Raw genomic sequence first — 141,144 nt, forward strand, 5'->3', positions numbered from 1 at the left:
GACAAGGGAGAATGTTCCAAAACAGGTAGTTTATATGAAGTCAAGAGATGGAAATAAGAATAATCAATCTAACAGTGAGGGTCTATTTACCTGAACTTGAGAGCTGGCTAGGTAAACTGCAAAAGATCCAGACTACATGGATTGAAGATTATTTGCAATAGGACATCACTAAAGGCTGCCAGAAGCTGAAATAACAAGACTAGCTACAGCATACATGCTAGAAAAAGAACATTAACTTGAATTAGCAAAAGGTTTGAATCCTGAAGCTGTCACTTAAATCTTACTCTAGAAAAGTTTCAAAACCTCAGCATCCTCATTTAGGAAATGAGGATTTTTACTTATCTTAATGAAATGAAAAATTAGAAATTGCCCATAATATGCATAATGCCTGGCACAGAATAGGTACCCATTAAGTGTTACTCCTCTAGATTGGGAGAGACATAAGTGTTACTCCTCTAGTCTGGGAGAGACAAATTTGATGAATTAGAATGAAGACAAAGTTAGAGGCCAGGAGCAATACCTCTGTGACATGAAAAATGGCGGGCTCCCAGTGGGGTTGAGGAGGAAGATAGCATCATCCATTTGGAGGAATCACATTTGGTGACGAAATGAACATGAGCAACAACTCAGCACCTCAAGCCTGGACTCTTATTAGGACAATGTTATTAACAGAGACAGGGACATTGGCAGGAGACACAGTTTATTAGAGGGAAATGGTATGTATGTTTCATTTTAAACATGTGAAATATGCACATGAGAGGAAGTCAGTGAAAATTAGTGTTAAGAAAAGGGGCTTTACCTGAAATGATAATAACCACATTCCTTTAAGGAAAAAGTACATTACTCTGAATTATGAAAATAAGTCAGTAGAATCATAAACAAGTATGTAGTAGTACAAATTATATTTATCAGTAACATCCTAAGAGGCATCCCTCCCAACACAGGCTCATTGTACTGTTTGAATGGCAAACAAAACATTATCTTTTTAAGAAACACCTTTTCTAGTTTATTGCTTGTATTTAAATATACATAGTGATATATATATATTTTTAAGTAAGGCTAAAAGGAAAAAACAAATCTCATCTGACACTTCTCACAATGGATTTGCTTCTGGTTCTCCAAAACTAATTTACTCGAAAAGGCTCAGACCACTAGTTGCTAAAAGGCTACATCCAATTGTTGATACGCTCTATAGTAGTAAATGGCTATATGTGCATTCAATTAATATTTAAAGATTTAAATTTTAAAAAACAGATTTCTAATTAATATGCACAGAGCAAACCTTTTAGTAATCTAACAAGGGAATTTCCAATTTGCTGGTTGCTAAAAAAGTGATCTAGGATACAGGCTTAGTATTCCTTATCATCAATGCCTGGAACCAGAAACATTTTTGGATTTTCTCAGATTTTGGAATATTTGCATTTGCATCATTACACATCTTGGGATAGGACCCAATCTAAACATGAGCTTCATTTATATTTCATATATACTTAATACACATAACCTGAAGGTAATTTCATACAGTATTTTTAGTGAGCCTACATTTTAACTGTGACCAGCCACATGAGACCAGTCATGAAATTTTCCACTCGCAACATCCTGTCATCACTCAAAAAGTTTTGGAACTTGGAGCATTTCAGAATTTTGGGGTAGGGAAGCTGAACCTGAACAAGAACAAACTTGCATTAACTTAAGCACATTCACCAAGGACTGGGCAGATGATGTGACTGAGTACAAAGGTCTTCTGTGTAGTGACAGAAACCTAGGCAATACCACAAGGCATGGTACTAGGCTACTGCTCCATTTCTGAAAAAAAAGAAGATAGAGGCTCAATGTCTAGAATTAAGCCCCAAGAGGAAAAATATGAGAGCCATTATTTTTAAACACATATGAAAGGTATGGTATCAATTTTGAAATATAGACATTAGCAAATTTACGCCACACATTGAATATAGGCACTAGTTATTCACTTTAATATGTAAATTTAAGCAACTATCCCACAACATGACCTCGGCTAAAGCTTTTACTATTTCAGTAAAATCTTTGACAAAATGAATTATCACAAGTAAATGCACAAGACTACACTTTATATCTCTTGATCTTTGGCACATTTGTCAAGTTGGAGAATCTCAAAAGGCAATAAAAATTTCTGACTGTTTTGCATATTCTTTTAATCTTTACATCAAAATATAAGGCCGCAAAAAGGCAAGCTGAAATTTTAGGATATGTGGAACAGTTTTAATAAAGAGTTTTACATACAGTACCTTACATATAGAACAGTGTGTTTGCAAATTTAAATAATATCTGAATGTACAGTGGCATGTATTCTTATCAAAGATAAATTCAAGTTCACTGTCTATCAGTTCTAAAATACATTTATACAGATTGCTAGAACTGATAAACAGAATGAGGCATAAAATATTCAAGTGTTATATGTCATCAAAAGCCTCCTCTTAACAGTCTTTTTCCCCTTTTAAAAAAATTTCAAAACCTGTACATACATTTTTAATTTTTAAAAACAGTCTGTTAAAAGGTAACATTTCATGTTAACCACCAATTCGTATAGTCTATAGTAATAAAACTAGATATGTGTGATATAAATATGTGTCGATTATGTACATATGTACGTTGAGTGTTTGTTTAAAACAAGCATACACACTTACGCACACCTGCGTACGTAGCACTGGGGGCGCATACAACTCACAGGACTGGCGGACAGTAGGACCTAGGCTCAAAATCCAGCAAGAGCTAACACAGCAACTTAGTTGCCTTTGGTTTCAGAAATCTGTCCATCTGCAATCAAAGCTAAAAGTTTTGAGTGCGCATATATTTTTTAAAAATAAAATTCATCTTCAGAAATGAAGCTTTTCCAGTATTCCACTACTAGCAGTTAAAAAAATCCACAGCCACAAATTATTTTGATATTTTTGTCACTCCTCATCCCAGCTGAGGTTATTTATAATTTTTTTTTTCTGAAGGCAGACACCAAGCTTACCCAGAATCAAACTGTACGCTGAAGCCTGAATACTGCCATTCAACTATCTATATGGCATATTATAGCACATGTGGTCTACAGGTTTAGGATGGACTGATGGCATTATGTAAGACTTGGGGTGGAAGAACTCACGCAATAGAAACTATCCTCTTTCCAGCAGTATCATCAATATTTGGCACATCAGACCCTTCTGCAAACCAGTTTGTTTTTAATGAGCTTAATGCCTGAAATAAATTCCAATTATTTGGTGTTTGTTTTTTAAATACATTCATAATGAAGTAAGAATTCCACAATTGTTTTCCCAAAAAGTGAGACTTCCACTGTCAGTTTTCTGATTAAGGACATTCATCACCCAAGAAACAGCTCATGATCCTATGAAAGTTTAAATAACCTAAATTTCCATGCAGCTGGATCCAACTGCTAAGATGGAAGTTCTTAGAGCAACCAACCTTGTAGAACTCTCCAGAATTTAAATTTCCTTTACAATTTTGTTTTTAGCCAATGCTAGTTTATAAACATGGATCTTTCTACTAAAAACTATAGAAACACACCACATTCTACAGGTATCTTGAGCTTCATGTAATCAACTATTCAAAATCCTGCCAATTCGTTTCCCTTAGTATAGATTATATTCTACTTCACTGATCCTTGGCATATAAAATATTATCATCTGCAGCTTGCTCATATTCCTTGATAAAGCTGTTCTTCATTTTCCTCTCCAAGGTACCATCTTATTGACATCACAAATCAGTAAATGACCAAACATGACTCAGCCTTTTAACTATCCACATTAGCAATCCTGTGGATAATAAAAATGATTCCACTGAAGAGAGCCACATTATTTTCATGAAGTGTTACTGTTGTCATACAGAGCAAAGAGTAGCTATTTGTTGTACTTTGCCCATGTCAATCAGGAGCTGTTTTATGTGACGTTTAAGTTGGGGAAGTCTTGCAAGAGGATCTGGTGGCTCCAACTCCCCTGTGAAATCAAGCCAGCTTTCCAGAACTAAAAAGGAGAAGAGAACAAACAAATTTAAATGGTATCTGGAAGAACAGTCAGAAAACTGGATAATTAGAAGGTTAGAAGGGTAACTGAGCCAAGTGCTACAGACCCTGCCTGCAGAAGGCCTGCCCAATCCAGCCAGTTCTACTGTTCATTTCTGCACCCAAGAGTTCCAATCCCTCTGGATGGAACCTCTCTGTTATTTAAGGTGACACATCCCCTGCCCAACTCCACTCCACCCTGGGATGAAGCCCAATATCTTTGCATGCTAGGCAGGTGCTCCACCACTGAGTAACATCCCTGTCCCAAATGTTCTCTTTACATACATATAAACTAACTTCATTTTCAGTGTTTCCTTTTACTCTCTTTTGTAACAGGAAAAGATAGTTCCCTATTTCTGCTCAAGCTTTCTACTAATTTACATTAAAGTCATTTCTAGTTTATCCTCCTTTTTGACAAAGGGAAAGAGGTGGCAATTTCTCAGTTAACCACCAATTTCTCAGTTGACCACCTCTTTACCACCACTATTTCTTGAAATTAAAAAAAAAATCCAAGTATATGAAAGTCCCAGGCAGAATGCAATTAATCACATTATTCAATTTTATTATTTTCCTTTGAAAATCTAACTCCCAAATATGGAATGCGTCAAGATGCATTTATTTGCTTCAAAAATCTACCAAAACATTAACCCTACAATCAGCTTAAAATCACATGGAAGATGCTCCTTCAATGGTGTCCATTTCTTTTTTATTTTCTTAGGGGAAGAAAAGGCACTAAGAATTGCAATTTGGCACAATGGCAAGGTCCTGCCTGCTTCTACAGAGCCAAGTCAGGGGGAGGCAGAGTGCAACCCGCAAGTTAGGAGGAGAAGGGAACAGAGAGCACAGAAGGAGGCTGCCTTGGGAATCTGGCAAGCCAACTTTTCCTAGTTTCTTAAATACAAAATGGGGATAATATCTTTCCTGCCTACTTTCCAGGGCTCCTGTTTGATGATAAAATTAAAAAATAGAAGAGGAAACTACTTTAAAATTCATATGCAAACTTAAGGTTTACCTACTTGACCTTGTAGGAGTTTCCCTTAATTCTACTTAAATAACACTAGCCTAAGTGAAAATAAATATTAAAATGTTTCCCCCTCATATTTCAAATATGCTTAAATTCTATATGCTGACAGCCAAAGAAAACATAGTTTAATAAAACCAATAAATATTCCACAAGAGTCCTATTCTGAGCCCAGAAGAAAATATTTAATAAATATTCATCTTACCACAAAAAAGAAAACCACTAAGATAATAAGATAATAAATACCCAGTCATAATGTCTAGAGCCTAAAAAATTCTACATATGATAAATAGTATAAAGGAAACACTGAAACTGCCATTAGTATGGAAAACAGCTCTAGTTTTCATCCTGTAAATTAAAAAAAAAAAACTTTGAATAGCTTCTTCATAATAGCAATAAACATGCCACGAAATTGTATTTAGGTCTTTGTTAAATTACCATCAACTTCTTTTTCTATTAAGTCCATCCTGCTGGTGACTTCATTCTGCACATTTTCTATGTGTGTGAGGAGATTGAGCTGCCACTGAAGGTGTGAGTCTCCTGGGTCTTCATTGCCCTTTTTATCATTATACACAAATGCCTTATTCCCTGCAGCTGAATTCTTCTCCAAAGGACCATTGGAAAATACAAAACAAAATAAAACATACAGAGCTGGATGAAATGCAATGTCAAAAAGGAAAAGGCACAATAAAAACCTCATCACCCACAATGATCTTTGAAATCTCATCTGCCTCCTAGGATATCTGAAAAGTAAAGGCAGGCACATAATCAAAGTACATTTGGTGTTCTTAGGAGTGGATGTGCTTCTACATATGTGCCTCACAACACCTAGCACAGTGCTATGCAGGGGAGGACTCAATAAAATGTGCTGAACTCATTCTATTCCATAATTAGAATGACTAGTTAATATGGACTCGATTCTTCTCAATTAATTTCAAATGGTGATAATAGTGAAACGAGGGCAAAGTAATATGAAAAAAATCAAGGAAATTGTCAAAGACCAGCAAAAGTCTAGTCACCTACAGACTGAACTTTGCTGTCACAGTTACATCAATGAAATGGAGGAAAGGTAAAATTTTTCTAAAAACTCCAGAGTAGAAACTGTTTAACCTATACACACAACACTTCAATGTGGATTTGCTAGAGATAAAAGGAGTATTAATTTCACAAAATAATTACCACAAATTTCATGAAGTGTAAGCCTTCCAAATAAGTTACTATTTGATAAGGAAGATAGAATAATCTCTTCTGAACAAATTTTAAAGTGACTTTGCTAATTGAAAAATCAATAAAAAAATGAAAGCACAACATCTTGAACAGGAAATAAGCTTATAGATATTCAGTGTGTATACAGCTATTAAAATGGGACTGATAGACATTTACAAATGTTAAAATTTTTAAAGACAAAGTGTCATGTTTAATCTACCCCACACAAAAATAAACAAAATTACTACACACATATGCACTTTCATGTTCTGTCAAACATTTTCATTTGGAAATGTGGCTCATTAGTTTTGGGAGGTATATAATTGTGTTTATAAAACTGAAATTTTTGTTAGGCTAACAGTTTTATTGAATTACAACAATTCTGAATCAAAGCATAATTAAATATTTAAATGAACAGTGTTTTTCTATAAAGTAACCGGGTAATCATAAACTTTGAAATACAGGCAAAACCTGGGAACTCAGTATGTTTTATAAAGTTTTCCTTTGTTAATCCAGCATCGAATCCATACACAGACAAATGAACCAATTTTACCTTTTCTGGCATTCCATGCTCTTTCGCTGAGTATTGTAAATGGTGTTTATCTCCTGTGTGGAATTCCTGTTCTTCTTCAAAACTGCTGACATCATCATCATCTGAGCTCCCAGGGTCTGCAAGAGACTTGCAGTCCTGACCAAAACTGGGTGGTTTTTGATAGCTATGTTCACTTGTTATGTAAGTTCCTTCCACTTTTAGGGGCAGACGAGGTGGTTCTTTATGGTTCTGTACATATTTCTTTTCTTCTAGATTAACTGTGTCTTGGACTGTTGTTTTTTTCTCCACTCCAGCCATTCTCTGATTATGGTCTTTTAGCTTCCCAGAACAAGCCCAGAGATGAAGGTCAGGATGATGTTTATTCCTTAAAACAATGTTGGAGAAAAAAAGCAATTCAGGGGGGAAAAAAATCTAGCAACAAGTTAAAAGACCATAATAAATTTCAGGACTAGGTAAAGAGGATGTCAGGGCTCAGGACAAAAGTATTCTTTAAGTTAACTTACTCTAGAATTTCATCCAAAATTTGAATTTGAATTCTCTTAACCATTAAAGTTATCAGTTGATATATGCATCTTTTTCTATTGATTTTTATTGCAGTTTTTTCATTGTATGATATGAATACCTTAGGTGAGCACATCTTAAAACCTTTAATCAAAAGGTGATAAGTGTTCATGACAAAAAAATTCCAACCATAAATGTACGCTAAGTAAAAATCTCTCCTTCTTAGAAATCATAAATAACTGATTTTTTCAATATACATAACATTATTTTTTAAATAGATAAGCTACACTTTTTCTTTTGACACAACTGGGACTCATATGATTTTGACTTTTTTCTCCATAATACATTATGGGCATCTTGCCACATCAGAGCACAGGTTTGCCTTACTTTTATTTGCTCTAGGTTTGCCTTACTTTTATTTGCTCTAGTGACTGAAGATTACCTCCTACAAGTTTAGTCTAGTCAACTATTCTCCCACTAATAGATGGGTATGGATTTCTGTGTATGTGTATTTGCACATAATGAGAATATTTTGGTCAGATAAATTTCTAGAAATGGAATTGATGAATGGCATATATTTTTATTCTAGGTATTGTCCAACTGGCCTCCAAAGCAATTGTACCCATTTACTCCCCATTACTATCCAAGACAGCATCCCCTTAACCCCTCCTTACTGAAGAAAGGAGCAAGATACTATCAGTTAATTCCATAATAGTTAAAATGGTGTGGTAAGTAAAACAGGACTCCAGTCATAGAAACGTAAGAGAAAGAAGGCTATGTGGGAGGCATAACCCTTCTAAAAGGTTAAAAATTGATTGCAAATTAGTAACTTCCAAATGACACAAAAAGTCAAATAAGTTTTCTTCTAATAATATTCCATATGTTGTTTCTAAAAATATAAATCTTATCTTTTGTATCTTGAAAATTTAATATTCGTTAAATAGTAAAAAATCCCATAGAAGAAAAAAAGCTGGCTTTGTAGTTCAATAGTTCAATGGACAGAATCCTCCTGTGCCCACTGAGAACATGGGCAATGATGTAATCACTTTGCAAGCCATTCTCATTTACAGGTGAGATTTATTTCCCAGGCTTACTATAATAATTCAATGAAAGATCACATGAAAGTGATTTATTCTGGCACGAAGTACTTACAATAAATAATAATATTATCAGAAATGTTACCATAAAGAGGGCTTATGGGCATATGAGGCAGAAATGGTCCAGCTAAAATCCGTAGCATAATTTTGAATGTGGTGAAATTCTCATTGAAACCAAGACTTAGCATTTACATGGTTTTAAATAAAGAAATCTTTATTCAGGTTCACGACACACAATTGTAACAAATTTCGCTTGTTACTATTTATTCTTTACACTCTGCACTAGGGATGAAATGATAGGATATTTAGGGGATGCAGACATAAAAAAAAATCAAGCACATCAAAGTCCATGACACCAGTATGCAGTTTTCTAAGAAAGGAGTGATCAGCTCTCATTGGGCAGGTAATCATGAAAAGGCACCTACTAGGGGGACTAATGGCAGGAAGTTATTCTGGGTGTACAAGGCCTACATCTATAAGAAAGAATGCTTCCATCTGGGCACAGTGGTGCTCCTCTGTAACCCCAGCAACTGGGGAGGGTGAGGCAGGAGGACAGCAAACTTAAGGCCAGCCTAGGCAACTTAGTGTGATGACCCTATCTCAAAAAAACAAACAAAAAATAAGGGCTGGAGGGGTGTAGTGGTAAAGTGCTTTTGGGTTTAATCCCTAGTACTACAATAAGAAAAAAAAGAAAGAAAGAAAACAAAAGAATGCTTCATTCAGGGGTTATGGTTTGGTGTAGCTGGGACACTAGGGCAAAACACTTGGGAGAAGAAAGATGGGGTGACACATTATGTCACACAAGGGACTCGGAGCACACGTTGGACAGCTGACTCCTTACTATGAGAAAGAAGGACACTATGCTATCAAGAAACAAGCTCCTTCTTATCTTTAAGCTCACACTGGCAACAGTATGAAGGAAGGACTGAAGACTGCAAGCCTAGAGCCACAGGGAACTGCAATACACTAAACGTTCACATGAAATACAACAGGTAGTATCAGCGAGGAGAGAGAATGGCCGAACCATGAGATGCTCAGAAATCATAAAGGAAGGATGCAGGAGACCCAGGAACTGGGAGAGAAGAAGGGAGAAGGGCAAGTCTAATTGAAGAAAATCTTGTGACTATCCAGTGAAACAACAGTCTGTTTTTATATGAAATATGAATTTTGTGTTTTTAACGGATTCTGGTCAGAAATTAGGAAGGACTGAACACAGGCCTTGAAGAACACTCTAAACTGTCACTTAACAGCAGTTCAGTCTTTTCTTTAAGTGGGAAATAATTTTAAGACTAAAATACATTGGTGCACAGCAGAGGTGGATTCTAGGATCTGCCAGGTTCCTCTAGCTGGTGCAATAAGCTCTAAGGTAATTACAGATTCATAAAATAAAATCTATTTTACCTCAAGAACATTCCTGAAGGATACAAAACACAGGGTTCACTAATGAAGGTTTAAAGTCCACACCTTAATTCTGTGCACACAGGGAGCACAAGCAACAGTAGGCCTGGATTCAAACTGACTGATAAACTAGATGCTGTATGGTCCTTGAACTACGCTTGCCTCCTCTATGACAAAAGGCAGTAGTAGCAGTCATCCAAAGGGTTATTAATCTTTCCTGATTTTTAAAAAGTAGACTTTATTTAAATATCTATTCTCTCTTCCAAACTGCTACTGGATGCAAAAACCACCTGCATCTGTTTTGCTTGTTTATTTTTTTTAATTTATGATTAACTTATTTTTCTCTTTTTCTGATTTCTGTTCAAATGGACACTGAAGTGTGACCCTCCCTCTCCACCCCTCACTTACTTTAGTATTCCGATCTTCAGCTGTAACCCGTGTAGTACTTCTGTTACACCATAGACATCAGCAAGCAGATGATGTGTGGAAACTATCTTTTTGGCATTGAGATGAGAATAATTTTCTTTTAAAAATGATAACCCACACATTCTCCCATTATTCAACCAATCCTTATCATAACGATACTTTGCACTCCACCTCTGACCTGCAGATGAAGTTGACATTAAAGTCACAAAGGATTCCACTGACCCAGATCTCCCTTCAGCTGCTAACCCTCATGTTATGCATTAGCAAGGCAAGCTGTGGAATTAAGACTGGATTCAAAGCCCAGGAAGACAGCATGATGCTGGGAGAACCCCTGCACATCTCTGGTGTTCCATAGAGGACTCAGAAATCTCATTAAGGATGTAATCAGTAACAGATGACACCTGTGAAGGGAACCCTGAGTGCACTGAAATTTTATGTATCAGTCATATGTCCTCTGAAATGGATAACAGGGCTAGAGAGAAACTATAGGGAATCTTCTCTCTCTCGATAATCTCTGTTTTTAAGTGGCTTATAACAAAGAATTCTAGGTGAGCAAACAGGGACCCCTGCTCCATGTCCATGATTTCATATTGTCCTCTAGCCTTAATGTTAATACAAATCAGATCCTGTTACAATTAGACATTCATGTGTCTGTGCCTCCTCCTCCACTTCGAGACAGCTGAGAGCACAGCCTGAATCATTCATTTGACCACAATGTTTGGTAAATAGAAGGTATCCAAAAAAGGCTACTGAACACATGAGTATGAAATGTCTCACTGATACAGATCTCAATCATTCTCTTGCTTCTTACCATGACTTTTTCTTTTTGGTAGGCATGGGAACAATTCATTTGCCTTTTAATGAGAATACATAGTTATTTTTTGCCACTGGGGCTGAAACTATATTCAGTATGAAGAACTTGCTACCTGAAGACCCACCTGACACAGAGAAAGGCATGAAGTAGAACGCACAATAGACTAGGAGTCAAAAACCTCAGGTGTCCCCTCAGTCTGCCATATTTAGTGCTATTTCTTTGTATAATGCAATCGTCTGTGCTATAGTTGCCCCAAAGAAAAAGGTGATCACAGGCAGTGTCCTGAGATCTCATCTACTCTACAATGAGCTGAATATACATATTCAGAAATGTATAGAGACTAGAAACTTCTTCAAAACATTCCAGGAGGAGTGCCCATGAAGACTACAGTCCATTCAAACACCATAAGTAAGCCTCACTAAAAACAATACATGGGAATAGACAAAGGCTAGTTTTCCAAGAAAAGTCTTTCATGATAGTATGTCTAAGCAGTTAATACAAAAATCAAACTATAACAAACAGTGGAAAAATATTCTTAAATTTTTATATGGAAGCAGAGTCTATCTAAACAAGAAGCAGTGGTGCCATATGCAGTGGACATACTCTAGAATGTGACCAGCTGATCGGGCACCTTGTACTGAACACAGTGAAGCAGCCTTACCAGGTGGGTCTCGGCAGATGTAGCAGATGTACTGCTCCGGGATGCTCTCCTCCAGGAGCCCCATGCACACGCTGTGCTGCCAGCACAAGCACTCTTCACACTGCCAAAGAACAGAGGAGACTTAGTGCTGACAGCAAAGGCACCCTTGATGTCAATATCATGCCACCTCTTCAGAAGCTGGTTTGCTTTCTTGCCACAAAAAATTCAATCCTCATTCATTATAACAAAAGGAAGTCATGAAATCAAGGCTGATTTTATTTTGGGACCTATTAAAATAGATTTTGATAAATTATATAAATAATAAAAATGTCAGAATTTTCCTCATCTGTTTCCCACTTACTTTTAGGCAATCACAACATGTAAAACTTTTTCTTTGTTTTGCAGGGTGGTGGGGATGGGCCTGATTGAACCCAAGGCCTTGCAGGTGCCAGGCAAGCTCTCTACCACTGAGAGACATCCCCAGCACAAAAGTATCTAACTAAAGTGCAGAATATTTTTAAAGCAAATTTGCAGCAGTGCCTGTAGCCTCTGAAAGTACTACTTGTGTAGGAGAAAAAAAGGAGTATAAATACAAAATTAGTTCTCTTATTTGAGAATACCATTGAAAACGGAAAGAAGAAGAGATTACACTTGCTTTATTCTGGTAACTAACCTCTCCAAATCTTCCACATCACCACAAAATATGGGTTATGCTTCTCTTTTTTCTTACAGATATCTTTCCTACACCGAGAGGTTGCTAACCCTTGCAGAAGACTTTTCCTTTCTGCTAAGAGTACTGAAAACTTAACACTTCCAATTCCACTCACTGGAGGGTAACTATATACTGTCAATTATTAAGCACCACGGACTCAGACCAGTAGAAAATGGCTACTGTGGTCCAACATTCAATGTGAGGCTTATCCACCACAATGCTTTGAAGAGTTTCAGCTTGAAACTGATAAATACTGTAGCTAAGGGTCAGTCTCTAAAATAAGGAAACTGGCTCTTTTATTTGATGAAAAGATTTCCTAGTCAACACTACTGGCATTTAAAAAATGACAATATCTTAGGGACCTGTATCTCCAATGAGATGGTTGGTAAAAAGGGAAGGCCTTCTGATGCACCTAGGGGGATTCTGCAAAATTCCTACTGCACAGAAGAGAGGTGAACCACCTACCTGAATCATGAAGCCATTCTCCTCATCCATTTCACAAATACATCGCACAATTTCATTAAGAGCATCATCTTCATCCTGAGATTCCTCAAAATTGGTTGAGTCAAAATCTTGATTGTATTCATCCCCACTCAGAAGTAAACTCTCTGTTGAAGAATCATCTAGGAATTCCACATCTGATAAGTCTAGAAGATATTAAAAGTTTATTCAGCACAATTTTTCCATTTTTATGTTATTTTTCAGAAAAAAGGAGCTCTGAGAAGTGAATAAAAGCTATTAAGTATTTATATAAGGAGCAAATAAATGTGAATAAAGTACTTCTCTATGGACAAAGAAACATTACTTTTGGAGATTGGGTAATTTTGACTGTTTCCCATCCTATGCACACATCGTTCTAAATAACAGTAAGTATCCCCTAGTATTGATGCTTATAGAGAACATGGCTAAGGTTGGTATTAATATATTAAATTTGTATAGATTCCACATACTTTCCTTTTGAACCAATGTTTTCATGAACATTAACCCTTTTTTGGTTTATAAAAAGGACAGGTTTTATTATTTGTACTACAGAGATAAGCAACTTCGAAGATGTGAAAGAGCTTGCCCACCTATGGTCTAATAATAATACTATTAATACTATCAGTAGCACTACTGTTGCACTTGATACACACAAGACCCTATCTTGAGCACTTTAAACACAAGTGCATAACTTGAAGGAGTAGTGCAGCCAGGTGGTGATAAAGCCAACTTAAGATGGACTACTTGATCCTAAGGCCTGTGTTCTTTTTCATTTCACCAGGGTTTCTTCAGTTAGGATCAGGAGTTCCCCAAGGAATGTTTTAAAAATATAATTTCATTTTAATAGAATTCTTTAATAATTATTAAGTATATTCCAGGTACTAGATTATATGAACGATCATGCCACACAACTTGATTTAAATGGCAGGCTTCAGGGTTGTGTTTGTAATAATATAGATGCCAAAACCTATCATTTTGTTCAGGCTATTGAGAAAAAAAAATCAAGCTAAACATAAAGGACTCTATTTATAACACCAAAAGAGAAAGAAATGACGACTTGACACTGAAGGTTTTATGATACTACAGTTAGCTGGAGAAAAGTTGGGAATTAAGTCCTCACAAGGCACTTGTTAGACCTTAACCCTGCTGCTGGGCCTTTCCAAAATGGAGCCCACTCAGCTGGGCTCTTGGAAAGACACTCCTTAGTACCACACCTACTCTTTCCCTAGTCATACCATGTTCTTTATTCCTTCACTAGTGTATCATTCATTTCCCCTTTCTAGAACATCAAAATCCATGAAAGCAAGAATAAGCAAAGCATTTTTCACTGGAAGGTGGCCACATTCTGTTAAATTATTAAGCACCATGGACCTGGACCAGTAGGAGAAGTGCTGCTGCAGTCCAATCTTCAATGTAGGTTTACTCACTGTTATGACCCTGAGAAGTTTCAAACTTGAAGGCTTCAAACAAAATACCCTAGCAAAGTGAGAGTGACCTTAAAATAAGAAAATTAAGCTAGGCCTGATATGTACTGTAGTCAACCAGAATGTGGAAGAGGTAAGGAGGCTATCAATATAGAGAGAAAATGTTCTTTTCAGACTAAATCAGACTAGATGGAAGTTGGCTGGATTCAAACTATAAAAACTCATCCTATTTTTGTTTTAAATATTTCACATACTCAGCACACATGAAGCCCTGGGTTCAATTATTAACAATGAAAAAAGTAAAAAAATAAAAGATTTCATGTGATGTAGTGCTTCTTCTATCAGCTTCTAATCTTACTTATTTTTATCCTGATTCAATATTTTTGAATGTTCTAGTTTTTATTTATTTAAGTTAATATTTTATAGAAATATAAATATTTTATTTGAGGTCCCAGGAACTTTCTGGAGAAAATCAAGTCAATAGAAATGAGGTAATGGTAGAGAAATACTTGAAAGCATTCAAGAATCCAGAAGTAAAGAAATGAGACAGGAAAAATCATTCTAATATGAATAATATGAACAGTTTCAAGACTCTAGAGAAAAATTTCATTCATCCATAATCCTGTGGGCTTAAATCCAAAACTAGTATTTTCTCTTAGGTTTTCCTGAATATAAGTTCAAGTTTCAAAATGGATAAGCAGTTTCAAATACTACTGTAGTATATAGATGGTATTAAATGGATGGCAATCATAATACAATAAAAATTAAGTTTAAAACTATATCACTGAAAGGAATTAGTGTGGAACTTACATATACTTGAATGGTCATCAGTTCTTTTTGGCTCAGCATGTAAATTTAACAAATTGACCAGAAAATCCAGTTTGAATAACTAACTCCTAAGCATTAAAAGTACGTTTGGTTGAATTCTGGGAGCCAAGTAAATGGGTTGAAAACTGAGTTGAAAGTTGTATAAGAAAAGCAAATAAAAGTTCCTCTTACACTTACATGGGGGAGGGGGCGTGGGACAATGGTGCCAACTGAGTGGCCACAAGGACACCAGTTTCCTTTGAACTGCTACCCCTTGAACTATTATTGCTGGTTCATAAGATAGTATTTTCAAAGTATGGTTCCCAGACTGGCAACATTATCATCACCTGGGCACTTGTTATTAATCAGAAATTCTTTTTTTTTTTTCCTTTTTCTTTTTTTGGTACCAGGGATTGAACCCAGGGGTACATTACTAGTGAGCCATATTCCCAGCCTTTTTTATTTTTTGAGAGAAGTCTTCATTAAGTTGTTTAGAGCCTCACCACATTACTGAGGCTGGTCAACCTCCCAAGCTACTGGGATTACATGTGAGCACCACCATGCCCAGCATTAATCAGAAATTCTGAGAAAAGGCTCAGAAAATGTGTCTTCCAAATGGCTGTAATGTGTACTCATGTTTGCAAACCTGCTTCTATTAAACACCTCTTCTCTTCCTCCTAGCCCAGTGCTCAATTATACATAAGGCAGGGTAGAATTAAGGGTGCATACATTTGACTGTTTATACTCTTTTCTTGTCTGGCACTATTGCTAGCCTGATATAAACTCCTATTCTCCAACACTCTCTAGCAAGACACCATCTTCAAATCTTGATGGCTCATGGTATGGGTGTTCCTATGTGATTTCTAAACCCTGCCCAGAAACTATATTTTGGCAGGATCCTCCCAGAAATCTCATTTAATTGTGGTAGGACCCAGGATCAGAGTATTTTAAAAGCACTACAGCAATGATTATTATGTACACCTGGGTGTTCAGAACCATTGGACCCAATACGAAAAAAAGTAACTTGTGCTTGTTGGCAAAAGGCAGAGGGGCAGGGAGATCATGTTTCTTAATCCTTTCCCTAATGTCTTAAAAGTGCTGTGTGCTTATTTCATAGTAAAGGGAAGAATATGCTCTTCTCCACAGAGAGCCAGGAAGGAGTTAGGCCTGGAAGAGAGCCAGCAGTAACAGCGCAAAAGAAAACCAAACCTAGTATCTACCATCTAGGGCACGGAGAAGGGTTAAGGAAGCAAGCTCACCCACAAGGATCCCTGGGCTATATCAAAAATGAAGCCTCTGGTATTTACCTCTCATCCAGATTTTGGTCCCTACTGTGCTACAGCTCTACTGTGAAGCCACTGCCCCCAGTGTCTAGAGGTGGGAAAGTCTCTCCTCCTACTGCTTTAGGATTAGAAGGAGTTGTAGGAGTCAGCATCACCTTCCACTATCAGGAGCAGACTTGGAGGAGGATCTGAAAATTCCAAAGCTAGTGCTCTTTTCACCCTGATGGGGCCTAATTTCTGACTGTGCACAAATCCCTGACCTGAGCACAGTCCCAAATCTTTGGTTACAGATCTAAAGTACATTTTAAAAATTATGCTAAATATCTGGAGAAAAAACATTATCTCTGGAGCTAATGAAGACCTCAGTTCAAGTTTTAATTCTAACACTGATCAACCATAAAATTACCATAAGCCTTTGCTTGTTTTATTTATAAAATGTGGATAACAATACTGCTTTCTAAGTTAGTAGAAAAGAATATGGATATATATGTAAAAGCACCAATAGAAGGACTATATATAGTAGACACTGGTATTAGTTGCTTGATTCTCTTTTTCACCACGAAGTATAAAAGCCAGTTTTACTTTATACAAATTAAAATACAGCTCATATTTCTAATATTGCGATTTTCCTATTAGTTTATGTAATAACTTTTTCAATATTCTTAATTCCACAGTTAGGAATGTAGTCTTTTTTTAACCATTACACAGTTACACATACTTTCACCACTAAGATCAACGGACAGAATTGCCCTGGGGTACTGATAGGTTGTAGTTTTCTCCGTAAACATGCTTCGCGGAGCCAGAGAACTCCCAGAAGATCGAGTTAGTGGAGAAGAGCACCTTTCCAAAAATTCTAGGGAACTGTCTTCATAGTCTGAATAGTCTGCAACATAAGATACACAAAGACATATTAATAAAGTATCAAGTAATCAAGAAAGGTCACTACAAAAATCATGAGGAAGTCATGTTTCAGGGTATGTAAAACAATCACACTACCACCTCCTCTCATCTGAGAACAGCTAGCTAATGATGCATCTGATCAGGAAATCAGTACACCCCATGCAGCACACTCAGCAGGGATCCCTAGGTTCTAACTGGCACCAGAGTAAACTCTTGTCAGGTGGTCCAGACACGAAAAATGATTATTTCTGTTATGCTCCATTATAATCATAGCTATGTGTGTGGTAAAATATGCAAAATGAAATTATTCTTTTTCTTTTTTTGCAGTTTTGTTAAGAGGTTCTCCTAATGTCTAGCGCAGTATTATAGTGATAATTTGATCAATAAATATTTCAAGCAAAAAGCCTCTGAAAGAAATCAACTGGTCCTGGAAAAGCTCTGTCAAAGCTGTGTTCTTCTCAGCTTGGGATGAATCTTGTAGATGTACACAAGGGGAAAGAGCCCCATGCAGTCTGAGGGAATGAGTGCGATTCTAGGCACTGAGGAAGGCTATGAAGCCTAGGAGCACACGGCACATCTACCTGACAACTGTGAGACTGAGGCTGGAGATAAGAAATGAAGCTGGACTGACAGTGGCCACATCAGGTTACAAGTGTTTTTAGTTTTATTCTAAGGTAATAAAAAGCTACTGAAGGTTATAAGGGTGACAGGATGTGACACAAGCCCAATACTACTTCTGATTGCTCAGTGGTAGAATGAAGGCACTAAGTCAGAGCTCTCAGCAGCAATCCAGGCAAAACTTGATGGTGGCTTGGACAGAGATGATGGCAGCTGAGAGGAAAGTGAGGATATCAAGAAAGATGAGTGATATTATAGATAGGAGGCAGATAGCAGAGATGGTATCATCAAGAGGGACTTCCAGGTTTCTGTTTCAGTAAATAGTGATGAAAGCAAGTCCAAGATGGGGCTAGAGAATAATCAGGAGACAGAGAAACCAGAGGAATGTGAATGCAGAGCATGTCTTTTTAAGATGGGAGAACCTATACACACATCATCTACATGAATCTAAAGATGCAGGAGCATGGGTGATGGTGCTAAGAAATGGGACTCTCAGAAGAGAGACAAACATTCCTTCCATACTAATACAGGCAAAGGAGAGGATGCACACATGCAGGGAGGTGTGTACATGTGATCGAAGAAGAGTAAGTTTCCACCTGGTGTGTCTGTCTCCTCAACTGAGTGTGAAGCAAATGATGTCATTGAGATAGGTTAGAAAATAAATAAAAGGAGAGAAGAGTGGATGGAGTTGAGAAAAGGTAGAAAAAGAAAGTGGAAAAGCAAGTTTACGACAGAAGTGTAGTAATAACACGGGTCAGAACTGAGCATTTAGTGGAAGCTGGCAGTGAAGTAGGCAGAAAAACAGTTCCTACACACGCCTCTGTCCTAGTCTCTGGGTCCCGGAAATATTTCAAAGAACATAGCAAGGGGGAATTTAAGGCTGTAGATGAAATTAAACTACCCAGCTGAATTACCCAAAGGAATCCCACAGGTCTTTAAAAGTAAGAGAGGAAGACAAAAGAGCCAGTGTTATAATAAAGTGATGAGACTTCACTGGCCAATGCTGGATTTGAGGGTGAGAGGGGACTGGAACCAAGAAATGCAGCACTAGAAAAGACAAAGACAGAGACTGCTCCTTGAACTCCACAAAGAAATGCAGTACTGCTGCTACTGATTTTAGCCCAGTAAAACCTATTTTGGACATCTGACCTCCGACTCTGAAGGAAACAAACATGCATTATAGTCATCTGTGATGGCAGCCTTGGGAAACTTACCGGGTAATCATAACAACACCAGAGCATAGCCACTCTGTGCTGAAAACAAATTTAAGCACATTCTATATACTAACTCTTAATCCTCACAACCATCCAATAAGAGAAGGTCAGCTGCTAGTACTATTTCACAAATCAAAAATAGGCAGAACAAGTTAAGTAAATTGTCCATGAACACTCAGCTATCAATGGTAAAGAAAACATTCAAATCCAGATGGACTGACTCCAGGAGCCTTACTCTTAACCAAGAAGCGCTATGGGTAGATTTACACATTTAAAGCAAGCATGCACTACTTGGAAAGCCTACGAAGGCCCAGATTCTGGACCTCAGGCCCAGCAATGGGGAACAGAAACACTGGGATGCTGCTGATGCCATCAGACAACAGCCATTGTGCTCTTCTGCCTCTTTGAGGCTTACAGTAACACTGCAGCCTGACCAACACTAAGGTACCCAGGCACAGGTAGGGGAAGGGCATCTATTAAATGCCAGGTACTGTGTCATGTATGTTTCAATGATTATCCTATCTAATATTGATAATACATATTCACAGTCAAAATGATCACTACCATTTTAGAAATGAGGAAATTGTGAGAGAGAGAAAGATTTGAAACCTTTCCAAAGCTGCCCTCTAAATACTACATTCTATGCTACCCTCTCAGGGAAGCAAACAGAGGAGTCTGTAAAAATAATGACAGGAATCACAGTCTGGTGCTAAAAGTAAAACATGGCTGATATTAAATCACCCTACCATTATACTCTCAAATAAATGAATTATTTTGGCCTTTGGCATACTAACTGCATCCTACTCCTAAACTCTCTGGCTACTATGAATCAAGAGTCTTCTGCTGTTTCAAGGCTTATAGCAGAGTAATCTCCTACACTGACCCCCTTTTCTCCATCACCTCAGCTTTTATGAATTTTAAATGGATTTATTTTGTGCCACCCTCATCACCAGGTTACACCTTTCTGGGAGATACCTGCACATGCTTATCACTTGTACCAAACACCAATCTGTGTGCTCACTAGCTCTTGTCAGGGAACCTCTGGTTTTACTATACAGTGTTTTGAATCTCTGCATTTCTAGCTCTAGCTCTTTTTAACCTCTTTATACTTTCGGTTTCATGTTAACAGGGACAAGAAAAAGATAGTGAGCAAAGTAACAAAAATAAAAACTGGTAAAGATATCACTAATAAACCCCAATATGGCAATTCCTCATCCTCACAGACTGAACCTGATGTTAACGTTATAGCTTGTAAACTAGTTCTGGTCATCACAATGTCCTAACCCAATAGTAGTATATGGAATAGCTGTGAAGAATTACTTAGCCAAACTGCTGCCTCTGCAATCTCATTTAACTGAATAATATACAAGAATAAAAACTTAGTATGCCAAGAAATATAGGTAAAAACTTGTTGAAGGAAGAATACAGTCTGATACACAATCCTGAAAGTTTAGGAGGTAAAATTAATATAGCTCAGTGGTACAAATTAAAATTTGAACCACTCCATCGGGTGTAAATTTGCTTGTCACTGTTTGTTACCTATGCCAAATTAGAAGACTCTCTTTCTCTCTGCTATAGTTAACTGTAAAATGCAGCTGTCAAGCACTACTGTACAGTTAGCATGAGGATTAAATGAATTAATATGTATTGAATGCTTAGTGTTTGGTACATAATGAATACAAGCACGATATGCAAAATATTATGAGTTGTTGGGCTAGGGATGTGGCTCAAGTGGTAGCGCTCTCGCCTGGCATGCGTGCAGCCCGGGTTTGATCCTCAGCACCACATACAAACAAAGATGTTGTGTCTGCTGAAAACCAAAAAATAAATATTAAAATTCTCTCTCTTTAAAAAAAATATTATGAGTTCTGAATAAAAGGTGTTTAAAAATCCCTCATGGTGCTACTTGTACACCAAGAAACATTTTCTAGTAGGAACCTCAGATGGTAATACTGCGAATTCTTAAACATTAAGATGACTTTACATTTTTAAAATTACTGAAAACCCCATACTTCCCACTTAAATATCACTCTTCTAATCATCTGGGGGAAAGTATCACTTCCAAATGAATGTAAACAGCCCAGAATAAATTTTCCTGAAATGGAATAATTAATTACAAAGATGCTGGTGATTACCAGACTCAACACCTGTGTTTACAAATAGCAATGCTTCTGTGCATCATTAGCATTTACCAGGATGCCTTGGACAAAGCAAGAATGTTAATTTACAGGCCTAATTTTAAAACATAAACAAAGTACAAGGTTCTTCTTGTTTCATTAAATATACAGATACAGATATATACAAATATCTATATGTAATTTAAAGTGCTATATTTTAAAAGGGTTGTTGTAAAGGTTACTAAAGTTAAGGGCTGATCACTATTCTAAGATGCAAGTTTTCTTTGCAGTTTTTCTCTGTGATTCTAGTCACTCTTGTTTCTTTCAAGTTACCACTTGTAGCCTTCTCACAAGCCCTCTCTACCCCACCCTTTGCCACCAAGTGTGGCTCCTTTCTTATTCTGGTTTTTTGGTGTTTTTTTTTTTTTTTTTTTTTTTTTAATCAGCTCTCCACTGTTATCTTTCCCCCAAACTTCCCAGGTTATAGCATGTAAGATTCTGTGACTGGCACTGCAGCCTGGAGCAGGCCTCAGTTCACTGATGCAGCATCATATGGCTTAAACAACTAGCTGCTCCTAGTGGGAGGATTCAGGGTTTCCACTGGAGCACCTGGCTGGGCTCATCCCCCAGAGACGGATTAGTAGAGAGTTCATCAGGCAGTTTTATCTGCAGTCTGAAGCTTATGACGCATCACTCATAGGAGGGTATTTGGTAATCAGAGTTTATGGTTAATGACTTTTTGTTGACAGGGCTCTTAGGTAATACGTGGAGGGGCCAGGAATGGGCTGGGGAAGGGTAGAAGAGTAGGAGGAAAGACTTGAGAAGCAAGGGAGGCACAGGAGTGCATGGAAATGTTTAAGACTCTCTCCCTGAAAAGTGGTTTCAATCTTGTCAATCTCACTGTGATCCTCTATCTTCATATTTACTCTGGCAGCTTTAGAGAATATAGGAACCTCACATACTGTGGGAAAATTAGATGTTATTTTTGGACTACACAGAAAGTTGAGATCTGAAGAATTTCCCAATCATGATTACCCACTACAGCAATGCCTGGCAACCTTTATACATTTAAATCTTTTAAAACTCATTTTATTAAATGTTTAATGAATATGAAAAAATGAGCATGACATAAAGACAATCAATACGACAAAATACTCAGGCACCAATCCTGAAGTTGAAGGAAAAACTCACCATTTTTAAAGCCTTCTTTGTGTCACTTTCCAATATGAACTGATAAAACATCCCTTTCCCACCTCAGAGGTAGTAATTTTCTGAATTATTGTTCATCATTCTCTTGCTCTCCCACATAATCAATCACTAATACAATACTGTTTAGTATGATAACATTTTAATCCTGACCTGAATAGAATTATGTTCTCTTAAGGGACCGGATTTTCAGCTTAACATCCTGCCCCGGAGAGTCCTATAGATGTAATTAGGCTTTTCAGCCCATGGAGTGACCCTGCTGAAGGGACACAGTGTCTTACGGGAGAGCTGGCTGTGCATGCTCCACAGCACCATGTGAGTTTCCTCAGGAACTTTCAGGGCACATGGCACTCACCCTATTTTACACTGTAATTGTATACTTGTTTCCATTCCTTAACAACATCTGAAGTATTTACCTTGTAATTTTTGCAACATGGCAGGTATGAAATATACTTCACTATGTTCTACAAACTGCATTTAGCCAGCCTCTCACTACCCTGAACATCTTACTATGATCCACCTGAGGTTTCTGTCTCTGTGAAGAACCTGCTAGAGTCTTTTGCCCTTTTTCATTCTGTGTCACTTCCATTTTTGATTCAGAAGAGTAGAAATATATTCAAAATATTAATCTTTTTTGTCAGATATACGTGTTACATTTCTTGTGGTTTGCAGGTTGTCTTTTCACTCTATTTTTTGATGAACAAAACTTCTTAATTTCAGTCTAGCCATATTTTCAACTTTTCCCATCAGGGCTAGCATTTTTTGTTTAGAAATTCTACCCTGCCTAAATAAAGATCATAAAAATATTTTCACATACTGTCCTTCAAAGCTTTACAATTTTCTCTCCACAATGCCTGAAATTATTTTTGTGTATGGTATGAGAAAAGAATGCATTTTCATTTTTCTACCCCCATCTTAATAACAAATTGGTCTGCCACTTAGTAATCTTTATCCTTTACCCATTAAATCTTCAACAGAAAATCTGTACAAATATAATGGATTTGATCTGGACTATCTATTTTGTCCTTGATCATTACATATATTCCTCCAAAATACCAGAGCACCTTAATAACTATAGCTGAATAGTCAATCTTCTTCTATCTCAAGAGTAACTATATTATTTCTGGGTCTTTATTCTTCCATTTTAAGTTTTAGAATCAGCACTGAATACATACATCTATTTAACATGACTGACATCTTTCCAATATTGAATCTTCCAAACCATGAATATGGATTTTCTTACTTTTACTTAGGCCTATAATGTTTCTAAATAAGATTTTATACTCAGCTATTCACAGTATTAATAAAAACCAAAGTGCATATAGGTGTTGAAATTTATAGACAGTAACGTTTGTTCTCCTTTACCTCTTAATGTGGTGAATTTCATGAAGTGGTTCTCTGTGCCACAAGAGAGAACCACAAATTTGGTGGCTTAAAAAGACAGAAATTTGACAGGCATGGTAGTATACACCTGTTATCCCAGCAGCTTAGGAGGCTGAGCCAGGAGGATCATAAGTTCAAAGCCAGCAGCAGCAATTTAGTGAAGCCCTAAGCAACTCAGTGAGACCCTGTATAATTCAATTCCAAGTATATTAAAAAACAACAACAACAAAAAAAAGAAAAAAACACCAGAAATTCATTCTCTCAAAGTTTTTAAGTTCAGAAGTCAAAATCAGGTCTTGGTTGATAGAACTGCACTCCTCTGAAGGCTCCAGGGCACAATCCTTCCTTCTGGCAGTACCAGCTTGGCCTAGGGCTGAATTACTCCAAACTCTGCCTCCACCTTCACTTGTTCTTCATCTCTGGGGGTCTTAAAGCCCCATATTTAAGGATCCAACATTAAATCCTGATGTCTTATTCTGATATAATCTAGTTCATCACTTCAGCAAAGATCCTATTCCTAAATACATACACATTCACAGGTAATAAGTATTAGGATGTGGATATATATTTATGATGGGGGCCCTATGTACCCACTATGGGATTATTCTTTTTCTAAATTTTGAAGTTTTCTCTTGTTTTAGTTTTGATAAAACTTAGCAACAAAACATTCTGGTCCTGTCTTTTTTTCCTTTAAGATCTTAAAATACTGATTAAACTTCTTTTAAAATTTGGAGACTACTAAGGTTTATACCTTCTTTCTGAGTTTGATTTCTGGCAGTTCTCCAAACCTTCCTCTAACCTTTAAAGTTCTTGGTATAAAGTTGTTTATAGCATCATCTTAAAGTCTGGAGCATTTGTAATTATGTTCTCTTCATTCCTAATGTTTATTTGTATGGTTCATCTTTTTTTCTGAGTCTTGTTGATTATTTTAGTTTTTTAAATAATTAAATTTGGCATTTTAAAATTCTTTTTAGCATTTTTTAGTTCAATAAATTTTGTTCATATGCTTAAACTAGACTCTTGTTTTTTGGATTTATTCTTGATCTTTTAACTTCTTAAGTAGCAAGCCTCGCTGCTGTTTTTCCTTTCCTATACACCTGTATGACAATACATTTTGTTTGTGTGTCCTTGTACTACACTCACAAAGTTTTAACATACAATATTCCCATCATCTTTCAGGTTCACATTTTTTTTATCTACCCTTTGGACTTTTTGTTTGATCCATGAATTATTTAGAACTATGTTGCCTAATTTCTAAATATTCAGGGCTCTTATCTTTTTGATACTGGTTCTGTGATAATACTGTGATCAGAAACTACAGGTCTATATTATACCAATTTCTACCATTTGCTAAGGTTTGCTTAAACCTGTCTCATGTGGTCAGTTTTAAGAACCATGTGTGTCTGAGAAAATCACACATTCAGAACCTGCAGTGTCTGCATGGACCTGTCACTCACAACATGGGTAAGGTACCACCTCTTTTATCTTATAGAACATTTTTCACTTTTGTTAATTTATCTAACATCAATATGATGAAATTATTCAATGATAAAATGTAGGTATTTTATATAATAAAATATAAAGAGAACTGAATCTTTATCATGTCATGTTAACCTCTAATGTCTAGGATAATTTTTGCCTTAATGACTACCTGTTAATAATACATCTACTCTAATTTCTATTTTTAGTCATTATTTACTTACCAAATTTTTTCCATACTTTTCCCCCAACATTTCTCAATTTTCTCCATCCTTATATTTACATACATCTTTTGTAAATAAAAGAGGACTGGATTTTAAAATCTACTATAATAATCTTTCTGATATGATTATAAATAGTGATATATTTGGATTTATTTATAATATCTTATTTTGTAATTTATATTTTTCTCTCTTACTGTCTTCTTTGGATGTGGATGGTATACTCATTACATTTTTTCTTCCTTTTACTATAGAAATTATACCCTGAGCTTCTATTCTTTAATACTTACATGAGAAATTTTAAAATGTATATTTAATGTATTGAACCTATAAGCCACAAGTCTGGTGCTCCTCCAATCAACAAAAGGAGCTTAAAGACAATGAAATACAAGGATGTGCCTCCCAACCTATGAGCCATTATTATGTATTTTTGTTCTTTATAATTAATTTCATTTTGTTTTCCCAATAAATCAAACTATGATTACACAGACAATGTTCAGATTTAGCCAAGCTCATCATGTCTCCTGGCATCTCAGTCTTCCTCTTCATCATTTTCCTTCTCCCTTTAAGTATATCCTTCAGGATTTCCTTTAGAGATGGAGTGCTCGTAGCGAATTTCATCTTAAGTTTTTTTTTTTTTTTTTTTTTTTTTTTTTTAATCTGTATTTCTCCCTCATTCTGGAAAGTTAAGTGACTCTATAAAGGAAAATTATTCCTTTGGTATTTGGAAAGTGCTTAGTCAGAGTATCTAGTGTACCGTAATGCTGAAAATGAAAGCCTAACCATTACAGTAATTAATTTACAGACCCTGGTAAAACAGAGGTGTATGTTTTTGAAATTACAAGAAAATGTGAAGTTTCAAGAATATCTCAGTTGTCAAAACACAGGGATCTTTTGTTACATCTTGATTTTGATAAAACGGGAGAATTAAAAGAATCTCAGAATATAAGAAACAACAATAACAATCAACATACTTACCATGCTGCTTAGATTTCTTTTTCTTCTTCTTCTTCTTCTTCTGTTTTGGTTTGTAGTGATCTTTGTCTCTCTTCTCCTTTCTTTCTTTATCCTTTTCTTTTCTCTTACCTAAACAATAAAAACAAATACTTCAGTAATCACGAATGATCCTGAGTGGTCCCTCTGTGGTTTAACCTAACAGCAGCATTTATGGCTTCAGTAGCTATTCCAGTCACCTGCCCAGAGTGGATGGATTCAATTAAACTGCTCATGTCATGAGTCTGGAACTCCTGCTTAGTTTATTGGACTATAAGAGGGGATCTTCATTAGCAGTGCTGAGAAATCCCAATTCCTGACACCTTGAAGTTAATACAGACAGTGGTTAAAACCTTTAAACGAGTAATATATTCAATTCTCATGTGGCAAGAAGTTAAACTCCATTTTTTAATAAAGTCCTCACAGAGGAGGATCAGCATTTCCATACATCATTTACTGAGAAAATATTAGAAGATTTTTTTAAAAAGATAGGCTGTTCTTTAGAATTTTTTTTTATAAATTAATCCATAAATAGCCCTAATCTTCCAACACTTTCTCTGTCTATAAGAATGAAGACTGAAAACAAAAAGGAAAAAAAACACTTCATTATACTGTTTTTCCTTAAAGTTTTAAAGCATTCTTTCCCCCAATTTGTGGACCTTACATAAATGGATACCCTAGAACATTTTATTTCAAATTAAATCAGCAAATATATTCTAGCAGCTATGGTTCAACTAAGAGTGGTTTGGCCCACAATCTATCAACCACATTTGACCAACTTTCAGTGGCCCAACTTCCAATTTCTTAAGCTAAAGAACAATGTAAGACTATAATCCATTACTGCATGCTTTTTTTTTTTTTACTGCATGCTTTTTTAATAATTACAGCACAGAAGACAGAAAAGACAGTAGAAAACTCAGCAACCTTTTCATCAGACATGTTGAAGAAGAAACCCTGAAAAGAAATGACTAATGTATAATCTACCCTCTAAGTCTCAACAATATTAAGTGAAGGCTTATTTTGAAACAGCCATAATTTGAACTGGAGATGTTTAGAAACAAAGCAACTTCTCAGAGAAGTCAGATTCTCCTAACAATAAATACACATAAAATTACAAAATCTGTACTAAAGAAAGGGTATATCTGGAGCCAACTAACACTGATAAGCAATAAAATGGAGGATCATGTATACATAATACAGCTTTAACAGGGAAAAGGAAGAGAAAGATTCCATCCTCCCTCTATCAAGCTTTCTAGTCTTTTGCTTAAATATTACTTTCTGTTCATACCAAATGCAGTTGAGCTTTTTTCTTCCAACTTCACTTTTTTTTCTGTTTTCAATATCCCTGTAGATTAGGGAGAAAAGATGTAAATTTAATTAGAAAGATTAGAAATATGGGGCAATGGTTTCAATTATAATTGCTCACAAAACTCTACATAAGATTCTCTTTGTTTCTAAAGATCCACGTTATTTTACTGCCAGAATAAGAAATAAGGTGGAATTTCTTGCTTTCAAAAACCAGTAAGTTAAGGGTCATTTTTTGCTCCCTGAGACTACCCAGTGTCAATGCTGGTTCTACCATGTTCTAAGAGATAAGGCCTTGAGTATGTCATTTAATGTCTCTGTACTTCAGTTTTCTTATTTGTCAAACATAAAGATCTACTTGTGTTTTTATCAGGATTATGTGAATCGAAATATGTGAAATGCTCAGACCAGTGCCTAGTAAATAAGTACTCTTTCTCACGTTCTCTTTTGTAGTAGGGTAATACTTTGAGACAACAGCATTTCAAGAAATAGAATTACTATTAACCATAAGCATCAATGAAGATAACTGTCTGAAGCCACCAGTAAAAGTCTGCTATAGCACCACAGCCTTTGGCAATCTTGAAGGTGCCAAAATATATTTGAGTAGTGGATCCACGTACCATTTCTGCTTCTATAGTTCTGACATGAACTCAGGCTATCCAAATGAAATATTAAACTTCACGTTAAAATACACCATTTTTCAACAAACTATGTAAAATTTTTAAGCTAATATTTAACCTCTTCTTGCCTTAACAAACTTTCCAGATGAGGGCTAACCACCCCAGACTCTTCAGTTTAAAAAAGAAACGACCCCAGACTCTGTAGAAGCCAGAAACATTTGTGGTAGGGGTAGAGATAGATCATGAAGTCTGCAGTTGTAGTTTTAACAATTCTGATAAGTAAGTTAAAAAACAATTTAAAACAAAAAGACTCTTAGTAAATTCACAGTTAATGTTGGGATAGAAATTAAGGCCATTTTAAAATCAGCCAATGTCACTTTAGGTTCTTTCTGTCATGCTTTTTTATCACACTAACTCAGTCTAACAATCCCTACATTAAATACATTATACAATATTAAATAATCTCTATATTAATAAAACCTACATGTGTTTTTTCCTTAGTGAAAAAAAGTCTGTTAACCAATCATTAATATAATTCACAGGCTCTTTATAGGGGGTTTACTAAGAAGAGATGGATTATTTTAACTATAATGAGAAATTTACATATTTATTTACTTATATCAACATTTCATTTAAAAACTAATTCAAGATACGACTTTGAATGAAAATGAAGAAAAGCTTAATGAATTTCAGCTAAAACTAAACTAAATTAAATTACCTAATATTTACTGGCTTGATAATGAACATCCTGATAAGGTTATACAGGTACATTCTTCATATACACGTTAATCCAATGTTTATATCCACATTAACTAAAATATTCTGTGATAAACATACCTAAATATCCCATATTTATATACTATCTTGCTCAAAAATGAGAAAAATGAAGATCTGTTACTACAGGTATTTCTTTCAAATCAGGGCTATAACTAAAAAAATTTAAAACTATATTCATATAATTTTCATACAATTTACAATCCCAATTATGTCTTTACAAAATATGATCATTTCTAAGAATAGATGAAAATTAATAATCCTAACATATCATGATGTTTTCTTTGACATAAAGTTGGGCTTCATCAAATGCACCATTAATGGTATGATAAATGTTCAGCATTTTAGAGCCCAAAGTGACCGCAGACTTCATACACATGAAAAGTTGAGTTTCAAGGAGGCTGATCTGTTTAATTTTTGCTTAAAGAAAGTAAGAAGACAGGTCAGGTGGGTGGTTCTTCCAGCACTGCTCTGTGGATTTACTGTCAACCTAGCCAAGATCATCTAAAAAGCCGTCTCTCAGCCTAAAGCTTCCTAAGAACAATCTTTTCTTCTTTTATCAAACAGTACTCGTATACATCTTAAGTGATTTACATCTTACATTAAAATTGCTGTTACTATTCATTTTTAGCTTTATGTCACTTGTAGATCTTAAGTTCCTTAGGGCACATTATGTATCTTGTGCATGTATAGTGTTCCCTACCTGAAAACATTTTGATGAAGAATAGATATGTGTGGACCTAAGATTCCTTAGAAGACAAGAAAATTTTTTTTGTTGTTATTTTGTTTTTTACAAAAGGGAACTTTTTTAAAAACTTGATCTACTCTATATTCCCAGACATTAACAAAATTAAATTCTTCTGAGACTGTATCCATAACTCAAATTGTTTGGCTCTGTTAAATAAAGCACTCTGACAAATAAAATGAAAATAAATGTTTTCCAAATCAATGTTTTACAAATTTACAATCACTCTTTTTTGCCTATGTGGGACAACATAAGCATTCCTAACCTTGGTTAGTCATGTTACCATCCATCCCAGTGGAAGAATGTAGATGGATTAGTGCAAATGCATTATCTCTACTGGAAAAATAATGAAAAACAAAATTTTAACCTGTTATGAACAGGTATATATAATGATTGGATCATTGGCATAACCTCATCTACTTCAACACCACTGTTAAGCTAAGCATTGCTCATGTGTTTTGTACACAAAAAAGACCTGTTTGCTGAGCTACTTCCCAGTTATTAATTAATATTCTCATCATTCTAAATTCCTCAGGAGTTTCAAATTAACAAAAACCACCCAGAAAATGCCACTGATGTGTTATGGTACATAATGCTTTCTAGAAAAGCTTTAAAATTAAAGAATAACCAAATTTCTTTTATAAATTAGATGAATAACAACCAACCAAATATATATAAAGAACAATAACATAAAAACTTAGTGTCTCAACTCTAAAACTAAGTTGGAAGGCAGAAGAACTCCAAAATACTACAAAAGAGTGTAGAGAGGGTAGATGACAAAAATACTGCAAAAAGCATGCAAATCACTTATAACTTCAGTACAAGCAAAACAGGCTAATATTTTTTAATCAAAAGCTGTCCAATTAGAATATGACTTAAATTCCATTACGTCCAAAGGATAAAAAATTTAAAAAGTGGTCATAGAAATAAATTCAAAAATACTATGTATAATCTTTTAATTAAACTTACTTTCAGTAATTAACATTTAAGACCATGCATTGCTTACTTGATGTAAGCAATTAAAGTGCCAACTGCCAGAGGGTCTTCCACGAACACATCTAAAGATCCATCACATGATAAATCTAAACTTCTCTCCACTTTCCTAGGAAACTATCTTACTACATTTACTCCCAAAATAGTTACTACTTTTTATTTAAAAAGGAAATAAAGACTGGAGTGTATTCCCTCTACCCAGTATATTTTAGCCACGATGAAGAATAAGAACCACATCCCAAGGTAGTCAGGTGCATCTCTATAAATATGCTCAAAATTCGGGAAAAAAGAGAGACTAAGTTAATAAGGAGCAGAATCACCTGGGTAAAACATTTCCATGCATAATTATCACTCTGATATTTTAGGATATGTATAATCTGGGTAACATAATACTCTTAGTAATTGTATAGCCACTTGTATTGATCTATAGTTCAGTCTTACCAGTATCAGAAAGTTCGTATATCAAGAAAAATATTAATATTTTCACATGCACATCTAAAAATAACTTTTTCCAATGGATACATATCATTATAAATTCAACATGTTTTTTCATCTATTTGATACAGTAACAAGTGACAGAATGTTAAAAAATTACATAAGACCTTCATCAGGAAAAATATCCCAAAAGGTTAATGATAATTAAAAAATATTGTGGAAAGGGGGAAAAGAAAAATTCAGTGCCCTAAGGAAAAAACCAAACTTAGAAAAAAATGTCCAAAGACAATGGACCATATTTAAGAAATCATAGGAAATATTTCAAAACTTTCAAGTCTTCAGATGTGATTCCTGTTTTATTTTAAAACAAAATAAGGAAAAACTATCATGTGTAAAATACTTTAATCTTTACAGATGAAGTAGAATTGTAAATATTGTATATTTAATAGTAACATCTTTACTGTGAAAGAATTAAAGGCAATAAATTCAGAATAAGTATATGTTTCTCAAGTCACCTCTATCATTTTATTTCAATATACACCACAACTAGAAAAGAGCAAGTAGCATCAAGCCTCACACTTCATCTAAGGAGCTGATAAAGTGGTTTCATGCAAGATGCTGTTAAATACCATTATCACCAATACACCTGGCTGCAAATCAAAAAACTGCTCTATGTTCTCCACTTCAGAACTGACTCAAGTCAGACCTCTTTCACCTATCCAACTCCAAATCAATAATTTACTAGAAAAACATCTGAAACTAGTATTTGCTTTTTAAAAAGTTTACACACACACATATTCTTTACATGGTTATAATTCTGTGAAACTTATAAATAAAATAATGCAACCATATATGGAAATTATGAATTAACACTGTTAGATTTAGAAACTCAACTTGATAAAATACCTCCAAAAATGCTTTCAGATTACAAAAAAAAAAAAAAATAGAAAATCATCCAAAAACTGTTAAGCATTCTGATTTTACATATTAGACTCCCCAAATAACAATGACAAATTGCACTGTATCTGGGGATTCTGCTCCTAACTATGGAATTACAGGTAAGATACAGGTATAAGGTTAAATTCAAACTAAGTGCTTCTTAATTATTAAATTCTATTAAAGTTTTCAAACCTAAGATTTGATCCCATTAAGTAACTTCTAGCTCCACAAGTCAGAATTTCCTTAATTATAATGAGCTCTAATAACTCTAATTAGAAGTAAATATATAAGAAAGAAGCAGGTAAAAGCTATGAGTGACAAGGAAAGAAACAAGTCCAGGGAATAATGATAAAGAAAGTGATCTCATCAAAGAAGTTTTAAACCAACAGAAACTATCCTCCATATATTACCTGTAGGTATTTATGAAAAGAAATCATCTAGGAATGAAAATGCTTATACCCAGTCACAACGAGCCTGTTGTAAGTTCTCCCTACCTGCTGCTGCTGGAGCTCCTCGCCCATCAGTCACTGCTTTGGAAGAATGATTGCTAAGCCTCTGTGTATCTTCCTTTTCTGCCCTGGAACATTCATTGTGGAGAGATGAATCAGGAGCTAGTGGCACTGCAACTTCTGAACCACGACTTAAGTCAAGAGGGAGACAGGGCCCCATCTTCTCAAGTGGTAAATGTACAACATCAGGCACTACATAAAATAAAGAATGTAACATAATATTAACATAGAGAAAATGGCCCCATTACTATCAATACGGATTAGTGGTATTTAAATATGCCTGGCACAAAGAAGGCACCTGATAATATTTGTAGAATAAAGTGCTTATAAATCCTAAAAGATGTAAGAAAGGAAAAGCAGAAATTTTTAACATTCTAATAATCTTTATATTTTAGTTTTTTCTTTATCTTCCTTTATGTTTGGTTCTATAGGAAATCAATATACTTTACCCTCTGGTACTGAAGATTCTTGCTGATTCTGAGAACTGATGGACAATATTTTTCCATCAGTGGCTGGAGAGGGAGAAGAAACCTTTTCTACAGAATCATCAGGCATGGGTAAGGTGGCTAACCGCTGAGATCTTCTTCTCCGCTCACTATGCTTGCAAGGTCTAGGGGGATTCACAGGCTGTGGAGGACCTAGAAAAAGATCTTCAATGTTCACGAAGCAGATACATACCAGTATCATCTTATAATATTTAAGGAGATAAATGGGAAAAATGATTCACATTCTGCCCTTTGGTGTTGTTATAAGATATCCACAAGGAATGGCATGTTCCAAAGGTAATCAAAGGCAAAAAGTGTGCCGTATTCACAAAATGAGTTAATCAAAAATTCTAAAATCTCAACTAAAGGAAAATAAAATGGAAACTAATTTCAAGTTGCTCCCCCCAGTGACAGACTATAGTCAATTCTCTAACTGCAGATCATTGTGTAAACTCCCATTTTTCCTTTGGGAAAGTAGTCTCTTTATAGCAAAAGCACGAGATATATACACGTATATATCTTTTATATGTATATATACTCTTTTGCTACATTCCAAATCTAGACAATCTAAGGGAAAAAAAGGCAGGGGACAGAGGAGACAAAATTCTTAAGACACATTATGGTCAGTGTTTTGCTTTTCCTGATAAAGTAAAACTAATGTAAATAACTATCCCATCTTCATCCCCCCAAATGGATTTTTTATAAATATATGTCTGGGCCTGATTCATTAAAAAAAAATGAACACAAACAAATTATTCATTTTGAGCAAATAATGAGAATTTTTAAAAGACACTATTCTTGCCCTTACTTTTTTTTTTTAAACAACTTACATAGTCATTTAAATGTCTTTTAATGATATAATACAAATGTTTGGAAATCTCCCTTTTTTTTTTATTTGAGATTTCTTCTTACTCTTACTTGCATACAGAATGGTTTGAATAGGCAGAATTACGTAGGCCAATATACTCATGCTAATTTAGAAAACAGAGTGGTATAAAGAAGTTGATATTTTGGGTATTTAAGAAAAATTTGTAACAATCAAAATGAAAAAGACATTGTGATAATGGGAAAAAGATAAAGAATATAATTCAATTGCTATGATACTATGGTCATAATACTAAGATATAAAGCAATTTCAAAATAAAGTGCTTCTAGTGACATTATTATATAAGTGCCATACTGGAATGAAGATTTTGAGGAAACACTTTAGTTTTTGTTCCCATCCTTTCTTCTGACTCATTTAAAGAACAAAGCAAAAACAAAGACAAAAAATAAATTTTGATCCCAAACTGAAAAATATGGCAAATTACAGAAAAAGAGGTTACTATGTTTAATCAATCAAAAGTTTTCTCAATGCCAACATCTTTGTTCTTAAGGCACAATGTGGAATAGATCATAAGGAAATGTATCATATTCATTTATTGATGATGTTATTAATTCATTTGTTGTTATAAAGAGCTAAAGAAAAGTGTCATTTACCCAGTAACTTTCCAAATAACTGCTTTTTACATCTCTAGCCTGAAATATGAAACTAATATGAGAAACTCTGGCTCTACATAAATTTTGTCTCGTATATAATCAAATCCATGTTGAAAGAAGACTTTTTCAGAAGTCTAAGTTAATTCTTGAAAGATCAGTAGTACTGAAACAGCAAAAACCTTTAAAAATATAGTCAAGGAGGCATTCTTCTCATTTCATTAAAAAGTCCAAATTCAAGTCTGCACCGTTAACAAAAATAAATAAAATGTATTTCAGAAGATTATAGATAGGTGGGGATACTAACTAAACCTATCCATAGGAATAGTGTTAGGAGTTAAGTAAAAATATCTACATGGGCCTTTTCTTTATCTCTGTTTTTTGGGGAAGAGTAGGTTTTGTTTGTTTGTTTTTTGTAATGAATCAGGCCTCATTGAACTTGGATTATTAGTTGAGGAGAGTGCAACTGCAGTGGAATTTGGGTTACTAAGATGTAAGGTTTCTCAACCAGCAGAACCAGTAGTACAGTCTCTGAACAATAAATCATAAGAAATGTCTACGATTTTTGCCCCTGAAATAGTTTGCAGCCTTTCCTATCATACGCATTTAAGTTTGAAATTTTCAAAACAACTTCATAAAAATACAATATAACTACAATCAAACTTTTTAATGTATCTTATAGGATAAGTAACTATTTTTTAAAAATCTGTGCTCACTAGTTTTATTTATCACTGAAGAAGAAAGCTGAGATACAAGCGTCAAATCCTCGACTTGTATTAATTCTGGGGAAAGTGGTGATTTAGGGGGTTTTATACACCCAGAAGAATCTCCAGATTCATGTTTGCATTTCTTGCTGCGAGCCTTCCCTGAAGACAAAGTTGAGGATAACAGTGCAGGTTTCTGAGTGTTGGCAGAACTGCTAATGTCAGCTTCATTTTTTTTCTGACTTTGAGGTTTAGGTGAAATCGCCTGAATGAATAATAAAAAATTGATATTTTTATTTTGGTTTCTTCATTTTTGTTCTTGTATTCTATTTTGATTGTTAAGCAACTTTAGTATCCAAAAACATTGTTAAGCAACATATAACATTTCTATTACAAATGAAAAACCAAAAAGAACCCCACAAATTATTAACTAAAAGTTGAATAGGCTGTCTTTAAAGGGATACTGTCGACTTTTCACCTTAAATTTTAACGTACTATCCGTAATACGCTCAGAGTATCAAACATTGTCTTATTGAACAAACATTTTCAGTATTAAATTAAAATATGACTCCTGGATCCATCATTGCCAATGGCATTAATAATCATTAGGTAAATAAGCAGCAGTATCACTTCTCGAGAATCAGAGAAATACATTCAAACTTTTGACTTTCAGATTTTTCCTATAAAATAATTCAATTTAAAAAGTTGAATGTGGACATTTCCCTTAAGTAGACAGTTTCCCTTTAAAGAAAGATCTCAACAGGAAAACAATGACCAAATTAACGAAACATTATCTTTAACTCATTTTAATGCTGAAAGCTAGAGTTTCATAAGCATAATGCATCATGAAATCAGAGCCACCAGCAATAGAGAGTTAAAAGACTAAAAAACAATACAAAACAAGCAACAACAACAACAAAAAAAACCAAAGAGATAAAGTGTAAGTTAAAAACATTGGATTTTAAAACAAAATACGTCGCATTCTTAGATGAGAATTTTTACCTTCTTCCTGCCAACTGATACTTTTAAAAAAAAATTAGAACTGTGTCAGTTCTTTCATAAAGAATATTTTATTCACTTGGCAGTAAAATTTTCTACATATGCAAAAATGTGTGAATGTGTTCACTGTTCAAAGATAACAGAAAATAGCCACATTGGATGGGGTTGTACCCTATTGTGAGGAATGCCTATATTCTCTATTTCTGATAACAGGTATCTGAGAACAAACACAAATGATACACTTTAAAAAAATCCATTCCAAGACAGGCCATTAAAAGGAGTAAAACTGCAAAGCTGTTAACTAATACCATGAGCAACATGCTTGTTCCCAAGAATGCTTTTGACTTCCATGTATTTTGGGAGGGCTGACCATCAAATTTGTAGTCTGCAGTTCTCTGGAATATGAAAGATTATTGCCTGGGGACCAAATTAATAATTCTGTTCCCATTAAAGTAAATGTCACTTAAATTTTGGTGGGAAAAAGTGTACATCTGGTTATGTAGGGCACTGCTGGATGCTTTACAGATGGCATGCTGGACATACCACAAGAAAGGCCTGCTGTCAAGGGTCCCACTCATTCCATTATCATCATTTCTATTCTTGGATTTACTCATTATACATGTGTATAAGTGGTATTAGTCATTTCAAAAAGTACTCTATAAATGGGAAATATTCCTAAACTCATCATAAAAGGTGTTGCCAGAAAAGTAATTAGAGCCATTACTTGTAAATAAACAATTTTATTGTTCATCTTCACATATGTGAAAGACATCACTACAGCATCCATTACTCTCGAGTTACAAAGTTATAAAACAAGATTTTTAAACTTAAATTAATATTTTGATAAGATGCTTAACTTCTAAACAAGGACAGATTAACATTTTTTAAAACTTACTGAATTATTATGCATCTAATGCAAATTTTATCCCAAAGTAAATATAACATGACATTTCCCTAATACAATTAAATAATGTATGATTAATAATCTGAGAATGGGGTTCAAGACCAAAGATTGAATGTTGTAAAAATATAAATAAATCCATTAGCACAGTAAATTCTGGCTATAGGCCTGTTATCAACCTGTCATGAGTGACAATATTTTGACAATATTTTGACTCATTAGGACAATAGAAGTTGGTGACAATCAACACCTCCCTGTAGCACTATTGTTGATACCAAATGAGATGTAATTAAGAGCTGTATAACTCGGCTTTTTAACCCTGAAGCAGGGCTAACATGTAGAATAAAAAGTAACAGTTTAGTTATAAAACATTTTCACATTGAAATCAACCTGAATGACAAAAAATGAGGAACAGCATGATGTTCCTTAAAATCTAAAATAATTTACAAAGTTTTAATTATTGGTCTCTGTTACAAAACTGGCAAAGGGATTTCAAAAACTATTTTTAATTATGCAAATACAAATAGCCGAGTTATTCCATTTTCCTCTATTTCCTTTTTAACTCAATATCAAAATATCATTTTCTGTAATTCTCTCTGAAATGGGTGTTGTTCTCTACCTCACTTCCACATAAGTAATTTCCACAATCATATTCACCTCACAGGATTGTGCATAATGAAAGATTGACATTGTAATGAATTTTCCAGAAACATTTTATTACCCAAGTCCCTGATATATTGCATTCTGAAGATACCATAACAGTGGTGAAAGCACAAAATATTGTTATATCTGGGACGTTGAATATAGTAATACACAGTAAAAAAAAAAGTCATTTAAAATTTGGCTTATATACTGACAATAACGGCAAAGACTTAACCGTTTGCTGATCACAGAAAATCAGAAGGTATGAGTCATTGACATATTAATCAATGGAAAAGGTGATTAATTTAATACAACATTAAAGGAGGCACCAAAACAATGCACTGTTATCAAACCAGGCCTAAAATAACACTGAAAAACTCAATACAATATCAATTAAATTTGGACTGTTCTTTAAAACGCATATAGAGAATAGCAAAAGGTACTCATTTTAAAGTATTCTTTATTAGGCTACTAATAAAGAAAATCAAAATAATACAAAAAGGATATATTAAAACTACATTAAGGCTCAGATTTTAAAACAGGAGAACCAAGGAAATCCATTTATGGCTATTACTGTGTTCTTATAGTCTTACAGTGCCTAAGAAGTTAAGCCCTTCGAGAATGTTAAAGCATGCACAGTTCAGTATGTACAGGTATTGTGGGAATCCGAAGGTAGCCAAGGCAAAATCTAGCAACTGCAACCTTCACTTTTAAATTCCTCTATTAGGTGGTTAAAGACAGACCCTTAATAGTTTTTTAAACTCTCTTTTTTATTGTAGTTATTAAAATATACATCCTAGCAAAAATGTATGGCTCATTGATCAATTCATAAAACACATAGTCTAACAACACCAATTATTACAATATAAAAGAAACTTCTTACAAAAGAAGCTTTATTTGATGTCAAAAAACCCTGTTTTAACTCACAAATGAAAAGTATTTGTGTAAGGGTCTTTTTATAAGCTATTTAAAGGTGATCCAGCTGGAAGCATATACCCTGGGATGCCTGTCTCCGGACCTTCAAATTTTGGAGACAAAGGCTTTAGTGCCAGTCTATTGAAAACAAGCTCTAATGAAGTCTGTAGTTTATCTGTATAATACCTTGGAGAAGGCAGAGTTAAAAATGTATCATCAATTAATTAGTTTCCTATTCCCATATATGATCAAAAGGGCAATGTCAATTACGTGGATACTACAGCTCCGTGATCATTCCAGTGGGAACCTTGAAAAAAATCAAATGCTACCATTTCATACCTGCTCCAGCATTGGAGCTGTTTCATTGTAGTCTTCTTTTTTTTCAGCACCATCCACCCCAACAGCTTTGGATGCCAACAAACCTTGAGAAAAATTGTAGAGATGTCTTATTAGAAAAAACATTGTTTTCACCCTCATTAACTTCTCAAAAATTTTAGCAGTTGAGATTTCCTGTACTTTTTTAATACATAGGAGGTAAATCTTTCCAATGTTTACTTTTCAAAAATGCAAATATCTTTAATAGTAAGTAAGGCACTGAATCATAAGAGTTGATCGTGTAGGGGTGAAGAATTTTTAAATGACTCTGGAGATCCTTACGCACACACATACACACACTTATTTTGTACCGATCTTAAATTTCATGGCTTAAAAAAATCCACATTAAGATTTCTTAGGTGGCTAATACTCACAAAACAGACTAGAATATGAAATAACTTTATTGTATTATTAGCTAAAAATGTCCCAAATTTTTTATTTCACTGAGCTCCTTTAAGTTTATGTATTTATTATTTCTGCGCTCAGTTGTATCTTTTCTTCCAAGTTTCAAAACCACTGGAAAATTCATTTTCCATTAAAGGAAAAACAAGTGTAGATCCTTCATACAATATCTGAATTATAGCTTTATTCTACAATTGATGAAAGAAATTGTAAGCTCCAGTTTACTCCAATATAATATACCACTAATTCTCAATTTTAGAAGCCAGAATACTTTATTTATGACATATATATGTGTGTATGTGTAGATATACACACACAAAACATAACTCTAATTAATAAATTTTAGACATTTACTTGGTTAAAATTTCTTTGCTAAGTCTGTCAGCACGTTCAATGAGGCTGAGTTTATAAGCTCTCCATAAAAAGTTTAGTTTTTGTTTATGGCCACACTACTGATAAATGCTTACCAAAAATCATTTGGCCACTCAAAATCATTGGTTCAAAAGAAGACTTTTTAAAAACTGACAATATTAAATTTATTATTTATCACCACCTTTATTTACTAAAGTTGTCTACAACATCATTTCACAGGAGGAAACATTGCCCCAAATATTATATAACACAGAACTATCCACAGGGAACATGGGCCATGAGATAACCACCTACATAGCTTGTTTCTGTCTCATATGACATAAAATGTAGATTTAAATGGGAAAAATAATGGTGTACACAATTTTACAAAAAAGTTTTTAAACTGTAACTTCAATATAATTCTGAAAATATTTTTACATGACTAAAAAGGATTTAGCATGGAATATTTCTTTAACAATTAAAACTGCATTCACGGGGCTGGGGATGTGGCTCAAGCGGTAGCACGCTCGCCTGGCATGCGTGCGGCCAGGGTTCGATCCTCAGCACCACATACCAACAAAGATGTTGTGTCCGCCGAGAACTAACTAACTAAATAAATATTAAAAAAAATCTCTCTCTCTCTCTCTCTCTCTCTCTCTCTCCTCTCTCACTCTCTCTTTTTAAAAAAAACTGTATTCACTAGGTTTTTCTTCTCAAGCTAATCAATGAATGATTGAAATTAAAGAATAAGAATTAGGGAACCAAGTTTTGTCAAAGAACTTAGCAGAGGTTCTATTTCTAAGGACTATTTAAACAGGACAAATATTTGCTAGTCATCATATCAAATAATTATATCTTTTATTTCCTTTAGTATAGATGGTAGAGAGAGCTTTTAATACTCATGAATAAATGGGATGAATCACAACTATAAAGTTAAAAGTAAACCAAACAATTCAGCTTTAACCTGTGAATTTACATTAGACAGTACAGGCCCAATTAAGTCAAAGCCATTCCCATGTGTTGGTTTGAGAAGGAAAAATAAAGCCTTATAATGTGCTTTTAGAATATAACAGGATATTTAAGAAAACTACTTAAAATAGACTAAAAGAATACTTGGCATGTAGAGAATTCAAAAGCCCAAGTATGAACAATAAAATTTTGTAATACTTTATATATATAATAACTTATTATTACTAAATATAAACAACAAAAGAGGATAAATAATAATACATATGCTTAAAGAGAGGAGTCTTATTTCTGCTTTAAGAGGCAGTCCAGAACCTGTTATCTTGACCTGCTAACATTTTAGGAAGAAATGCAGTATCAATAGAAAATGAGATTACAAGTGAGATTAATTTCAATTATTAGCAATACTTATTGTCAGTATATATTCCTACAGATGTTCCTCCAGAAGAATATCCCAAACGAATGCAGTTTCTTGGTATTAATCATTAAATAGAAACAGAATTCATTTCTATTTAATAAAATAGATGAGTTTCACCCATAAAGTCACAACTTCACAACACTATAATCTGTGATAAAACACATGTGTGGGTCTCAGCTACCAACAGGAATAAACAGAATACATCAGTGGTCCCTGGAATGCCAACACCAGTGGTCCCTGGAATGCCAAGGGGAGTACAAGCAAGAGCAAAGTGGTTATACTTTTGATCTACTTTTCATCCAGGGATTTCAAAACATCTTTTTGTTCTCATCAAATATATATGGATGGATATTATTGTCAGTAAGATATTACTGGTCAATTCAAACCCTAGGTTTTTAAAAATTATTTCAAAACTTATTATGTTGCATAAAGATATCTAAACAGGCAGAGCTTTCAGAAACTCCTATGAATGATTAGGAACTGTACAAACTGCTGTTGTTTCCTCTTATATCCCTTGACAATTTCTATATTTAAATAGACTCAAATTCAGTTTGCTTGAAATTTTGTTCCCAACAGGTCTAGATTCCCAATTTTCTGTGTAAAATTGTCTATTTTAAATCAATATGCATATAGCATATAATATCAATAAGATACATGGCAGAATGAAAAAAAGATCCTGAAAGAATGAAAAAAAAGTATGTTATATGTAATATATATAACAATGTAACATATACAATATGCTATGATGTATACAATATATAATGTATATATTTATATATTGTGACTATAGCTTAAAGATCTCAAAATTTCTTAGGAAATTTCGATAAAAGTGATTCTTATATCATTCTCTATACAGAAATCAGGTTTAGATAAACTGTAGGGTATGTATGTGGGGAAAGAGAATAAAAAGAGTGCATAAATACAGAATTAAATGTATCCACCTATTTTTAGTTAGACCTACCTAAAATAGTAAAATGAAATGGAGTGTGGGAAAGATCAAGAAATCATGATCCTAATTCCACTTCCCCTTAGTATTAAAGGGAAAAAAGGAAACACATAGATATGATTGATAAGTTTAAAATATACCATTATTCCAAAACAAAATAGCTGTCTATTAGTTCTCATTTCTATTTATGGACCACAAATGAAATTTATTTTACAGAGGCCAGCCTAAGTTTTCAAGCATTGAAGACAATCTTACAATATCTACTGTCTTTTTGCAGGATAACAGTTATAACATGAAATCAAAAACAGATGAAGAGAGATGAATGACCAAAAGGAACATCATACACTTAAATCTTCTGAGTAAATAAAGGGAAAAGATCATAATGGCTTTACATTCTTAAGATCTTATGCTGTACTGTGGTTGCTGCCAAACAGTCACATTTGAGATTCCCAAGGAAAAGTAAAGAGAAAAATCCCTCCACAAAAAGGCACAGGGCATTTCTAAGCAACCAGGATCATAACTTGAAGCACATGGTAAAATATTTCTTTTTCTCCCCAACTACTGTCTTCCCAAGACCATGCAGAGATAATGCAGCTGTTTTCTTTTTTATTTCTTTAAATGTTGAGCTTGATCCTCCCAGTAAGGCCTATAGAAGAGGCATATGTAAAAGTATATTGACTGAAACTTAAAGCAGGTTATCCAGACTGAAGGAAACAAACAAGGCTGGTAAGTGGCAGTCGAATCCTGTCAGCACCACTTCTGTCTTCCTCCATCTCCACTCTTCCAGTAGAGCTGTTTCAATCTTTGTATCCAGGGAGTTAGAAGTACTATCCCACTTCTGCCCTGCATGAGCACTGGGGTTCAAATTTCAAGACAAAACTGAAATCTCAAGTTGCCATCAGAACAATAACTTAGAAAATATTTTTGCTTTCTCCCAGGCTAACAGTTTCTAAAGAAAGAGTTTAATGGGTGAAATGATTTGAAATATTCCTGTCCTGGGAGACAATAAGCCCTATATCAGAGAAAGTCATGAAAATAATATAAACAAGTAGCAAGAGACAAAATATCCTCACCTGTTGAAACCAATTATAACCATGTAGATGAACACAATAATTCAAGGGTGGTTATAAGAAACCCTCACTTTTGAAGTCAACTTTCGGTAGGCTTCTTCTCTTGAGAAAATGTTCAAAATGTGTAATTTATTTTTATTTCTAGGTTTGACAATAAAATTAAGCTTCTTCAAAATATTTAAATAAATGCCAACAAAGATTTATATAACTTTATTAGGCCAAAGGCACTAAAACCATTTTGTCTTAAAAAACAGAACATATGACTATATCATTAAAATAACTAAACTCACCTTTAACATGTACTAAAAAAAAAAAAAAAACGTGTGCACTAGTGTTTTAAAGATTACAAATATTATTTTGAACAGGCCTTGGAAGAGACAGGGCCTAGTATGACTGGCCCCTACTCTAATACTTCAATTCCCTCTTTTATGAAACAGGCTAGGATTATCAGTGTTTTGGATCATTTTAGCACCATAGGTTGATAAAAGCCAATAATCTGTTTCTTACAGGAAATATACCTACTACCAAAGTGATTTAAAAACTAGGGGATTTTATAGCATTTGAACTTATCAATATCCTCACAACACCCCTGTGAGGTAGGTAGAAAATATTTGCTATTTTTCCACATTAGAAAAAAGTAACAGTATTGAAAGACATTTACTTTGAAGGATCAAAAGTAACTGCCTTTCTTACTCACCAGTTTTTTACAATGAACCAAAGGATGCATTTTACTTTATTAAAAATAAACTACTCTAAAAAGAAACCCTCCATCCCCCCCAAAAAAAGAATCATTGTAGTTTACCAGTAATCTTGTTAAGTCGTGCTCTCTTTGCCTGAAATGAGTTGCCTTGGTTATTTTTCCTCTTGTTTGATAATGTGCTCTCTGGCTGTGGAAAGATCATCTTTGGAACGTTCTCTACATGAAGTCCTACTTTTAACAGAACACATATGTGAGAATTTATCTAAAATCCAAAATTCAAACACATAATTTTTTAAAATAGCTAAATGGTAAAAATGCTTTGCATATTATATTTTTAATCTAGTGTTTCCTTAGAACTTTAACACAACCCCCCTCATTGATATATTATAAATAAAAGACTAAGTAGTTTTTTTTGTTGTTGTTTTGTTTTTTAGGAAAACTGGGAAGAGTGTTTTTTCCATACAACACACTGAAATACATGCAAAAAAAATTTAAAAAGGAAAAAAAAAACACAAAATAACTCAAAAACCTACTACCCCAAGATGTTACAAATCAAAATTTCAACTCACTTCTATTCTAGACTATTAATACCATTTAATATCAGATAGTGATATTAGAACTTTACATTTTAGATCTGTCCATACGCTGCTTAGAAAGTTTGCCAAACTATTTTGCTAAGGGAAAAAAGCCTAACAATTTAATACGTTGAAAATTATAGGTAGTTAAGGAATTGAAATTATTCATTATAAGAGTTTACCAGTGTCATTGGGAAGAAAAATAAGAATGCATTTTGTACCAAATGTTTCACTAGATGTAGGAAGATCTTCCTTCTTCTCAACCTCTGGTGTGGTTATACGAGTTGAAGTTTCCTCCTTCTTTGAAGGGACTTTAAACCACTTTCTTTCTTCTTTCTCTTTTTCTTTGTTGCTGTTAGCACTGGTTCGGGGTTTACTCCCTGTTTTATTCTTGGCTGCAGCTGCAGCAGCTGCTTTGACTAAAGCTATCCAATCCTCCAAAGGAAAAGCACAAAACATGAAGTATTAAAAATCAATCAAAATGCAATTCTCTAATGAATAAAAACATGTATCACACTTTCAAAGTTACCTTCACACTAGAGAAATTGAGCTAACTGCATTTATGCTATAGATCACCATCATGGAAGATTATCAAAATTAATAATCTAATGGGTTAATTGGATTACACAGACTTCTGTGTAATATTGGATATTGGATAAGTGTTCCTTTGGTATATTTCATGGGAATAAAACCTAACATAGAAAGCCTATGGCAATTAATGGATACTTCATAGCATTCTATTTTTAGTATTTTAGGGTTAAAATGCTAAATTTCATTTCTTTTTCATAATACAATGTATCATTTAAAAAATGCTTATATTACAATCCTGCAAAAATGAAACAAAATGCATTCCCAGTGCTGAAATTACTATTCCTTATTAGGAAGAGTATACCATTCATATCAGTCAATTTCATGGAAATCAATATATGATCTCATTACTTCCTAAAGTTTAGAATCAATTTAGCACAACATTAAAATTACTGATAATGGAAAAAAAAGAGCCATATGACTTAAACAATGTAAAGTGTACATTGTCAGTCTCCAGATTAGTTACTCTTCCTTTTTTATTTTCTGGGTGTGGTAGTTACCATTCTACTAAGGTACAATTGTTTTGTTTTGTTTTGTTTTGTTTCCTTAACCAGGAATTGAAACCAGAGTTCTTTTACCACTGAGCCACATCCCCAGACCTTTTTTTTATATTTTACTTAGAGAGTCTGGATGACTTGCTTAGGGCCTCAATAAATTGCTGAGGCTAGCTTTGAACTTGTGATCCTCCTGTCTCAGCCTCCCAAACCACTGGGATTACAGGCCTGCCACACCACACCTGGCTCAAAAACTTATTTTATCATTCTTAACTTTCTGTTGATAAACAGACTTTACTTTCATTTTTAACTAAATTTCTTAAAATTATGTAGAAATAAATATGGAAATGTAAGGTGGTGCTAATATTTTAATTTTCACAGAGACTTTTTTAAAAAAACAAATATCTATAATATGTCTGTGAAGTGCATCTTGCACTGAGGCCATTCAGCTCTCTCAGACCAATTCAGATTCATCAAAAAATGCATAATATATTAAATTCCTAATTCAAGTAACGGAAAAACACGTTCTTAAACAATAAAGCAATACAAATTATTGGCTTTTCAGTCTTAAAAATATATGAAGATAAACAAGCCATTAAAAACACCAAACAAAACCTATCCATCCCTCTCCCCTGTGATGGAAATTAACTGAAAGCATTATGTGATTGCACCTAACATATTCGATTACCTATTTTCTACGGAAGGCCCTGCTATATAAGGCACATACCTAATTTTTCAAGATAGAATAGGAGATTAAAAAAAAAAAAAAAAAAAAAAAAGACAGGTCCGGGCCAAAAAATTCACAAGCAAATAAAATTAACCATATGAGAATGTAATAGAGAATAAATAAATAAACAAAATTTACAGTGTAAATTTTACATAAGCACACCTTTGGCAACAGAAGAGAGCAAGTTCTTGCCCCGTTCTAAGACTCCATCCTAAAATATGTTTGTTTCAATAATAATTGGTATTAACCTTCCACTAAAAATCATGCAGTGGACAAAAAAAAAGAAGAAGAAGGAAAGAAAGAAAGAAAAAAAAGGGAGCCAAGAGAGAAGGTATTCTACTTTGGCAGTGAACACGTCTACAATACCTTCTTTCCCTGAGAGAACAATGTCTACAGACACAGTGTAAGAAGGACAACAGCAAACACTTCATCTATCATAATATTAAAAGCTCTTTAAGGAATTAAAGCTAGCCTTTGAATGCAAGAAGAGGTTGAGCAGTATTAATTAACTTGTTCAAAGTTAGAAACGACAGCATTAAAGCTTTTATTCAGGCTGAATAATATTAATTAATTTGGACATTTATATGAGTATTATTGTTAATAGTTTCTTATTTTAAAAAGGTTCTATAGAAAGGTTACGGAAGATCATTTTCACAGTGTATTTATTTTAATGCTAGTTTAGTAAAAGAAATATTATTTCATATCTCTATAACCCTTTTTAGAGATATAAAGTACTCAAAATTGGGAAGGTAAAGTTGGAATCAAAATTGTCTTAGCCTTGATTTCTGCCCATTTCCTAGATGAAAATAAGTCAAAAACTTGTTGGGGATGGGGATGGAGGGGTGGGAAAACCCAGAAAAAGGGGACAGTTTAAATAATTCTACAGCTATCTTTAATCTGCTTATAAAAAAGAAGTATGAAAAGTGAAAAATAAAATATCCTGCTACCTATATATTTTCAGTAATTTTAAACTTTGCCATTGATTTTAATGTTACCATACATCATGGTGTCAAATACTTATAAAAATAAACATCCAATAAATTTAATTTCTACAATCTGTAATTTTACCCCAAGACCAAACTGGCTCAATACTCTTAGTGACATTAGTGACATTTCATGCCATATGAATAACCAGAGTAACAAATAATGTTTTAAAGCATATGTATATACATAATGAGACTTTTATTTAATTAAACAGATATATACTAAAATATTTTGCCATTATTTTAATCAACCTATGCAGTAACCACAAAAATCACACCACTGAATTCTTAAAAGAACATTTTATTTATATGACACGCAAGAGGACACAGCATAATTTCCTGATAAAAAGCATTTTCATTTTAAGTTGCATTTACATATTAATAAATATGTAATTCTACTAGCTTATCATTTCACAAGTAAATTTTTGAAAACCAGGTGATGTAAAAAAAAAATCACACTTCTCAGAAGATTTCTTCAAAAATATATTTTTTAAATGTGGTGGCATACATTTCTAGACTATTAAATGTTCACATTTAGCTGAAACTGACCAGATCACTAAAACACATTTCGAGATGGCACTTTTTGCTGCAAGGCGGGAAAAAATACGTTGCAAATTTCCACATTAGACATTTAAAAGATCACTTTCAAGTTTTTAAAATTAATTGTAGGTCCAGGTGCTGAACATCCCAAATAACAGCAGAACATAAAAGAAAATGCTTTGTTTCTAATGGCACCTTTTCTTTCCAGTATCTTAGAAAATATAATCAACAAATGGAATCACAGTTTTAACTCCATCCCAGATTTTCCCTTCAAATGCTTACCATTCATTCTTGCTTTGAGCAGTGACAGACCATATAATACACTGCTGCCATCATATGATTCAGAGAGCCCTACCTGAAACAGCCTACAGAGTGTCAGGTAAGCGCCTTTTAAAGGAAAATGAATGACTATGATTTGTAGAAGGAAAGAAGAAGATAAGAAACTCAATGTAAAATTTTGTATTAAAAAATAACTTTCTAAATGATACTATACACCAGATAAAAGAAAACAAAATTAAAATAAAGGCACTTACCTCACTTCCCATAGACTGGTTACACGATCCAGCTGGGTCGATAGGACAACACCAGCTTAGTGGGTGCTGGGATTTCACCTGGAACAGAAACTAGTGACCTATAACTTTAGCAGGTCTAAAACCAAAGAAGCAAAAATCAAGTGTATAATTTATTTTACATTCTAAGCTTCTTTTATTTTTTTATTTTTATTTTTTGCTGCTATTTGGGGCTATCAGCACATAACCCTACAATTATTTCACTTTTAAAAATACTTGAATATTTTGATTAGTCACCATTCGAGAAGACCATCCCTTTGAGTAGCTAGGAATACTGAACTCTCTTACCTGCCCCTTAGCATCCTCAGGCATGGCTTTAATGTGCATTCTTTTTAAACAACGAATTACACCATCATAAAACTGAACTGTGAATGTTCCTGAAATAGGAGCAATTTGGAATCATTAGAAAATATCAAGCAAACTTATAGCAAGACTTGGAAGCTAACAAGCAGCAACCTGACAAAAATAAATGATATGTGATAACACTACTGCAAACAAAAACTCATCTAAGGATTCCAACAAGTTTACTAAGTTTACTTTCTCTAGCCTTTTAAAAACAACTATGAACACATATTATCCTTTAAAAAAAATTGTCTTGTTAAATTAGTTGCCTATAATTCTGATTCTTACTGCAGAATTTAAAAATTTATTTGTAATTAAATTTAAATATGCTTGAACTTCTGATTAAAATAAAATTGTTATTTACAAAAGCACAGTATTTCCATAGGAATGAGAATTTATTCTCTTGGAAATTTTCTTTCAAAATTATTAAGATTCTGACATAGGAAAAGATCATATTTTCCCAAGAAAAGAGCATCCCCGTGGCAACAGTATCAAACCGGCAAAAAAGATTTATATATTTACAGACTTTTAAGCCAGAAAATCATTTTTCAAATCATCTAGATGACCGTTGCATTATGCAGATCAAGACCCTGAATTCCAAGAAGATGGAATGCTGCACCAGCTGCTGGCTGGCTAAGCAGCAACACAGCTAAACATCCCCCATTGTGTCTCACCATCCATATCTTTCCTACTAACTCATTCTATTTTAGGATTCAAGATTCTGCTGCAAATTCACTTGCAATAAAGACTCAGAAATATCATTAGCTTTTGGTTATAGACCGCACACTTTGAAGTCTGTAGAAGTTAGAACTACTAGAAACATATTACATGGATTTTATACTTATAGAAATCCAAAAAAGTTTTTTTTCTAGAATTTTCTAGATAAATGTTTTTTCTATAATTTCCCAAATGAGAGCAGGGTGTCAAGATACTTGGTCTTTACCAAAGAAGTATAAACAAGAAAGGTGATAATCATTATTAATGGCTTTGGAGTTGATACCAAACCCAATAGCATATATGTGCAAATATTTTTATTTTTTGATAATCTCAATTACACCATTTGATTTGATATCTTTCTACAATTAGTATAATGCAAAATATTACAAAGATCCAAACTCAAGTTATGAAAATAACTGACTAGATGATGAGCACAGATATAAAGAGAACATAAAATGTTTTAGAATGTCAAATTGCAGGAGTACCTGACAACTGTCTCTCCTGCAATTCTCCCCCCTCTTCCTTTCTCAACATGGCATTCCAGAGGAGCCCAGGCTGCTGGGGAGGCCCTCCAGCTGGTGCTCATACCTTTTTCTCCACTCTGATGTTTTCATCTTCCTTCGTCCTGGTCCTGTCTATCTCCAACCCATTCTTCAAGGTTCATCCCCAAGATGAAAAACCTCCTTGACTTCTCTAGTCATACTGATTGGCCCCTGCTCTTGGATTCTATAAGCTGTATCTCAAATACCCAAGATGAAAAACCTCCTTGACTTCTCTAGTCATGCGCATATTTACTAGTTTGTTTTTGCTTTTACACGGAATTGAAGATTTCTGGTGCCTGCTGCACTTTTTTTTTTTTTTTTTTTTTGAGGAGTGGGGAGAGGCAAGTTCATCCACCCTGCAGGATGTATAGAAATCTTCTAGTGGAGATTTTTATAAAACAAATAATGGCTGCCAATATTTCACTAAAGATTTATTGGAACTAAAATGGCAGCAAACACAATACCTACCAGTATCATCACTCTTCCACTAACATAAGTTTAATTTTCTTTATTACACGCCTATGGATAAATGAGATACGATAAAGAATAAAGGTGTCTTGCTCTAAGTGTGATGTGTTTACACGTGTATATGCACAATTGCATATGCATTCAGTTATGAGAATTTGAACCATGAAAGAAAATCCCAAGATTTTTCACACTTAAAGGAACATTAGAGGGCATTTTTAATTTGACTTTGTTTTGTTTTGAGTGGAACCTTTTACCTAAAAGAACAGGTTCATTACTTCCCCCCCACACCTTCTTCCTTCCAAAAACTGTTACTGACTCCCTACTCTGTACTAGGTTCTAGACTGGACACAGAAGATCACTGTGAACAATCCTGGGGCCTGTAAGCTTCATGACACAGCTGTATAAAGGGTAAGTGCATGGGGAGATACAGACCTTGATGGAAAAGAAAATATAATCTGCAATACCAGTGATAGCTGTCTCTCCACTCTTCCCGCAGTAGGGTAACCCTGTTCATAAAACTACAGGTACAGCCATGCTTTCAATCCATGAAAACAATAAACACAGGGTTAAGATGTTTGCAAAGTTGCATCATGTTTTTGAGTTAGACTACTGACTTTTTTTCATATATAACATTACTCAATACATTACTTTTTAAATGTTTTCTTCTTCTATCTTTGAACCCTCAGCTTACATTTATTCCATGGCTCCATCACCCACAAATAAAATTCAAATTCTTCAGCAATATCATAAGATACCTTATATACTGACCCTTGTTTCTCTCTTGCCAACCACTTTCCTCACTTCCACCAATAAAGGAATTCTTTATCCAAACCACTTGGAGCTCCTCAAGATAGCAAGTCTCTCTCACTTCTTCTCCATGTATTATTTCTTCTGCCAAAAAAGCCTTTAATCCCTTCTTCAGCTACCTTATGTGTCTTTCAGTTTAAAGCAGTGTTCCTTACTTAAATCAAAGATCCTTCTTGACAAGAAACTGTTGCTCAATGTTTCTTTAGTAAAAAATTAATAAGTTGACAAATTTAAGAAACTATAATAGAAAATTAATATTTACCTGACTTGAAACATATATTTTAAAGTATTTCAAAACTGTCTCAAATGAGATTTTTGTAGAGAACTTTTAAAAATAAAATATTTAAGCATATTTTCAATGATAATTTAAGCATTGATTCTCATGCTTCTAGATTAATCAAGCTACAAATTATATATTTTAAGTTCAATATCTGTCTATAAAGTTTCCCAATCTCATGCCACACTATGACAATGATTGCTGTTCATTTCTGTTAGTTGGTTCCTCACCATGCTGGGGAATGAACCCAGGGCTTGGCACATCCTAGCAATCACTGCACCACTGAATTATACTCCCAGCCCAGATGTTTGTTTGTTTTGTTCATTGTGACATACTCTCGCCATGTTGCCCAGGCTGGCCCCATTTATCCTGGGCTCAAGTGATCCTCCTGCCTCAGTCTCCCACGGAGGCAGGACTACAGGTGTGTACCACCATGCTGGACTAATTTCTGTGTTATTTTCAACATTTTTGATTACTTCAGTAACTTTTGCTCAGTATGGCATACTCTAAAAACTGTCCACACAAGACTGTTAAGGAAAATAAACGTCAATTATATGGAGTAACTAAAGAAAGGGTACAGGAGAAATGTATAATAAAGAAAATCCTCACATTCAATACCTTTTCTTCCAAAATTACTGAACGTATTTCATTCACAAGTTGAACTGATTTGAATTTCCCTTTATTTTAAATTTTTCCTTACCCAGTCACATACAGAAAACAGAATAAATACATACAATATAGATCTAAAAACTGAAAGTTGAAAATTTTTAACTTTATTTGGTATTTATGTGCCAACTTATTTTATACAATATATGACAGATTAGCTCCCAAAATAGAACACTAGCAGACAATTAATTCAGTAAAATACAAAACAAAGTAAAGTAAAAGCTACATATAACAACTACATACATTAATAAAATTTAAAAACACAGTGAAATTTTACTGCCAATCCCATTTTAATTCTCAGACCATTTCAACTACATACCTTCTTTGTTAATTGCTTCAATCTTGGCAGGGTAATAGCGACAGTCTGTCCAACGAGCCAGAACTTCTTCTCCAGCTTTAAAATCCTATTTTAAACAACTTGTAATATCAATTCCATGTATAATAAATAAGCATTTCCTTAACAAAAACAGAATTTTGTCGAATTTAACAGAATACTTTTAAAATATATCATTACATATTTAGCAAAACTAGCAAACAAAAAATGCCTGCTACTTACAAAGAAATCTTCCTCTTCTTTTAGCCCTTCTTTTCTTAGTGCAGGTCTCTCAAGGGGTCGCAATCTATTGCTATCCCAGTAAATCCATTCGTCATAACGATGACTCCAGCGCTCGAAATGGACTAACATCTTGCCCTCTTCATAGTCGATTTTTTCAATTCGTGATGGGTACCTCAAAAACAAAAAAGTTTCAAATCAAGAGAAAATCCTTACATTTGTTTATACAAGGTATTAAACAGAAAGATGGCACTTAACTACTGTTTACCATTAAAACTATGAGCAAAACAATATGTTCATATTTTAAACTATCAAATCCATAGTTAATATTATAGTTACTGTCTTATAAATGAATGCTCTCAAGAACTAAAGAAATAAACCCTTCAATACACTCCAAATAAAAATAAAAATTACCCTACTATTCTGGGAAGCAATGTCAATGCATCAAGAGATTTAAACATAATCTTCCTTTTTTGACCCAATAATTCTTATTCTGAAAGCATATACACAAAGCATTATTTTGTAATAACAAAGAAAATAGAAACTATCTAAAAATATGGCTGAAAAAACTGAAGCCTGTCTACAGTTCCATGAACTATGGAATATTTGCTAAAGGAAATAGTCCTTAAATAGGATGCTTACAAGTAATTTAAAAAACAGAAAAAATGTAAAAACTAAGCACTAAGTTTAGAATTATAAATATGTAAACTGTGTTTATAAAAAATACAAATATACCAACATGTACATCTGTCTCTATATGGCCTAAGTGCACATTTCTTTTTATTTTTTTATACTTTCTAGTATTTTATAATGAATAGCTACAAAGGTTAGGAAAATCTAATAAAACCTTAAATTTAAAAATATAAAAATAATATATCACTGTTCTGCCTTCACATGTGAAGATTTTTCTATTCCAAAATAGAAATTAGTTCACTTGGAATTTTTTACAAGGAAAATTGCCTCATCATTTCTAATGTACTGAAATGAATGTTCAAAGATGACTCAACATTTTGTAAAAGTATGATTAAATACATTAAGAACTCAATAGCACATGGGTGATGATTCAACCATAATAATTTACCTCATATGTTTGCTAGATTTTGATTACAAATATAGTCTTTGTTTTCCCTATTGAAAATTGGCTTTAAAGTCACAAAGACCTTACATAACTTTGAAATTACCACTTGTTTTACAGATCAATCATGTCATTCAAGATCTTTTATGAATCTTTCTCTGAAATACAGAGAGAGTTACACCTTGTTATGTATACCTTCTATGTACTTTCTTACTTCTTTGGCAGTCAGCTGTATGTTTGTCTCATGATACTGAGCTACTTGCAATTTGCTTGAAGGTACCATGCTCCATCCTGTGCTTTTGTGCACTGTGTTCTTTCTATCTGGCCTTCCCTTCCTCAGTATCCTGTCAAGACTTGTTTTAATGTGCAGCCAATGTTGTGAAGACCTCCCTACAGAGTTGCTCTCATAATACTCATCATGTGATTATCATCTCTGTACAGGTTCTCAAACTGGGTGCTGTAAAGCATTTACATCCCTTGAGACACTGAGATCTGTGACACTGAATAAATATCCTGAAGTCAAATAAGGTACGAATATACTGGATTTAAAAGTTAAACTACCTTCTTTACTGAAAGACTTCTTGGTGCTACCAAAAAGATGGAGATGGAGATAAAATATTCATTTTGCCAAACTTAGGTATTACTGAATATTAATATTTTTCAAGAGAGTATATAGCCAAGGAATATGATTCCAGAATGCTCCTCAGTCTGTACTCCCAGAACCTGGCACAGTGATAGGACATACAACAGGCACTCAGGGAGTATTCAGCATGAAGAAGTGATGTTACAGAAAGACAATTTGCATGTTTTTCACAACTATGAAGGCTGCTGACTCAATTATAATCTTGGAGTACTTTGTTATAGAAAAGTATAACAAACACAAAGAAACCCAGATAAACATACTGCTGAGGAGGACAAGCCCACCCTGCACAAAGAGCCAAGGTTATGATGCTCATATTTTCCAGTGTTGCTCTGGTTTTCTGTTTTTGCTACTCTGGTTTTTCAAATATAAAAATTATCAAAAGCATCAAAGGAAGCCTAGAACAAGGTTGGCTAACCTTTATTTTCAACATTTGCCAGCCACTGAAGTACTATGAAGAGATTTTCTATCAATTACAAAAATTGATAAATTTCTCTCAAAAATGTAAGATTGCACATGCTTACTTTATCACTATCTTTTAATTTCTGAATAGTAAGAGACTTATTGTATAGTTCCCTTGAAATTCTAAATGGATGCAGCTATACATATTTAAAACATTTCTCAAAGTGAGGAGAATCCACAGTAATAGATTTAAATAATCTCTATTTTTATAAAATGATTCAATTCGCTAAAATATCAGAATATAAACGACTTTAAATAATGAAAATCTAAACTGCATTCTTAAGTAGCTTATGGTTATTTAAATATTTCCAATTCTGCTGGCTGAGAGGATGCCTGATGCAACAACCAGTCTACAAACTGAATTCTAGGAGCCTCTTTAGAAGTCACAGCATGTCACACTCTGTAATTATCTACAAACTGCTGTGTATACTTGAGAAAAGGCCAAAAGTTAAATAAGTAATATGATACCTAGGATTAATATAATTTTAACTTTTATAAGATCTACTAATGAAATTTTGAATCTTAAATAAAGGTATCAGAAATATTACCATTATCAAGAATGTCCAAATTTCTGTTCATTCATGCAACATATACTTGAACAGCTAATAAGACTAAGGCACTTGCTAGGCACTGTTGGTAGATACAAAAAGAAACATAATTAACTTCTACCATCAAGAAGCTTATTATCTTTAGAGTCAGATGAGAGAAAAAAATGAAGCATTTATTGTCATGTGCATGTCAAGGCTCTACAATTTTTACTTACTGCATGTCAACTGTTCTTTATATGCATTTCTCATTTGATCTTGGTAACCATCCATGGAATAGATAACATAGTCCCAATTTAACACATGAAGACTGGTCCAAGATTACATGATACTGCATTGTTCAAAGGCAAGACTGACTGGCACAAGTCTATGTCCCATGACAGTAGGAGAAATGAGAAAAGGCCTATCTCTCAGTGATGATATTATACACAGTAAAAATAGTAAGTGCATACAAAAGGTTTATCTAAGATTCTTTAATAATTCAAAGAAATCAGGGAGTCCATTGAAGGTTCTTGGGAGACATTATCCATGTTGAACCTAGTAGGGGACTTTGAGATTTGAGACTTAAATACAATACAATGTGAAGAGTATAGCATAATTCATTTACTCATGTTCATTTAATTTAAATCATTTATGTAACTCTGGGTAACAGTAGCCAATGTGGATTCAGAGTCAAGTAGGAGGTGGGATCTGTCCTCAAGGGCCTTGTGTTTGGAGACTGAAGGGGTGCTTAACAGAAACAGTTATATTCCCTTTCACCAGATTACATGATTAACAGTAAGATGCATAATGGAAAATAGTGAGTACGAGATTGGACTTGCTAGCTTTCTACAAACATATAGCAGGGAGTCACTTGAAGTTTTACTTTATTTTTCACTTCTACCTTAAGAAAAAAATCATAACATTGAAATCTTTGCAATACATATAAAGTACACAAAATAGCATTTTAACATACAGTGCTATATAATAATAAAATGATTTCCCTGTTCAAGCAGATGGCCCATAGTAATAATGTTTGGAAACACAGTGAAGGAAAAATACTGTTGAACAAATGTATTCACAAATGTTTCCCATCTTGAACTACAACATTATTTTGATGCACTATTTATGCTTTACTATAATTGACTATAAATTGAACCTAAATTTTTCTTACTGAATTTAGAAGATGTTGTGTTGTTTTTGTCTTTTTTTTTTAATGCTGAATCATAGAAAGCTGTTAGAGAAAAGAACAGTGATTGGTCTCAGTCTCAGAAATTTATGATGATAATTTATGTTGAAAATATTTAAGAAACTGGGAGCCTGGGGTTTCAGACTTTAAAGTGTCAGAGATAACCTGCCAAAACAATGATTACAGATGAGAAAATTAGAAACAAACTGAGCATGAGGTAGCATTTCACAAGGGTTCAACAAAAAGAAATGAAGAGAAGGTAACCTCACTAGAAGTATGATTCCTCAAAGAGAAAATTTTACATAGAGTTCTTTTATCCCTTTTCTTGTGTTACTGCCAAACACCATAAAATTTCCACTGTGTACCTTCCCTGGTGTAATACCACTTATACACTCATTGTTTAAGTGACGTTTACTTGTGTACAAAATAAGGTAGTGCTCCACTGCTCTGGATGACATTGCTCTTATGTCTTTTATACTTGAATCCTGAAGAAGAGTTTATCTTGATCAAACTTAAGGAAAATAATTCACCCTATTAGCTTTTTTCGGAGGAGGTGGGAGGTCAACGGAAATAAAGAACAAATCCAAATACTCAGAATATTTTAAGATAATCTTTGTTATATTTAATTGACCCTTTTTGAATCCAAATTCCCTAATGGTCACGTTCCTGTGGCTCTAACTACAAACAGAGCAAAGTCATCACAAAAAATAAAAATTATTTTTACTTTCTCTGAACTCCTAATAGATTTTTATTGCCTTACTTATATACTGTCATTATAACACTATGATGGGTACTTCCAACACACAGAAGATTGTTCAGACAGTAGCAATATCTATAAACTCTGAACTAAATCCACAATGAATAAGAACCAGACACTAACCAAAGTTAGCTACACAATGAAAATACTGCATCAGCTCCTTACAGTATCAACACCCAATGTTGTCAAAACACAAAAATATGAGAAACCTAAAATAGGAATTACAACTACTGGTGAACTCATATACTGGCTCACACTGTTCACTATTTAATACAGGCAAGTCTTGACTCATCCACAAGGAGGATCTCAAAATGCCTGAGGTTATATGCAAGCAAAATACTGTTTATTAGTGTGGATATGTATGAACAGTTTTAAAGGTGGACATTCCCAGGTTTATGCAGATTTCAAGAGCCCATGGGCAAACAAAAATTTTTGGAACGCAAGATCATCTATTAACATTCAAACTATCAGTAGTCCCTTATTCCTGAGTGAAAGAGGAAAAGAAAGGTGAGCAGGCAGTCATATCAGAAATATCAACTGATTTATTTAAATTTAAAAAATTCATTCTGATTGGTCATCCTATTTGATACATCTAGATTTTGACCTGTACTGATAAAAGAAAGTCAACAATAAGAGAAGGACAAGGGAAATTCCCAGGTATACTTATGGTCTCGAATCTCCTGCACTTAAACTGAAGTCCAATCAGTACAATCCACTGAGCAAGGCCAGAATACATTGCCAAATGTTCTAAAGACCATTAAAATTCATGAAAAAGATTTGAGTAAAGACTAAGCAACTATTTGAACAAATGTCATAGGAATGAAAAGGTGAAAGAATTTTTAAAAATTGCCCTGAGTTATTCAAATTTTGTTTGTGTTGATAAGACAATAAAAGTTCTGATATAAATTTAGAAATCAACAGTTTCCTATTAACTTCATTAATCAGCAAAGAAAAAGTGAATCAAATAAATTAACACAATTATAATCTAATGTAATAACTAGTAAAGATACATTATACTAGCATATAAGAATATTTTTAAAAGAATGCTCTCAGAGCTGGGGTGTAGTTCAGTGGTAGAACATTTGCCTACTATATACAAGGTCCTAGGTTCAATCCCCAACATGGCAAAATATAAAAAATAAAAAAATAAAAATTACTTCATGGACAAAACTGTTCTTTAAGATTTATAGGATGATAATGTATGAAATATGACAAACATAATGTAAATGTTAGCAGAATCCTAGGGAGTTAGGATTAACAATTCAAAAAATTTTGCAGATAAGAACTTAACTTATTTTAACATGGTGTTCATTCAAAATAACTAAAACATATCATAAGAGCTAGAAATAAAAGGTTTATTTGTCAAATAAAAATTAAGGTAGACTGTGATCCTAAGTAAACACAATATTCTTGTAACCTAGTAACTCTTTAATGTTATCAGTTTCCTAGAAGCACTTCAAATTTACATACACTTTGTAATTTTCCTCACCTATTCATCTACTGATTTTACCTGCAAAGACAAGGTAACCTAATATTTTTATACTAGAATTTTAAAATTCAGTGCTTTTAGACACTGTATATTAATTTATTTTACACTTAAAAAACACTGAAAAACCCCTTTTGATTTATTCAAAGTTGAGATTTCAAAATGAAACACAATTAAAAATAATCTAGAATTTTAAGAACATTAAAGATAATAGCTCATGGGTCAAAATCACATCTTCTACAACTCTCTAGGGTCTAGTCACACTATTTCTCAGTTCTTCCTTCTAGACCGTGCACTAATCCCCAGAACACACACAGGTAGGGCTTATGCCACGACCTTTGCACTTTTTACCTCCTCCTACCATCAGACTCCAGAAACCCCTCAAAACTCTCCTTTTACATTGCCACAACAGGCTCTCCCCGTCACCAGCACTGTACTCCAATTTTATGCACTTCATATTAATTTTTTCAGCTACAATCAAACTTTTCACCACTTAATTATGCCAGCAAAACTCAAAATTCTAGCAGGATGAAGTTGCCTAATTATATTTCTTAATATTTGGCAATTAAATATTTTTTTACTACACATGTGTTTATATCCCTTATTGATTAAAGTTTCAGAATACTAATTTCTCTTCCATTTGACTTACCTTCTTAAAATAACTAACATTCACATTGCTAATACTAAAGTTAGTGTTAAGTGCCTAAAGCGGCAAGAAACATGCTAAAATCAAGGTGCTGTCTTGCTTAATACTCTGAGAACGCTTTGTGTAAGGTAGTATTACTGCTCCTGCTTTTTCAACCAGGTTACAGAGGTTCTGAAATGTTCAGTAACTTGCACCATTTAAAGAGGTAATAGTGCTGGATCCCTGAATTCAGGTTTTGCAGTCTCTAAAGACTGGATGTTCAATCACTCCAGATTCTGCTCTAGCAACTGATGATACTAAAGTCCTCTCACTTACTGCAGATTTTAAGTTTAGCAGGCTCTTAATAAAAGATAATAAAAACAGATTTAAAAAAATAAGAAAAATCAAATTAGTTTATTTTTCCTTCAAATTTAATCTTCTGCTTTTTATACAAATAACATACCTAAAGTTGGTTTCTGATAGCTCAAAGAATACAGAAAACAGATTTTACTGTATTTTGAAAAATGCCTACCTCTACACAAAATGACTAAGCAAAGAAAAAAGACCTATTTTATTATTAAAATTTCTCAAAACTAAAGAAGTACTTACTGCATTTCAGGTCTTCCGAAATATGAAATATCACACTATTAAAATGAATCACTCTGAGAAAATAATGTAGCTTAACTTTTGCCACGTTTAAAATCTGTCATTATGTAAATTTAAAAATTAAGATAGGAAACCTAGAATGATTTGTTATAGAACTAAGAAAAATATGACTTTAAAACTGAAATTTTTAACGTAGGTTAATAAAGATCATCTTTTGTTCAACCCATAAGTCAAAATTCATTTGTCTTAATTTTTTTTTGTAATAATAACCATATAGTTCCAGATAACACCAAACATATGAGTTCATTTATTACAAGCCCACCAAAATTCAATAAACTTAGTATATTACCGTTTGCAAGTAAATACCTATGTTAGATACACACACCCACACCCACACACACACACACTTGCACTTACCAATTTCTAATTTAATAAAATGAATATTGCTATCATCTGTGGTAAATGATGGTAGGGGATGGTCAACAGTACTAGTACTACAAAATATAAATTTACAGTTTTAAAAATACTAAAAAACCAGGACCCTTATGAAGCTTAGCAAAACTAAACAGCCTTTTCAGCTTACTGTTAATTTCTTTTTAAGAAGTATACTGATATTTAAAACAAAAAATTAAAACTAATATTTTCTCCCTCAGCTTAAAATACATCATTTAAACACAAAAATTAAAAACACTAAGTATCTGCAGATGCCAGTTCTGTCAACTCAGCAAAACTAAAACTGCAATATCCTCTCTTTACTAGAGAATATACGTGGTAGTTAACTACCACACATAAACTGTTTCCCAGCTAGTGGTTTTAATCAACCCCACCACCAAAAAATAAACTATTATCTATGTGATGTGACTAGAACGAAATCTCACAAAACATAATAACAACATTCTGCAGGAATGATGCAATGAATACAGAGATATAAGAGTGTGATACATGACAGCTGCACTTCAACCAAATGTCAGAGAAGCAAATACAACTGTCTTTTCTCTTAGTCCAATCTTTGCCATCATACAAAAAAGACACACACCACAGCAAAATAAGCTTAAAATTCCTAGATTTTATATTTTTATAAATTTATGAAGGAGGCTAGGAAATCATCAGTTTGTAAGTTTGTAGGTTTGATTCTAAGGTAAGCTCAGAAGAAGGAAGCTTTCTAGAATACAGAGACCTAAAATTAACCTGCCTTGGGCAAGCTCTCTAATTCCAAGGAGCAAGAGTAAAAGAGCCTTGATGAACTTCCAGGGACAGTCTTGCCAGACACATACATACAACTAGATTAAGTGGGCAATCAAGAGGGCCTGTTTGCTGGGAAGGATGGCACATGCCTATAGGCCCAAAAAATAGAAGGCGTCCAAGTTCAGGAGTCCAAGTTCAAGGACAACCTGGGAAACTTAGGGAGACAATGTCTCACAATAAAATATAAATAGGGCTAGGGATGTAGTTCAGTGGTAGATCACTCCTGAGTTCAATGCCCAGTACTGGGAAAGGAAGGAAGAAGAGAAGGACAGAAGGAGGGAAGGAGGGAAAAAAAGAAATATGGTCTGTGAACACTGAGCCCATTTAGCTAACTGAGATCATAGCTCCAGGGAATGAGGCAATGTGTCATAGTGAAAAGCTCACCATTTGGAGCCCAAAGGCACTATGATCCAAATGCAAGCCTCTAGATTTCTGTTCCAAATTACATTCACTTTTTAAAAAATTTTAATTATATATGACAAGAGAATGCATAACAATTCATATTACACATATAGATTTTATACTTTTATGAATTTATGAAGGAGGCTAGGAAATCATCAGTTTGTAGGTTGTACAAAAAGTAGAGACACATCTTCACGTCTTCATACATGTACTTAACTGTTTTTCTCTTCTAAAAAACCAACTATATGTGACTTTTCCTTGTCTAGCATACTTCTGCCTTGGGTCTGTTATTTTCCTGTCTAAAAATGAGATTAAAATATAAGTGAACTATATAAAAGAAAATAAATTTAGAATCAAAGGACCTGAAAGATCATTTAAAAAGTAACACTGACTGAAAAGACATTAAAACAGAGAAGAACCTGACTTCCAGTTAAATTTTTTCCCCAGTATTCCTTTTCTCTCCTTTTCTTATACAGAACTATAAGAAAAAAAATTAATAAGAACAAAAATCACAGTGAGACCAGATGTATTTTAAAATAAATAATAACTCTATTTCCCCCTATTTCTAATTTTTTGCTTTTCACACTTTGTGTTTTTGGGGAGGAGGCAGTTCTTTATCATCATTAAAAGGAGTATACAAGACTTTGCAGATATTTTAAAAACTTAAGAACTAAAATGTCTGTACACTGGTACACATCTGCTTGATGATTAGGCTGGATGGTTTCAGATTTGACTTTTGATTCAAATTTTATGATTATCTGGATGTGAAAATGTCTGAACTATATAAAAAAAAGTACATGCAATTGCACACCTTTTCTGAAATTAGGTTTTTAAGGTAGTTAATGAGTCAACAATGATTACTTTTCAACTATATACAAATTTAGAAAACTCACATATAAAGAGACAAATATTTTATTCATATTACCAAAAGAACCTATATTTTTACATAAAAGTATTCACCTGATGCTCCTACAATTTAAAAACTCATCTAATATAAGTATTATTTCATAATTAAAAGTCAATCCACATATTTCTTCTCAGGAGTATTCTCCTACCCTAAATATAGATCATATAACTTATCTTTACTAATGCTTTCCTTTGAATATCTTAGGAAAACAATATTTTTTAAAATTCAGAATATATGTATTTTTTTTAATTAGAAGGTGATTTGTACTTGCTACAAATTAATTTCCTCAGTTTTCCCACACTATTAAGATTCTGCTTATGAACATCTTAAAAACTCACATTTGCAAATGTTCCATATAGTTCAAAAACCTCCAAATGTGTGGAAACAGCATTTGCCAATTCAAATTTATACTGTTCTATCAAACTCTGATACTTGGAGACATCTCCACATTTTTTAATCTTTCATTTTCCTTTTCTTTAGATCTAGAAGAGAATTAAATAGAAATATTCCAAAAGAAGTCAGAAGAGCATAACTCATCTGAATATTTTCAATTGACTCTATACTTCAAATTTGTTTAAGACTAACACCACAGCATATTATTTGTCGTGTTTTCATAACTAAATCATTTTCTACATAATAACTAGTTTAATTTCAATCAAAAGACAGAAGTTAAATCAGTAGTCAAAACCAGTTTTACCACTTTCATCATTGAACATTTTTGGAATAATGAGACGCTTTAATATTTGCAAGGGTGCTCTATAAACTATAAAACTTTATAGAAATGTTTGATTGTCACCAAGAAGACTGCTACAGCTTTTTTCAATGATATGGCTTTCCTACAATTCCAGGCCACTCTATATAAACACTAAAGCCTCATTTAAAACCTTACATACTTAAATCTCAGATCCCAAAATGATTATTTTTTAACTCTAGCTCTTCCCTTGAATTTGCTTCAAGCTTTATATTTATGTATAAATGTATGTAATTTAAAGTAAGTTTAAATACTTAAGTTTATTTGATCCTTAAAATCAATCTGTAAATAAAAGCCAGTAATTCTGCTTCTATTTTGCTAATAAGCAGACCATTTAAAGATTACTCATATTTACAGGGTTAATAACTCTCTGAATTTATTATGTCTCAATTTAAAACTATCCACTTATAGTGTCTCCAGTATAACTTCAACTCTGCACCTTCTGCTTACCAAAATACATTCCTGTATCAAAACACCTGCATCATTTTGATTCTCATGCTATTACTGCTTTCAAGGTAATATAACAGTCAATGTCAAAGTTTGGATGGACAGAGGTTATAGGGGAAAATATGATGGAGGTAAGATAGAAAACGGGTGCCTGTGTCAATTGAACAGTAGTATGTTAAAATCCTTATACTGATTATTCAGTTAAAGAAAAAATTTAAGTAAGACTACAAAATTTTCAAAAATTTTAATAGTGCACACTAGGAGTTAGGTTTAGTCTAGAAGAGATCCAAGTATCAAACAACAAATATTAGAATGAAAATGACTAATCATTCAATGGCTTATTAGGTCTGCTCCCATTAGTACTGGAAAATAATCAAGCCATCAATTATTTTCTTATGTAGCTATAAATGTAATTAGAAAACAAAAAGTAATAAATCCCTACTTTAAAAAAGCTTCTCTTCAAAAGTAAGATATCTTCCTGAACTTTAAGAAATATGTGATATGGTTTGTTTAAACAGTAATAATTTATTTTTCCTAAAACAGAGTGAGTCTTCCTACTAAACAAATCTTAAACTAAGGGAGCTTAACTTTAGTTTGTTTCTGCCTACTACATTTAGAGTTTATCCTTTTATTCCTAGGGACACATTAAAAATTATTTTTTTCTTCTTTATATATGAAAATACTTCTACATACGGAACAAAGAAAACTGGTATTCTGAGTATTCCACTATCATTAGGCTCCTTTTGCATTTCTCTTTAAAAGGAAACATATCAACATCAAGTAAGTTCATTAATAACAGATAAACTATTTAGTGTAAAGTACAGAAACAGCAAGATTTGCATTTATTCTCTACCAGTCCAATGACTATAACAATTAAATTACATTTATATCAAATATAACTCAATACTTTTCAAATTGATCTGAATAAATCTGGAAGATGAAGCATTCAATATGGTTACAAGAAACACTGTGAAAGAAAGGAGGGAGGAAGGGAATTATTTCTGTATATTTTTAGTGATTAACTATTCTGGCCCTTATGAGAATGTCAGTTTCTCAGTAATCAAATAGAATTGATACAAAATACAGAATGGCCCTTTACAAACAGAATAATATGAAGAATAAAGCTTACCTCATTTACAAATAAAACCTATTAAACATTAAGTCCTACAGAAATATTGTGCCACATATAAATTAATCTCAGCAATTTAAAATTGCTCTGTGGTAAGCCACTTAACAATTTAATACTCACCTAAGTCTAAGTAGTTCTTGAAACTATTGATATTGAAAAACAAAAATCACAAGAAAATTATTTATTTGAATTATTCAGAATATGTATATATAATTCTCTTACTTCTTTTTTAATCAAGGAGTTACCTGAAGCAGATGCTCAAATCTTTATATGAATGAATTCATGAAAATTAAATTGATAAAAAGTTTCATGATGATCATATGAGATTACTCAGGCTAATGTTTACTTCAAACAACATTATCACTGGGGTCATTAGATTAAATTTAAACTTCACCAATTGAGGACACACATGACATCACCCTTTCTGATAAGCACTTGGAAATTTCTTGGTGAGAAGCTACAACTTTCATTTGTTCTTTGAAATTCCAAATCATCTAGAAACCCAGAACACTAAAAAATATATTTAGGCATAGTTTTAAAATAGTTCTTTTTTTATAGTCCTTATCTTTCAACTACTGAATCATAAATTTTAACAGCTGTTGGTTTATAAAACATATCACCAGCAGAAATAAGTTTCTCACCAATACAAAAGTGATATTCATCTCTCTGAAAACTACGGAAAAAACTAATGAACTACATGCTTCTTCAACAATGGAAGCAAGCTCAGTTACAACTCTGTAGGTTGAGAAACCTAAGAGAATATATTAATGTAGGTTAACTAGTTAATACCAAAGTCAGTAACTTAAATACTTAAAATTAACATCAAAATCAAAAAATAAGTATTATTTCTATACTCATTTTATGACAGAGATGCAATAGTGTGCTTCACAGTATACAGCTCCTTTTGGCCAAATGAGAGCCAAAAAATCCAATTACTGCCTAAACTGCTATCATCTGTTACACAGTCTCAGGCAATATTTCTAAATCAGGAGCATTTCATCGCCTCCCCTTCTCCACCATCCCTCACTGGTGGACATTTGACAATATCTAAAGATACTTTATTGTCACTAATAGGAGAGATTTACTGCCTGGTTCCCAGATGTTTTCGAAGCCCTCCAGAGAATAATTATGTACACTATCCACCTGATAAGAGTTCCGAGACCTCTAGAAAGAACCTCGAGATGCCACTGAGGAAAAGGGGTGTAATAACTATGCCCGTCAACCTCAGATGTTGCAGTGTCAACAGTCCTGAAGCAGAGCCCAAGATCAAGGCCATTAAACTGAGGGTCATGGAAATGCTGGGGTCTAAGGTCAGATATTAAAGAGACAGAAACCCTTGACTAAAGTCAAATATTACGACTGAACAAATTTTTGTCTGCCATTGCCAACTCAGGAAATTGACTTAGTGCAAATCAATCAAAAGCAAATGTGTAACATGCCTACAATGAAGTTGTAGTGAAAGAAAATGTCAAAATGTCTGGTAAATAACATCCTGGAGTTGTTAAATCACTAGACTCCTCACCAAAATAAACAGGCTTCAAGAAGAACAAAGGCAACCCAACTCTAGCAAGGGGACTTCTCTAATGGTTCTCTCAAGTTGAGGCTTGAAAATGCAACCAAGAGGACCTCTACCATGAGAAAGGGCTACCTAGCCTGAATAAGGATCACATTCCTGAGGAGGAGGGGAATTACCTTTATATCTGCTAGAGCCCAGTGACCCTACATGTTGTTTCCCATCCTTCTTTGGCAGGTGGTGGTTTTATACATGTTTATGTACTTTTCTGACATCATGTATAAAGGATATATTAGGGAGGGTTAAATTTACCATATACAGCAGATGGCCAAACAAGAGAAGAAAGCAGTGTATGGAAGGAGTGCCCATCTAGTTTGGGAGATAGTAACAACTTGTTCTAGGTTCTGCCCTTCAGGAAAGGAGAAGGTTAAGTGCAATTTTGGTTTTAGGTGGGATGGTAAAGAGTGGAGATATTTCTGAAAGTGTATACTATGAAAAAAATACTGTGCTAACCATTAATACACTCAGTAGTATGAAAGACCATACAGGACAAGAAAACAGACATATCGAAATTTATCTAAAACTTGGGAAGCTTATTATCTGAATTAATTTCCTCTTAACCTCTCTCAACATAACTCATGTTAAGTATACTAAGATACCAATACACTCTGTACAACCCATGTAATAGATAATTATTTTCAGTTCTCAAACACCTAAAACGATTACATGAAATAATTGACTAAAGTTTTTAAATGCTAAAACTGAAAACTAAAAACCAATGCACATGTATTTAAACTGTGATTATAATAATGCTTCTGCTACTACCAGAAGAGTTAACAGTAATGTGAAGCTATAGATATTGTGCTTAAAGTCAAAGTTCTACATTTTCCATACCATTTTTGTAAGTAGTCCAGTGCCTCCAAACGAGCACCAATCTCAAAAGTGATTCCAGGACGATTTGGGGGCTTTTTACTCATCTTGAGATCCTATTCTTCAGTATTTTCTTTTCACTACCTCAAGAGGAAAAAAAGAAAGTTAGATTCCAATGCATAAAATGCATAGGAAATATAGTGTAAGGGAACAAAATTAAACAATTTTTAAAACAATAAATGAGATGTTAAAATACTTCCTAATTTTTTTTAATTTGAATGAAGATTACCAACATCTCTAGGTAAAGTACTATGCAACTTGGAGGCACTCCTGATAGGGGAATTAAGCAAAAGGACATAGGAAGATAAGTAGTTAAAAAAAGAATAAATAGATGTGCCATTAAAACTTACTAATGGTTAAAATGCTTTAAATTTTAATTTGAAAATGTCCAAGAAAATACCCCAAAAATGATTTCCTATTTTGAAAAATCAAGAAAGTCGAGTGCTCTGAATAATTTTTTAAATTCTTAAGAAAACAAATTAAGTTTTTCATTAATTTCAAGAAATATTTGAGTGCTTTATAATACAAAACATTGGAAACACACAAAGACAAAGAAGACAGTAGACACAGTCCTTGGCCAGTGAGGATTTTGATTAATTCCTCTGGTGATTGGGATGTTTCATTACCTATAAAGCCCTAACTTGGCAGCAGATTCAATTTAACAGGGTCACAACTGAAATTTTTCTTATACTTCATATTTAATAAGGAATAATCCTGGGGATTTTAACTGTGAAAATTGACTTCTACTCTATTTATTTCTATTTCAATATACAGCACCCACACTGATGTTAAAAATGGTAGTGATGTCAAACAAAAAACTACAAAAAGTACATACATACTTCCCTCAAGATGATTCACAGGGAGACTATTTAAACTAAAACTATTAAACTTTTGGCCGCCTAACACACTTGGGATGGCCTCCTTTTTCACTAATGAGTATTTGAGGACTATGAACTTGTTTTGAGATAATCTAATCAAAATCTAATGGATAATCAGGAAGTCTATTATTACTGGAGAATGTGACAAATACCTAAAACAAGTTTTTATATTTGTAATTTCTAATGATTATGGTGACTCAGTTTTTTAAAAAGTGGGTTTTTTTTTTGTTTTGTTTTTTTGGTTTTTTTACACTGGATTGGTCACAATTTCAAAAGACAAAAAACATAATAGCAAACATGAAATTCTAATTGTCCCTTCCTCTCAGAAAGAATCTGACAGGCAAGGAGGAAAAAATAGTATGACTACCAGCTCCAAAAATTGTGAAAAAATTTAATAGTCATGTTTTGGGGGTAGCTGGAGACATCCTCTTGGTACGGCCTGAGCAAACATTAGGCCACTAAAGAGTTAACAGGAATCATGGCCAGACTGGGGTTATGGAACACATGTAGGAATATTTTTAATAAAAGTTTTGTTGGTGTGCAACACATAAGGCAGTTACTTAAATGTCTGTGTAGAAATCAAATCAGAATTTTTGCTGTTCTTCACAGGAAGAACTCAGTAAGGGATAGTTAGGCAGTTACACTAACATTTTCTAGGATCAAACTTAAGAGCCCATAATAATAATACCCAGTGACACTTAGGAATGAGGTAAATACAGAAAAGGCAAGGTTTCATTTTCTTGTGGAAAGACAGAAGGATGAAGAGAGATTTTAATCAAGTTACTTTTACAAAATAAGTCAATCTATTGGAGGAGAAAACTTGAGGCAAAAAGAGAGAAGGCAGGACACGAAGAGGAATAAAAACAGGGAGAAAAGCGAAAAAAGAATAGCAAAAAAAAAAAATAAAAAGGAAGGACAGTGGAAGCTATGGGAGATGACAAGTGGAGGGGAAGAGAAAATGGGTAAGACAGACACCAAGCAAGTGGAGCGATGGTCAAAGAATGCCGGAGGGGCCACAGGAGGTGGGAGGTGAAGCTGGACGCACAGCGGGCGGCAGAAGGGCAGGAAAGGCTGGGCAGGCTGGCCCCAAGCCCAGCAGCCTCCAGGTTTGACAGCCGCCGGCCCTCGGCAGGGGGAAGGAAGGGAGGGGAGAGGGAGCGGCGGAGCCCAGACAATAGGGCCGGCGAGCTGCGGCGAGCGCGGCGGGCTGGGAGCCGGCCGGAGGGCGACACGGCGCGGGGGCGTCCCGGGCGGCCGGGCGGGGGCCGGGTGGCCTCCAGGCCCCGCCGCCGCCTCTTACCGACTCGGCCTCCTCTACGCACAGCAGCCGGGCCGTCCGGGGCCGAGCCGGGGCACGAGCAGGGCGGCCAGCCCGGGCCTCCGCCTCCGCCCAGGCAGCGGCCAGGGAGGGAGCAGACGTGGGGCGAGCCGAGACGGCAGCGCCGGGTCGGCCCGAGGTAGCGCGGGAGGGAGCTGGGTCCGCGCCCTCAAGCCCGCTCAGGGTCCACTGCCATCGCCTCCGCCTCCACCTCCGCCGCCGCCGGCCAGCCCTGAAGCGACGCGGGGCCCGGCGACGTCAGCCGCCCGCGACGCACCGGAAGCGGGTCCGGTCTCGCCACGTGACCCACGAGGGTTGGGCTAGGACGGTGCCGCCGATTGGAGGGCCGCCCTGGAAGGCGGGGCTTGGCGGCGGTTGGAGGCGGCTCGCGGGCGGGCCCCAGACATCAAGGAGGGAACTGGAGCTCCAGTCGCCCATTGGCGGTTGTGAAGAGTTGGACCTTTGAGTTTTGAGGATGAAGCCCTAGGATTGTTATTGTTATTCCCCAAGCCCCTCTCCCTAGCACCTTGGGCAAACTTCTATAAATGCACTGCACACTTTATTAGGTATCCATTCCATTCCACATTAAGAATAGAGCGAATGGTCGCCCCTACAGAGCTAGAAGTGTGAACCCTACTGAATGCATCCTTCCTGGCAGACACTGTGCTGTCAGTATATCGCATGACAATCACAACTGCACAAGTGTCTTCCTTTTCACAGTCTCGGGGATTTCCTAAAGTACCACAAACATATTACTAAGTGAAGAAAGTGTTGTGCATGCGCGGGCAGGTAGAGCACCCATGGTTACACTGATGGAACTCTTGCAAAGGCTACACAGCTAACCATGCCAGAACTTTGTCCCTAAGTCAGCTCTAAGTGCAGAAGACAATGTCCCTGCTATGGGATAATGTCCCTGCCATAAAGAGATCCTACAAGTGGTCACAAAGCAATATTGTCTTTAAACATCTTTTTTTCTCTTTCCACTGTACCACACTGGCTCTCAAGTTTTCTAAGTGCATCATTGCATACAAATGACACTTATATTTATCTTGCTTCACTGTGGATTTAAAATAGTAAAGTAACTCTTTAAGCTTCAATTATAGTAAATTTGGTAAATTAAGCAACCAAATTCATATTCATCCTTTTATTCAACATTCACTCATTCATCACCTACTGTGTTGCTAATAGCTACTGAGCTACACTGAGCGTGGTGATACATAGAAAAGATATAAATAAACAGTATCTAGTGGATGTTGGTCTTACATCTGTACTCTTTTCCATGTTTGAGAATTTTCCCACATGATTTCATTAGATCAATGCATCAAATATTCCTAAAATCTTCCTTTATATGCATAACACCCTCCTTAGCATTATGTGTGGCCTTTTGATTTGCTATAAAATAACATTAGAAGTAATCTTTATTATTGCAATGTTGAAAGCCAGTTCACCAAGCTCTCAGTACCTAGTACAGTTTAAAAACAGTATTTGAGATGATTGCTGCTCTACCAACCCAGACAGATTATTATGATAAGCTCAGGACCCACTGATAATCTACACCCGGTATGCAATATCAAGAAATAAGTATTTATTTAAAAATAGATATTTACTTTTTGGGGATTGCTTGTTACACAGCATGACCTTACCAAAACTGGTAGTCTCACCCCCTTATGAAGCATGGAGGCAGGATTAATCTCCCACTAAATAAGATGCAAGTGTCAGAAACTCATGTTCTCAATCTCCCTTGCAGCTAAAGTTCTTGCTTCAGCTATGTTGATTAATTCTGCTACTGAGGTCTTTGTATCAAAAGTTGGTAATGATGCTCAAAATAAGGACAAATTTTCTCCAGTATCAGTGACAATACCAGCAATCAAGTTTCTGGTTCTCAATGTAGAGCTAAACCTTGCTGAACCCTGGAAGAACACCTGCTGAAACATAAGTTACTGAGAAAAAAAAATGAATGTTCTTATATAATGAGTAAAAATTTGAGTGCCATTTAAATAAGTCTCATTTAAATACACAAAGGATAACATATCCTATTCACTGTCCACTACTTGTTGAGAATCCACCTATCCACAACTAAAGAGAAGATTTTTCTATTTTAATGAGAACTTTAGTCCTTCTGATAATGCAACTTAAAAGAACAAAAATGCAAATGAGGTCTTAAGTTAATAAGTGGCTTGAGTGGATTATATAAACTAGTGCTTCTCTATGGAATTAATATCATCCTCTAGCGGACCCATTGGAAAAGTAGGGGAGGTTGTTATATGATTGGGGTACAGTGCTGCTACTTAGTGAGGAGGAGCCAGGGCTGCTGGACCTCCTGAAATGCACAATGCAGTCTGACACCTTGAAGAATTGCCCCCATGTCATGCAGAACTTTTGAATGTTGGTTCAGATATTCATATGGGTGAACAAAACAGTTTATAATTATGCCTAGAACTGAGTTTCACATATAAGCCCAAAGTATTTTTGAAAATTTTAAATCTACATTGCAAGTATATAATACAAGGGAAGATTGTACTGTTTTTCTAAACATTACTAATAGTTTATTCCATTTTAAGAAGTCACGTTCCCAGTCCATAAGCCACACTTAGTATTTGAGGCACTGCTAGGATGCACCTGTATCAATCTGTGTTTGTAGTTGTTACATTCAGGGTGTATCTATTTAAATTTAGGTGCAAGCACTTGACTACTTCTTATATCTCTTCCTAAGTCAAGGTTGAATTTTATGTATTGAAATATTTTATTATGAATAATTTCCATTGTATTAGCAATGTTATATTGATATTTTATGTCAATATTAGCATTGTTATATTGATATTTTAAAACGTGTGTGTAGTTTTTCATTTTCAATGAATTTAATTTTAGAAAAGTAGAGAAGAACCGGGCACAGTGGCAGTGGAGCACAACTGTAATCCCAGCAGCTCGGGAGGCTGAGGCTAGGAGTACAAAGCCAACTTCAGCAAAAGCAAGGCTCCAAGCAACTCAGTGAGGCCCTGTCTCCAAATTTAAAAAAATATATACAAAATAGGGCTGGGGATATTGGTCAGTGGTCGAGTGCTCCTGAGATCAATCTCCAGTACCCCCCCCCAAAAAAAGTAGAGAGGGTATTAGATAATATTAATTCTAAGGGCGGGGGGCTTTAATCTGATAAAAATGACAAAATCCTTATATAGGAAGTCATTCCCTCTTTGGGCCATATGGAGTCTGAGGTCAGGATCGGGACAGGGATACAGAAGAGAGGCAATGTGATAATGACTCCTGAGCCATATAGTGGAGCTGGGTATCATTATGTCCCCTCTCCTCTCTTTCACACAGACACCCTTCTTACAGATGGTTGATGCTAGCCCTCAGTCACTCAGTCTCCAAATATAGAAAGAAAGAACTTACAGCTGTGTTTCAGCAGAACCAAACAAGAAGTGGGCAAATTATCTTGAAACAACAGTCGTTAGGCAGAAATCATGGCTCTGAATTCCTCCAACATTAAAAATACAAATGTGGAACCATAAAACTTCCTGGAATAGTTAACAACTATATTTCTATTTTAAGGGAGGAAAAAAGTTACTACTATACCAGATAATCTGAGTTACATATAAAACACAGGAATGGTACTTTGGGGTGTTTATTTAATATTTTTAATTAACATCAATAAAGACAAAACAACTCAAAGATTGTTTGCTTTTTTATTTTTTAAATTCGCTAATTTATCGGAAACAGACATGCTACAATAGACACCTCAGGCATGTCTCGCCATTCTAGAAATTTTAAACAAAATCTTTGAAAATGGTATTAACATTATTTTCTTCACCTGACAAATAAAGCTCACTTATCTTGCCTCTCTGTCATCATATCCCTTTATTAATTGACTGGAAATGATGGTTGTTCCAGAATTATTCACTGATATTGGGACCTCCAAGCCAAGGAGGAAAGGACAGAGGCATCGTCTTTCGCCAAGTTCATAGAGCATTTTCCACACTTCCAAAGTATTTCTCACTGTTACTTGCTACAGGTTTATATGCCATGTTCTTAGAACAAGCCAATGCTAAGAATGCTGAGACATTTCAGATGACATTATACATATATATGTAAGTTTATGTTTACTATAAGTTCATATGCTATTCAGAAGCCACCTGTGCTTCTAAGATATTAAAGACTTTTAGATTTGGAACAAATTATTTCACTGGGCAGTCCCAGACAAACAGCAACATGTGACCATACTACATAAAACAGGAAGAGATAATAATGAGAAATAAGTAAAGCGTTCCTTAAACAGAAAAGCATCGTATGTGGAATCTACTCCTGATTCCTTATGGACAAACGATGGGCTCTTCACTTTCAGCTGTTATATTGAAACTTGGCACCTACCCTAATTTTTGTTGTTCTCTGATATCATTTTTACTGAGCCTATCAGTATTTATCAAGCTTTGGCCCACCAATCATCTGCATTAAACTTACTTGGGTTGTTCATTAAAATGCAAGTTATTGGGAACTAATTTGTATTTCAGTTTTGGGGACTGTGTTTTAACAAGTCACCATAAATGATTCTCATGTATACAAGTTTCAGACCTGCAGGGTGGTAAGATTCACCTTGTAAAATGTAATGAAAATAGGCTTCAGAATAACCCAAATTTATTCATTGGGGAAATTAATAAGATGAGTTTTTCTTCTGGGTCCATTTGATTCAAAGATCAAATTATAACATATTTCACTCTGTTTCCTAGGAATTAATTTGATTCTGGGTGACAGCATCAGATTTGCCAGTGTAACATTTTAATGAACGTAAGAACAAGTCTTAGAAGTCACTCTCTCACTGGCTTAAATTAAGTTCAGTGCCCAATCCTGACCCAAGAAGGTGGCCATGGAATTGACTTGTACTGATGATTTAGCTTAGACCTGAGTCCATTTCCCAATCAAGCAGATGAGAGTGGAGACTAACCCAAAACTCATGGACTAAGAGATGGGAGTGAATATGTGATTTAAAGCAAAATTGGGATGCTGCTACTTGAAAGAAGATGAAAGTTGGGTGACAAAAATAATAACTGGTACAAATAATAATTATACTGATTATAATTCCAAATTACAATTTGCTATCCAATAAATTGCAAAATTTAAAAAAATAATTAAATGAGAGGCAAATCTCTGGAGAAACTGAGCTACCATTCATATTCCTGACCTCTTTGGTGTTGGCTTTTAGAGGCAGTCTCTGCAAAACAGAAACACTGCTGGGATTGTTAATACCGGTGGAGCAGGGGTGAGCAGAAAAATGTACCAGCTATACAAATTAACAGAAACCAACACTGAGTCTCTTAGTGGTCATTGCTTTCCTTGAGAACAGAGATGGCACCCTCAAAGGCAGCGGACAGCATGCATAGATGCTTTCGCATAATATTCACACGTTTGTTTAATCACTTGGTGTCTTCCTTGGGCTGCTTTATCCAAAGTTCAATAGACTAGGTGGCTTAACCAAGAAAAATGTATTTCTAACCATTCTTGAAGCCAGGGAGTTCAAGATCAAAATGCCCATCCATTTGAACCAAAAACCTGGAACTCTCTTCCTGATTTGCAGCTGGACACTTTCCCACAGGATCCATTGTGTGACCAGGATGAAGAGAGATCTCTTTTATGTCTTCTAAAGGCACTAATCTCATTCATGAGGGCTCTACCTTCACGATCAAATACCATCATATGAGGACCGGATCTTCAATATATGAATTTAGAGTGATGCAAACATTCAGTTCATAGCACTCTACAAATTTTTGTTTAATTCCTACCTATTACTGGAAATTCATATTCATGAAGAAAAATAAAACTAGGTACCCATATGAAGGTGACCTGTATCATAGAAACTACAAAATCCAGTATGAACCTAAATACAAACCTGTTTGAAGTAGAGCTCCTAATGGAATAGATTCATTCCGACTCGACTCAATAAGTCAGGGAAGAAGACATAAGGAAGAAGTGTTGGGACAATGCTTTGAAGGAGAAGTGATCTTCAAAGGAGGGTTCTCTGCAGACTCTGTGACTAATGATGCCTCATTTTTGATAATTGTGATTCAAGTGCTGACAAAAAAATATGATTATACTTCCATTTCTTCCCATGAGCATTATCTACAATGTGCCAAGTACACTAGGGTTCAAAGAACATAATGATGAATATGCTTAATTCCTGATCTTAAGGCATTTAACAGGGTAGTTCAGTAGCCTAGCATGCAAAGAGGTAATTTGGATACAGTATGTCTTAGCATTGGGGCAACTAGCAGGGTCACTTGCAACTGGCCATTTGCAATTTATCTCAGTATCAACAAAACAAAACAAAAACAATATCTCCAAGGTAACTGCTAGATGCTCAGATAGAACAGTTTGCTTCTGGGGGAAGGTGGGGGAGCAGGGGTAGAGAATTTGTCAGCACAAGCCTCACCCTGCCTCCAGTCTGCCTTAATAGAAATTCTGAGGCAGCACACTCTGTGGTCAGGTATTGTATTACTTCCTCCTTTGCATTTTTGCAAAACTTTCAACAAAGCCAGTTTCTCCAGGATGAGTGTAAACACCCTTTGATTTTCTTTTTTCTTTCTCTTTTTTCAACTATAAATGTCTTGAAGATCATAGGAAACTGCAAATTTGAAGGAAGTCCATCCATTAACTTGTGTCTTGCTGCTATTTGCTTCTCCCCCACCACCTTTTTTTTTTTAAAAAAAAAGCAACTGAAAATATAAAACACATCAGAGTTAGAGATTTGAAATAAGACTGAGAATTTTATGTTAGACTGTGGGAGGCCATTCTCGCACATGATTTGAATTACCTCCCTAGCTGGAGGAGACGCGTTTAGGCACAGCTGTGTCAGAGCTTTCCCCACCCTTCTCCAGGTCTGAGGGTTTGTCAGAACAGAGACTTGTCTGGCCACTACACCGAAGACCCAATCGTCTCTCCTGACCCAATGTCCAGGGAGTGGACTTTTATTGGGGAACAAAAAATTCTGGGGAAAATCCCATCCAATAAACATTAAGAGGAGCAGCATCCCAAGGTCAGGGGAGATGATTGGGTCTTTGGGGTAGTGGCCAGACACGCCCCTGCTCGGACAAACCCTCAGACCTGGAGAAGGGTGGGGAAAGCTCTGACACAGCTGTGCATAAGGGCCTCTAGTCCAGCCAGGGAGGTAACTCAAATCACGTGTGACGATGGCCTCTCACATTAGACTTGACACTTTATCACTATGTTTGGGATACTTCTCTGATTCCCTTTTCCTTATGTGTAAACAAAAATTCTAAACCTAATTCCTTTTAGTTATAATGAGGATTAACTTGGGTAGAACACAATTTACATTTTTTGCAAACTTAATACAGATGCCCAGTGTCTCCTAATGTCCTTTCTCACCTTTTTCAGAGACCCGTTTATTTACTCGTTACAATCTTCAAGAGAAGTCCTGTTTCTCTTTCTGTGATTCCATGAAAACACAATGTCTGAGAACTTACTTGGCATCCAACTAGCTGTTTGTTTGCTGCTGGAGATGACAGAGATGAAACAAACACCATTATTGCTACCTGGGATGTATGCTTTTACTAACACTGTATTACAGCGTTTCCACTAACTAATTAATCTCCTGCTCTGTAGACCCCCTCCTCTGCCCCCTCATTTCTTAATCTATCTCTTTCCATCTCTTTCTCTATCTCTTGCTATCAAAAAAAAAAAAAAACCAGCAAAACCAAAAACCTGTCATTTGAATATGAACTCTCATTTATCTAAAGCACTTTCAGGAGACAGGAATTCTAGTTGCAGGAAATATTACATAATTCCAAAAAGACACATCAGCAATAAATGAAGTTTGAGAATGTCAATTGTATGAAAGTCAAGTCTAACGGCAAATAATGAAAGGTCTGCTATGAATTTAACCATGTAGAGATTTTAGATTCTAAAACTCAGAAGAAACTGCTAGAGATTTCATTCTTCTATCACTGACTGGATGTGAAATACTCTGTTGTTATTACAAGGGAATCAAAGTGAGACAATTTAAATATGTGCAAATCTACTTGGTTTGCTATTTTTATGATTTATTTGTCTATATTGTAACATAACTCAAAACTGAATTATTCTTATGTTCTCCAACTTTGGATATGTGTAATCCCTATCCTTACTCCCATATTACCTACTGGCTAGATAACACTTTGGTGGCATTTGGATTTCAGGATCTGATCTGAACTTATATTGCCAACATCATCTAGTTCTCATAAAAACCATTTGAAAAATCTTTAAAGACAGAATCCTTGAAGTATTCATAGGACACCTGATACCCAAGAAATGGGTAACCTGGTAAGTTCAAAGTGCCAGCAAGTGAAAAGAAAGAGGTTGCCTGGAGAGGTGGTGCACACCTTTAATCCCAGCAATTTGGGAGGCTTAGGCAGGAGGATCACAAATTTGAAGTAGGACTCGGCAATTTAGTGATGTACCTGAGCAATTTAGCAAGAACCTGTCTCAAAATATATAATAAAGCAAGGTCTGAGGGTGTAGATCATTTGTAAAGTGCCCCTGGGTTCAATCCCCAGCACACACACAAAAAAGGTAAGTAGATCTCAAAAGAATTACAGGTATGGAATGGATATAGGCATAGGACACTTGCTGGGATAAAATAGGAAAAAAAATGCTCAATGTGTTTTTAATGAAATGCACAACTAAAGGGGTGCTAACTTGGTTTCAAGGTGATTGAAACTTCTAAATAATTTTCCATTTGCCAACCTGTACAAGCTGAAAACATTACCCAGGGAAGTCATATTCTCTAATCTTTGGAGGAGATTGATGAAAGCAATGAAAAAGGAGCACTTTTTCTTTCCAGAGGGTAGAGAAAAGAACCACAGATGATTGCCTGAGCTGCAGAACCAGAGTCTGCATCAGGGAACATCCCCCACTCGGGTCCAGGGCCTGTACAGCATCTGGGCTTTCTGTTCAGAGCACCCACATGTGCGCTACTCCCGGATGACCACCATCCCTCACCTTTCTAAGCAGGAGAGCTTTGGTGGATGTTATTCTATTCTTCTCCCAGTATTAGAGTGTGGGCAGAGGGGGGAAATGGTTCAGAAGTCTTCAAGAGGAACCACACTGATGCAGGGATCATTATAAAATCCTGAGCTTGAAGTATATTGCCTTGACCAAATGGGATTTGGGGGTGTCCTTTAGGGAGAAGCAACAAATACATATTTTTAAAGTCAAAGAAAGAGATGTAAATATTTGTCACTAAAGTGGAGGACTAAATTTGCTAAAGTGAACAGACTAAATTTAATAAGGTAATAAATTAGACAATGATTCCCACTTTTTCCCTCCTTCCTGTTTCCCTTTGTATTATTTCCCACAATGTTGCCTAGTGACACTCCATTGGTGGAGTGTACTTCTCTTTCCCAATGACACACAACCTGGCCATGCAACTTTCTTTGACCAATGACACATGAGTGGAAATTTCAGAGGACAATTCTGGGAGTGGCATACATCTGTGATCCCAGGGACTCAGGAGGCTGAGGCAGGATGATTGGTTGAAAGCTTGATGCCAGCCTTGGCAATTTAGAGAGGCCCTGAGCAAATTATTGAGATCCTTTTCTCAAAATAAAAATTAAAAGGTCTGGGATGTGGCTCAGTGGTGATGCACCCCTGGACTCAATCCCCAGTATCTAAATAAATAAATAAACATTTTAAATGCCATTAGTGCTTCGGCCAGCTCTCTTTTTCTCTTCCCTCTCAGTTAAGAAGGGGTTATCCCCATGGAGGCTGACCCTCCAGCCTTGCTCCTGGGATGAAAGGACGGCTACAGCCAACGTGCAGCCAACCTAGGGCAGAGGGTGCTCACCAGACTGACACAGAGAAGCAGAACCAACCAGGAATGAAGGACAATGTGCAGATGTTAAAATAGCATTAAGCCTCATGCAATTATGGACTCTGGTGAGAGAGTCCAGCTTGGCTGTTTCTTATAAAGGGTGCTAAACTGGGAGTCCCAGGATAGTTGCTCAGGCTCAGAAGATGGACATGAAGTAGGGGAGAGAACAGGGAAAAGTGGAACGGAAAAGGAGCCAGCTAGAACATGCATCTCTGTCTGTCACTGAGAGCCATGTTGGTCTCTTTCCATATCTAAGCCTCAGCCCCCTTTGCCTGGGAAGCTTTCAGGAGAAGCTGATGATCTTGCTTCAGAGTCAGATCACTCCAGGACCAGGATTTATGAAGTCAATGGAAGGGATCCAATAGGGACAGAGCTTTGGGCTCGATCCATGCAGTGAGCCAAAGGTGAAAATGTGCATGAGCTGCCACAGAATCTGACCTACATGCACCTCCCTGTAATCAGCACAGCCAAGTTGACCCATGGCAAAGCCAGCTTGTGGGGAAACAAGAGTTTATTGCTACAAAACACTAAGATTTGTAGGTGGATTTCTACTGTGGCCTAATTGCTGGGATAAAATGGTTAGCCGCCAACTCCTTCCAGATTATTAGCCCTTCCAGGCTTTGGCCCATATATATCATTCTGGTTCTGATGAAATTCTGTACTATGTGTGGCAAAGAGCCTGGCCAGATTTAGGCAACAGAAGATCCTGTTTTTATATTAATAACTACCTACCGTGCACAAAACAGTACCTACTGTGCTAATCGTAGACACTTTAATATCAAACTATAAAAGCTTGGTTCTTATGACCCCAAAGCTTACAGTGGAGCAGGAGAGAATAATATCAATAAAAACATGGTTCATTAACTGAAATTGTGATGCATGCTCCAAAGGCAAAGCTTAAAGAGCTGTGAAATCTATAACCAGGTCTAAGAGAGTCAGAGAAACTGCCCAAGAAAAATGCTATTGGAAAAGAGATGAAGAGATGAAGGAAACAGCCATGTTCCAAGGGCCTGAGGTAGAACTACTCCAGAATAAGCTAGAAGAGCTGAAAGTGAGTTTGCTTAAATTCTAGAAGAAAGACGGGATGACATGTAGTACGAGGCTAGAAAATAGGTACAACTATTTTCACAGAAACTAATAAGCCACAGGGATGATTTTGCAACAGCAAGCCCTTGACGGGTCTAATCCAAGGAGTGGCATGTCCAGATATTCCTAGTGAAGAGCTCATTCTGGATGTGTCTTGGAAAATGTATTGGAGAGAGGCCAAGAGACACTTGGAATATTAGTCCCAGAGAATACAGTGGGGCTGGAGAACATGTCACAGTCAGGAGCTACACAGGGAGTCGTACTGATTTCTCCCAATTTTCCGGCCTGAGCCATTACACAGAATGGTATGCCATCTAATGAAGCACAAAGTTCCCAAGGGAGATGAAATCTGGGGTAGGAGAAAAAATCATGAGTTCATGAAAAATTTAAGTAAAAAGGCCTGTTTGTTCATTGGTTATAGTATAAGAATTGCTCAGTTAAATCAGCAATCTGTATGGGAATTTCCCAGTGTTCTCAAGCATTCTGTCTACCACAGTGCATCCTACTTACTTCTATAAGATTCTATGTTATTCCCAACATGTGGAAAGCCTCTGAAACACAGCTCTGGGACACAGGTCTTGGGAGACATGGTCTGAATGAAAGTTTCACCAGGACAAATAATTTCAAGAAATTCTAAGATTTTTTTTCCTCATGTATGGTCACAAGACCCAATATCATTTTAAAAGCCTACAGAGATGTCTGTTTTTTAAAAGTGTATTTTTTCTAGGATTTTTCTGTACTTAAATTCCCCATATACACTTCCATATGCTAGAGCTTAGTGTTTCTAGAAGTACATCCCACAGGGTGCTCTGTTAATAGCAGAGGGCTGAGCATTCTGTGGAACACCAAATTCTAGCATAAGGAAGAAGAAAGGTTCTGAAGTCACAGCTGCCTGGATTTCCATTCATTTGTTCATTGATTCCACAAATACTAATTGATAACCTATCATATGGAGTGCACTATTCTTCATACAGGGAAAAGAGAAATTAGGGAAAATGATAAAGTTGTCTGGCCTTCTAAAGCTTATGTTCTAAGTGGAGAATGTGTTGATCGTTACCAGGAATGAAGTGCAGGGGATATTGCAAGCTGAAACCTACTAAGGAGGAGCATCAAGTTAGCAAGGAGGTGCTGGATGAGGAGTTGAGGGAGGTGCGGAAGGAAACCCTGTGACTAGTAGGGAGACCTTCTGGGCACAGGGTACACGGAGTTTAAAGATTCCAACCTGAACTAGGAGATGAGAGAGCCTGAGGACAGGAGAGATATGGGAGCCTCAAGTCTGGATACCAGCCCTTTGCAGTGTGGAGAGGGAGCCGCATTCCCTGCACCTCCAGCTGGAGTGGATGATCATTCAACTTGTTTTCTAGGATGCTGCGAAGCTTAAATAAGGCCTCTATATACGATGCTTACTATAGGACCTGGCTCCTAGAAAACATCTGATAGGACTATTATTGTTTCCCAGTTAAGAGTACAAGCAGGAACTGTCCTACCAGGATTTGAGTCGTGCTGATGGCTTTTGCTGCCTGGGTCATGTTCTACAGAAGACTCTGTCATGCAGCAGAACCTCAAAGTTAAAGGGACCCTGAGAACCAATGGCTGAAAACTTTTCTGCCAGCCTCCCCACAGAGGCCTCAGACGAGGTGTGGGCTTGCAGAAAACCGGAAGGAGTGCATCCTGCAGGCTAGTGTTGACTTCGTGACTTCCCTCTTCTTTCTTCTCATTTAATTCTTCAAATCATCCTGTGAAGTATGTGGTATTATATTTATAGTTGAGAAAATTGCAACTCTAAAAGCTGAATTCACAAGTCTGAGGCCACATAGCCAATACAGCAGAGAGTTTGAAACTCATTCTGTGTGACTTCAAAACCCACACACCTTCCAGTACCCAATGCTCCCTCAATGTTCCCGGAACACATATTTCTTTTATCTCTTCAGTAACACAGAAGTGTGGGGACTCACAAACAGTACCAAGTTCTTTGGGTGCTACTAAAATATAAAGTCTAAAATCCTACTCATCGAGTTTTTTTTTTTTTTTAATCCCAACTTTGCTAGGTCGATACGTTACCACCATAAGACTTTGCATAAAATCATGCTCCTGTTACTTAATAACATTTTGAACTTAAGAACATCAATGCATTATCAATATAAGTGATTTGGATAAAGGGCATGACTATGCAGTACTCAGAACTAAATGTCAAAAAGAGGATGAGCAAGTAGAATTTCTTCACTGAAAGATTTCCTCATGTTCTTGCAGCTATAGTGGTGACACATTGGCTTAGAAAAACACCCTATAGTGACCATAGTACATTCAGCTGGTCTCAAGGGCTGCAAATCCCCTGGTACTCCTGCAGGAGACTCTGTGAGATCTTCGCCCTGCCTTTATCTTGAATACCACTGGCAGGAGCCTGGCAGGAAGTGTGACCTCACACTGGCTCTGCCTATGTTATGTAAGCGGTTTTTAAAAGAAAACAAGAAGGGGCAGGGTGGGGGGCGTGAGGCTGCCTTTCCCGAGGACTACACATTCCTCCCTTCTAGGAAACAGTCTGAGCACCAGACTTCTGCACACTGCAGTCATGTGCACAACAAGTATTAGGAGAGGGGATGGAAATTCCTTTTTCAAGAGGCTTCGGCACCTGTTGGAGTTCTGATGTTTTACTTTCAGTTGAAGAACAGCTCAGTCCTCGCTTTCTCTGCTATCAACCACAGGGAGCATCACATTTCCGTAATTATTTTGTCATTTATTAATTGGAAGAAGAGATCAGGGATTCCTTCCGGAAGGAGCACGTATGGGCAAAGTATTTTTCCAAGCAACATGTGTTGCTTGGAAGGAACTGGTAAACAGACTCTGTTTCTTGAAAGGTTCTAGAGCTCTAACTGAAGTCGTTTTCACTGTTACTAATTCTCAATTAACTGTCAGCGTACTACCTGTAGAGTGCCACTGATATTTATAAGACAACAACAAGACCTTACTTTCTGTTGCAGGGTTTGTTGGCTTAAAATGAGCTTAAAGGGCTGGGGACACAGCTCAGTGTGAGCCCTGGGTTCAACTCCCAGTACAAGGGGGAAAAAAATAAACAACACCTAGTGCTTGAAAAATACTAGCATTGGGCAATAGAGGGTAATCTATGTTGGACAAATTGATATTATGTTGATCAAAAATGAAAATGACAAATGATATACTAATGTATTAGATTGTAAACAATTTTTTTTATTACTAACAAGTGAAATTTACAAATGTGTGTTTTTTAGATTTAGAGATTTTTGTCCAAGGAATGCTAGCAAGTTCATTTAACATCCATGAAGGGTACTTACTGTAAGCTGAGTTCTATAATTCCTAACAAGGTTTTTATATAATTTATTAAAACAATAAGCATGGAGCTTGAGAATCACCTGATGAATTTTATTGTGTTAAAACCACAAAAACAATCCTTTGCACTTCGATAACTTGGACAGAGGCGGTGACTCAGAAAATCATAGTCCTACTTCACAAAGCTATGAGTAGATTGATATTTACACATTTCAGTAGTCAATAGCAGGTAGATCTATTTGATGAGAGGTAAGTGATTTAAGATTATATAATTTATACACTTTTATATGTGCTGAATTGGTAACCAACAAAGTAAATTAAATGCTCACAGGAGCTGAGTTCTGAAATCTTCCCAGTGTTATGCTATTTTTAGTGCAATGATGCTTATGCTATTTAGGAATGTCCAGCCTGATATCAGACTGATAATAACTATAAAGAAAGCCCTGACCCTCTGTGACTACCTGTCAGTGGCTCAAGTTGTTTGGGCAAAAGACAGACACCCTCCCCAAGTACAGCTGGAAACTTGATAATGAAGTTGATCTGCGCTGGAGGGTTTAAATACGAATCAGATTGTTTGGAGTTTTCTGGAAGCAGTCACTTTTCAGACTTCCTGGTTAAATAACTCACTTTCATTATTATATTTGGAAGACAAATCAACCTTTGTAAGTGTGGCTTTCCCAAGTAAAACGTTATCCTTATTTAAAGAAAAAGATGATTCAGTGTCCCAAGACAATGGAAGGTAGAACACAAAATCACTGAGGCAGATACAACCTTACAGAAATCCCACAATCTGGTCTCCTGCCTTCAATCCTATATCTCTGTACTATTTCAGTAAACAAATCTGACTAGTGCAATTAGTAGATGCCATCTGTTTTGGCATCATTTTTCCATTTTTGATATATAGTCCATCTTTTGCTTTTTTTTTTTTAAACATCTTTTGCAGAAAATCTGTGAAGTTTGAACAAGCGGCCTTCCCAAGATGTACCGAATATCTCAACTGATGTCAACACCAGTAGCAAGTAAATGTAGGAGAACTGCTATACGCAATTATCTTTTGAACGATTAGACGCCTTTTAGCAATTTCCTTGCTTTGATTTTGCTGATACTTAGACCATTAACCATCTGTCAGTAGCTTAGCTTCTTAAATGCCAGTGTGCGCCACCGTGATGATTTTGACTTCATTTCTTTCCTTGAGAGAAATGTGGTATTTTTTTTCGTAGAAAAAAATTCACTACTTTTTTAGATGCCTGTTCATAAATGTGAAAGGAGATTGTTTATCAGCTACTATTAAGATGCAAAACTGTCTATAAAAAATGCTGAATGATTTTGATAGCTACTTGCAGAAAATAAGGGCGTTGTTAAAACGGTAGTGGTTTCAAGTTTCTTCCTTCCTCTTGTTATTTTCTCCCCAAACCTCGATTCTAACCCTCCCTCACACACCCACGATTTTCTCCTGACAAATCAACCAGCCCAATCTGAAAGTCTAAATTCCTTTCTTTGTCTTGGTGATTGTCAGTCATGGAATCCAGTCTCTTGGAGCCTGTTATAAGTATTGACACCTCTCTGCACAGTATTAAGTGCTGTTTTGGAGTTTAGAATATTAATCTGTAGCAATTCTCCCCAAGGGAAGTTGCCAGGCCCACTGTTAAGCTGGACTCAATGAATAGGTGACTTTTTTTTTTTTTTAAATGAGGAATACTCATGGGCTTCCAACATTGGAAAATTGCATATTTAAAAACAAAACAAATGAAACACCTTTAATGTGTTCTGCTCACAACTTTACAGAACTTTCTTAGAATGCACTAAGGAGGGAGAATTGGGGCTGATGACTGAATTTCTCAGGTTACTGAGTAAACTACAGTAACTACAGTAAGTCTTTGGGCGATTGACATTGGTCTCTTCCCTACTCAATGCTTTCTTCCTTCCTTTCACAAGCTCATTTGGATGCCAAGGACTTATTATTGCCTCATCTTACACTGAGGAACCTCTAAAGCACTGCTGTAAGAAGGGACAGAAACTGGAAGCCCCAACATCCTTTCTTTCTTCCCATGGGGGCCTGGTGACAAGTTGTGTTGGGCTGATTGGTAGCAAGGCTGGGCTAGCGGAAGTCTTCTTGCTTAGGCTGAGACACCAACTGTCTCATTGCCACCATTGTCAGGATCCTGTGTCTTGGTGAGGTGCCATGAATTCATCTCCCATTTGCATTGCAGGCTCCACCAGGTCCAACAGAGAATGTACTGGAGAGCTGGCTCCCTCCTGCATTTTCCCAAGGTATGCAGCCAAGCTTTTCACCATCAAATCAAATTCCCTTCCTGTATGTCTTATTTTGTCCTGATTTGAAAATATCATTTGAGCGATCATCTGGTTTCTGGTTTTGATGTGGTTATATATTTTCAAGCACAAACAAAACAAAAACTAATCTGAGGACGGATTTTATTTTTGATTTTTGATTTTTTTTAAGTGTGAATGTGTAGGCAGATATAAATTGTTTCTTTCTTGAGTGGAGAAGCTATACTGAATACTGATGAATGGTTACTTTTTCTCACATCAATGGTTTCTCTCTTTTTATTTGTTTGGGGTTTTTTTTTAGATATACATGACAGTAGAGTGTATTTTGACATATTATATGTCCGTAATGGTCTCTTAAATATGTCTTCCTAGCTCATGTTATAAAGCCATATTATTTTACACCAATGCATAAGCTACCTAAGTTTCACACTTCACTCACACAAGTAGATGCTACCATTTTGTTCAAGTACTACACAGACTTTTCTTTCTCCCTCCTTCCTTCCTTCCTTTTTTCCGGACCCTCAAAAGTTTAACTTTCCCATGCATCTTGTGAAATGTGCCCATAAAGGGGTCAGTCACTGATATTAGAACTTGCCCCTTCCAGTAAATTAATTCTAGGGTTCCTGAGCTACCAAAAGAGTCAGCTCTGGTTGAATGAACAGAACTGTGGACAGAGCACACGCTTTAGAGTCAGATCAACTAGGTCCACCCACATCATAGCTCTGCCACATACAAGCTTTGTAAAATATCCAAGTAATTTGCCCTTCTGCATCTCATTTTTTTCCCTGCTGTACAAGGCTGTGAACAGTGATACTTATATTTAGAGAGATTATCGAAGAGCAGACAAAAAAATGTGGGTCCAGACCCATGAAAAGTTCCAATAAATAAATACCTATTTAAACAGCATTTCCTTAAGAACTTGGGTGCATATATTAATCATGGATAGGCTTTTAAATTGAAAACAAAAGGGATTCAGCGGAGCATGAGGGAGATACATAGAAGAAGGGTGTGTTCAAGTCCCCTCCAGCCTCAGAAGGCTCGTTCCCTCACCCACTCAGTGGCCATCCTTAAGGAGCTCATTAGTGCTCCATCGATGTGGGATTAATTGTATGCTGTACTGTTTTTTACACCCTAGCAGTGTTTGTCCCTTCACCAACGCCAGTCAATCTTTGTGATACCCTAGAAAGCTGAGCTCCAGGCTCTTCCAAAGCCTGGTCAGTCACTTCTCAAAGCAAGACAAGACATGGTCTTTGGGCAGTTGAGTTAGTTGTTGGCTTTGAGTGAGGTTGGAGTTCTGAATCCAGCTGGAAGGGACCTTCTAGGAAAACTCAGCTTTCGCAATTATTACTGCAGAATTGAAGAGTTACATCAAGATCTAGAGGTAATTGTGCTACACCTCAAAGTGTTGGGGGAAGCAGCTCTTTCTTACTACAGTGTGGGTGTCTGGAAAAACATCTCTATTTTGTCTACAATCAAGACAGAGGAGGGCTGGGGATGTGGCTCAAGAGGTAGCGCACACGCCTAGCGTGCGTGCGGCCCGGGTTCCATCCTCAGCACCACATACAAACGAAGATGCTGTGTCCGCCGAGAACTAAGAAAAAATAAATAAATGTTAAAATTCTCTCTCTCTCTCTCTGTTCCCCTCTCTCTCACACTCTCTCTTTAAAAAAAAAAAGACAGAGGAGACAAAGTATAGAGGAGTAGAAAGGGGAGACAGCTGGGGTGCAAGAGACTGCTGTTGACTCATGTTCAAGGTTGAAACCTTGGGAGTTGGAGGGCTCATGGAAATGCAGGTCTGGAAGTCTGTATCTCCTACATGTCCAGTGCATTAGAGTCACCCCGTTGATTTTTGTTTGTTTGTTTGTGTGTGTGTGTGTGGTTAGGCAACTGAACCCAGGGTCTTACGCATGCTATGCAAGTGCTCTACCATAGAGCAACATTCCCAGCCCTTTTAAAAAGGAAAATTAACTTTGAGACAAGGTCTCATTAAGTTGCCTAGGCTAGCCTCAAACTTGGAATCCATCTGCCTCAATCTCCCAAGAAACTGGGATTTCAGGTGTGTTCCAGATTAATTCTTGAGGAGGGAAAATAGTATAGAGAAAAAAATCACAAGGTAGGAGACAAAAGATGTAGATTCTTATTTTGCCTCTTCCAATCACAAGTCTTAAGATCTTGAACAATTAACTATCCTACTGGAGTCTCCATTTTCTAAACTATTAAAAAGGGGAACAATAACCAAAAATGAGGTGGGTGAGTGCATATCTGCAAAGTAGACTCTCCTGGTGATTCCCAAGCATCTCTACCTGTACTGTTCAAAATTTTCATCACAGGTTTGAATTAAGAACATATTAATTCCAGGGATAACAGTTTTGAACAACATTATGTAAATACATTAAAAATGTCATGGTATAATCCGAGTCCTCCCAAACTCCAAAAGCGCAAAACTTGGGGTTGTTCAAATACTAGGCAATAGATTTAGTTCACAGCACCCGGATGATGGAAGATAGAGGTGTTAACCTTCCATGTAATGATGACATGATGATATTTTATCTTCATAGCAACTCTACAAGGTTGGCTTTGGGTAAAGCTTGTTGTATAGGTTGCATTTACAGAAAGCTAAATCTTAGGGTGTATAAATAATTAGCAAGTGGCAGAATCAGGATTCAATCTCAGTTGTAAACCCAGCTTTATCTAGATAAAAGACTTTTGTTATTTGTCTTTATTATATATTGACTTTCTAAGATAATTGGATGATTGATCATAACGCTGGGTGGGGGGATTATGATTAAGTATATGGGAGAAAGTCTGGAAATCGATTATCAATTCAGTTGTATGATGATAAGTTGGTGGTGACTATAGAAAAAGAAAGAAAAGAATCAGGCTAACATGACTTGGGCTTCATCATTAGAGACGGGACTGTCACCTCCCTCATTATAGAATCATGTCTTTAATTAGACAGTCACATTTAAAAGGCTGGGTTCCATGCTGGGCACAATACGTGAAAAGATGATTTAAAAGCTGAAAAATAGAGAATAGCATTCAAAACATGATCGCAAAGAGATCAAAACCACATTGTGTCATGTAAAGTCAAGTTAAATGAACTGGAAAAGTGTTAGTGTGGAAAACAGAGAACCCATGCAGGACACAGAAAGTGTCTTCCTGAAGTGGAGTGGCTGTTAGGTGGAAGATGGAAAGAGACGTTATAATTTCTCAGTTATAGTGAGAAGAGTAAGGATGTGGCAGATGGCACTCAAGGGGGGCGAAGGGAATTCTCGGTTTCCAACATCCCAGAAAGGCTGTTTTGCAATTTTTCCACCCAAGAAAATGGACTCATGTCAAGAGTGAAGGCTCATCATGTGGGGAAGATGCTGCTTAACCACAAGGTTCTCACCAAAGTTTAAAATAGAAAGAGGCACTAGACGTCCTTCGTGTGGTTCAACGCTGAATCCCAAAAGGCCAGAGTGACAGCCGTGAGGGTCCAGGAAGTAACCAATAGAGCAAACGGGAAGCGGTCCCCTTTCTTCCCGGGAGCTGGGCACTGCAGCGGTGTGGCTGCAGCACGGCGCCCTCACAGACCCTCTGTGCTCCCTCTCCAGCCTGGCCTTCGACTTCCTGGACGGTGGGAGTCCCTTCGAATGCTGCTCCATCGACCCCTTGACAGGCTCCCATTACGCCTGTCGCCGCAGCCCCAGACTCCTCACCAACGGCTACTATGTGTGGACGGAGGACAGCTTCCTGTGTGACCAAGACGGCAACATAACTCTGAACCCCTCCCAGACCACCGTCATGTACAAGGAGAACCTGGTCAGGTGAGTGGAGGCTGTTACCTGAGGGGGGGCTCAAGTCCCCTCCAGCCTCCGAGGGCTCGTTCCCTCACCCACTCAGCAGCCTTCCTTCAGGAGCTCATTAGTGCTCTAGATGGTGGGGACCAACGGCTAGGAGGGGACAATGATGGCTGACTTGAAAACGAGCCAAAGGAAAGTGGAGTGATCCAGGTGCCGGGTCAGGAGTCTGTATGGGGGTGGTGGAAGGAAAGAGCAGGAGACCACTTTACCTGGGTACAGGTTAAAAACAGGCGTTTAGAGCTGGTGACGGCGACTGGAGTGGGAGAGGTGTGAGGTATTAGGAGGTGCAGGCAAGGGACCTCCTGGGAAGACCACAGACGTGGGATTCTGAGAAACCCATATGCCTCAGGCAGTGCAGGTAGCTCAGGAGGGTCCAGCTGGGGTGGGAAGGGAAGGAGTGTCTGTGGGAAAGCAGGCTGAGCACCAAGGTGGGGTCCCCACCAGGCTCAGGCAGGTGGGCTCCAGTGCCTACATCAGGAAGAGTCACTGACCAACTGTCTGATCAGTTCCCAGAAGGACAGCAGTGATTGCCGTTCAGAGGATGGACTGGTGGGAATCCAAGTGGAAAGCGAGTAGAAGAGAAAAAACTGAAGGCAGGTTACCACAGACTGAGAGGACGCAGGACTAGGATAAGAGGGAGGGCGGCACATAGACAGGATGGCAGAGGGACACGGTCCGGATGCTTTTCAGGTGGGAGTTCAGAAAAGGAAGGGCACTTTGATGAAGTGTGGGACCCCGGCATTGTCAACTGGCTCTGAAGTGGCACCAAGTCACCCAAAGCAGAAATCAAAGAAAGGTGTGTTTGGAGGAAAGAAGACAAATGGATTCCCTTTGGATCAGGGGATTTGGGCAATCAGGTCTATTTTCTTTTGCTGCAGAACCACCCACATGCTGACTACATCACTCAGCTATTGAATCAACAATCCTGTGTCACTGATCCAGAGTGAATCCATTCATCTTCTTCCCTGCAAACACACCCTTCCTTTATTTCTGCTTTGGGTGATTGGTCCCATTTCACATCCAGCTGACAAAGCTAGAGTTCACTTCCTGAAAGAGCCCGTCCTTTTCTGGAACTCCCATATCAGAACAGTGACAAAATCCTAGTGATACACAACAGCTAGTCCACTTTTTGTAGTTGGGCTGAGTTTCTGCTCACACTCCACTGGAAGACCCTGTGGCTCATGGCTGCTCCTGGTGGCAAGAGATCAGGGAAATATAGCCTAGTGTGTGCCCAGGAAGAAGAGCAGAATAGTTACATAGAAAGTTTATTGCTTCTGCCACAGTGGCTAAGGCAGATGAGTCGACTGCCCAAGGCCACTTAGAGTCGCTCTCCTCCTCTCCTTCCTTATGGCCACTGTCTTTCTACAGACCACCATCCCCTCTTGCTTAGGTCTCTGCAGTTGGTCATAGCACTCTGACTGTCTGGGATTACCCACCTTCCAGGACCTCTCCAGGCTACTGCACAGTGGCTCTTTCTGACATGGCCCAGGGACCTCCTTCAGGAGAATTTTACTCCATTTCTTTTTCTCCCAGTTTACCTTAATCATAACTACCAATGTTTGTTAAATCAATGAAAAACCAATATCATTTCTTATTTGCTGTATGCTAGATACTATCTCAACCATTTAAGTACACACTCTCATTTGATTCCAACTTGGATTCTAGTATCACCAATTCCATGAATACACGGGAAACATAAGTCCAAGTAAGTAACTTCCCCAAGCTTACAGAGCTAGTAAATGGAACCAGGATTCCAAAACAGGTTCTCTGACCTGAGAGAACAAGTTTCTAACCACCACTTTTAACTCGATCCTATTGTAGAGATATTCTTGACCTTACAGATGATGTTTTATCCATACATTTTGTTCTCAGATTTGATAGGTGTTCATCCCAATAATAGGTGCTTAATGAAGATTTGCTGGGTGAATTAATCAATATATGAGTACATAGAAATTTTCTAATTACTGCTTAAGATGATCTCATTTTAGAACCTGCAAAAATCTTTCAAATTTGATTAATTTTCACCAGGAAGTTATTCATGATCATGAACTCTATCATTTTTCTTAACTTTCTGTTACTTGAAATTGATGACAGAGAGAGTGGTTCCAAAAACGAGTTTCTCAACCAAGGCCCCATTTCTGCCAAGGTTCCCTAGGACTGAGGTCACCCTCGTGGGGAACCAACAGGAAAAAGAATGCTCAAGGCCTGCTGCAATCCATGTGAATATGAGAGAGCACTCAGTTCAAAGACACCTTGATGGCAGCTAGAGATGTCCGTGGCAGGGAGGCCTGCTGTAATGGGAAAAGTGTCCCGTTTCCTCTTTGCCCTTCTGGGCTTTGCTTCAGGCCCTGATTATCTTCTCCAGGGTGTGCATAATGCAGGCTCAGCACATCCCAGCTTGGCTGACAACCACCTTGTGTTGCTGTATATTTTGAATATCCTTTCTGTCCTTGGTCTGGCCCCTTTGAGCCATTCTCTGTGGCCAAGAATCTTTTGGAAATGCACTCCCAAGCAGGTCACCACCCTTTACTCCCCTTTGACATGCTCCTGAGATTGGCCTCCTTTTGCATTAACATTAAATCTTGCCTCATTCCCCAAATAGACAAGATTCTTCACTATCTGCCCATGTTTACCTTTCTAGACACAATTCCTAGCGTGACCTGATGAGACCCACTTGTCCATCAGTGAGCAGGGCAGGCTCTTGCAACTTGGATCTCATTCCACAAAGCCTCCTTCAATTCTCAGTGAGCGATGCCTTTCCCCATGCTCTCCAGCCTGCCTCTGGAGAGGCATATATCCCCTACTTACAAGCACATACTCCCTAATTTTTTGGTGATCTAGACCAGACTGGAAGCCAGGCTGTCCACTTGATAGCTGGATGACCTCAGTCGGGTAACTTAACCTCTTTAGAACTCAGTTTCCTTAACGCAAAAATGGAGTAATCATAGTGCCCACCTCACAGGGCTGCTTGAAGGTAACCTGAATATCCAGGTGAAGACTGAGAAACCCACCTGGCCACAAGAGGTTCTAGGAAAGCACCAGCTAGACCTGCATTGTTTGTCTTTCTCTTAGAGTAGACTGTGACCTTTGGGTACACATGGTTTAGTCTTTAGCTCATATCCTTGACATTGATCCAAGGACTTGGCACAAGGTAGAATTTTAATTAACTTCTGTGGAATTAATGGAGTGACCAGACTCGTGCTCTAGACACATATGCTGTGCACAGTCCCTCCATGGGGCACTGTTTCACACCTGCAGTGACTGCTGTTCACAGTTTACCAGGTCACTTTCGTTTCCTCCCAGAATATTCAGGAGGAAGAAGAGAATCCGCCGCTCCCTTCCTTCTCTCTTCAGCCTCAGTGCCTCCCAATCCTGGCTGTGTGGAAGTGTCTTGGGTGATTCTGATACTCCCCCCCATGAGGACATCTGGCTGGAGGGTGCCAGGAGGCTGGATCCATACCACAGCAGCGAGAATGGTGAGTTTGAATCTTACTTTCCAGAATGAGGCGTCATCCAAATTGGTAGTGGCAGCCATGTGGTCCAGGACCAAAGTCAGATCCAAAGGTGAGAGTGAATTTGATAAAGAGGATGGACCACATTAAAAATTTACCCAAATTCTTTCCACAGGACTTATATGATGGAAATGTATAGGTGTCCCTGTGGCACAGAACACCCTGATGTTAATGTGTAGAATAGTAAGTTGATAATGCTCAGGAAATACTCTCACTTCCCTGAAGCGTCTTTTCCTGTATGGGATACTGGTGGAGAAATGATACTGGAGTCAGATTTAAAAGACCTCTATTAGAGAAGGTGTACTGGATTCAGGGTTCAAGTCCTAGTCTGGACACATTGGGATAATTACTTTGCTGCATCTCAATTTCTTCTTTGAAAAACAAGATATATACATATATGTGCATATGTATTTCTCTTGAAATAGATAACATCACATATAACATAAATTGCATATATTGCATAATAAAAATATACATAAATATGTGCTTATGTGTGCATACATGCAAACATGTATAACCACAATGATGTAATGCCAAAGCATATTTTCTTATTTATTCACTCATTTTTCAAATTTCCTGACTGATCACCTGCTCTGTTGGCAGTCATACTAAGCACATATTCCTCAAAGTTGAATAAGACATGACTCTAATCTTGGTAAACTCCTGGTTGAAGATAGGGAGGTAAGTGTGTTTGCAAATAATTGCAGTATGACACCTTCAGCGTTGTAGCAGAGGCATGAGCCATGTGTAGAGAGAATGGCGGTGAGCCAGGGCAAGCCATGTTAGCTCTGCCTGGAGGAGCCTGGAGGATCTCAGAGCAGGCAGCATCCTAGCAGGTGTTAGGAGACATGTGGGCTCGCTTGGTGGAGATGAGCTAGAAGGATATTTCTAGCTTCCCCGTTCCATCCTCCAAATTGCTGAGAGGATGGGCTTCCCAAGACAAGTATGTGGCCTTGCTATTCCTTCTTAATATACAGTTTCTTTCAATTTTTCATATTTCCCAACCAGAAATGGATTAATTGTGCAGGATCTAGTGAAAAATAAAATTCAGGGCATCTCGTTAAAAAAAGGTTCAGGAGTTTCAAATGTGGACAGCAGAGTGTTAAACCAAGGGTGAAGCCCTGTGGGCATGGGGCCTCTACAGTTGCACTTCTCCCATGCCCACGCCACTGTCCTGACTTCAACTTCATCTTCTTCTCTTCCGTGCATTCCACTCAGACCACTCTCATCTGCCCTGAGTTTCCCAATGGACCACAGTCTTCCTGTCACTGTTCTCAGGTTGCTTACTCTACTGGAATCCATTCCTTCATTCATTTGGGAGATTTCATTGAAGGCCAGCCATGTGGCAGGAGGAGCCTGGAGGATCTCAGAGCAGGCAGCATCCTAGCAAGTGTTAGGAGACACGTGGGCTTGCTTAGACAGAGTGGCAACAGAAACAGACAAAATGACTTATTGGACATAATACATACTGGACAGAGTGGCGACAGAAATAGACAAAATTACTTATTCTCATGGAACTTGCATTTGTGTGTGTGTGTGTGTGTGTGTGTGTGTGTGTGTGTGTGTGTGTGTTGGGGAGAAATGGACAATAAGTAAATTATATAGCACGTTAAGAATATGAGTGGAATGAAGAACAACTCAGGGTGAGGTGATGGGGATTGCAGGCTGAAATTAGGTGGCCAGGGAAGGCTCCTTCAGTAGGACTTTAAGCAGAAGCAAAGCCTCTGGGTAGGCATCTGGGGAGGACGCATCCAGATGAGGCAAGAGTTGAGTGCAGAAGCTCTGGGCCAGGAAGCTGCTGACTGGATGGGGGAGTGGAGGGAGGTGTGTGTGTCTCAGTGTAAGTGGGGAAGGAAGGAGAGCAAAGGGGCCATGTGCAAGGCTGGGCCCTCTGTTCCAAGCAAGCTGAGATGCCACTGGGGATTTTGATCAAGAAATAGCATGATTCAAGTTACATTCTGACAAGGAAACTCTGGCTGCCCGGTTCAGATTAGATGTCAAATGTGAGAGACAGAACACCGAATCTGGTGGGGTTTGGAGTGATTTCCAGTGGGGAAGATGGCAGCTGGAACTAAGATGATTGCAGAGGAGGGTGAGAAGGACTGGGATTCTGGACACATTTCAAAGGCAGAGTCATTTGGAGTTTCCCCATGTGGGCTGTGAGAGGAAGAGAGATATCAAGGGGTTGTTATAGGCTGAGCATTTTACAGTCTGTCTTGCTTAAACGTATTAACCTTGTTTATGTACACTATCTTGTTTAAATATCCCCCAGTCCCTTAAGAAGTAGGTCACATTATCATATTTATTATAATTAGGATGAAACTGAGGCTCAGGGTTAAGTAACCTGCCCATGTTCACTTAACTTATAAACATCAGAGCTGGAATTCAATCAGGGTCTGCTTTTGTTCTTTGCCAAGAGGGGTTTTTACCCTCCTTTTCAAGGTCAAATCCAGCATGTATCTCATAGCCCAGGTTCAAAGAACAAGCAAGTTTTGTCATATAATACAGTCGCAAATAATTTAAGTGTACTGTCATTGTATGTCTACTAATTTTCTCAAACTGGTTCCTGGACATAAAGCAAAAGTTACATTATCTTTTTAAAATTTTTAAATTCACACTAATTATAAGTGCATACAAAATTGCAAAAAAAAAAAAAAACACAAAAAAAAACAGTACAGAGAGTGCCTGTGTACCATTCATCAAGTTTCACCCACTGGTAACAATTTATACAACTACAGAATATTATCAAAACCAGGAAATTGTCATTGACATAATACATGAAGTTTCCACCAGATTTTACACCCACTTATGTGATTGTGTGTAATATCTAATACATTTTAAAAATAAAACAAGTGCTTATTAAATGAAGAAACAATTCCATAATATGAACACAGGATTAATTTAAGCCAAATACATTTTTCCCCCTCACAACAAAAAGTAGGTACCTGCAGGAAGAGGAGAAAAGGAAGGCAGGAACACAGAGAATGAACGTGGAAAGAGAGACTGGGTGGGGAAGGACCTTCTGTGCACTCTGAGGACTGGAATTTACCTAACTAGTCGAGGGTAATTTTGAAGGATCTTAAGCAGGTTGACATTCATCAGATATAGATTTTCAGTTACCTTCTCAGTATCACGGCGTGAAGACAGGATGAGGGGTAACTAGTGGGACTCGGGTACCATTGACCCTAACCAGCACAATGAGAAAGTGGCTCTGGAATAAGAGCAGGGAAAAGATTTAAGAAAAATCTTTCAGAGTAGAATTAAAAGGCTGGTGACACATTATATGTGGTGGTGGTAAAGTGGGAGAAGGTAAAGAAAATTGATGTTTTTACTTTGGAGGGCTGCATAAAGCTTTCACTGGTGGCCTCTGGCTGGCGACAGTAGGCAGGGTGCGTTTTGAGCTGCAAAGACCTGAGTTCAAGTCCTTGGACCATCTCTTTCTACTTAAGTGGTCTTGGGAAAGGTATAAAAAACCTCTTGGAGCTTCCATTTCTTCATATTTCAGAGAGGAAAAATAACAGCCTATACAATTGCCATGGGAACGAAATGCAACAACCCATAAAAAGTACTGTGTTAGCACAGGGGCTGGCATTCTGTTCCGTGTGTACAGCTCTGAAAAGAGAGGACTCAGGTCAGGAAGAGAGACGATGAATTCTATTCCATAAGGGCTGAACCTGATGTACTTAGGAAAGATGCCAAGTCAAGGTGAGAGAAAAATTCAGGAGTTAGGAAAGGATCTGAGACAGTGGTTTGAAAGTCAACCTGAGAAGCAGTACAGGTCTCTGAACACTGGGGTCTCCCCAGGAAACCAAGTGAATGAGCAGAAAGGAACAACTCAGAGTCATGGGTGCTGTGGACCATCTCCATCCCAGCAGATCCACATCTGGGACGACACCACTTCCTGGGGAACCCCAAGGAGAGCTGCTGTTCTTATTGCCACTTTCCAGAGGAGGAGGCTGAGGCAGATCCATGCTTTTCATGAGGCCACAGAGTTAGGGAGGAGCGTGGCCAGGAGCACATGAGCCTGTGCTCTTAGGCACTGTGGGTCAGGGGGGAGAGGCTCACAGGCCAAGAACCAGAGGCACCGGTGTGCCACGGAATATAAAGAGATGTCTAGTGACGTCTGAGAAGCCGTCGATCCGAGTCCTGTGGCCTACAAGAAGCCTCTGGTGAATAAGTTACCTACTAAATCTTGGCACAAGCACCTTCAGTAATGAAGGGCTTTCCATACTTTTTAATTGAGATATAACTCACCTCCTATAAAAAGTACCATTTTAATGTATACAATTCACTGATTCTTTTAGTATCATCTCAAGATAGGTTATGCAACCATGAGTACCTTCTACTTCCAGAACATTTTCCTCACCCCAAAAAGAAACCCCACACTCACCAGGGGTCATGCCCCTTCCCTGCCAGCCTCTGACAGCCATTAAGCTACTTTCTGTTTCTATGGATTTGCCTATTTCAGACTGTCATCATTATTTTCAAATTTTATTAGTGAATAGCTGACAAAAATTGTATGTATTTACTGCAAACGATGTGATGCTTGTATATACATATATGTGAAAAGGTGACGTCAAGCTAATTAACATATCTATCCTCTCAGACAGTTGTGAGAGCATGTCAGAGTAACTCTCTAGCAATTTTTAAGTACAAAAAAAATTACATAAATTTTTAAGTACAAATGAAATTACATCATTATTAACTATAGTCACCATGCTATGTGATAGACCTGCAGACCTAATCTGATCCCCTCTGATGGAAACTGTGTACCCTTTGTCCAGCATCCCCCCAGCACCCTTGTGTACCCTCTCATTGTCTTTGAAGGTTGCCTCTTACCCTCACTGGCTAGGGCTGTGGCCAAGGTGGTGGGCTTTGCCAGTTTCCATCCTTGGGTTTTAGCCTAGTTCTCTGGAGCTCAGATCTCTTCTCAGATCTAAAGCAAAGTTTCCCAAAGTGTGGGATGGGGTGGGAAATGCCTGTAGGATCCAGCAGAAATGGACTCTGAGTTACACAGGGAGAAGCAGAGGCCCCTCTTCTGATAATCTTCAGAGAACCCAGGAGACCTGCTCAGTCTAAGCTCCTGCAGCTTTGGGATTCTCAAACACTTGCTGTTTTCTCTTTTAACTAAATTCTTTTCATCAAACAACAGGCTCAGAGCTTTCCCTCTACCAGTAGTTGGCACAAATTAAATAACTCTATGTTTTCATTGCACTTATTTTCACATTTGCTATCTCTTTAGGGCATTTAAGTGATGGATATAAAGTCACCTTTAAAATAAAAGCTCAAAATGAGACAATTTGAAGACAATATTAAGTGACTAAAAGCAAGAAGCTTCTAGGATATGTCCAAGATCTGGGCAATGATGCCTGATGACCAAAGTCTGGAAATCTCCCTTCCAAAGGCAGTATTTTACATGCTCAGAAATTAACATCTAGTTTTCCCATAGTTGGATGTTCAAAATATGTCCAAACAATTTCAAAGCAGTTGGGCCACAGCAGTCCTGCACGTGCACGAGGTATCTTATTAGAATTCTCATGGTTGCCAAATATCTTCTAAATATAAAATACCAAGCCACCCCACTCCAAAATCAGTAATTAGTCAACCTGGTGCACAGGACTTTGAAATCTCTCATCTCCGCTATCAGCTGTAATCAAATTTTCCCCAGACTTCTCGTTTTCTGGATTTACCCAAGGCCTCGTGACTTTTATCAGCAATTTACTTTTCTCTGGAAATGTAGCCTAGTTAGAAGACTCCAGAAGAATTCAAAATTAAGTTGTTTTTCTGTTTTCTCTCTGTGCAATGGATGCAATCAAACACTACTTCCCCTGATTTTCGGTCGCTTCATTTTCCAGGCGAGAGAGGATTTTTTTTTCTATTTCATTTGTCCTCAGCTCACCCCTTCCCCAGCTGTGTCAAGACACCTTTTCTCATTAGTTGCAATTCATTCTTCAGCCATGGTGCTTTGCAGCTCCCCAGACCCCAAGACTGCAATTTGGGATGTGTTCCCAGTCTGTGAGTCACCCTGAAAGAGAACAGAGAATTCACACAGGGAGGACTGAATGGGACCTTCCTCTAGATCTACTTCGGCTCACCCTAGGACAGGCAAGATGGTCTGTGGCTTTTCTCTAAGACTAATACCCTCCCATAAATATCTGTGTGTGTGTGTATGTGTGTGTGTGTGTGTGTGTGTGTGTGTGTGTGTGTGTGTATGCGTGTGTGCAGATGGTAAGAACTTGACGTGAGATGTATCTTCTTAGCAAACCAGGCGCTGCATTGCATGGCAGCTCTGTAGAAAAATCCATTCACATAACTGAAACTACCGTTTACGGGCAGCTTCCATTCCCCCACCCTCACCCACCTTCAGCCCCTGGAAACCATTCTTGAATTCTCTGCTTCAGTGAGTTTGGCTTCCCAGATCCTCATAGAAAGGGCTTATGCAGGATTTGTCCCACTGTGACTGGCTTATTTCACTTAGTTTAGTGTCTTCTAGGTTCATACACCTTGCTGCAAATGGCAGACTGCCTTCTCTATGCCGGGCTGAATGACATTCCACCTTTTCTTTACCCATTCTTCTGACTGTGGATGCTTAGATTGTTTCCATTCTCGGCCACTGCAGCTAGTGCTGGGTAGAATGGTACCAGGAAACCTGTGGGGATGGCAGGAATTCCCCAGGCCAAAAGCCCCAGGTCACTGCGTTAATATGCAGGTTGAGCAGGACCTCAGGTGGAGTCAGGCCCCAAGCAGGGCAAGGAGGCCATTCCTTGCCTTAATCAGGTCAGGCTCAGCCTCCTCAGGGGTCAGACAGATCCACTATCTCTGTGATCACTGTAGCCCTACTGTGACAGCCTCAGGGTAGGTTTGGGTGAGGCTACGTGTCTCAAGCTCTCACCTCCAGGGCAACCTCTGTCCATTAACATAACCAACCTTACTGAGGGCCAACTATGAGCTGGTACTGATTGCTGGTGTCTGGAGCCGCTCAGGTGAACTTTTACACATGGAAATTTAGTCAGGGACACAGATGTTAAACAAAGACCACACCATTTACACATTCTAGAGTCTGAGTTTATAGGACAATTTATAAAATTGTGATAATGATTTATCCCACCAAGGCAGAGAGCGAGGTGTTTGGACAAGAGTAAGTACAACAGGAAAAGGAGACAGGTATCATGCGACAGTGCTTCCCAGAGGTGTCCAAAGCTCCAGTGATCAAGACGCCTGTACATTTACATCTGGTCTCCCTTGGGTAGGCTTTCAAGCTCACTGTTACTGATACTATGGGCCAGATCATTCTTGGCCCAACAGCCTTGCTGTCCACCAGATCAGACTAGCAGCATCCCTGGCCTCTGCTCACTAGGTGCCAATTGCAACCCCGGTGTCCCAAATGATGTCAATCAAACACGTTCTGGGATGCAAAAAAAAAAAAAAAAATTATCTGGGAGGAGAAATCCCCTCATATAACAGGGTAGAGGACTCCTGTTATATGGGACCTCAGTATCTCTTGAAGGTCCCCACTTGCTCAGCTCTCAGGGACTGGGAATCTCTCAGATCTCACCATTGAGTGAGCATCTCAACGCATGGAGCTCCTCATGCTCCTATGACTTTAATGACTTCAGACTCCCACAGAATAATCTTAGCTCCCAAGTATGTCCCGAGGCCCCTCAAATCTGATCTTTCCTAGTGGTCCAGCCAGCACCATCTCCCAGGCTTCCCCAGGCATGGGCTCCTGCCTGGTGCCTGGTCTTGCTCTCTGGGAACGCACTGCATCTTCCCTGTCTTCCCCTCCCCCCTCTCTTCTGGCCTTCCTGCTGTCAAGTGTCCACTTTAGGACCAGCCAGGTCAGGCTCTCTGGCTTTCCCCAGACTGATTCAGACACTGCTTCCTAGACTTGCCTGGGTAACCCATGCCAGCCTCAATGGCTCCTTTTGAGGTTTCCATGTGGTAAGAATAACCTCCTTGATTTGATTTCGTGGCTGCTCTTCTGTTGTCCCTGTCTCAAATGCATCTTGGGACCTGTGGCTGTTCCCACCGTTCCTCAGCTCTGTCTTTCCTGGAGACCCTTTTGCTCTGCACAGTCAGCTCTGCCATGGGCCAGGTGGTAGAGGACAGAGCCCTGTCCATGACCTGAAGTGCTTTCTTCCACAGGATGCTAAGTAAAAATCAATAAATAGATAAATAGTAAGTAAACTGTAAATGGATTAAAAGGGGGATGAAGGGAATGCTGGGGAAGAGCAGGGGAGTGGTGGGACTGAACTGGAATGGGTTGTGTTCCATGCTCTTGTGGTTATGTCAGGGTGTATCCTGGTGTTGCATATAACTAAAATAAACTAAGAAATAAAAATAAAAAGACACCTTGCATACAGTGAGGAGGGGGTAACAAAGCAACCATGTGGGATGAGATATATGCCTAGAAATGTCTGGGAACAGGCTGAGGAGCTCCTGCATGGTAGAGCAATTCCCTGAGAGTCACTCAATTAAAAAAACAAAAAACCACCTTTCCATATGTCCACCAATAAGCTCTGCTCCCTCCCTTCCTTTCTTTTTCATAGAATGTTCTACTTTATAGATGAGGAAACTCGGGGTCAGAAAACCTAGGTACCATGCTCTATGTTACTTGCATGAAGACTCAGGTTCCAGTCTTCTGAAGCCCAAGTCCTTGCCATTCCCACCAAATGTCACTTTGCTTCTTCTTAACAATGACATCGGTTTGCATGTGTCCCCTATCTAATGAACACTTCCCTCCTTGCCACTTCCCACCAGTGACTCTCATGTGCACAAACACCACCTGGGATTTCTAGCCCCTTTGGGGCACTGACTCTCTTCTCCTGTATCCCTCTCATTCACCCCAGTGCCCTATAGCATATGGGGTGATAAAGATGTACACAGTTGATTTGAGTAATTCTATAGTCATCAAACCAAGACACATACGGGCCACAGAAATAATTCTCTTTTTTAGGTAAGAAAAAAAAATAAGCAGATAGAAAAAAAAATGTTTATGGTATTACTTCAGCATTTCCCCAGGGTAAAATAAATGAGCACAATGTTCCCAGACCACACCCACTGTTCTAATCTGAAAATCAAGCATGATCTCCTGGGTTCCCCCATTGCTCCTGCCCTAGGGTTCTCCTTTTCTGCATTGTGGTACATGTTTGCCTTTCCCCTGGAGAGTACCTCCTGGAGAATCCTGTGGTTTGGGGTTGTGAGTTCATTTCCCTTGGGCTTTCTTTGAGAGAATCTGTGCATCTGGGGCTGAGAGCGTTCTAAAATGAGATTTTACATTGATTCCTGGTGTACATCACAGGACAAGTACCAGTCAACACTGTTTTGAAATAGTAACTTCTCAGTATAAATTTGGACTTGAAAACCACTTCCTCATTAAATCTTTGGGAGATAGCTGCCTAGACCAAAGAGATGAGCCATCAAGCTCTCTCCCTGAACTTTTAGTGACTTTTTTTCTTTAGCCTGCCCCTTTCCTTGGGGAAATAGACTCAAGTTCTTATAAGAATTCAGTTCTAATTTTATGTCTCTCTTTACACCAAGGCCTTTTCTCTGCTCCTATGGTGTCATTGAAACCATAGCCCTTTGGCTTCTAGAAACTCCCACCCTCCAGGGCCGTTTGGCCATGACTCTTCAGAGCTCTGGGAGTCCTTGCCGTGGCCTCTGGGAAGGCATCATTCTTTTGAGCTCATCCATACAGTTTAAAAAACATCAGTTGGGTGTGTGCCATCTTTGACACCAGCTCAGGAAACACCTGTGTCCGAGGCAGGGCTTCTGCCTGCACTTTGTGAGAGGTTTTGCTTTCAGGTCAATGAGCTCTCCATGGCTCAGATTTTTACTCAAGGTTACAGAAGTAAAGTTCATCCCTGGATGGGCACCACACAGCCCCCCAAAGACAGAACAGGGAATTCCTGGGTGCATTCGTGCCAGATGAATCTCAGAGACTTGCAGTGGGTCAGGGGTGGTGCTGAACCTTCTGTGAGGTGGAAGGACATGCCCACCACAGTCTTCCTGCCTGAAGCTCTGACTTGGGCCATTTGGGACCTTGTAACCCCAGACTCAAATTCAGAGCCAACAATTACATGTCATTCCTTAATGTCCTAAGATTGAAGACACCAGTCTTCATTAGGAATTGGCGTAGCAGGTGTGAAACATTATGCTACATGATTTTTGAGATGAATTTGATTGACTCTTTTTAAGGTAATATTAGGCTAACTAAAGGGCTGGTAAAACATATTTATTTATGTGTGGACTATTGTGGAAGAGAATAGGCCACATGTTCTTGAAAGTATGTTTGTATTACATAGCCGCTTACACAGATGAAAAAACACATGCTACACAGCATTTTACCAGGGACATCCACATATTTTATAATGGGAGGTTGTCCTTAGTCCCACCTTCCTCCCACCAGCACACAAGCCACATGAGGACAGAGATGACATCTGTCTGATACTCCATTGTTTCCCAGCAGCTCAGTCAGTTTCTGATCTATAGTGACATTGGATTAATGCAAAATGAGCCAGTGAGTGAGTTAGAGGAAGGAGTTAGGCGACATATGTTAATGCTACACATATGTGTGTCCTATGCGGTCATCAGGCTTCTTCAAGTCTAGCCATTCACTGCCCCTCATGATGGATGGGATTTCCTGTCTCCTCTCCACATGGGTCTTTGGATAGCCTTCCATGCTTTCTTCCAGGGCCACCTCCATTTCATCATATATCAAAACCTCACCTTATTTTACCTACATAAAAATGCCACAGTTTTATGTGTCTAGTGTAGAGTGTGTACAGTGCTGCCCTTTCTTGGGATCATCCCACTGCTTGCAGCAGGAGTTCCTGAAGCTCAGCTGAGAGGTTAGTGCCTTTGGTGATCAGTCCTCAGTCTGGCTCCAGCTTCGTCTTCGGCTGGCTCCCCTGAGTCACTTTGTTCTAACCCCATTGCAATCTGCTTCCTTTGCCAAACCTTTAGGCCTCTGTCCTTGCTTGTATGTGCACTGAGCTACTTCTTTGTAGCTTCAAGAGGGGGACCAATTACAAAGCCCTTCTACTCTGGCAGTGCATCTGGGTTCCTATTGGTATGAAGCATGCATAAAGCAGTCACTGAACACACACATGCACATACACACTGAACCCATCTGCTTTTTCAGAAGGGGATTTCAACTGTTCTTCTCTGATTGACAACCTGGAGAAGCCAAAGGCAGCATCTGTGACAGCCTCCACTTCCAGCCAAATCACATCTCAACCTCCCAGAGGAAGCTCCCAGGACACCCTTCAGTCCCTGTGGAATGCCCCTGGAGGTTTGCAAGAGAACATTGTGGATCCTTCACGTGAGTGTTTTTATTTATTGATTGATTTATGTATTGCCATTCCCAAAGGATTCTTCCTTTCAGGGCCTCACATGGCAGAAGGTGACTGACATGTTCCTAGGTACTGGCATTAACCTGTGCGAGGAGAGTTGGACTGAAGCCTGGGCCAGGGTCTTTGTGATGCGTTCACAGGGGAGGTCATTGCCTTTGGTATCATATTAGAGGCATCAGAAGCTCTCACCTCCAGGGCAACCTCCATCCATTAACATAACCAACCTTACTGAGGGCCAACTATGAGCTGGTACTGATTGCTGGTGCCTGGAGCCGCTCAGGTGAACTTTTACACATGGAAATTTAGTCTAGTCAGGGACACAGATGTTAAACAAAGACCACACCATTTACACATTCTAGAGTCTGAGTTTATAGGACAATTTATAAAATTGTGATAATGATTTATCCCACCAAGGCAGAGAGCGAGGTGTTTGGACAAGAGTAAGTACAACAGGAAAAGGAGACAGGTATCACGTGACAGTGCTTCCCAGAGGTGTCCAAAGCTCCAGTGATCAAGGTGCCTGTACATTTACATCTGGTCCCCCTTGGGCAGGCTTTCAAGCTCACTGTTACTGATACTATGGGTCAGATCATTCTTGGCCCAATAGCCGTCCTGTCCACCAGAGCAGGTTAGCAGCATCCCTGGCCTCTGCTCACTAGGTGCCAATTGCAACCCCCGTGGGCTAAATGGTGTCAATCAAACACGTTCTGGGATGCAAAAAAAAAAAAATTATGTGGGAGGAGAAATCCCCTCATATAACAGGGTAGAGGACTCCTGTTATATGGGACCTCAGTATCTCTTGAAGGTCCCCACTTGCTCAGCTCTCAGGGACTGGGAATCTCTCAGATCTCACCATTGAGTGAGCATCTCAACGCATGGAGCTCCTCATGCTCCTATGACTTGAATGACTTCAGACTCCCACAGAATAATCTTAGCTCCCAAGTGTGACCCGAGGCCCCTCAAATCTGATCTTTCCTAGTGGTCCAGCCAGCACCATCTCCCAGGCTTCCCCAGGCATGGGCTCCTGCCTGGTGCCTGGTCTTGCTCTCTGGGAACGCACTGCATCTTCCCTGTCTTCCCCTCCCCCCTCTCTTCTGGCCTTCCTGCTGTCAAGTGTCCACTTTAGGACCAGCCAGGTCAGGCTCTCTGGCTTTCCCCAGACCGATTCAGACACTGCTTCCTAGACTTGCCTGGGTAACCCATGCCAGCCTCAATGGCTCCTTTTGAGGTTTCCATGTGGTAAGAATAACCTCCTTGATTTGATTTCGTGGCTGCTCTTCTGTTGTCCCTGTCTCAAATGCATCTTGGGACCTGTGGCTGTTCCCACCGTTCCTCAGCTCTGTCTTTCCTGGAGACCCTTTTGCTCTGCACAGTCAGCTCTGCCATGGGCCAGGTGGTAGAGGACAGAGCCCTGTCCATGACCTGAAGTGCTTTCTTCCACAGGATGCTAAGTAAAAATCAATAAATAGATAAATAGTAAGTAAACTGTAAATGGATTGAAGGGGGATGAAGGGAGTGCTGGGGAAGAGCAGGGGAGTGGTGGGACTGAACTGGAATGGGTTGTGTTCCATGCTCTTGTGGTTATGTCAGGGTGTATCCTGGTGTTGCATATAACTAAAATAAACTAAGAAATAAAAATAAAAAGACTCCTTGCATACAGTGAGGAGGGGGTAACAAAGCAACCATGTGGGATGAGATGTGTGTCTAGAAATGTCTGGGAACAGGCTGAGGAGCTCCTGCATGGTAGAGCAATTCCCTGAGAGTCACTCAATTAAAAAAACAAAAAACCACCTTTCCATATGTCCACCAATAAGCTCTGCTCCCTCCCTTCCTTTCTTTTTCATAGAATGTTCTACTTTATAGATGAGGAAACTCGGGGTCAGAAAACCTAGGTACCATGCTCTATGTTACTTGCATGAAGACTCAGGTTCCAGTCTTCTGAAGCCCAAGTCCTTGCCATTCCCACCAAATGTCACTTTGCTTCTTCTTAACAATGACATCGGTTTGCATGTGTCCCCTATCTAATGAACACTTCCCTCCTTGCCACTTCCAACCGGTGACTCTCATGTGCACAAACACCACCTGGTTTTCTAGCCCCTTTGGGGCATGTCTCTCTTCTCCTGTATCCCTCTCATTCACCCCAGTGCCCTATAGCATATGGGGTGATAAAGATGTACACAGTTGATTTGAGTAATTCTATAGTCATCAAACCAAGACACATACGGGCCACAGAAATAATTCTCTTTTTTAGGTAAGAAAAAAAATAAGCAGATAGAAAAAAAAATGTTTATGGTATTACTTCAGCATTTCCCCAGGGTAAAATAAATGAGCACAATGTTCCCAGACCACACCCACTGTTCTAATCTGAAAATCAAGCATGATCTCCTGGGTTCCCCCATTGCTCCTGCCCTAGGGTTCTCCTTTTCTGCATTGTGGTACATGTTTGCCTTTCCCCTGGAGAATACCTCCTGGAGAATCCTGTGGTTTGGGGTTGTGAGTTCCTCTCCCTTGGGCTTTCTTTGAGAGAATCTGTGCATCTGGGGCTGAGAGCGTTCTAAAATGAGATTTTACATTGATTCCTGGTGTACATCACAGGACAAGTACCAGTCAACACTGTTTTGAAATAGTAACTTCTCAGTATCAATGTGGACTTGAAAACCACTTCCTCATTAAATCTTTGGGAGATAGCTGCCTAGACCAAAGGAGATGAGCCATCAAGCTCTCTTCCTGACCTTTTAGTGACCTTTTTTCTTTAGCCTGCCCTTTCCTTGGGGAAATAGACTCAAGTTCTTATAAGAATTCAGTTCTAATTTTATGTCTCTCTTTACACCAAGGCCTTTTCTCTGCTCCTATGGTGTCATTGAAACCATAGCCCTTTGGCTTCTAGAAACTCCCACCCTCCAGGGCCGTTTGGCCATGACTCTTCAGAGCTCTGGGAGTCCTTGCCGTGGCCTCTGGGAAGGCATCATTCTTTTGAGCTCATCCATACAGTTTAAAAAACATCAGTTGGGTGTGTGCCATCTTTGACACCAGCTCAGGAAACACCTGTGTCCGAGGCCTGGCTTCTGCCTGCTCTTTGTGAGAAGTTTTTGCTCCAGGTCAATGAGCTCTCCATGGCTCAGATTTTTACTCAAGGTCACAGAAGTAAAGTTCATCCCTGGGTGGGCACCACACAGCCCCCCAAAGACAGAACAGGGAATTCCTGGGTGCATTCGTGCCAGATGAACCTCAGAGCCTTGCAGTGGGTCAGGGGTGGTGCTGAACCTTCTGTGAGGTGGAAGGACATGCCCACCACAGTCTTCCTGCCTGAAGCTCTGACTTGGGCCATTTGGGACCTTGTAACCCCAGACTCAAATTCAGAGCCAACAATTACATGTCATTCCTTAATGTCCTACTGTTGAAGACACCAGTCTTCATTAGGAATTGGCTTAGCAGGTGTGAAACATTATGCTACATGATTTTGAGATGAATTTGATTGACTCTTTTTGAGGTAATGTTAGGCTAACTAAAGGGCTGGTTAAACATATTTATTTATGTGTGGACTATTGTGGAAGAGAATAGGCCACATGTCCTTGAAAGTATGTTTGTATTACATAGCCGCTTACACAGATGAAAAAGCACATGCTACACAGCATTTTACCAGGGACATCAATGTATTTTATAGTGGGAGGTTGTCCTTTGTCCCACCTTCCTCCCACCAGCACACAAGCCACATGAGGACAGAGATGACATCTGTCTGATACTCCATTGTTTCCCAGCAGCTCAGTCAGTTTCTGATCTATAGTAACATTGGATTAATGCAAAATGAGCCAGTGAGTGAGTTAGAGGAAGGAGTTAGGCGACTATGAAGTTTAATGCTACACATTAATGCTACACATATGTGTGTCCTATGCGGTCATCAGGCTTCTTCAAGTCTAGCCATTCACTGCCCCTCATGATGGGTGGGATTTCCTGTCTCCTCTCCACATGGGTCTTTGGATAGCCTTCCATGCTTTCTTCCAGGGCCACCTCCATTTCATCATATATCAAAACCTCACCTTATTTTACCTACATAAAAATGCCACAGTTTTATGTGTCTAGTGTAGAGTGTGTACAGTGCTGCCCTTACTTGGGATCATCCCACTGCTTGCAGCAGGAGTCCCTGATGCTCAGCTGAGAGGTTAGTGCCTTTGGTGATCAGTCCTCAGTCTGGCTCCAGCTTCGTCTTCGGCTGGCTCCCCTGGGTCACTTTGTTCTAACCCCATTGCAATCTGCTTCCTTTGCCAAACCTTTAAGCCTCTGTCCTTGCTTGTATGTGCACTGAGCTACTTCTTTGCAGCTTCAAGAGGGGGACCAATTAGAAAGCCGTTCTACTCTGGCAGTGCATCCGGGTTCCTATTGGTATGAAGCATGCATAAAGCAGTCACTGAACACACACATGCCCACACACACTGAACCCATCTCCTTTACAGAAGGGGATTTCAACTGTTCTTCTCTGATTGACAACCTGGAGAAGCCAAAGGCAGCATCTGTGACAGCCTCCACTTCCAGCCAAATCACATCTCAGCCTCCCAGAGGAAGCTCCCAGGACACCCTTCAGTCCCTGTGGAATGCCCCTGGAGGTTTGCAAGAGAACATTGTGGATCCTCCACGTGAGTGTTTTTATTTATTGATTGATTGATGTATTGCTATTCCCAAAGGATTCTTCCTTTCAGGGCCTGAATTCGCAGAGGATGGCTGACATGCTCTTAGGTACTGGCTTCTACCTGTTCAAAGAGAGGTGGACCCAGACCTTGGCCAGTGTCCTTGAGATGTGTTCATAAGGCAGGTCATTGCCTTTGGTATCATCTTAGAGTCATCAGATGCACTGAATGTGCATTGTTTTATTTTTTTCAAAAACTCTGAAGATGTATGATATAATGTTAGGCTCTAACAGAGTACAGGAGAAGGAACACAGGTCCTTGCTGTTTTACTCTTTATACATAGCAGTATATTTGATACACACCAGAAGAAAAACAAGAAAATGAGCAAAAGAACATTTTTTTTTTGTACCGGGGATTGAACCCAGGGGTGCTTAGCCACTGAACCACTACTCGAGCCCGTTATTTTTATTTTTTATTTTGAGACAGGGTCTCATTAAGTTGCTTAGGCCCTCACTAAGTCGCTGAGCCTGACTTTCCAATTGTGATCCACCTGTATCAGTCGCCCGAGTCTCTGGGATTAGAAGCATGTGCCATGGTGCCCAGCAGGAAAAGAGTATCCTTTTACAGGATGCCTCTAGTAAGAAAAGGAAAAATATCCAAAGTTATTGGCATTTCCTGTCAAAGTGAGTGTGGAATAAGTCCAGCAAGCAATCAAGCCCCTCTTCTCTAGTTTGCTGGAATCAGGCTCTGCTATTGGGCTGGCCCTGTTGCCAGTTGACCGAGAGGCAAAGCCCTGTTCCCCATGTGTTAGCTGTAGTAACTCTGTGAACCACCAAGGAAGAAAACTGAGTGCTTACCAAACTCTAAAGTGCAATGGTTTCATGGGCATGTACAGATCATCCCAGTTCTTATCTCGTAAGGACTAAATGTAAATCAATTTGGGCCATGTCTACTAAATGCTCAATGAATGTGAAGTTACCATTATGCGAAGGTGAGATGAAATGGAAACATGTCTTCTGATTTGCCTTTACAAAATCATGAATATGAACCTCATGGGTCATCCCTTCCCCTACAAAGGCCAAGGTTCCCTGCACCCAGGTGCAGCCATTAGAGAAGTGTTGAAGGGTTTTGTGAGCTCCCTTTCCAGGTGTTGGGTTGACAGAGAAGGTGACTTTACTGTCCAGACAGTGGCCAAGTTATCAGTGCCTCACGAGGCTCAGTAGCCACCTCCTCCAGCAAGCTCCCTTCTCTGGGCTCCTCAGGCTCCCAGGGATTCTCTGTCTCGTGCCCACTCCCTGCACTACTGTCGCCTGCTTACCTCTGCATGGGAAGCACCCCCATCTTTGGACTGGGCACTCCTTCAGGATGGGCACTAGGTCACAGTCCTCCACAAATTCCTTGTGCTCTGTGACTGTGGTGGACCATTTAAAAGTGTTCCCTCTCCATACTACAGAGAAGAGTACTGACTCAGCAAGGCCAAGTCAACCTTGGTACTGTTGGCAAAGTTTTGCAAGGAAATTGGCTGTTCTCTGCTGTCTGAATTGTCAGTGCCACCTGCTGTACCTGGAGCACCCCTGCTCTTCCTCATGGTCCATTAAAGGGGATCCCCCCTGTGGGAACTTCTTTGCCCCTCTGGCCACTGGAGGTGGCCCTGTACTTCCCTAGCACCCAGTATGCACACCTCTAGTCAAACACGCGTTTCCCTCCTCCTCGTTGAGCTCTGGAGCCTGGAGGGGACAAGGTCTCCATCTTTCTGCAGTCCTTCAAATGTAGGTTCTGAGTGTGTCTTCTCTGCCAGGTGATATTCCAGGTGCTGGGGGTACAGGTGTGTACAGCCTCATCTCTGTCAGTCAAAGCTTTTGATTCTGAAGTCTCGACTCAAAGTGGACTGCTCAGTCATGGAATCTATGGGTTTACGTTAATGAAAATTCCCAGGCATAGGGTGGAGGAGTCTGTCCATCTCCGTCTCTTGTTGTCTCTTCTTTTCTGTGGGTGTGGCTTTTTAAAGGCCATCTTGCCATCGTTTTCCTGGTTGATTTGTACCTTGACTTTTCTAATTTCCAGTTCAGTGGAGTTATGACTGGAGGCCAAGAATTAAGTTTTATGGGTATTTGAAAGGTTTCACTTACATGGAAAAACTGGTCATTTTGTAGATAAATTTGTGAAGCTCCAAAACCTTGGAAGGGTTTAAATGCTGGGAGGGAAATCAAAGAAGTCCACCAGCCCACCTAAACTGGGCACCAGGAGAGAGCGGGAGAGGGATTCCTCAAGTAAACCGCAGGTGCTGTCTCCTCAATTAGGAAGTGCAGCGTGGAGCCTTGTGGGAGAAACAGAGTGTAGAACAGAAACTTTAATTCAGTGTGAAGAGAATGGTAAGGGAGACGGGAAGGAAGGTGACGGAATCAGGGGAGGGAAGTCCAGGGCCCTGTGGAGGCCGGAGGCAGGCTTGCCCAAGGGGTTAGACCCGCTTCACCAAAATAGGTACGAAGCAAATGGCTGCTAAAGGAAAGGGCCTGAAAACTGGCTCAAAGTGACACAACCCCTCTCTTTGTGGAACTCATATTTACACCCATTCATCCTTCAGTGCCTAAGTCTAGAGAGATTTGCAGGTTGTCAAGTTGGATTTGTTTCTCTCAGGAAATGTTTTCCAAATTCCACATGAAGTCGGGGGAGGCAAAGAAGAGAAACCCACTTTAGAAAGATGGTGGAGTGTTCAATTGAACCCACTATAACTTATTTAATTCACAGTATACATCAATACCGTATATTTTCAGCAAATAATTTGCTATTGCTACGTTTTCAATTGCCAGTTTTCAGTATTCCACCCACATGATGGGCTAAGGAATTTTTGTAGCTGATTCAATCCTCATTCATAGCATAAATAGCAAAAATAAATACATTCATAAAGTCATTCCAAGTTTCAAACAACTGTTGTAAAACTGAGCTTTGGAAGCATTTGGCAAAAAAATAAGTTGAGGTCTGTTTATAGATTCCTTCAAGTTTTCTGTAGTAATCTTTAAGCCAGCTCCAGTTCTCTTTAGGTAATTAGGGTACCACTGAGGTTCATGATGGACTGGACTCTCGTGCTTAGAAATGCTGGAGGATCTGCAGCCATTTCCACTGTGGCTCAACAGCACTGAGATATTCTGCGGATTGTGGAGAGTTTTGCAAGGACAAACTCTTTCATAATGTATGTTCTCTGTTCTGGTCTTTAGAGACTGCCAGTATGCAAAGTTGCAATTGTCTTTCCCTGCCCCACTTCAGACAAAACATTATGTTCTGTCTAGATGTGGTTTCTACGCCTTGGCTCTGGCGTCTCATCGCTGTGTGACCTTGGATCATTTGTCATTTCTCTCAGTTTGGTCTTCTTGTTTGCCGAGCTAAGATAATGTTACCCACCTCACCTAGTTGTTGTGCTGACTAAACGAACTGATGTGTGACAGCTGTTTGTGAATTAAAATGCCCTCTACTGATTTTAGGCATTATGATTGTTTGTACCATCACTGTCGTCATCATTCTGACATTAGCATAGACTCCACAAAGCCTTTGCCTGACATTAAAGCAACAGGCAACCCTGAACTGTGTAACATAGTCTTTTATAGTGATAAACAAAACTGATAATTTGCCTAATTGTCTAATGAATGGCCCTGTATTTATTTAGGTGATTTTATATCATTACTTATGACAAGTTGCTTGTGTTAGTCAGCTTCTCACCACTGGAACCAAAATACCCAACAAGAACAACTGAAAGGAGAACAAGTTTATTTTGGTTCATGGTTTCCAGTGTTCAGGCCAGGGTCCACAGATTCCGTTGTTCTGGGTCCCAAATGAGGCAGAACATCATGAGAGGAGGGTAGGGTAGAGGAATGCTGTCCCATTTATGGTGGCCAGAAAGCACAGAGAGCAAGAGTGGGTGTGTGCACCAGGGACAGGCCCTCAGTGACCCACCTCCTCCATCCATGCCCCACCTCTGAACATTCCTGCTTTGACACAGAGCTTTAACGGGGACATCTCAAGTCCAAACCCTAGCATTGCTTAAGATGACATGCGTTTGATGTGTGTGTGTGTGTGTGTGTGTGTGTAGAGAAGGTTTAGTATTATTTTTTTATTGCTCTAAGATTATTTAATCAGCCCTGATTTCTGATCCACTAATTTGTGTTCTTCCTATTAGAAACCAGTGTGTTTCCGGGTGTCTCCTTTCAGGCGGTGCTGCTTACAGCATGCTTCATCATTTCTCTATGTGCAAGGTAATTCAGATTTTATTTTCATGCAGCAGTACTTCATAATTAATGGAGTGTAACTGATGATTCCCTTGCCTTATTCCTCAGAGCATTTTTAGGCAGCTCTGTGGTTAAGATCTGCTCGTGTATCTATCATGGTGTCTTTTTTATCTCTTCCCTCCCTCCTCTCATCCTCTAGCAAAGCACACAAAAGCCAGTGTGTCTCACTTAAAATTGGATTCTACCATGTCTATCCTTTGTGTAAAGTCTCAGCGACTCCTGCTACAGATAGTCCAAGTGTCCCTTCCCAGAATTCAAGAGCACTTGAAGTCCCCAGCAGGGCACTCCTTTTTTCCCAATTGTAATTTTTTGTCCTAAATTATGTTGATCTAAAAAAGAATAATCAGTAAGAGATTCTCCAAAGAATAACAATGCATCAGGACTGGCAGGGTTTCGATGGGAACACTTGTGCCATCATCAACTGAACATATTCAAATAGGTGGAGGCCGGGGAGGTTTTTAAAGGCAAAAATGAAGAGGATAACAGTCGATATTTTGAAATAATAATCTTTGACCACAATGGCTAGTAGTAATGGTGACGTTAGTCTGAAGTTGAACAGATTTCCTGGACAAATGTCCATGAGAAGTACTTTTTTTTTGTATAAGATGGCAGTGTCTCTGGGCAAGCTTGCAGTTCTGGCAGAGTGTGGTGATAATGACTACCAGGCAATCATGCCTAGGGAACCTTGCTTTCTCACGTCCCAGCTTTATTTAACTTTTGTAAGAGTTGACCCAAGTGACTCCATCTTGATTCTGACCACATTCACAGTCCTTTTACAGATGAAGGGTCAGTTTCAGGGAAGTCCACTCAGAGCATGTGGGACTGCAGCTCCTTTCTGACCACAGCTGTCTCTGCTCTGTTGTCTTCCCCCCGTGTCCTTGCCCTGGCTTCTTTCTTTGCCCAGCCACTGCAGGACAGTGAACAAGCCCTTTGGCCCCAAATCTACTCATGCCTCAGGGCCTTGGCACTCGATGTTTCTTCTGCTTGGCACAATTCTTCTACAGACAGCCTCATGACATGTGTCTTCACTTCTTTGTGGAATCTGTTCAAATGTCACATCATCCCGGAGGCCTTTCCTGGCCACCTGCATGGGCAGCACACCCGTCTGTCACACACACTCCTTGCTTCACTTTTCTTCAGAGCCTTGACCACCACCTCCCTGTCTTAGGTTCACTTCTCTAAATATTAATGACCTACCTGTCCCTTCATGAATATGAGTGACCGTGTCAGAGACGCGGTGTGCCTCCTCCTCTTCTGAACCCCAATGCCAGAAGCTTGTCAATATTTGCTGGATCAATGAAGCAAAGATGGCTGGTCCAGAGCTTTGCAGTCCTCACTCTCACGCAGCAGATGCTGCCTTCTCTCAAGGGCTGCCACTCAAGGGTCAGACACCTCGACAAGCTGCTTTTTAAACACCAAGTTCCAGATCCTGTCCCTGGAGACACTGATTGAGGTCTAGTGAGAAGGGGTATTTTAAAACAAGCTTCCCAGTTAATTATGAGGTTTGAGAAGCAATTTTAGAGTACAATGGGACCAAGAGAACAAGAAGGGGGAGGTCCTAGGTTAAAAATAAATTTGCAAAACTCTGCATTGTGCGTCCCACATTGGAAGAGCCTAACTGCTCTATCAGAATGGTGGCCCAGCGAGATCTTGTAGGGCTCAGCAGCGGGATTATTACCGTGTTTCTTAGGCTGATTTATGTGAACCCTCCCTGCTTTAGAGGTAGAGCTTTACCCTTCAACCCTGGAGGGGTGAACTGTGTTTAGAAACTAGCTTCCAAATATGGAGTCAGGAAAGGGGAAGGGCAACTTCACTGTGGCAACACCTGGCCAGAGCCACCTCAGGTGCCTGGGACAATGCAGTGGGCAAGGCACTTCACTCTATGGTCCTCCAAAACCCGGTTACGTGAAACTTAGGCCGAGAACCCAAACTAGGGGATCTTCTCCACATGATCTGAGCAGTTTCACTCAGATGGAGGTCACTAAAGCCAAGCTGCCACAGCCCAGAGCAACCAAGGAGACCTGATGACCGAACACAGTGGGGAAGGCTGGATGGGAGCCTGGACAGGAAGGGGAAGAAGGGAAACTGGGGCATTCAAATGAAGCGCGGAGTTAGTAGTCAGGTACCAGCGTTGGTTCTTTAATTGTGATGAATGCAGGATAGTTTATAAGATGCCCGATAAAGGGAGGTGGTCGAGAGAGCCCTCTGTACTGTACTATTCAATTTTTCTATTTATCTAAATTATTATATAACACAAATAACTCAATGAATGGGCAAAGGAATGAAACAGACACTTCTCCAAAGAAGAAATATAAATGGCAAACATATATGAAAAAAATGTTCAACATCTCTAGCAATTAGGGAAATTTAAATCAAAACTACATTGAGATTTCTTCTCACTGCAGTAAGAATGGCAATGATCAAGAATACAAATAATAATAAGTGTTGGTGAGGAATTTGGGAAAAGGCACAGTCATACATGGCTAATGGGACAGCAAATTGATGACTCTGGAAAGCAGAGTGGTGATTCCTCAAAACACTAGAAATGGAACCACCATATGACCCAGCGATCCCGCTCCTCAATAAGTATCCAGTACAGCTAAAATCAGCATACTATAGGGATTCAGCCACATCAATGTGTATAGCTTCATAATCCATAATAGCCAAGCTATGGAACAAACCTAGGCGTTCTTCCGCAGAGGAATGGATAAAAAAATATGGTCTATATACACAATGCAGTATTACTCAGATGTGAAGAAGAATAAAATCATGGCATTTGCTGGTAAGTGGATGGAACTGGAGAACATCGTGCTAAGTGAAATAAGCCAATCCTCAAAAGTCAAAGGTTGAATATTTTCTCTGATATGTGGAAGTTAATCCAAAATAAGGAGAGAGAGAGGAGAAAGCAGAAGAAGGGAGCCTGGAATTCCATCAAAATAGAAGAAAGATCAGTGGAATAGATGAAGGGGATTGAGGGGGAAGGAGAAGGGACAGGATAAGAGGATATCAGTGGAATAGCTCTGACCTAACTCTCTTATGTACATATATGAATATACTACAGTGAATCTCACCATCATGGACATCCACAAGACACTGATTTTTAAAAATAGGTTATTTAATAATCATTTAACAAAAGAACTAATGATAGGAGCAAAAGCATGAATGTGTCTCTTGGATATGTTGACATATTACTCAGCCATGAAGAGGAATGAAATTTTGGCATTTTCTGGTAAATGGATGGGTCTGGAGAACATCATGCTAAATGAAATAAGCCAGACCTAGAAATTTAAAGGTTGAATATTTTTCCCACATATGCAGAAGTTAGATCAAAATAAGGGGGGGAAGGAGAGAATTCCATGAAAATAGAAGGGAGAACAGTCGAGCAGGGGGAGGGGATTGATAGGATTGATGGTGAGGAAGCAGAGATGGGAAAAGAGAGGAACTGTGGAATGAAATTAACCAAATTATGCTATACATATATGAGTATTCCATGGTGAATCCCACCTTTACATATAGCTATAAAGCACCATCTAAAAAACAATAAATACTGGAATACTAGAAGACCAGTAGAGTGGAGAACAGGGAGCAGGAGCTGGGGAGGGAAAGAGGAAGACTAGGGAAATGGAGCAAATTATATTCCATGCATGCATGATTATGTCAAATGAGCCCCACTATTATATGTAACTACCCTGCACTAATAAAAGCTCTTAAAAAGAAAAATGAGAAAATATATATCTCCAACAACATATTTGAAATGGTTATATTGAAATAAAAGAAGTTATGAAAAAAGATGATAGGCACAAAGTCTGTAGGATGACATTTATGTAGAAGTCAATAGAAGACAAAGCTTATGAATTATTATAGATGTAAAAATAGTGGTTAAACTGGAATAAACAACAAAGGAACCTTCTAGGTTGCTTTATATATCCTATATCTTAATCTAGATAGCATTTACAGGGGCTTATGTTAAAATGTCAAAATCGAAATGGGCAATTTTTATTCTTTACAGTGCATACGTTAGAGTTCAATTTATAGAAAAAGTTTTAGAAAATCATAAAAGAGATATTGGAAAAGACAGTCATCAGATTTTAATCATGATGGGTACTGGGTAGTGGCTTTTAAAAATGACATTTTCTTCTCTTTCGAACTTATTTTTTTAAATCTCAAATAATTTACATTTTGAAAATCAAAATCACCAAGGAATTATTCTTTTCTTAAAAAATAACTATCCTGAGATACAGTCACCCATCAGATTGGAAAAATCCAAATATTTGATAACACACATTTTTGGCAAGGCTAGGAGGTAGCAGATGCCCTTCTACATTCCTGGTGAAATTTTTAATCATTAATACTTAAAATCCCTTAAGTAGGGCAGTTTGACAATTTCTTTGAAACTTAAGGATGTCCCATTTGACTTGGCTATATTCTTCCTGGGAATTTATCTTAAACATACAATAGAACCTGTGAAATGTATGTAGAATGCTATTTGCTGTATCTTAAAAAGTTTCTCATTTTATTTTCGTATTTATTTTTTTAAGTGTAGTTTTTTAGTACACTCACAAAGTTATGCCACCATCACCACTACCTAATTCCATTTAATCACTGAAAAAAGAGCCCATAGCTGGGCATGGTGGTACACCTCAATAATCCTAGCAACTCTGGAGCCTGAGACAGAGAGCAATCCAGGTTCAAGGCCAGCCTCAACATCTAAAATATTTCTCTGTGCTTCCTTAGATGAATGTTCCTCCTCCCTAAACTCCCAGAAACCACTTACCTGTTTGCTGTTCCTATAACCTTATCTTTTCCCAGAATTCTTTAGAATGTAGTTATTCAGTATGTAGGCTTTTTGACTTACCTTCTTTGACATAGCAAAATGCATTTAAGATGAATTCATATTGTTGAACAAATTAATAGCTCATTCCTTTTTATTTTTATGAGAAATCTAGAAGTAACTATTGCAAAAAATAAAGCAAGGAGAAGAGGATGATGGGTAGAAATAAAAACTTGGATTTCACATTGAATTTTATTCCACGTGGAACCATAGGTCTCCCCACCACTCGTGTCTTTCTTCACTTCCTTACTTTTCCAGAAAAAAAAAACTTTCTCTCATAGGGTATGCTGTTAACATATGATTAATGCAGAGATCTTTTCACCCTCTCTGAGACACATCCTTCTTGTGAGAAGAGGTACCAACCTACAGTAAGAAGAAATCTGCCATTCTAACAGCCCAGTTCATAGATGCACCATGGATTGTTTTTACATTCACCTGTCGAAAGCATCTTTGTTGCTTCCTGTTTTTGACAAATTTGGATGAAGTTTTGACTAGAAACCCTTTTCTTTTTTTTTAATAGAGACAGGTTTTCAACTCCCTTGGGTATGCAGTAGGGAGAGTGCTGGGTGATAAGATGAGCTGCTTTGCAAGAAATTACCAAACATCTTCCAAAGTGTTTGTTCCACTTCACTCAGATCAGCAATGAATGAGAGTTCTTGTTGCTCTGCATCTGTCTACATTTGTTATTGTCATTTTGGGGAGCTTTAGCCATCGTCATAGGTATGGAGAGGAGTCTTGCTGTTTTAATTTGCATCACTCCAATGACAAATGACACTGGGCATAGCTTCTTATACATATTTTCCATATGAATACCTTCATTGGTGAGGTGTCTGAGTGTCTGTTCAGATCTTTCACCCATTTTTAAGTGGATTGCTTTATTATAATAATATATAATAAATTATATATTATAATTAGAATAATAATAATAATTATATATTATAATTAGAATTTCTTTGTCAGATATGTTATTTGCAAATATTTTCCACAAAACTATACCTTGTCTTTTCACTATTTTAGCAGAGTCTTTCACAGAGAGAACTTTTAAAAATATTTTTTCATAAAATCCAATTAATTGATTTTTTTTGAGAAATTGGGGACTTAGTGTTATATTTAAAATCTTATTGCCAAACACAAGGTCACATAGTTTTTCACCTTGTATTACTCTAGAAGTTATATATTTTTACAGTTTATATTTTAGTCTATCATTCATTTTAAGTTGGATTTTGTGTGAGATATGGTAAATATGTGGAGGTTCATTCTTTTGCATGTGAATAACCGATTGTTCCAATATTATTTGTTGAAGAAACTACTCTTTCTCCATTGAATTTCCTTTGCATTTCTGCTAAAATCAGCAGTAAAACACCCTTGGGTTGGATCCCCAGCACCACACACACACATATATACAAGTTAATTTACTAGCCAAGCATGGTGGCACATGCCTGTAATCCTAGAAGCTTGGGAGGCTGAGGCAAGAGGACCATGTGTTCAAAACCAGCTTCAGCAACTAGTGAGACCCTAAGCTACTCAGCAAGACCCTGTCTCTAGATAAAACATATAAAAGGGCTGGGGATATTGCTCAGTGGTTAACACCACTAGGTTTCGATCCTCAGTACAAAAACAAAAAGAAAAGAAGAAGAAGTAAATTTTACTGCATCCACATGGGCCTATGTCTGGGCTCTCAATTCTCTTTCATCGATCTATTTGTCTATTCTTTTTCCAATACTGTATCTGTATTACTGTAGTTTTATAGTAAATCTGGAAATTATAAGTCTATTTAAGTCTAAAAGGCCATCACGAATGTTGGAAATGCATAATTACATGCTAAGTGGCAGCGATCCTGTTGTTTCAGATGGTGGATTGGAGGAGTATTATCCAGTGTCTTCACGTGCACGCTGGTGATAACAATTGCTTGTAAGTAACAGTTTTGCAAACTGCTGCTCTGATTTCATTTGAATTTTGGTCATTTAAATTTTTTAACGATGTTTCTCCCTTCCGCCCCAGATGTTGTCCAGTCATTGTTCCTCAGCCTCGCCAGCTATTTCAAAGCCACCGCCCATGCCTGGTGAGTGTTGCCTGCGCTGTTCTCTTCCTCTGAACAGAGATGCCAGGCTGGCACCTGATATCTGAGAACGATTTCTGCTGAGTAATAGTTGGCAATGACTACATATAGAAAAGATCCTGATTGTTCTTCCTGAACAATACTTTCAGTCAATCTGATAGTATCATCCCGCCTCCCAAATTCTTCCATCAAAATTGAATTAATTTTTAAGGCAGAAGGACTTAGGAAATAATATGAAAGTAAGTGGCCTTTCCAATTATTTTGAAAGGGGCTTTTAAAGACTCATAGCCCTGCACTTTATAAATACTCACTTTAAGAGACCTTTATCTTATGTTATTCCAAACGGCTGGCAAACTGCCCACTAGACGTTATGTTATGAACTGCAATTCCTCTGCCATCTCTTACCCACTAATGATACCCCTGTGTGCTGGCTGCTCTGGTGCAGCATATTTCAAAGGATGAGATGCTCACAGGACTCCAGACAGTCCACACCAAGCCATCCCACTGCAAGATGGCCCATGTCAATTACTTTCTCCCACAGCTTGGAGGTGGAGGTCTGTAATTCAAATTAGTTGATTGGTCTTTGCTCTGGACACTGCGTTTCCCTGTTTTTGAAATCTTTGTATTAAATATGAAATCACAATGGGATTGAATGAAGATTTATTTTGTTTACCACTCCAAGCAATATTGACTTACTGACCCTTTGAGTGACACTTCCAATAATTTCTAGGCCATTCGGGCTTTTTGGGGGCAGTCACTGATAGAACTAAGTTTTGTTTAACCTGATAGTTAGAAAACTGAGTCTGGGAATCAACAACAACAAAAATCCTTATTCTAAAACCATGGCAAATTAATGACCTTTGTTTAAAACTCTTCTAAGATACCCACGTTCCTTCCTCAGACTGCAGGTTTCTTTCTAGATCTATGCACAAGCTCTAGGTATGCCTGACCCTGACATTCACTGCAGGTCTCTGTATACTGAAGTGACCATGAATCAGGACTAGACTACCAGAAATGTCTAGTCAAAGGATTGTCATTCAAGATTCATATTAAAACCCAACTTCCAGAAGAGAAAACATTATCATAGTTTGTCAAACAGTGAGACCTGTGTAAATTCCTTCTCTCTAGCTCTTAAGATTGGCTTGTACAAGTCATTAGAAAGACAGTTATCATTCTGTAGGGAAGCTCTGGGTGAGGGCAGAGTCTCTCAAAGTACACATGGGACTGTTTGTTCTAGAACCAGCAGGAGAGTTGATCTAAATCACAGGGTCTGAATCCTGATTCCAGACCTTCTGAATCAAAGTTTGGGGGTGAAGGAGTGGTCTTCATTTTTAACAGACTCTCCAGGAAATTCTTTGATCATTAATTATGAGAATTTGGGGAAGACAGTTCCTAAAATGCTTTACCCCCTTGATTTCTGAAGTAGCAGTTCTTAACCTGCCAGATCTTCACTGAGAATTAGGCTCTGTTCTATGCTACCTGGGATGCCCAGTTCAGCTTAGCAGGCATTCATGGAGTCTCTACTATGGATAACAAGGTTGCAAAACCAAGATATTGGCCAGGCTTAAGAGTTCAGAGTCTGATGAGAGTAACACACATGTAAAGGGCAAGATAGAGTTGAATTCTAATGGTAAATGCAAGTGTGGAGCTAGCACAGAGGCCAAGGGAACAGCAGGAGGGAGAATTCTCTACACTAACAGGGGCAGGGACTGCAGGCTGGGAGGGCTTCCTGGAGGAGAAGGCATGGTTCTCTACAGGTTACTCAGTACCTTCTGCTGCTTTGAGCTCCTTGCTGTTCTCTACTGAAACAGCAACTCAGGACCACATTTGTTTCCTACATAAGCATTCTCATCTACCAGCCTCACTTTTAGAATAGGATTTCTTCTTTGATTATTTATGTACATCATTTGACTTCTTTCATCCCCTCTCCATATTTTCCGGTTTCCCACCCACCTGGCCTCGTATACACACACTCTTGCATTTGATATCTGTGGAAAAGGACTGTTGACTCCCATTTTTGTATTCACCCCCATGCCTGGAAACTCATAGGCACTCCATAAATATTCATCAAATTGAAGGTATGCACAGCATCATTTCTTGAAGTACTTCCTTTATAGCAAGAGCTCTGTGCCTGCGTATTAAAGATTTTGCCAGCCTCTTTCTCTTACATAAACACATCCAGAGCTAACTAGGCAAATACATGATTATTCATATCGAGAGTCAAGGAGGACTCAAGCCTCCTCTGGCACCACGGAGGAGACTCTAAGGAAGTGGCCGGTGAGCACCGAGTGGGGTTCAGTGAACAGGAGCCCAGCAGCCCTCCACACCCTTCCTGCTCTCCGGGAGCTCAGATGAGAACAGCTGCCTCTTCTTCAATGTTTTGTCCTCCTGGAGTCATATCCCTTTCCTTCCATAGGGAAATTCTATTCCAACTGCCTTCTTCTTTCAGTTCAAAGCCTGCCTTCGTGGGGCTATTTATCTTGTTCACCAATGTCAGGAGCATCCCTTGAAAATAAAGAATAGGTATCCCCTGTCGCCAACAACGTGTTAGCGTCGGGGTGCACGTGTTACATGTTTACCGCCTCCTAGTAACAAATTGAGCCCCATTTGTTCCATCCACTGTTAGAGTAAGTTATATCCAAATACTTGGTGGGTGAATGAATCAACTTTAGGGATTGAAAATGCAGGGGAAACCCACAGGTATCCTCTAAGCTGTTCTATTGGGAGTGGACGAGAAAACAGGAAAGGGTTTATTAACTAAGTAACAAGCTGGGTTTAGGGGTGACAACCTCCCTGGTCTTTCAGAGGACAGAACATTGAGAACTTGGGAGAAAACAAAAACAGAAAGTTACTTTGAGGCTCCATCCAGTCTTCCTAGTTGTGACTATTCCAACTAGTTTTGCATGTGTGTGATTAGACATCGCATTTCCTATGCATGTAGATGAATTATGCATTTCCTTTCTCCTTTCTCCAATCTAGGTTTGCCAGAATTTGACAACCATTTAGGAATGCCTCTGATGAATCTCTTCCATCTGAATATCCGGAAATTGTCCAACTTGCAGTCTGCTTGGAATTGACTGTTATATTTGCAAGGGAGTAAGCAGCTGGATGATGGAGGGGGGGAGAAACAAATTTGGCTATGGGACTTCTGTTTAAACCCTCAGTTTCCCCTCACAATGGTAACATGCTTATGAGAAACATATGAATTTGCTTTTCCTTTGCGAACACTGGAGGTTGAAAAGGAAAGGACGAGGGTGGGTGAGAGGGAACAGAGCGCTGGAGTGAATGGCCCTGTCACTCCCTCAGGCCCTGGTTCTCAAGCATTAATTTTCACTGGAGAATCCTGTGTGGGGCTTGTAGAAGGGTGGATTCCTGGGTGTGCCAGCTGGTGGGAACCTGTGCCTTACTGACCTGCTTTAATTGGCCACTGAAAATAAGTTAATGTCATCAATTCCAGCTGGGAAGTAAAGAAATGCAGTTTGCACATTCAGTGTCACGTTGTGCCAGTTGGTCCTTCTTTCCACACGGAACCTTTCTGTCCTCTAAGTGGGTTAGGGACGTTCCTGTTGCCCACCAAGGTGACCTGGACCTGCAACAAGGGAATGTCACCGTATCTTGGTTCTACTGGGTTTAAGGGCTGAATGTCCCATGTGACACTGCAGATGTCCTCACCACCCAGCCAAGGTTGGAGTGCATGCCTTGGGAATCTGAGACGTTGCTGAAGCCTTTGTCAAAATCCACTGTGTGTTTGATTCCACAGTCTCATTTATTCATCCACTTAGTAAATACATGTGCTGAAAGCCAGGCTTGCTGGTGTTGACAACAAAGAAGACAGATGAGGCCCTGCACCTGTGAGATGATGTGTGTAGGTAGGCTCCGGTCACTCTAAAACAGGTAGGACAGCCATTTTTAAAAGCTTTTATTGTAAAAATACAGAAAACAAAGTTAAACAAAGTGTGAATTAATAAATTATTATAGGGAAAAGACCCTTTCAAGAATCAAACATGAAAAGAGACAAAACCTAGCTAGCCATATGGCAGGCTTCAGGTCTCCTTGGAAAGCCCCACCCTGGGAACTCCCTCTGTCTTTATTTCCATGGTAGTTACTTCTGTACCTTACCTGTACTTCCCTCTCCACTGTGCACCCTCCAGACCAACACACAGCACTTCCTGTGGTTGGCTGGTGTCTTTAGTGCATTGGTTCCTCCACCTACCTCCACCCGGTCCCCAGCCTTTGACGTTTGTTTCTGATGGAAACTGGATCGTCTGTCTTGTGCTCGGTCTTGTGGCTTCCTCAGCTGGAGTTTTGCGGGTTGCATTCCTGTGGTGAAGTCCACATTTCCTGCCGAAGGATGGTTGATTTTAAAGCTTCATCATTTTTAGTTTTGGGTTTTGGGGGGACAACTTTTTCAAGGGTGGTGTCAAAGTCTTCATCAAAAGGGACACAGTGTCTATGCCGTCAGTAGCCATTTCTGCTCAATGCTTAGACCTTTACCGTTTTAAGGATGGAAAAGTTGATGAAATTCTAGTTCAACTATATCTTCTTTATTGATTCGTGGGGCTGTCTGTACAGGGAAACATCTACCGTCTGATTACCCAGTGTTGATGTTATAGGAAAGGGAGAATGTATGCCTACCTCTCTCCCCTTATTTACCTTTTTCAAATCAGAGTTAGTTCCTTAGCATCTTTCAAGGGTGGTGGGATGCTATGTGTGATCATTTTATATGTATGAAGAAATTCTGGTTCATATGTAGATTTGTGCAGAAAGTATGCCTCTCAGCTTCCAAACTCTGCATACTTTATCCCTCAACAAGATGCCAAAAAGGTTGGGAAAGTAAATCAAAGTGTGAAAAGAATCCATAGAGAGTAACTCAACTTTTAAAATTCAACCAGCTTTTTTTCTTTTCTTTCTTTCTTTCTTTGTTCTTTTCTTTTTCTTTTTTCTTTTTTTGAGATCATGCTACCTGCAAGAACTGAGCCAGGGACACAATGCTTTAAGCTGGGGGCTGCCTGCCTTCAGGGGGCTTGCTGTCCAGTAGGGAAACAAGACATGTGCCAAAGGAGAAGGGTGCTTCCCGTATGGCCCATGGTGGTAAAAGGTGCTAAGAACTGCAGCCGGCTCCCAGTCACCCAATGTCTTTGTCAGTTCCTGCTGTGATAACAAAATACCATACACTGTGTGGCTTAAATAGCTAACGTTTCTTTCTCATAGTTCTGAAGACCCAGAAGTCCAAGATTAAGGCACTGGTTGAATCTGTCTGGTTAGGGCCCTCTTCCTGGTTAACTCTATCTGGTGAGGGTCCTCTTCCTGGTTTGCTGATGACCGCCTTCTCCTCACTTCTTCTCATGGTGGAGAGACAGACCCCGGTCTCCTCCTTCTGCTGTAAGGATACTAATCCCATTCATGGGAGGCCCATCCTCATGACCACATCATTTACCAAAGGCCCCACCCGCTAATCTCATCACATCAGGGATGTGCCCACGTGTCAGGTTGGGGGAGGGCATAAACAAACCACCCCCCATGTGTGCCAGTGCTGGTAGGAGATGCACCATCTGCTGAATGAAGCATCACTCTTTTGACTGATGCAGGTCCTCCACAGACCTTCATGAGAAGTATTGTTCTGTTGTTCTAGCAAATTCAAATATTTTACAGTTGCTCAAGCTCATTCATCCATACACAAATTTAATCAATCTTTGCAACTATTGATCGCCTGATAGTTACACAGTATTTTCTAGGGACCCAAATTTCTTTTTAATGAAGTATTATTCTACTCTCCAGGAACAGATGTCGGCAGACAGAGAATTGGCTAAGTATATGATTTCAAGTGTCAAATATATCTAAGAACTGAAACATTTTTTCAAGCAGCATTTACTAAGTCAGAATTTTCAGTAGTTTAGGTGAGTTTTTTCCTCTGCATTGATGAGAATTGTGGTATCGTTGTCTCTTCTTGAGAAAGGTGAGGTATGGCAGGAAAAGCCAAGTATCAAAAATGCGGAGAAGAAAATGTAAAAAACTGTCACCGTGGTAATTAGCAAACAGTGGGAGAAAATGTCTGGGACTGCTCTGGCCATTACACACTGCATTGTTGTACTGAACCCCCGACACCCCCTGGGCATGACGATGAATGTTCTGTGCTAGTGAGGCAAGGCCATGGGCCCCGTTGCTTGTCAAACACCGGTTAAGATGTTGTTGAGAAGGCATTTTGTAGACGTAATTAATGTTCACACTCCTTGATGTTAGGAAAGCAGGTTAACCTCCATAGTAGGTGTAGGTCTCATCCAGTCAGTTGAAGGCCTTACAGCAAAGACAGAGGTACCTCCAGGAGAAGGAATGCTCCCTTCAGACTGCAGTGTAGACATTCTGCCTGAGTCTCTAGCCAAGAGACTCAAGACAGTGGCATCTCTCTCATCTGAGTTTTACACTATCAGCTTGCTCTACAGATTCTAGACTTGCACTTCCCACAGTCCTATAAGTCATTTCCACAAAATCAATCTCCCTCTCTCCCTACATTTATTTATTTATTTATACACACATTCAGTGTACTGTATTAGCTAAAGGTTTCCCCAACACAGATTCAATAGGATATATTATATAATATAACCGTATATAATATGTAACATAAAGAGAATATAATTCAATAACATATTATGACCAATAAGATATGATATAAACATAGTATGTGATATATAATATATATTTATAAGGCACATTATGACCAATAATATATATGATGTATATAATATTAACTATAGATAATATGGATACATATATCATATCGCTTTTATTTCTCTGGAGAATCTAACAGAGCAGGTATGGAAATTAGCATTCTATACATTTGGTAGATAACCATAGAGAGGTTAAGAAACTTTCCCAAGGGTTCCCAAGAGGGTAAGTGGGAACCTTACGTTTCACATCCAGATCTGTCTGCCCACTGCCTTTGCTTTCCCTGCTGTGGACTGATGCTGGGAAGGGTAGTTGAAGGGCATGTGACCTTTAAGATCATTACATGAGCTGTTCTTGCCAGAAATGCTAATGCAGGCGAGAGTTTTCTCCATGAAGCAAAAAGACTAAATAAAAACAGAGTTCCCCAGGATGAAAGATTAGTCAATATATATAAATTAATAAATACAGTTAATCACATAAATAGAATTAAGACCCAAAACCACATTATCATCTCAATCAATGCAGAAAAGAATTTCAAGAAAATCCAGCAATCATTCATATTAAAACAGTGAAGAAGCTATCGATAGAAGGTACTTTCTTCTAAACTCAGGATGACGACACTCATTCTCACCACTCCTATTGAACATTTTCCTTAAAACTCTAGCCAAAGCAAGCAGGCAAGAGAAGAAAATCAAAGGGATATGAAGAGGAAAAGAACAAGTCAAATTATCTGTTCACTGATGACATGATTTTCTATTTAGAAGACCAAAAAAAAAAAAAAACTCCACCAGAAGACTTAAAACTTAGACTCTTCTAGAGAACTGATAAATTCAGCAAAGTATCAGGATGCAAGATCAACATACAAAAAAAAATCAGTAGTTTATTATATGCCAATAGTGAATCAGCTGAAAGAAATCGGGAAAGCAATCCCATTTACAATAGCTGAAAAAAAAAAATACTTAGGAATAGATCTAACCAAGGAGGTGAAATAACTCTACAATAAGAATTATAGAAAACTGAAGAAAGAAATTTAAAAAGACTTAAAAAGATAGAAAGACCTTCCATGTTCTTGAGTAGGCAGAATGGATATTGTCAAATGGCTATATGATCAAAAGTGATACAACTCCCATCAAAATACCATTGAAATTCTTCACAGAACTGGACAAAAAGTCCTAAAATTCATATATAAGAATAGAAGATCCAGAATAGTCAAAGCAATCCTGAGCAAGAAGAGCAACATTTAGAGATATCACATAACCTGATCTCACATTATACTCAGAGCTATGGTATTGGCATCAAAATAGACATAAAGACCATGGGAATAGAATAGAAGACACAGAGACAAATCCACCTGGATGATTCATTTGATACTAGAAAAAAGTGCCAAAAACATCCTTTGGAGAAAAAACAGCCTTTTAAACAAATGATGCTGGGAAAATTGGTCATCCATATGTAGAAGAATGGAACTAGATTGCTATCTCTCACCCTGCACAAAAATCTATTCAAGGTGATCAAAGACCTAAGAATTAGACCAGAAAGACCACAACTGCTCTAAGAAAGATAAGCTCAGCAATTCAAAATATTAGTGCTGACTTCCTTACAAAACACCTAAAGCTCAAGAAATAAACCCAAGCATCAATATGTGAGATGTCATCAAATTAAAGATCTTCTGCACAGAAAATGAAACAATTCAGAGCATGGAGAGAGAGCCTACAGAAAATGGGAGAAAATCTTTGCCAGCTACTCCTCTGATTGATAGGGAATTAATATCCAGAATATGTAAGGAGATAAAAAATCTTAACACCATAAAACAAACAAATAATCAATAAATGGTCGAATGATCTAAGTAGACATTTCTTAGAAGAAATACAAAGAGCCAATAACTACATTAAAGAATCTCACCATTAGATATCAGGGAAATGTAAATCAAAACAATAATGAGATTTCATCTCACTCCAGTTAGAATGGCAATCATCAAGAAAACAATAGATTATTGGCAAGGAAGTAGGCAAAAAGGTCTACTTACACTTTGTGTTGGGACCGCAATTTAGTGCAACCATTTTGTAAAACAGTGTGGAGATTCCTTAAAAGACTAAGAATGTAAGCACATATGACCCAGCTATACCACAGCTTGAGATTTATACAAAAAAGTAAAATCAGCATACTCTAGTGATACATGTATACCAATGTTTGTAACAGCATAATTCACAACAAATTAAGTTATGGTACCAGTGTAGGTACTCACCAACTGACAAACGGATGAGGAAAATGTCACACACACACACACACACACACACACACACACACACACACACAATGGAGTTTTATTCAGCCACGAAGAAGAACGGAATTACATCATTTGCTGATAAATGGGTGGAACTGGATGATATCATATAAAATGGAATAAGCCAGACTCAGAAAGTCAAAGGTTAAATGTTTTCTTTTATAAGTGGAAGATAGAGAAAGAATGAATTAAAAAGGAGATATCACAAAAATAGGAGGGAGACCAATAGAGTAGAGCGAGCAGAATGGGGAGAGGGAGAAATGGAGGAAGGGGAAGGTACTGGGGAATGAGGTTGATCTAATTATGCTCTTGGGTATGCACAGTTCCACTATTGTGTATATTTTTTTATTGATGTATTACAACACACCAATAAAAATAAAGCCAACTTTCCAGGCCAATCCTGACCTTTCCTTCTTGCACCTCAGGCTTCTCTCAGCTAGGCAGCCTTCCTTCACCTTGCAACCACGTCTCTGGCCATGCATGGATGGCCTCCCAGCCTCCCTGCCGTGTCCCCTCTTAATTGCATCAGGAGAGAGCCCTGCTCCTTCCCTTGTGGGTTGACTATGTGAGTCCACTGAGGCAGCCCAGTGAGGAAAGCAGGGAGTAGGTCTCTAGTGACTCCAGCCATGCTGTCCCATCCCTGTTTTGAAGGTGAGGAAGGGAAACCTCAGAGCAGATGCCTGGCCTGCCTGTGACGCGCTCAGTGATGGTGGAGCAGGGCTTCTTCCACCTCAGATCTCCAAAGCTCCTGTGCCATTGCCCCCTCACACCCTCTCTGCAAAGCTTCTCCAAGCTGCTATCTACCTAGCCACTTCCAAACGACTGAGATGCAAAATGATCTGTCTATGCTGCAGGGGATGCCAACTACCACCCCAAGAGGAATCCCCCTGCTGCTCACAAGGCAGCAGACGCTGACACCTGCCAACTTGGCAGACTTTGCCTCAATGCCACATCTCCCTACCAGGCCTTGATGAAGGTCTGATCATGTATTTTTTAAAAATCTGTCCCACTGTGCTGGCTGTGTCCCCTCCATCTGTCCCATGCTGGGTGAAATCTGCTACAGCTGCAAGCTACACCTGCTAGGGAGCCAGGCACGGTACCCTGGGGCAGGGGCACTTCAGCAGGTGCATGCAAAACCTGGCAACCTCTTTGCAAAAAATTTCTTCTCCTATTGTAGCCTTAAAGGAAATAAAAACAAAGAAAAAATGAAACGGCTGGAGAAAAACACAGGCTGGTGTATCAGGACTTGGATTTTCAACACCAAAGTGAGTCATTTTACATTTGCCTAGTGAAGAGGGAGGGCGCCCCACTCCTCCAGCCCCCTCCAAATCAAACAGCTAGCTACCTTTGTGTGGGTGAAACTCAAGTTCAGGCTGAAAATGATCTGCTGTTATTGGGGAGGGGTTCGCTGAAACACAGTGCCAGCGGGTCTGTTTTCTTTCCTTTTTCCTTTTTCTTTCTTTTTGTAAAAGGAAAAGTCAAGGAGCACATTCCAGAACCTTGCAACTTCCCAACTTCCTGCTTTCTTCTCCTGCTGAGTGGCATCCTTTGAACACCAGCATAACAGACAGCTTGATACTCCGAAGCCAGACTTGGCCCTGGGCTGAGTTGGGCTGAGCCCCAGCTACTTCACTGCTGGGTCTTTGGACCAGCACCTCACCATTCTAAGTCATCGTCTCCAAGTCCTCAATAGGACTCAATGTCGCCTCGTTCTTGGCATTTTTATGAGAATTAAATAAGTCCATGCAGGCAAAGCACGTCGCATTTAACACAGTGCTAGACACAAGGCGAGCTCTTTCAAAGCGGGCTCTCCTTGCTTCCTCTTCTTACCATTGTGGCCATGGTAATAGCAAGGTTAATAGTAGTAGCAGTGCCAGTTCCTGGGACCTTGGGGGATTTCTCAGTTGGTGGATGACTACTAGAAGGGAGAGCGGAATGAGGTCAATCCAGCTAAATAAATAATTTCTTCCAACATTTAACAGAAGGCAGAGTGGTACAAAGACAAAAACATGGATTTTGAAGTCAGCAGATATAGGCAAACCGAAGACACAGAATTGAGGCTGTTCCGTTTCCAGCTTTGTAATTTTTGGACCTGTCACTCAGTTCTCTTGGCCCTCCTGCTTCTCATCTGTGTAGCAGGCACGAGTTCATGTCTGTGGCCTTCTCTGAAGTGTTGGCTGCAGTATCCATGTCACAGGGACTTAAAGAGTGGCAGGAGAAAAATAGCTTCTCTAATTCGATTTTCTTTATTTTTGAAAGTGATTCAGCATCCTTTTATTTAATTAAAAAAAGAAAACTCAAGTAAACACAAGTTAAAAAAAAATGACCCAGCATCTCACAACCTATGAGAAGCTAACCACCACAGACAGCTTGGTGCATATCCAAGAAGGCTCCTTGGATGTGGGCTGATAGGGGACCAAGGCAGGCCACGGAGAGAGCAGTGGATGGAGAAGCTGCTGCCATCTGGGGTCGGTCACATCGCCATTGCCTGCTGGAAGCAGAGAGCTCCACCAGGTGACAGGCCCAGCTCCCTGCCATCAGCTGTCACAGTGCACCAATGTCACCCCACGCTGCCCTCAAAATGGGGGCAAGATGGCCACGTAATGAAATTCAGTTTTGAAGACACCCTGTCTGAAGAGGAGCAGGACCTATGGTGAAATCTGGGGCACGCAGTTGGTCACCACATTCTCCCTGCCTCCCTCCCCTCCCTGTTCTTTCAGTGCTCAGCCCCAGGTTTGTTCTGTGGCTGGTGCAGCTCACAGGCACAGTCTAATGGGTGAGGTAGACAAAGAGGTGGTGACATCAGTGTGATGAGCAGTGACATCTGGGCAGCCCTCCCCTCCTCTGCTTGGTAACAGGCAGACACTTCCCAGGTATCCTCTGCACGGCTACAGTACTCAGACCACAGACCTGTGTCCAGGGCCTGTCCTTCTTCATGACCACCACTCCAGAGAGGACACTGCAGTGTGGTTATCTCTCTAGTGCCTAACAGGCCTGCTGCAGGGTATTTAGTGAATAATGACCAGATAGAGGCAGTTGAAATGATGTAAGACCTGGTGGTGTCCAGTGGACGTCTGCTACCATCACGTGTGTTGCCCTTGGAACGTTTGTATCCTCCCAAACTCAGGCTGACATTTCATGGCCATTATAATAGGATGAAGAGGTAGGACCCATAAGAGGGGGTAGGCCACAGGACTTCACTCCAAGCCCGGGACTGGTGCTATTATAAAATGGCCCACTCCTGCTCTCTCTTGCCCTTCCACCTTCCCTCATGGGATGATGCAGGAAGACACCCTTTACCAGCTGCCGTCTCCCTCCAATCTTAGACTTCCAGCCTCTAGAACTGTGAGGCAGCACATCTCGCAGCCACGCGACCAGCACTCGAGCTTCATAATAGAGGTTCGAAGCATAAAAATTAACTAGGGAGTTTTAAAATTAAAGAGACATAATTCTCGTTACCTTTACTGCCCAGCTCCAGAGATGGCTCCTCCTAGCTTCCCACCTCCAGCCACCTAATGCAGTGGCGAGATTAACACCAGAGGCCAGCGAGAAAGAACACGCCAGGGAGTGAGCTTTTACTGGGGAACAAAAATTCAAGGGATAATTCCATCCAATGAAGGCCGAGGGGGGCAGAATTCCCAGGTCAGGGTCAGTTATTGGTCTTCGGGTCAGTGATTGGTCTTCGGGTCAGTGGTCAAGCACACCTCCACACGGACAAGCCATCCCACCTTGGACAGGGTGGGGAAGGCTCTGACACAGTTGTGTCTAAGTGTCTAAGCACCTCTCACCCAGCCAGGGAGGTAACTCAAATCACGTGCGAGAATGGCTTCCCACACATGTCTGTTTATTATAACTTACCCAGTGTGTAGAATTGTGTGATAGCAGCACAAATTGGTCTAAGACACATAGTATCCCTTCCTCTCCAATTCTGGTTCTTATAATGTTCTTTCTTTGGGCAATTATCCCTTTTGGGGGAATTCTGGGCTGATGAGCTCAGACCCAGGTCCCAAGGCCTAAGGACAATGGAAGCATGGGACGCAATGTTGGCCAACCAGATTCTCTTTCTTTTCTCACCTCTCTGGGGGATAGGAGGTCATTGGAGGAAGACCAGGAACAAGTCTTCAGGAGTGGGGTATATGCTCTCCTGCTGATGGGGTCCCCAAAAACCTAGTGGACCATATCTTTCATAGGATCCCTGAGGAAACTCAGAGTCTTTCGAATGGATTCCTTCTTCTAATTTAAGTTGGTCAGAACACATTGATCTTGCCTGCTACCAAATACATGCACACACACACACACACACACACACACACACAATTATACCTTTTTTTTAAATTTAATTGAGCCAAAATGTATATAACATAAGGTTAAACACTTAAAAGTGTACAATTCAGTGGCATTTAGTAGAGTCACAGTGTTGGGTACCCCCTTCATCAAGTTTTCTTTGATGAAGAAAACTTTTTATTCACTCCAAATGGAACCTGTACTCATTAAGAGTCGCTCTCCATTCTCCCTCCCTAGGGCCCAGCACCTGCTATTTTTGTTTCTATCTCTGGATATCTCTATTTTCCCCATTTCGTATAGTTGGAATCATGTACTCTGGCTTTTGTGTTGGTTTGTGTCACTTCTCGTGATGTTTTCAAGGTTCGCCCACATCCTAGCATGTGTCAGCATTCGTTTCTAGTAAGGTTGAGTAATATTCCACTTTGTGGATATACCACATTTTGTTTATCCATTCGTCGTCGGATGGCATTGTTGTTTCCTCCTTTTATATATCATGAACCTTTCTGAAAGGCAATGGGTGAAGTATGGATTTAGCCAGTAAAGAAAACGGGAAGGAATTCGGAAGGAAAGGGAGCAGCTTGTTTCAGGGCATAGGATTCTCCCGCCTGATCTCCCTCTTTCCCTCTTCAGGGAACCAGCTGGCTTCTGCTGAGTGGCAGCTGGAGTCATCATCTTCAACACGCCCCAGGTCTCTCTTCTTGCCTGTTAAAAAGCCCCCATCCCACCTTCCATTTCCTGTGTTGCCTACGCTGTGGCCATCACCGGCCCCTGACTGTCCTTAAAACACACCAAACTCACTCCACCTCAGGCCTTTGCACCTGTGGAGCACCTTCTCCCTGAACTGCCCAAGGCCAGCTTTCTTTCATCCTACAAATGCCACCTCCACAGAGAGGTCATGCCGACCACCCTAGGTGTGTCCCCCCGTTCATCCACACACCCCAGGTCACCCACCTACCTCATTATCAGAAATAATCCCTCTTGTTCATTGGCGATGAGTGACTTTTGTGTGACCCCCTTTGTTATGTTTTTAATATACGATCCGATCCGTCTGCTTTTTCCTCTTTTCCTTCTTAAGAAGCTCCAAGAATTTGTTGAGTCACCAGTAAAAAAAGTGGTGCCTGGCATTGAAAGAATTCAACAGATAATTGTTTAATGAGCAGATGGTTGGGCAGGACCCACTGAAGAACTGGCAAGAAATATATTGTGCCTGGTGCAGAGAAAGAACCCCGAGTGGCCCAGAGTTGGAGCGTTGACTGTGTCCCGATTTCCAAGATGCCCTACTGAGAGCAGTCTCTTTCTAATTTAGCTTCAGAAATTCTCTGATGTGATTTTTTTTTTTTTAAAAATAGAACTGAAAGGGCTTGAATGTTTTCTAATGTTTCTGTGTCAGAGTCAGCATAGAGATCCTAGGAGTTGCCCTTGAGAGGTGGTTTTGCAAGAAGGAGATAGTACCGTGTTGGGAGGAATCTGATATTCATTTTCTTTACATGCTATGTGGCTTTAGAAAAATCTCCTGATTTCTCTAAAGTCCAGGGTTTTTTTTTTTTTATTGGCAACAATGCAATGCATTGGAGGATAAAAGTTCCCCATGGTCTATGACAAAATGTGAGGTGGGTTGTACATACTTACTGAAGTTTCACCCTCACAATCTCCCTGTATTCTGTTGTGCTATGAAGATGATAGGGACTATTATTCTCATTTCACTATTGAGAGACCAAGAGGGCAAGCCAATTGTCAACCACTGGAGGAACCAAAACGAGGGTCCCAGTTGTGTCTCCATGTCCTCACCAACATTTGGTGATATCAATCTTTTTGACAATAGCTGACTCTGGGTGTGAAGTGAGATGTCATTATGGTTTCACTTTGGTTACTGGTTTGAAGATATTTTCAGGTACTTCCTGCCTGGCCACTCACTTTCTTGACTGCCTTCCCATTTATAATCTTGTCTTTTGCCCCAAATCAGCCATATACTCTCACAGTTCAAACCTAGAGCTCACCACGCCCAGCCAGTGGACCCCCTACAATATTGATTTTGAACTTCACCCTCTTAACCATTACCATCTTCCCAGCTCATTCCCTCTTCAACTTCCAAATTTTTCAACCTTATTGAAATCAAACTCCATGAACCATGGCATCTTGTCACTTGCCTTCTGTCCTGTCTTCATTTGTGCCCTTACTGAGCTTGAATTCCAGGGACTATCATGACATAGATTTTCTTGCACATCTTTCCATTCACTGCGCTTTCCTGGCAAAATGACAGGCTGAACATGGCTTGAGACAAAGCACATAACACGACCTTTCTTTAGGTTCACAGCCATAGAGAAAGACAGAGCAAGAGCAGTGAAATATTTTCTCCTTCCAATTTTCTTCTGTTTTTTCTCTTCTCTATATAATCTTGCTCCAACTCTCTGCAACTTTCTTTTCACTTTCTCTCACTTTGGTTAATGGTGTTGAAGATATTTTCAGGTTCCACGATGACATCTCACTTCACACCCAAAGTCAGCTATTGTCAAAAAGATTGGCATCATCAAATGCTGGTGAGGACATGGAGACACTGGAGTGCTCAGTGTATGGGTGAAGTGGCACAAAAGATACAGTGCTGCATTCAGCTGGGTCTGCGTGTCTCCTCTATTTCCTCCCATCCTCTTTCATGGTTCTGCACTCAGAGGCCACCCAGATCTTTCCTTTACCCCTCCTGCCTCCCTCATTGGCATGATAGTCACCAGTGCAGGATGCAGTTCTGTCTAGAGTTGCTGATGTGCCAACCTTTTATTGCTGGAAGCTGCCCCTTTGTATTTGAGATGGGAAGAGCAGTACTTGGTTATTTGGGTTGGAACCATCTTAGATTCTCCTGAGATTCTCCCTGTTACTTCTGCCCTCACATCATTGGTTTCTTCCAGGGAAATAGGGGGAAAGGGAAAATAAGAGGTTAGGACGTGGTATCCCCTGATAAGATGGAGACTGGTGAGTGGACCTGGGTAGGAATTGGAGGGGAGCCAGGTTTGAAACAGAGGCTCTGCACAGGGCGATGATGAGGTGCTACAAAGTGGGAGCCTGTGGAGGCCCTGTGCCAGAGTTGTATTTTGGCTGTGTGATGACTATGATGTCTCAGTTTGTGGAGGTCAGAAATATTGCTTGGTATGCTTGCATTTGTCTGTACTGCTATCCTCCCTTCCTTGATCAACATCTATTATTAGAACAAACCATTTAAGAGATGTGCCTGGTTCCACTCAGTTCTGCAAAACTGCCAGCCCTGGAGTTCACTCTGAGTTGAGCTACTCCAACCTCCTCTTTTACTGATGAGAAAATTAGGGTCCAGAGAGGAGGAAGTGAAGGAAATGCATGCACGGAGGTCACTGGGAGGGTTAGGCATATTTTTGACACAATGTCTTACTAAAAAATAACTGTTTCTTTGTATGTCATAGAGGGCCATCTTTTTTGAGTTCTCTACCTCACCTCTGATTCAGCAATCACCAAGCCCTACTGGCTCCCTGTCCCAAGGACCAACTTATGCAGCAGTTACCACATCTCACTATTCCCTCTGCCAGGGCCTTCCCTTGACCCTGTTAGCCTCCACACTGGTCATCTGCATCTGCTCTCACCTCTCACCTGGCACTCTACTCTTTACTTTCTCAGACAGCAGCCTGAAGGGTATCTTTAAAAGTCAATCACATTACATCACCCTCTTATTTAACCCAGGCACTGGATGCTCTTTGTTCCAAAATGGTCTCTGAACATTGTGATATGGACGGCAAGGGACTTATCTTTTACCTGGTTCTCTCTGTAGTTTCCTCTGGGCCCACTCACCATCTCACTCATCATCCCCCAGCCACAAAGGCCTTCTCAAACTTTTCAAACTCATCTTGGTTATTAACATTATCCTGCTATAAAAAGAACCCAGGGACCTTGGAGAATGATTGATTCTAGGACTGGGGGTATGAAATGTACAACATGAGCTTGAGTCAACCTGTAGTGCCACAAATTAAGAACATGTTAAAAACAAAACAAAACATAAGAACACAATGATGGATAAAATGACTTAGAAATCAGCTAAAAAAAAAAAAACCCTCCCAATGTCCAAACATGAACTCATTTAAGCAACAAAGTAAAATTATATTGTATTCCCTACCCAAGGTACAAAACAAATATCCACCATACTGGAAATAAGTAAACAGAGGAGAATAGACCAATCTCCTGTGCAGAAGTTCAATCACCTACAGTCAGCCCATGTTCAGGGGGATGGGTGTAACTCCCCACTCCTTCAGGGTGAGCTGCACAGAGGGATGTTCTTCTAGAGAGTGCAGAATGAAAAGGAGTAGTGGGGAGGGGGTGGAAAACATGAGGAGCAGAAATCTGACATATAGTCCTTCAGCCAGTGATGGAGACTCACATCAGCAATGATACAATAGAGCCTGGGTGTAATGAAAATGTCACCCCAGCTCTGCAGTCTCCCTCTCAAAACCATCCCCCAGGTTCAATCATGAGAGAAGCTGTAGGCAGTCCCAACTGAAGAACATTCTACAAAATAGCCTGACCAGTGCTTCTTGTCCAAGTCATCAAGAGGGAGAAAAGAGTGACAATCTGTTCTAGCCAACAGGGCCCTGCCGAGACAAGACATGTACCATGGCATCCTGGATGGGATCCTAGAGGAAAAGAAGAACATTAGGTAAAAGCTAAGGAAATCTAAATAAAATATGGACTTCACTTTGCAATAATGTATCAATATTGATTATCTAAATTTAACAAATATACCATACTGATATAAGATACTCAGAATGGGTCAAACTGGATATGGAACATAGGAAATCTCTGCATACTCTTTGCAATTTTTATGTAAATCCTTTAAACTGAAAGTCTAAAAATCTAGATTTTTTTTTAAATCTAAATATTCTAATTTTAATTTTAAAAAATGCCCCAATAATGCAAGTAACTAATGAATATTAAGCAATTTTTTTTAAAAAGGGCTCTATTCATGGAGAATGGTCATGACATATGTTGATTTTTAAAAAGCATATCTTAGGGTCATGAATAAGAATATATTCTTATTTTAATAAAAACAAAATAAAATGGGACTAAATTGGAACGAGCATAAATGAGTGTGAAAGACACAGAAAACTGTTAACGTTAGTTTCAGAGCATGCTGTTGCATTGGTGGGATGACATTATTAATTTTCCCTTCTTATCTTTGTATTGTGCACATGGTATAATGAACATAAATCTCTCTAAAATGTTTAAAAGTCAATGAACTGGGAGAGCCGACCCCAGATAGTTCTGATCAGTTTGGGAGCTGAAGCTCCAGTTCTCCCAACTCGATGGGGTCTGCATTTCAAGTACAAACAAGAGCAGCTGGCATTTGTAAGTGCTTCAGAGCTTCAGACTCCTTTGCAGGAGGCTTATCATCTAGTGCCCATGTAGCTCTTAAGAGAGGTCTTACTATCACCCCAATTGACAGAAGGGGTAAAGAGCTGTTCAAGGCTGTTTTAGTCAGCTTTTTCACTGCTATGACTAAAAGATATGACCAAAAAAATTGTGGAGGAGGAAGAGTTTATTGGACTGCTCATGGTTTCAGAGGTCTCAGTCCATAGGAGGCCAGCTCCATTCCTCAAGGCTCTAGATGAGGCTGAACATCATGGCAAAAGAGCGTGGCAGAGAGAAAAAGCTCACATGATGATCCGGAAGCAGAGAGACTCCACTCACCAGATACAAAATATATACCCCAATCCCAAGCCGGCAACGCCCACCTCCTCCAGCCACACCCCACCTGCCTTCAGTTCCCACTCAGTCAATCCCACCAAAGGATTGATTCACTTATTGGATTAAGGTTCAATTAGCTCAATCATTTCTACTCTAAACTTTCTTGCATTGTCTCACACATGAGCTTTTAGGGGACACTCACCTCCAAACCACAGCAGAGGACGTTCCCAAGCTTTCTCAGTGCATCATTAGGAGAACAAGAAATGAATGACCTGATGTCTTCCCCTTGTGCCTTGCTTCCCCTCATGACCTAGAGGCAAGCACCTCCTTATAGCCTCTACAGCAGACTATGGAGAGCTATTTTTGAGCCAGATTCAAAATCTTCTAGAGGAAACAGCCTATATTAACTTCAATTATCTTGAATTGAAATCCTAATGACACTGAGAAGAAGACTTGTATCCACCAACCCTTTAGCCAGTACCTTTAACATAAGCGACCTTGAGGACATTAATAGCACTCCTTTCAGTTATGAGTGGTGTCTAACTCAAACTGACTTGAGAAAAGGAAGATTAATATTTTCTGTGAACAGAAAGCCCAGGGTCCACCTTTAGGTACAGCTTGGTCCAGATGTGTGTTCCATGTCCTCCTCTTCCATATGCTGGCTTCACTCTCAGGTGGGCTCCTCTACTGACGTGACCAGAGAGCCACCAGCAACCTCCCCAGAAATAAGTGTCTCCAAGAGTTCTGAGAAGAGTCTCTGTGTGATGCTCTTTGGTTGTTATCACTTCACCTACTGGCCTAGCGGGTCCTGTTTCCACCCTGAGCCCAATGCAGGGGCCAGTAGAGTGCAGAGTTCTTATTGGCCAGACCTGAGACAGGCTGCTCGACTGCAGCCTGAAGGAGGGGTCAGTCACACCAAGACCACACGACTAGGAGAGGGAAGCTCCTTGGAGAAAACTTGGGGTGCTGTTACCAGAAGAAGAAAGAATGGATGCTGAGCAGGCAGAGCCAAGAGGTGCTTTCTTCCCTGAAGGTTAAACACTGCCCCAAGGGAACCAGACATCTAGATGACCAGGTTGGGAAACAGGTAAGAGGTGAAAGAGAAAGTACCCACCTAGTTAGGATCCACTGTGTCTGACTACAGGGCTAAGCACTTCCAATACCCAAGTTGGATGTATTCAGAACTGCATTTTACCAGGTGGAAACTTTTAGAATTGGCCAGTCAAGTAACTTGCCCAAAGCCACATAGCT

General features: G+C 38.5%; 2 protein-coding genes across 15 annotated transcripts; one reads left to right on the top strand and one right to left on the bottom strand.

Moving 5' to 3' along the window:
* Positions 1-278: 278 nt before the first annotated feature.
* Positions 279-70,182, bottom strand: Phf20l1 (PHD finger protein 20 like 1). Of its 14 annotated transcripts, none has more exons than XM_077801401.1 (21): positions 69,917-70,182; positions 67,703-67,818; positions 53,054-53,225; positions 52,817-52,901; positions 48,967-49,055; positions 48,643-48,732; positions 44,999-45,212; positions 44,305-44,433; positions 39,314-39,396; positions 35,530-35,782; positions 33,302-33,490; positions 32,838-33,044; positions 27,821-27,877; positions 26,518-26,625; positions 17,120-17,284; positions 12,873-13,054; positions 11,717-11,816; positions 10,224-10,419; positions 6,820-7,183; positions 5,499-5,664; positions 279-4,001 (listed from the first exon to the last, which is right to left on the bottom strand). In XM_077801401.1, exons 2-21 carry the CDS (start codon positions 67,783-67,785, stop codon positions 3,859-3,861), a joined length of 3,075 nt encoding a protein of 1,024 aa, XP_077657527.1. In that variant the 5' UTR covers positions 67,786-67,818; positions 69,917-70,182; the 3' UTR covers positions 279-3,858. The 14 variants fall into 14 exon arrangements, with proteins under 14 accessions (XP_077657527.1, XP_026262796.2, XP_077657532.1 ...); XM_026407011.2 differs by having other exon boundaries at positions 5,499-5,661; positions 44,305-44,430; positions 48,643-48,720; positions 67,703-67,822; XM_077801406.1 differs by having other exon boundaries at positions 5,499-5,661; positions 48,643-48,720; positions 67,703-67,822.
* A 13,176-nt stretch (positions 70,183-83,358) lies between these two features.
* Positions 83,359-124,054, top strand: Tmem71 (transmembrane protein 71). Its single transcript, XM_077800946.1, has 11 exons — positions 83,359-83,591; positions 85,120-85,195; positions 86,387-86,447; positions 90,062-90,274; positions 93,614-93,786; positions 104,966-105,145; positions 109,628-109,807; positions 113,970-114,045; positions 120,759-120,820; positions 120,911-120,971; positions 123,948-124,054. The coding sequence occupies exons 2-11, from the start codon at positions 85,156-85,158 to the stop codon at positions 123,961-123,963; spliced, it is 1,062 nt and encodes a 353-aa protein (XP_077657072.1). The 5' UTR covers positions 83,359-83,591; positions 85,120-85,155; the 3' UTR covers positions 123,964-124,054.
* Positions 124,055-141,144: the final 17,090 nt, after the last annotated feature.

The sequence above is a fragment of the Urocitellus parryii genome, chromosome 7 (genome assembly GCF_045843805.1).
Source record: "Urocitellus parryii isolate mUroPar1 chromosome 7, mUroPar1.hap1, whole genome shotgun sequence".
Taxonomy (NCBI): Eukaryota; Metazoa; Chordata; class Mammalia; order Rodentia; family Sciuridae; genus Urocitellus; species Urocitellus parryii.

Excerpts from the sequence above, each read along its gene's own strand:
- Phf20l1 (XM_077801401.1), bottom strand. The coding sequence starts at position 67,785 with ATGAGTAAAAAGCCCCCAAATCGTCCTGGAATCACTTTTGAGATTGGT. Across the intron at positions 45,213-48,642 it reads ACCAGTCTATGGGAAGTGAG|GATTGGATAGCTTTAGTCAA; the intron begins GTAAGTGCCTTT and ends TTTCCTTTGGAG. Across the intron at positions 33,045-33,301 it reads AGAATCTTCAGTACCAGAGG|TGCCTGATGTTGTACATTTA; the intron begins GTAAAGTATATT and ends TATTTTATGTAG.
- Tmem71 (XM_077800946.1), top strand. The coding sequence starts at position 85,156 with ATGTACCGAATATCTCAACTGATGTCAACACCAGTAGCAA. Across the intron at positions 93,787-104,965 it reads ATACCACAGCAGCGAGAATG|AAGGGGATTTCAACTGTTCT; the intron begins GTGAGTTTGAAT and ends CTGCTTTTTCAG. Across the intron at positions 109,808-113,969 it reads GAACATTGTGGATCCTCCAC|AAACCAGTGTGTTTCCGGGT; the intron begins GTGAGTGTTTTT and ends TCTTCCTATTAG.